The following is a 144,179-nucleotide window of genomic DNA, read 5'->3' as shown; positions in this document are numbered from 1 at the left end:
GAGAGCCCTCAGGGGTAGGCAGGAGGGTGACTGGGTTAAGAACCTCACAAGGAGATATAGCGAGGCCTGGATTTTCCATCAGCACTACTTGATATCTGAGGATTCTTTGATCAGATATCCATAGATGGCCTCTCCCATTTACTTGTTTCACTTGGTGGCTGGTAAAAATAGATAGTTTGCCCCCCGCATCTTCCATCAGGACTGCAATAGCTGCAAGGTTTCAAAGGCAGGGAGAGATTTCTTCCCAATAAAGGAGGAAGACAGTCAGGGACCACTAGAAACTGATAAGAAAATATTTGTCCATCCCAGCAGCAAAGTGCTCAGGTGAATCTTTTTGTAACTGTTTTTCCTGTAGCACCCAAAATGGTACAGGTTTGGGAGGAGAAGGCTCTGACAGAATAGGTAGCCCCTGTGTCAAGCAAGAAATTCTCAGGCCTACCTGCCACACCCCGTTGCACCCTTGGCTCCAGTTCCGTGATGGTTATCTGTGACAGGCAGGCTGGCTGGAGTGGGCTGCTTCAATCCTGTTGAACCATCTTGAAGGAAGGCTTGGTGCTTGACCTTGAGGCTTTTGGGTCCCCAGGGCAGAGTGCCACCCAATGTCCCAGTTGATGGCATTTAAAGCAAGCCTTTTTAGGAGATTTTTCATGGTTTGGACATTCTTTGGCCCAATACCCCACCTGTCTACAGATTAGACATTTGCCTCATGCCTTGTCCTTCAAGGATTTGGGGTTTGCCATAGGGCTTCCCCGGAGGGCGGCCAGCATCTGGGCATGCCTTGTCTCTTTCCTTTTCTCCCTCTCCTGGGCCTTGGCCTCCTTCTCCTGTTCTCTGTTATAAAAGGTATTGGTGGCTGTCTGGACCATCTCATCTAAAGAGGAAGCAGGGTCCTGATGCTGTAGTTGTTTTAACTTTATTCTGATATCTGATGCACACTGGGACAGGAATTGTCCTTTAAAATCACCTGTCCCTCATAAGAGTCTAAGTCCAGATTGGTAAAGTTTTGGAGGGCCTCTTTTAGCCTTTCCAGAAGGCAATGGGGTTCTTGTTGGGCTCCTGAGTTATTGCTGAGACTGGGCACAGTCCCACAAGTAATAGGCTTCCTTCTATTTCCATGGGTGGACTTCCTTAGGGGTAAGTCTTTCTGAAGCTTATCCTACCCAGTACTGTTACAACCTGAGAGCCAGGTGTCCCCGGGTCAGGGTGCAGAACCCCAGGCAGGCAGAGGCATGACAGCCTCCTGGAGATTGAATCCCCAGGCAGGTCAAGGCAGGTCAGCCTCCCAAGAATTGGGTCCCTGGGCAGGTTGAGGTATGATGACCTCCTGGGATCCCTAGACTGGCGGATCCCCGAGCAGGTTGAGGCATGACAAACTTTCGTGGACCAGATCCCTACGCAGATCAAGACAGGTTGACCTCCTGGGACCCCTGGACTGGAGTTGAGCATTCCCAAGATCTCCAGCTTGACCAGTGCTGGGTAGAATTAAGGGGTTGTAATTTTAACTCATTGCCAGTTGCTTCACCACAGATAGGAATAGATATCATGATGTAAAGGAATCTAAGCCTGTGCCCTGAGACTGGGAACCTGGTGAAATAGTCATAAGCTTTATCCTCTTACTGCTTTAAGGGATTGTAAGTCACTGATTTCCTCCCCTAGTCGCACATAGAAGCAGATTAAGGTGTCTCCAATGGTAAACATTTTGTTGTCATAGACCCACTTGAGGTAATAACAGAAATAAAGACAAAGGAGTGGGTTATCCAGCCCTGTTAAGGGCATTAAAGTGTTTTAATAATAGGCTGGGTGGAGAAATGTTGCCCAGAAGGGGGCAGGGTCCTGGCTGTAGGAGTTAGTAGGCTTAAGAATAAACTGGTAAGAGGCAACAGACCAGATGTTATATAAAAGTGGAGTGGAGATTTGATCCTGGGGTATGTGTGTAAACTTAGGAGAAGGGTGGTAAGAGTTTGGGCCTTACCATGCCAACAGAGAAGGAAATGACAACCGACTCCAGTGTTCTTGCCTGGAGAATCCCAGGGATGGTGCCATAGGGTTGCACAGAGTGGACACAACTGAAGCGACTTAGCAGCAGCATGCCAACAGATGGACTTCTAGCAGGCATCATGTGCCTGTCGCCCACCCTAGTGGGTTCGCTGAGAGATGCTGATATTACACATGTTGTAGGAAACATGGAAGATGAAGGCCTGAATATCTAGAGCGATTGGATATTATACAGTATTTCCCTCCCAAGGGCCAGCTATTTTCTAGTTGTCCCTCCAGAAGATTGCAGAGGCCACATTGTGGGCCTGGATGGGGCTCAGGAAAAAAACATGAAACAGGAGGGAAGGGGGCAGGGCACACTTTTGAAAAAATGACATAGCACAAGGGCATAACATAAACTGATTAAAATCAGTTGGGTCCAAGATGACAAGTCAAATTCAAGTAAACCTTAATCCCCAATTTGTAAGCCAAATGACACACCGAGAGGTGGCATGACTGCTCAAAGGCCATGTCAAAAGATGGGAACGAATAGTTCCCCAATGGTTGGGATGATCCTCCCAATCATTAGCCTATGAGTTCACCCGGCTCGCAAAAACTAACCAGACCACATTCCATGGCCTAAGTCCAAGGCCTAAACCCTTGCCCTCTGCAATGGCCCACACCCTGCAGAGTGTGCTTTTCTCTGAATCCTAAGAAATCCACCTCTTACCTATCACTGTGTCTTTCACTGAATTTTTGCAATGAGACATAAGAGCCTGAGCTTCATTAAGTCCTGAAGCCAAGCATCATGGGTTTTGGCCAGGCTCAAGTCCCGGGAAAGAGGAGCTGAAGGATGGGAGGAAAAAGCAGTGGGAAAAACATGCCAAGAAATCCCCTTCATAGCCTGCTGGAAAATCTGCTAAATACCTGACCTGTACTCACAGTTTTCATTGGCCTGATCCTTGGCACAAAGAAGATTAAGGACAGAAAAACCCCCACCGGCTTGGGTAACAGTTACTGGGGTTCAGCAGATAGTGCCTTTGGGACATATCGAGGAGTAGCCTCTCCAGAGTCCCCTCAGTTGTACCCACTGCCGCTCGCCTGTTCGCGGGGGCGGGGGCGGTTCGAGGAGGTTCAAGGAAACAAGAAATGAGAGATTGTAAAGGAATTAAGATTTTGTTAGGCATATGTCCCTCCAGCCATAGTAGTGAGGACCACCTAGCTTAACCGGAGGTCTTTTCAAATCTGAGACTGAGCCACATGAGCTTTATGCTGAGTTCATTATTCGCTGTCCCAGTTTTCCAGCACGCTGAGCTTCTTGTCACTTCCCCTGCACTAGATTTTCTTCTCGTTCCGCTTCTACTGCAGGAGATTTTGCCAAGTTGGGTTCCTGCTGTGCTTGGCTTCCTCTTTGTGGAGGCCGCACGGAGGTTGTTTCAGCCAGGTTAAATCCGAGTCATGGCACCATAGATGTCAGGGGAGTGTGTAATTTCCTTGGTTCTGTCTCATCACAACAAAAATTTGAAGCGATGGACATTAAAACCCTCGGTGCATCACAGCTCTCGGACAGTCCGTGTTATAGCTCTTGGACAGATCAGTTTTATTTAGAAAATAAAGGAAAATACATCCTCCAGGCGGGAGGGCATGCCGACCCAAAAGACGCAAACAGGAAGAGAGAGAGCGAGCACAGGAGCGAGACCCCCAGACCTTTGTCTCCTCTTTTATATGTTTTCCCTCCCCCTGGGCCTGCCCTGCGTAAATCGGACTAGCCAGGAGTGCTGTTTGTTCTACCTGAGGTCCTCACTTCAGTCCTCGGACCTGCCTTTGTCCTATTTTTGAGTGCCTTTCCCTTCCTTGTCTTCTAGCCACCGCCATTCTGGACTCCTTTTTCCTATTCTAACTGCCTAACAGTTTCTATTTGGTCCAAGGCTTGGGAGAGGGCTCCAAGGTGGTTAAAAAGCTGCCTAATGGCTGCAGAGAGGGGCTTCAGGTAGAAGCCCTGGCATTAGGGGGCTCCTTTTGGCTCCAGAGGTTCCTAGTCATGCTTGAAGGTGAGCCTTTCAAAGATACTCACCCCGTCCAGCCTGGGGACCAACCAACCTGAGGGAATTAGTTGGGTGCTCATCTTCTTGGGGAGTTTCACCAGCTCTTCCAGGAAGCTGCTCTCCAGGAAGTCACAGAGGTGGGAGTCTACGCAGGCAGAACCCCAGGCATGCAACTCCAAAAGGGCCTAGTTCAGGTTCTTCTCCATGAACATGGCGGCTTACACAGCATCCTGGGTTTTAGCCAACTCATTTTGAGATGGCTCCTTCATGTCCTGGAAAAGGGCACAGACTCCAAGCTGGTTTTGTATCTCCAGGAGACAATGGGCATCCTCCTGCTTCTCTTCCACTGATTCATGGGAAAAGTGGCAGATGCCCTCCAAGGTCACATCCTTCCTGGTCAAAGTAGAAGCTCAGAGAGAGGTGGGCATCCGAGGCCTGCAGATGCAGGTTGACCAGATAGTGGACAGAGGCCTCCACCTGGATCAAATAATTCTGATGAATCTGGGAGCTCATGGCTGATCAGTAATAAGGCGTTAAGGTCAAAAAATGGCGATGCTGATCCTGGTGACTGAGGATAGCTTAGTGGCTGATTCCAAAGGTTGTGATTGGAAAAAGGTTGGAGGGTGGTCAGAGGCTAGAGCAAGGGGCATCTCTGGATCTGTTCCATCCAAACGTTGTTGAAGAGAGACATCTGAGGGACCAAACAGCACTTGCTCAAATCCTGTTTTGTTTTTTTTTAACTTAACAGTGTATTGAAAAGCTGAGACATCACTTTGCTGACAAAGGCCCATCTAATCAAAGCTATGGTTTTTCCAGCAGTCATGTATGGATGTGAAAGCTGGACCATAAAGAAGGCTGAACACCAAAGAATTGATGCTTTCAAACTGTGGTGTTGGAGAAGATTCATGAAAGTCCCTTGGACAGCAAGGAGATCAAGCCAGGAAATCCTAAAGGAAATTAGTCCTGAATATTCATTGGAAGGACTGATGCTGAAGCTGAAGCTCCAATACTTTGGTCACCTGATGCAAAGAGCTGACTCATTGGAAAAGACCCTGATGCTGGGAAAGATTGAAGGCAAAATGAGAAGCGGGCAGCAGAAGATTAGATGGTTAATTAGCATCAGTGACTCAATGGACATGAATTAGAGCAAACTGCAGGAGGATTAGAGGACAGAGGAACCTGGAGTACTTCAGTTCATGGGTCACAAAGAGTCAGACAGAGCTTAATGACTGAACAACAACAAGTGGCATTTTGCCTTTGCTGTGATGAATATTTTTGTGTATAGGAATTTTTCAGTTTAGTAATGGGTTTTCAAATATCCATTTCACTAAAAAAAAAAAATACATCTTTCTTTTAGTACCTCTGCCATGATGTTAACTTTACTTGACTTTCTATTCAACAAATATAGAATCACAGTATACAATTCCAAAAGGAACCTTAGAAGTAATTCACCTTTTGCCTAATTTCTATAAAATTTCCAAGAGATAGTCATCTGCCTTTTGTCTGATCACTTCCACTGGTTTTAGAATTCCTATTGCCATATTATTATGGACACATAAAACTAATATGTGACTTTTTGAACCAGCCTCTTGGACTTCCTTTATATGAAACCATTTCTACCATCACCCCCGCCCATCCCTACTTCTATAATTTCTATTCACTGATTTGAGCTATTTATTTGCCAGTTTCCTCTTTGTACTGCTATCTTTTGTTCTCTCTTCAATCCCCGCCACCCCTACCCTTCTCCAACCTGCTTTCTGACTCAGGAGTGGTCTGAACCAGCTCTTGGCTAATGGGGCCCCCAGCAAGGATAGAGCATTCAGGGTATTTACTTTGCTGCTTTCCTCCTTGCAGGATAGCTTAAAGCTGGCTGTGTCCTTCCATCAAAAATCAGAGATCCTCTCAAGGTGACCTTCTCCAAACTACTTTTTTGAGTTCCTCTTGCTGGGTTTTGTTAACCATTCTCTCACACAACCCTTCAGGCTTCAGGAAACTGCACTGACCTCAATACTTTCCTCTATATTTCCCACTCTTTTGTAAAAGAGTCCCTTTAGTCACAACCTATTTCAGTTCAGTTCAGTTCAGTCGTTCAGTCGTGTCCGACCCTTTGCAACCCCTGATTCCAAATAGGAAAAGGAGTACGTCAAGGCTGTATATTGTCACCCTGATTATTTAACTTTTATGCAGAGTACATCATGAGAAACGCTGGGCTGGAAGAAGCACAAGCTGGAATCAAGATTGCCGGGAGAAATATCAGTAACCTCAGATATGCAGGTGACACCACCCTTATGGCAGAAAGTGAAGAGGAACTAAAAAGCCTCTTGATGAAAGTGAAAGAGGAGAGTGAAAAAGTTGGCTTAAAGCACAACATTCAGAAAACGAAGATCATGGCATCTGGTCCCATCACTTCATGGGAAATAGGGAAACAGTGGAAACAGTGTCAGACTTTATTTTTTGGGGCTCCAAAATCACTGCAGATGGTGATTGCAGCCATGAAATTAAAAGACGCTTACTCCTTGGAAGGAAAGTTATGACCAACCTAGATAGCATATTCAAAAGCAGAGGCATTACTTTGCCGACTAAGGTCCGTCTAGTCAAGGCTATGGTTTTTCCAGTGATCATGTATGGATGTGAGAGTTGGACTATGAAGAAAGCTGAGCACAGAAGAATTGATGCTTTTGGACTGTGGTGTTGGAGAAGACTCTTGAGAGCCCCTTGGACTGCAAGGAGATCCAACCAGTCCATTCTAAAGGAGATCAGCCCGGGGTGTTCTTTGGAAGGAATGATGCTGAAGCTGAAACTTCAGTACTTTGGCCACCTCATGTGAAGAGTTGACTCATTGGAAAAGACTCTGATGCTGGGAGGGGTTGGGGGCAGGAGGAGAAGGGGACAACAGAGGATGAGATGGCTGGATGGCATCACTGACTTGATGGACGTGAGTCTGAGTGAACTCCAGGAGTTGATGATAGACAGGGAGGCCTGGCATGCTGCAATTCATGGGGTCGCAAAGAGTCAGACACCTATTTGGACTATCCTAATTTGAGTGAACCATCTGTTTCCTGTTTCCTGCTGGAATGTGTCTAACTCACTCCATTTACACTCTTAATAGATGCAACCAGATTATCACAAAGCTAGAGTTACAATGATTTGCTCTGTTAATACTGCTGGTTGAACAGTCCAGAAATACTGACATGGCTGACCCGGCTACCCTCTCATATTCAACAATGTTTCTTCTTCTGATTACCAGTTGGACTTGTTTTGTGCTCACGAAAAAGGAGGTGTGGATCAGGAAGTGAAAAACTGGGGGAAAGGTGTGAAGGATTGAATGAAAGCCAAAGAAAACTTGGGTTTCCTCACTACATATTGGACAGTCTCACTCCTCACTTTCCTTACTCAATCCCATCCATTTCTTTGATTCTAATTACTTTTCATAGGTGGTTCCCAAATTCAAATCCCTAGCACAGACCTATCTGAACTTCAGATCCACAAATGCGACTGTCTTCTTGAATGTCGCCAAGTAGAGTTGTCTCAAATGCATAATTTTCTTTTCCATGTCCAGGATTTCTCCTCTTCCTGTGTTCTCTATGTGAGATAATGACATTATCCACCTACTTACACAAGCCAGACATCTAGGGATCATCCTTGATACCCCACTCTCCTCATCTCCTCATCACTTCTCACCCATTTTCTCTCCAGAATGTATCTCATTCATATCTACTTTGTCCTTTTCCATCACCTCTTGCTCCTTCCCAGACAACAGCAGTTACATTCTAACCGGGTTTCTCAGTATCCCTTCTTCCCATCCTTTCAGCTAGTTTTCATGCTACAGCTCACATGATTGTTTTGAAGTGCGAATATATTCATGCTATACACACACAGAGCTTTCCTCCTTCTTTAACACTTCAGTGACTTCCTTTTTCTCATCATGAAAATAAAAAACCAAGGCCTATGCATCACTGCATGTCCTGGTCCTATCCTACTTCTCCAAATTAATCTTATTTCTGCTCTGCTGCTGCTGCTGCTGCTAAGTCACTTCAGTCGTGTCCAACTCTGTGTGACCCCATAGCTGGCAGCCCACCAGGCTCCCCCGTCCCTGAGATTCTCCAGGCAAGAACACTGGAGTGGGTTTCCATTTCCTTCTCCAATGCATGAAAGTGAAAAGTGAAAGTGAAGTCACTCAGTTGTGTCCGGCTCTGTGCGACCCCATGGAGACCACTTACTAACTCTATAACCGTGGGTTGGTTACTTCTCTGGGCCTCAGTTTTGTTTTTTTTTTTTTTTTGTCTGTAAATTGGGAATAATAGTAGTGTCTTCCACGTAGCGTTGTTGTGAGGACCAATGTAAAGTGCTTAGATCTAATAGTAGATACTCCACAAATGTTAGCTCTCATTAGCACATTTTAGCTCTCTTCAGGCTCTTTAATGCTTTTTCTCAAAGGTACCATATTTCCTTTCATCATAGAATCTCTGTATGGCCTGCAAAGCCTAAAATGTCTACTATCTGGCCCTATATCTGGCCCATCAGTACACAAATGATGTTTACTGACACCTGACCTAGGCAATTGATGTACTTTTCTTATTGCTATTAAATGGATGGGTAACTATTAGAAAAATACATATATTTTAGGGTAGGAGAGGAAAAAACAAAATCAATACCCAAGAAATTTGGTGGTGTATTTAAGGCCATATTAGAAAAATATATATACTGATTATTACCTCTGTATAAGAATAAATTTGATGCTCAAATTTTAATAATTATTAGCATAAGTATAATATGTGGTGTGATGGGAAGATAGGTTCTTTTAATAAGTTGCAGTTAGGAAAAAAGACTTTTGTTTCTTTAACTTTAAGACTAAGGACAGAAACCTTGGAGTTCAGTTCAGTTTACTCCTTCCTTCTTCATGTCTCCCCTACCCACAATGTCTTTAGCTGCCTGGGGATTGCCAGGCAACCAGCTGCTACTTTGCACACCAGGCTAAAATAAGCAGGGAATCAGTGAGAGAAGGCAGGTTAACAAGTGTAAATGAACAGGCTGACTGACTTATGACAAATTCTTGGCAGAATCAGCAGGAGGATACTGGATTGCAGATGGATTGCCTCAGCCCTGAACAGAAAGTTGTGCATGATATTAGAGCCAAGGAAAATGTCAAAGAAAAAAAAAAAAGATATCTTTTACGGCTACACAATAGAAAAATAACTGGTTTGCCTTTTCTGTAGATGTGTCTCTAGAGTTGGCCATTATGATTAAAGTTGCCCTTGAGAAAAGAAAGCATTTAACTTAGGATTTTCCAGGAAATTAAGAATTTCAAGAGGAAGGAAAACTGAGTGTACAGGAAGACCAGTCAACAGGTCAAAGGGGGCAGCTGTGAAAATTTTCAGCTTTTGGACAATGCCATTTTTGTTTCAGTGAGAAGCTTCATTGCTCACTATTAGTAGCCATAATGCTGTAGATCCTGAAGGAAAACAATCCCTCTTTCGCTTTGCACCACGCTTTCTGCTGGGTCTGTTCAGTCAGCCTTTAGTTAGCGATGGAGGGTCATTCTCAGCTAGGCACTCTGCGTCCTCAGTAGCAAGGCAGACAAAAGTCTTGCCTTTATGGAGCATACAGTTGGGCAGAAAGGGATACCCTAAACCCAGTAAATAAGTATATTCTATAATATTTAGAGGCTGAGAGATGCAATGAAAAAAGTAAGGCAGGGACAGGATAATGGTGAAGGGGTGGGTCTAGCATTAAAACAAATGTGGTCGAGAGAGGCCACTCTAAGAAGGTGACGCTTGTGCAAAGGCTTGAAGCAGGTGAAACATGAGCCCTGAGCACGTCAGGGATGGGTCTTCAGAAAGGGAGCCTGAGGGTGCAAAGGTATTTGAGATGATATGTGCTTGGCATTGAGAAGGGACTGTAAGGAACCCTGATGGTTTCAGGGAGGCAAGCAAGGAAGCATTTAGGAATGCTGGAGAGTTGAGGGGCAGGTGGCTAGACTGTAGAGTCTCGTGGGCCTTGGCCTTTACTGTGGATGAAATGGGTGAAATTCTCTTTAAAGGGAGATCTGAGATCTAAGATCTGAAATCCTCTCCTAAGTCTCCGTACCTTTTGCCACCCTGTTTTGTCTTTAATCATTCCCACCCCATCCAGAAGATCACCATAAAACCAGGGCCAAGATTAGGGTTGAGAGAAGCACTTACCTCCCATGTAAAGTTTAAGGGGGCACCAACACGCTCAGGAGTCACCGGTTTTCCCTCTGCCTCAGTCTCTGATATGGGACAGGGCAGCACTGTTACTGATCCTATCTTTATGTAAATTTTGTGTTTTTTTTTTCACTTCGTCCTGGGGTTTTGACATTGTTTTTGATTTTTTTAAATACTACACTAAAATATTATTTGGTTGACTGTTTTTGGTACCCCTCCCCTTAAATGTTGTGGCCAAGGAAAGTGCCTAAATCACCACATCCCAGTCCTCATGCTGAGGCTCTCTCTTCCCTTGTTTCCACAGCATCAGTCTAAACCAGGGGTCTGTAGACACTTTCTGTAATGGCCAGACAGCTTTTTCAAGCTATACAGTCTCTGTCACACTGGAACACAAAAGCAACCAAAGACAGTAAGCAGACAAGTGACAGTAACAGAGTTCTGATAAAACTTTATTAATAGATGCTGAAAATGAAATTTCATTTAGTTTTCTTTTTTATTTGTTTATTTAATCTAGAAGCTTGATCAGATTTAGGTTAAATTTTCTAAGTTATAATCATTATTTTACTTTTTATTTTTAATTTCTATTTTCAAAAAATTTAAATTGAAATATAGTTGATTTAATTTCATGTAATTTTCATATGTCATGATCTATTATTCTTCCTTAGATCATCCCCCAATCATTTTAAAAATCTAAAAATCAATCTCAGCTCACACCCCATACAAAAACAGCTGGCAGATCAGGCAGGGAAGCCTTGAACTGAGGGGTTGAGGCCCCGAGGAGGCTCTTTTAATGATACTGTTTGCTTACCTCTCGTGGGTGCTCAGACACCTCCAGTTTACTACAGTCAGTGCAGACTTTCAGAGCCTCTGTGTTTGGCCCTGCTTTCTACTGAAACTTGTTTTTCTTCCCTCCCCCCAAAAACACACAGACTCACTGTCCCCTAAATAAAGCAGGTTCATTATTACCTACATGCTTTTGACCTTGTATCTTTTTCTGTCTAGAAGCCACCCTCCCTTCTCTCTCTAGTGTCTGAGTAAAATCACTCTTCTTTCCTGACTCCACCAAGCAGGCGGGGCCTCTTCATTTCTTCTGAATTCCTACCATCAGTTCAGTTCAGTTGCTCAGTCATGTCCAGCTCTTTGCAACCCCAGGGACTGCAGCACGCCAGGCTTCCCTGTCCATCACCAACTTCTGGAACTTGCTTAAACTCATGTCCATCGAGTTGGTGATGTCATCCAACCATCTCACCCTCTGTCGTCCCCTTCCTCTCCTTCCTTCAGTCTTTCCTAGCATCAGAGTCTTTTCCAAAGAGTCAGTTATTTACATCAAATGGCCAAATACTGGCGCTCCAGCTTCAGCATCAGTCCTTCCAATGAATATTCAGGACTGATTTCCTTTAGGATAGACTGGTTGGATCTCCTTTAGGATGGACTAGTTGGATCTCCTTGCACTCCAAGGGACTCTCAACAGTCTTCTCCAACACCACAGTTCAAAAGCATCAATTCTTCAGCACTCAGCCTCCTTTATGGTCCAGCTCTCACATCCATACATGACTACTGGAAAAACCATAACTATGACTAGACAGAGCAAAGTAATGTTGGCAAAGTAATGTTGCTGCTTTTTAATATGCTGTCTAGGTTGGTCATAGTTTTTCTTCCACGGAGCAAGTGTCTTTTAATTTCATGGCTGCAGTCACCATCTGCCATGATTTTGGAGCCCCTCAAAATAAAGTCTATCACTGTTTCCTTGTATGAAGTGATGGGACCAGACACCATAATCTTAGTTTTTTGAATGTTGAGTTTTAAGCCAGCTTTTTCACTCTCCTCTTTCACTTTCATCAAGAGGCTCTTGATATTTCTCCCAGCAATCTTAATTCCAGCTTGTGTTTCATCCAGCCCAGTGTTTCTCATGATGTAATCTGCATATAAGTTAAACAAGCAGGGTGACAATATACACCCTTAACGTACTCCTTTCCCTATTTGGAACCAATCCGTTGTTCCATGTCCGGTTCTAACTGTTGCTTGTATACAGTTGACTTGCATACAGATTTCTTATGAGACAGGTAAGGTGGTCTGACGTTTTCATCTCTTTAAGAATTTCCCGCAGTTTGTTGTGATCCACACAGTCAAAGGCTTTGGCATAGTCAGCAAGGCAGAAGTAGACATTTTTCTGAAACTCTTTTGCTTTTTTGATGATCCACTGGATGTTGGCAATTTGATATCTGGTTCCTCTGCCTTTTCTAAATCCAGCTTGAACATCTGGAATTTCTCAGTTCACGTACTGTTGAAGCCTGGTTTGGAGAATGTTGAGCATTACTTTGCTAACATGTGAGATGAGTGCAATTGTGCGGTAGTTTGAGAAGGAAATGGCAACCCACTCCAGTCTTCTTCCCTGGAAAATCCCATGGACGGAGGAGCCTGGTAGGCTACAGTTCATGGGGTTGCAAAGAGTCGGACATGACTGAGTGACTTCACTCACTCACTTGAACATTCTTTGACATTGCCTTTCTTTGGGATTGGGATGAAAATTCTCGAGGTGGCAAGAATACACAGGAATTCCTACCACAGGTGTCACTAATACCCCTTTTAATTCTTAATGCTAGCTTCTCTTTGTTTTTCTCTGTTTTATATGTGTAAGTATTCTGTTCCAGATGAGATTCCTTATCCTCTGTAAATCCTTCCGAGTGCCTAGTCCATAGCTGAGAATATGATGGAAGCTTGACACTCAGGAACTGACTGACTCTAGTATGAGGATGTCTTCTCTTAAAAGAGTCAGACAGGACCAATGACATTCTTAGGACATGCCCTCTGAATCTGAGGGAGGTGATTGTTTAGATGGGATGTACAGATTATCTATGCTCTCTTGCCTCCTTTACCCTGTGATTAACGACAATTTTGTTCCATGTGATTGCTAAGATTGTCATCTCATTGCCTTCAGATGTACTTCTGTCACACCCTGCACTTGCTCCTGATTCACCAGTTTACTAAAAGTAACCCTCGGCTTAAAGAGAACCTGTTTGACTGCTTTGAATTACTAGAAAAGGAAAAAGAAACAGTCAAACACCTACTGAGGTAGCAAGCAGTGTACTAGGGATTTTACAAAAGGTAGGAATTCTTCTTAATTGTCAAATCAGGGGCCTGAGGTTCAGAAAAGTTCACTAACTCATGTGAACCTAAGTGGTGGAAATGAAATGAAACACACAGGAGGTAACTATAAAGAAATGTATAGAAGTTTAACCTCACGAGTAAGACTGAGACATCAGGTTTATCTCTATTTGGCTCATCTCTGTATCTCACCTTCCCACTCTCACTCCTACTCACCTGTCTAATATTCATTGATGAGCTAATGTATAAAGTTCATAGCAGAGTCTGACAGATGACACTCACTCCAAAGGTGTCCTGTTTTCGTTCTCTTAAATCTCTTCTATTTCTATCCCCCAACCTCTGCAGACCACTTTAAAATTGAATGGCTATTTTATATCTATCCCTACATTGTAATTCATATTATGATTTATCAAATTACATTAAGTTAGGGAGTCAGAGAGGTAAATATTTAAATGTATGAGTCTACAGCATGTAACCTAGGAACTGGTATTTGTGCTCAGACCCAGATTATCACAATGGTGTGGTCACTCATCTAGAGCCAGACATCCTGGAATGTGAAGTCAAGTGGGCCTTAGGAAGCATCACTACGAACAAAGCTAGTGGAGGTGATGGCATTCCAGTTGAGCTATTTCAAATCCTGAAAGATGATGCTGTGAAAGTGCTGCACTCAATAAGCCAGCAAATTTGGAAAACTCAGCAGTGGCCACAGGACTGGAAAAGGTCAGTTTTCATTCCAATCCCAAAGAAAGGCAATGCCAAAGAACGCTCAAACTACCGCACAATTGCACTCATCTCACACGCTAGTAAAGTAATGCTCAAAATTCTCCAAGCCAGGCTTCAGCAATACGTGAAACATGAACTTTCAGATGTTGAAGCTGGATTTAGAAAAGGCAGAAGAACCAGAGATCAAATTGCCAACATCCGCTGGATCATGGAAAAAGCAAGAGAGTTCCAGAAAAAAACATCTATTTCTGCTTTATTGACTATGCCAAAGCCTTTGACTGTGTGGATCACAATAAACGGTGGAAAATTCTGAAAGAGATGGGAATACCAGACCACTTGACCTGCCTCTTGAGAAATCTGTATGCAGGTCAGGAAGCAACAGTTAGAACTGGACATGGAACAACAGACTGGTTCCAAATAAGAAAAGGAGTACATCAAGGACAGGGAGGCCTGGAGTGCTGTGATTCATGGGGTCGCAAAGAGTCGGACATGACTGAGCGACTGAAATGAACTGAACTGAACTGACTCTGCAATTGTTCGTTGAGCTAAATTGGCATTTGAAAACTTTTTCTAGATTTATGTACAAAATAATCAGGTTTTACATTTGGCTGAAATCTTGGTGCTTCTGTGTTCCATTCCTTTCAATGGTTCCCCATTGCATAATAGAATTTATTTTGAGTGCCTGGCCTCCCAAGCCTACCGATGGCTTCCTCTCTTTCCACCTGGTTATCTATACTTCCATTTGCATTTCAGTTCAGTTCAGTTCAGTCAGTTCAGTCGCTCAGTCATGTCCGACTCTTTGCGACCCCATGAATCACAGCACTCCAGGCCTCCCTGTCCATCACCAACTCCTGGAGTTCACTCAGACTCACATCCATCGAGTCAGTGATGCCATCCAGCCATCTCATCCTCTGTCATCCCCTTCTCTTCCTGCCCCCAATCCCTCCCAGCATCAGAGTCTTTTCTAATGAGTCAACTCTTCGCATGAGGTGGCCAAAGTACTGGAGTTTCAGCTTTAGCCTCATTCCCTCCAAAGAAATCCCAGGGCTGATCTCCTTCAGAATGGACTGGTTGGATCTCTTTGCAGTCCAAGGAACTCTCAAGAGTCTTCTCCAACACCACAGTTCAAAAGCATCAATTCTTCGGTGCTCAGCTTCCTTCACAGTCCAACTCTCACATCCATACACGACCACAGAAAAAACCATAGCCTTGACTAGACGGACCTTAGTTGGCAAAGTAATGTCTCTGCTTTTGAATATGCTATCTAGGTTGGTCATAACTTTTGTGTATGTTAGCCATCTCTATATCTTCCTCAGAAAAATACCTTTTCAGATCCTCTGCCCTTTTCTTAATTGGGTTGTTTGGGTTTTTTGACTTTGAGTGTGTATGTTTGTGTGTATTGAATATTATTGGATTTTCATTTGCAGATATATCATATATATCATTTGCAAATATCTTCTTCCATTCAGTAGACTGTCTTTTCGTTTGTGTATGATTTCCTTTGCTGTGGAAAAGCTTTTAAATTTAGATTTCATTTGCTTATTTTTCTTTTGCTTACCTTAGGAAACATCCAAAAACACATTGCTGCAATTTATGTCACAGAATATTCTAGCTATGGTTTCTTCTAGGGGCTTTATAGTTTCTGGTCTTACATTTAAGTCTTTAACCCATTTTGAGTTTATTTTTGTACATAGTGTTATAAAATGTTCTAATTTCATCTTTTTTACATATAACTGTTCAGTTTTCCATGCACCACTTATTGAAGAGACTCTTTTCTCTATTGTATATTTTTGCCTTCTTTGGCATAGATTAATAGACCATAAGTGTATAGGTTTATTTTGGGGTTGTCTATTCTGCTCCATTGACTTATCTGTCTGCTTTTGTCCCAGTACCATGCTGTTTTGATTATTGTAGCTTTGTACTATAGTCTGAAGTCAAGGCGCATGATCCATCCAGATCTATTCTTCTTTCTCAAGGTTGCTTTGGCTCTTACAAGTCTTTTGTGTTTCCACACAAATTTTAGAATTCTTTGTTCTAGTTCTGTGGAAAATGCCCTTAATATTTGATAGAGATTGTATTTAATTTGTAGATTGCCTTGGGTAGTATAGTAATTTTAGCAATATTAACTCTTCCAATCCATAGCCACAGTATATCTTTCCACTTGTTTGTGTTGTCTTCAATTTCTTTTATCAGTGTCATATAGTTTTCTATGAAAAGGTCTTTTATCTCTTTAGTTAGATTTATTCTTAGGTATTTTAGTTGTTTTGATGCAGTGGTAAATGAGATTAATTTCTTAATTTCTCTTTCTTGTAGTTCATTGTTAGTATATAGAAATGGAACTCTCTTGCTTTTTCCATGATCCAGCGGATGTTGGCAATTTGATCTCTGGTTCCTCTGCCTTTTCTAAATCCAGCTTCAACATCTGGAAGTTCATGGTTCACGTGTTGCTGAAGCCTGGCTTGAAGAATTTTGAGCATTACTTTACTAGCATGTGAGATGAGTGCAATTGTGTGGTAGTTTGAGCATTCTTTGGCATTGCCTTTCTTTGGGATTGGAATGAAAACTGACCTTTTCCAGTCCTGTGGCCACTGCTGAGTTTTCCAAATTTGCTGGCATATTGAGTGCAGCACTTTCACAGCATCATCTTTTAGGATTTGAAATAGCTCAACTGGAATTCCATCACCTCCACTAGCTTTGTTCGTAGTGATGCTTCCTAAGGCCCACTTGACTTCACATTCCAGGATGTCTGGCTCTAGATGAGTGATCACACCATTGTGATTATCCAGGTTGTGAAGATTCTTTTTGTACAGTTCTTCTGGGTATTCTTGCCATATCTTCTTAATATCTTCTGCTTCTGTTAGGTCCATACCATTTCTGTCCTTTGTCGAGCCCATCTTTGCATGAAATGTTCTCTTGGTATCTCTGATTTTCTTGAAGAAATCTCTAGTCTTTCCCATTCTGTTGTTTTCCTCTATTTCTTGGCATTGATCGCTGAAGAAGGCTTTCTTATCTCTTCTTGCTATTCTTTGGAACTCTGCATTCAGATGCTTATAGCTTTCCTTTTCTCCTTGGCTTTTCACTTCTCTTCTTTTCACAGCTATTTGTAAGGCTTCCCCCAGACAGCCATTTTGCTTTTTTGCATTTCTTTTCCATGGGGATGGTCTTGATCCCTGTCTCCTGTACAATGTCACGAACCTCATTCCATAGTTCATCAGGCACTCTATTGATCAGATCTAGGCCCTTAAATCTATTTCTCACTTCCACTGTATAATCATAAGGGATTTGATTTAGGTCATACCTAAATGGTCTAGTGGTTTTCCCTGCTTTCTTCAATTTGTCTGAATTTGGTAATAAGGAGTTCATGATCTGAGGCACAGTCAGCTCCTGGTCTTGTTTTTGTTGACTGTATAGTGCTTTTTCATCTTTTGCTGCAGAGAATATAATTAATCTGATTTTGGTGTTGACCATCTGGTGATGTCCATGTGTAGAGTCTTCTCTTGTGTTGTTGGAAGAAGATGTTTGCTATGACTAGTGCATTATCTTGGAAAAACTCTATTAGTCTTTGCCCTGCTTCATTCCGTATTCCAAGGCCAAATTTGCCTGTTACTCCAGGCAGTTCCCAACATCCACTGGATCATGAAAAAAACAAGAGAGTTCCAGAAAAACATCTATTTCTGCTTTATTGACTATGCCAAAGCCTTTGACTGTGTGGATCACAATAAACTGTGGAAAATTCTGAAAGAGATGGGAATACCAGACCACTTAACCTGCCTCTTGGGTCAGGAAGCAACAGTTAGAACTGGACATGGAACAACAGACTGGTTCCAAAAGGAAAAGGAGTACGTCAAGGCTGTATATTGTCACCCTGCTTATTTAACTTATATGCAGAGTACATCATGAGAAACGCTGGACTGGAAGAAACACAAGCTGGAGTCAAGATTGCCGGGAGAAATCTCAATAACCTCAGATATGCAGATGACACCACCCTTATGGCAGAAAGTGAAGAGGAGCTAAAAAGCCTCTTGATGAAAGTGAAAGAGGAGAGTAAAAAAGTTGGCTTAAAGCTCAACATTCAGAAAACGAAGATCATGGCATCCGGTCCCGTCACTTCATGGGAAATAGATGAGGAAACAGTGGAAACAGTGTCAGACTTTATTTTTGGGGGCTCCAAAATCATTGCAGATGGTAATTGCAGCCATGAAATTAAAAGATCCTTACTCCTTGGAGGAAAAGTTATGACCAACCTAGATAGCATATTCAAAAGCAGAGACATTACTTTGCCGACTAAGGTCTGTCTAGTCAAGGCTATGGTTTTTCCTTTGGTCATGTATGGATGTGAGAGTTGGACTGTGAAGAAGGCTGAGCGCTGAAGAATTGATGCTTTTGAACTGTGGTGTTGGAGAAGACTCTTGAGAGTCCCTTGGACTGCAAAGAGATCCAACCAGTCCATTCTGAAGGAGATCAGCCCTGGGATTTCTTTGGAAGGAATGATGCTAAAGCTGAGACTCCAGTACTTTGGCCACGTCATGTGAAGAGTTGACTCATTGGAAAAGACTGATGCTGGGAGGGATTGGGGGCAGGAGGAGAAGGGGATGACAGAGGATGAGATGGCTGGATGGCATCACTGACTCGATGGATGCGAGTCTGAGTGAATTCCGGGAGCTGATGATGGACAGCAAGGCTTGGCGTGCTGCAGTTCATGGGGTCGCAGAGAGTTGGACACGACTGAGCAACAGAACTGAACTGAACTGAGAAATGGAACAGATTTTTGTATATTAATTTTATATCCTTCAACTTTACCAGATTCATTGATGAGCTCTAGTAGTTTTTTGGTGGTATCATTAGGATTTTCTATTTGTAGAATCATACCATCTGCAAGCAGTGATGGTTTTACTTCTTCCTTTTCATTTTGGATGCCTTTCTTTTTCTTCTCTGATTGCTGATCTTTATAAAATACTTTCAGCTTTTCACTGTTGAATATGTTGTATTGTGCTCAGTCATGTGTGACTTTGCAACTGCATGGACTGTAGCCCACCAGGCTTCTCTGTCCATAAAATTTTCCAGGTAAGTATACTACAGTGGGTTGCCATTTCCTACTCCAGGGGTCCAGGCTAGCTGTGGGCTTATCATATATGGCTCTATACCCACTTGGTTGAAAGTTTTTATCATAAATGAATGTTGCAATGTTTCAAAAGTTTTTTCTCCATCTATGGAGATGATCATATGGTTTTTATTCTTCAGTTTGTTATCACATTGAGTGATATGCAGATATTGAACCATCCCTGTCAGGGCAGTTCAGTTCATTTCAGTTCAGTTCAGTTGCTCAGTCGTATCCGACTCTTTGCGACCCCATGAATCGCAGCACGCCAGGCCTCCCTGTCGATTACCAACTCCTGGAGTTCACTCAGACTCACGTCCATCGAGTCCGTGATGTCATCCAGCCATTTCATCCTCTGTCATCCCCTTCTCCTCCTGCCCCCAATCCCTCCCAGCATCAGAGTATTTTCCAGTGAGTCAACTCTTCACATGAGGTAGCCAAAGTACCAGAGATTCAGCTTTAGCATCATTCCTTCCGAAGAAATCCCAGGGCTGATCTCCTTCAGAATGGACTGGTTGGATCTCTTTGTAGTCCAAGGGACTCTCAAGAGTCTTCTCCAACACCACAGTTCAAAAGCATCAATTCTTCAGCACTCAGCCTTCTTCACAGTCCAACTCTCACATCCATACATGACCAAAGGAAAAACCATAGCCTTGACTAGAAGGACCTTAGTCGGCAAAGTAATGTCTCTGCTTTTGAATATGTTATCTAGGTTGATCATAACTTTCCTTCCAAGGAGTAAGCATATTTTAATTTCATGGCTGCAGTCACCATTTGCAGTGATTTTGGAGCTCCCCAAAATTAAGTCTGACACTGTTTCCACTGTTTCCCCATCTATTTCCCATGAAGTGATGGGACCAGATGCCATGATCTTCGTTTTCTGAATGTTGAGCTTTAAGCCAACTTTGTCACTCTCCTCTTTCACTTTCATCAAGAGGCTTTTTAGTTCCTCTTCACTTTCTGCCATAAGGGCGGTGTCATCTGCATATCTGAGGTTATTGAGATTTCTCCCGGCAATCTTGACTCCAGCTTGTGTTTCTTCCAGTCCAGCATTTCTCATGATGTACTCTGCATATAAGTTAAATAAGCAGGGTGACAATATACAGCCTTGACGCACTCCTTTTCCTATTTGGAACCAGTCTGTTGTTCCATGTGATCATGGTTTGTAATCCTTTTATTTTTAGTTTATTTTTGGTCACATAAAGAATAATAGTAAACATTGTAACAGTCACATTTTGGTGATTAGTTTCCCATTTATTTGCTTGGATGTTTCTTTGGTGACAGTAAGGTGATCTTCCACAATCTCTTTTTCAATTTGTTGCATTTTTTTAAATTTACTAATGTTTTTCTAAGTAAATATATGTGTGTGTGTATATATATATAGTTGTTATTGTTGTTTAGTTGCTAAGTCATGTCTGACACTTTGCGACCCCCATGGACTATAGCCTGCCAGGCTCCTCTGTCCATGGGATTCTCCAGGTAAGAATACTGCAGTGGGTCACCATTTCCTGCTCCATATATATAAATTATTACCATAAATTTTGCCATTTACCTTTACATTGTGCATACCAGTTTTAAATGCAAACATAAGCATTTAATTCGTATGCGAAAATCATCAAAATTATCGACCCAATGGGATTTTGTGCTGATGGGGCATCTTGAACACTATATGTGAATAGAATGTCGAGAAATAGCATACATATTGCATGTGTCTCGCCTGCTCATATGCATACTCCAGTTTTAAATATGACTTCACTTACAAAACACAAGTTCAAAGATAAACATATTAAGAATTTCAAGACAGAACATTAAACTAAGTGCAGGGCCTTCTGAAAGCAGAACCTCATGCAACTGACTACACTGGTCACACACCCACGAAGCTGCTTTATCTGCTTTATGCGCTTGAACCAAACATCTTAAATTTCTTGCTGGTTGTGGAAAGACTGCTCATTGTGACCTAATAATCTTCTCCTTCCTCCTTGGTATCAGAATGCAGATTTTATTTGGAGATTTAAGATGCTCAGGGATTTCCAGATGGCTTAGTGTTAAGGAATCTGCAAGCTAATCCAGAAGATACAAGAGACACAAGTCCCATCCCTGGGTCAACAGGATCCCCTGGAGTTCAGTTCAGTTCAGTCACTCAGTCCTATCTCTTTGAGACCCCATGGACTGCAGCATGCCAGGCCTCCCTGTCTATCACCAACGCCCAGAGTTTACTGAAACTCATGTCCATTGAGTCAGAGATGCCATCCAACCATCTCATCCTATGTCATCCCCTTCTCTTCCCACCTTCAATCTTTCCCAGCATCAAGGTCTTTTCCAATGGGTTAGCTCTTCGCATCAGGTGGCCGAAGTATTGGATTTTCAACTTCAACATCAGTCCTTCCAATGAATATTCAGGACTAATTTCCTTTAGGATGGACTGGTTGGATCTCCTTGCTGTCCAAGGGACTGTCAAGAGTCTTCTCCAACACGACAGTTCAAAAGCATCAGTTCTTCGGCGCTCAGCTTTCTCTAGAGTCCAACTCTCATATCCATACATGACCACTGGAAAAACCATAGCCTTAACTAAATGGACCTTTGTGGGCAAAGTAATGTGTCTGTCTTTTAATATGCTGTCTAGGTTGATCATAACTTTTCTTCCAAGGAGTAACCGTCTTTTAATTTCATAGCTGCAGTCAAGATCTATAGTGATTTTTGAGCCCTCAAAAATAAAGTCTGCCACTGTTTCCAATGTTTCCTCATCTATTTGCCATGAAGTGATGGGACCAGATGCCATGATCTTCGTTTTCTGAATGTTGAGCTTTAAGCCAACATTTTTACTTTCCTCTTTCAGTTTCATCAAGAGGCTCTTTAGTTCTTCTTCACTTTCTGCCATAAGGGTGGTGTCATCTGCGTATCTGAGGTTATTGGGATTTCTCCTGGCAATCTTGATTCTAGCTTGTGCTTCCTCCAGTCCAGCATTTCTCATGATGTACTCTGCATAGACGTTAAATAAGCAGGGTGACAATATACAGCCTTGACGTACTCCTTTTCCTATTTGGAACCAGTCTGTTTTTCCATGTTCAGTTCTAACTGTTGCTTCCTGACCTGCATACAGATTTCTCAAGAGGCAGGTCAGGTGGTCTGGTATTCCCATCTCTTTCAGAATTTTCCACAGTTTATTGAGATCCACATGGTCAAAGGCTTTGGCATAGTCAATAAAACAGAAATAGATGTTTTCCTGGAACTCTCTTGCTTTTTCCATGATCCAACGGACGTTGGCAATTTGATCTCTAGTTCCTCTTGCCTTTTCTAAAGCCAGCTTGAACATCTGGAAGTTCACGGTTCATGTACTATTGAAACCTGGCTTGGAGAATTTTGAGCATTACTTTACTAGCGTGTGAGACGAGTGCAATTGTGCAGTAGTTTGAGCATTCTTTGGCATTGCCTTTCTTTGGGATTGGAATGAAAACTGACCTTTTCCGGTCCTATGGCCACTACTGAGTTTTCCAAATTTGCTGACATATTGAATGCAACACTTTCACAGCATCATCTTTTAGGATTTGAAATAGCTCAACTGGAATTCCATCACCTCCACTAGCTTTGTTCATAGTGATGCTTCCAAAGGCCCACTTGACTTCACATTCCAGGATGTCTTGTTCTAGGTGAGTGATCACACTATCGTGATTATCTGGGTCTTGAAGATATTTTCTGTATAGTTCTTCTGTGTATTCTTGCCACCTCTTCTTAATATCTTCTGCTTCTGTTAGGTCCATACCATTTCTGTCCTTTATTGAGCCCATCTTTGCATGAAATGTTCCCTTGGTATCTCTAATTTTCTTGAAGAGATCTCTAGTCTTTCCCATTCTATTGCTTTCCTCTATTTCTTTGCACTGATCACTGAGGAAAGCTTTCTTATCTCTTCTTGCTATTCTTTGGCACTTTGCATTCAAATGGGTATACCTTTCCTTTTCTCCTTTGCTTTTCCCCTGGAGTAGGAAATGCCAACCCTCTCCAGTATTCTTGCCTGGAAAATTCCAGGGACAGAGGAGCCTGGCGGGTTATGGTCCATGGGGTCACCAAGAGTCGGACATGACTGAGTGACCAAACACATATACAAGACGTGCAGCTAAAAACGACATTTTCTAGCATCTTATGCAGCTACTTGTGAACCAGTTTTGGTTAACCAAATGTATTCAGAAGTATTGCCTGGGACTTAGCGGACAGTAGCATCATACCTCCTTTCCAGCTGCTTGGAGGAGAATGAGAACTATAAGTCCAGCACCTTGGAACATGAGGCAACCTTGAAGATGGAAGTTACGTTCTCAAATTAAATATATAGAAGGTACCTTATTCCCTGTAAGACCATGGAGCTGCCACATGAGCCCTTGGCTGCTCACCACAAGACTTTTAATGTGTAAGAGAAAAACTTGTATCTTGTTAATCACTATTATTTGATGCTTTAATTATATGCAGATGGTATTAAGCCTAACTTACAGGGACAGATTCACTAGTTCACATAGGTTAACAAATTAATTTAAGCAATGTTTTAAAGACAAACTCCAGGCAATCCTCAATTTGTTATTGGGTAACACATACCCTAGCTTGAGTGGCACCCATTTCTAGGCTCAAGAAAAACTTTTCCTCTTTCTTCCCAGTTCAGGACTCTGTTCTGGAGCTCTGAGATTGCAGGTAGACTCCAGATAAATGCAGTGTTATAAAAGTAATCCATTATGGCAGTGAAGTAGTAATAAAATAATAATGTGAGTGTAGAATTTTGTAATTTTTCTAAGTAATTTAAATATCAATTTTGGTATTTAATAATTTAGGGCTTTCCTGATAGCTCAGTTGGTAAAGAATCTGCCTGCAATGCAAGAGACCCTGGTTTGGTTCCTGGGTCAGGAAGATATGCTGGAGAAAGGATAGGAAACCCATTCCAGTATTCTTGGGCTTCCCTTGTGGCTCAGCTGGTAAAGAATCTGCCTGCAATGTGGGAGACTAGGGTTCGATCCCTGGGTTGGTAAGATCCCCTGCAGAAGGGAATTTAATAATTTGAATACCAATCTTACAATGAGCATAGGAAAGAAAATCATAAATATCCTTGTTGAAAATTATAAGATTACCTATAGAAAAATGATATCAACCATAAAAAACAGATCAAGTTGTTGCATCTGTATGTGCTCAGTCGCCTCCAACTCTGCAACCCCATGGACTGTAGCCCACCAGGCACACCAGGCTACTCTGTCCACAGAATTTTCCAGGGAAGAATACTGGAGCAGTATTTGCTATTTCTTATTCCAAGGGATCTTCCCAGCCCAAGGATTGAACCCACATCACTTGGGTCTCCTGCATGGGCAGGCAGATTCTTTACCATTGCGGCATCTGGGAAGCCCAAGTTGTTGCCTCAGAGCAAAGAAATCAGGTTGACTAATACTGCCACCTAGAGTTAAAATTCAAAACTACCATTTCTTATCTCTGCATGCTTGGACTGGGGCCTCCTAGGATCCTCTGTCCATGGGATTCTCCAGCCAAGAGTACTGAAGTGGGTTGCCACGCCCTCCTCCAGGGGACCTTCCCCACCCAGGGGTCAAACCCACAACTCTTATGTCTCCTTCACTGGCTTGGGGGTTCTTTACCACTAGCACCACCTGCTTATCTCTAAGGACCCTGAAATGTTGGGGTTTGAGCAGGTGGTTTCTTCTCCCACTAACTAGTTAGTACTAGCTATCCTAATTGTCTTGCCCATTTATGAAGAATCACTAGATGACATTTTCCAGGGAGCATCCTGGAGGTAGCTGGGGTAGCAGCTGGGTTGTGATCATAAATCAAGCTAAATGATACATGGAGTGCTGTACACTTCCCATTATTCCTGTCCAAGGGCTGTCCTGGCAGAGGAGCATGGAGGTGGGCTTTGAACTCAGAAGCATGAGGATTAAGTAGAAGTAGGTCTTGGAAGAGGATGGCAGGGGAAAGCAATGGAAGTGCAAAATCCCTCTCTCTTCTCAAATGTCCTTCCAGCTGATCCTCAAGGACTAACCTCAGGCCCATTTCGCCTCCTTCTGCCTGTCAACCTCGGGTGCTCCATGATGACCTTTTGTAAGCTCTTCTCTCTTATCCCCTTTCTAACCTCCTTCTCATCTCACCTTGGTCAGTGCTGTTTGGTGGAAAGACAGTAGAGAAGAAGGCATGGTTTGAATCTGGTCCCCCATTTATCTTACTATTTATCTCAAGCAAGTCACTTATAATTTCCTGAGACTCCAGTTAATCATATCTGTATGGGGTACAGTGGGATTCACTGGTGGCTCAGACGGTAAAGAGTCTGCCCACAATGCAGGAAAGCCGAGTCTGATCCCTGAGTCCGGAAGATCCCCTGGGGAAGGAAATGGCAATCCACTTCACTATTCTTGCCTGGAAAATCCTATGGATGGAGGAGCCTGGCAGACTCAGCCCATAGGGTCACACTGAGTTGGACACGACTGAGCGATGTCACTCACTCACTTACTCACTCAGGGGGTACAGTACATGGACCTTACAGGATGGATACCAAACTAAAATGGGGAAATATATTGTGAGAGAAACTGACATGTGGTCAGTAGTTAAGAAATTTTATTTTCTTTCCCTTTTCTCATTCTCTTGTCCTCCATAAATCACTGTCAGGAAAAATTAGTAAAAAATAAAAATTTGCTGTTGGTATAAGATATTAGGTATAAATTATCTTCAAAGTGTGATTTTAAAGATACAATGACAGTATCTATTACTTTTCTGTTTTTTTAACCTGTTTGTTCTCTGATAAAGGGAAGTTCATCAGATATGGTCATAAAGTGGAAGGGAAAACCATGGGCTATTCCACTTGCTGATCTGTAATTTGTAACCAATCACTTTGACCTCTCTGAGCCTAAGTTCTTCACCTGTGAAGCAGGGACAATGTTCCCTCTCATGCCTGCTTACTCAGTGCTTATGAGGACACAGCAGGGAAAATAGCTGGAGGGATTTTGTAAAGTCTAAAGTAAACACTAATGTAAATAGTAAATAATGTAAACAGTAATTATTATATTTTGTTTCCTCTTTGTTATACCCATAGTGGACATTCAGTAACTATTAGAAAAATATTAACCATGAATTTTACCTAGTAGTCACTGAAAACTTATTAAGTGCCTTTCTTTGGGATTGGAATGAAAACTGACCTTTTCCAGTCCTGTGGCCACTGCTGAGTTTTCCAAATTTGCTGGCATATTGAGTGCAGCACTTTCACAGCATCATCTTTTAGGATTTGAAATAGTTCAACTGGAATTCCATCGCCTCCACTAGCTTTGTTTGTAGTGATGCTTCCTAAGGCCCACTTGACTGCTCACCAAAGCCAAATGAAAAATATGGAGACAGAGTTTGGAGGAGATAGAAAGGTGGCTTTAATTCTCAGCTGACGGAGATGGGGGCACAGTAGGCTCAGGCCTCAAGAACTCTCCCCCGCTCCGCTCCTTGAGGTGTCTAGTAGCTTATGTAAGTTGAGGGCTCGCAGTCAGGAGTCAGTGATGAGGAACAAAAGTGTTGGAATCTTGATTTCTTCCTCTTTATTTTCTTCAAAGACAGTCATAGGCTGACATCAGTAACCCAGTGATTGAGTCTGGCAGTTCTGTGGTTCTGTGGTCTTTCTCATATGAAACTACAAGGGGAAGGGTAGTGTAAGGGTAAACACCAAACAGGGAATATATTAGGCATAGAGTCAAAGGCGTCACAAAAGTGTGATGTGTAGCTCTTGCAGAGTTAGGGGGCAGGAAAGCAAACTCAGTTACAGATATGCAGAATTAGGAGCAGTTAAAGTGAAAGAACTAGGGATGTTCAGGCCTGCTCACTGTTCTCTTTACCATTTTTGTTCATCTTTGTTCTCAGGAAAGGGAAAGGAAACAAGTCATTCCTCTTTTTTTCCCTTTTCCCTGCGACAGTATCATGTTGGGGAGTGGGTGTGTACTGAGGTCATCGTCTGTGGTGGGAGCCTAGAAGGGAGTAACTGATGTTGTGGAATCCAAGAAGTACTTTACAGAGACGAGGCATTTAAGACGTACATATTTTCATAAACAGAAATGGAGAAAAGAAAACTCATCTTCTCAGAATGAACAAAGACATGGATTTGGAAAAATCTGGGAGAAAGAGGCAAGTTGTTTGTTGAAACAGCAGACTGAGAAAGTGTGTATGTGTGTGTGTGTGCACACACAAGCGAGAGAGAGAATGAGATACCCCTTTAACTGTTGACAGAATGCAGCTGGAAATGTCCGTTACAAGCAGATCTTCAGTTCAGTTCAGTTCAGTCGCTCAGTCGTGTCCGACTCTTTGCGACCCCATGAATCGCAGCACGCCAGGCCTCCCTGTCCATCACCACCTCCCGGAGTTCACTCAGACTCACGTCCATCGAGTCAGTGATGCCATCCAGCCATCTCATCCTCTGTCATCCCCTTCTCCTCCTGCCCTCAATTCCTCCCAGCATCAGAGTCTTTTCCAATGAGTCAACTCTTCACATGAGGTGGCCAAAGTACTGGAGTTTCAGCTTTAGCATCATTCCTTCCAAAGAAATCCCAGGGCTGATCTCCTTCAAAATGGAGTGGTTGGATCTCCTTGTAGTCCAAGGGACTCTCAAGAGTCTTCTCCAACACCGCAGTTCAAAAGCATCAATTCTTTGGCACTCAGCCTTCTTCACAGTCCAACTTGCACAGCCGTACATGACCACTGGAAAAACCATAGCCTTGACTAGACAGACCTTACTCGGCAAAGTAATGTCTCTGCTTTTGAATATGCCAGCTAGGTTGGTCACAACTTTTCTTCCAAGGAGTAAGGATCTTTTAATTTCATGGCTGCAATCACCATGTGCAGTGATTTTGGAGCCCCCAAAAATAAAGTCTGACACTGTTTCCCCATCTATTTCCCATGAAGTGATGGGACCAGATGCCATGATCTTCATTTTCTGAATGTTGAGCTTTAAGCCAACTTTTTCACTCTCCTCTTTCACTTTCATCAAGAGGCTTTTTAGTTCCTCTTCACTTTCTGCCATAAGGGTGGTGTCATCTGCATATCTGAGGTTATTGAGATTTCTCCCGGCAATCTTGACTCCAGCTTGTGTTTCTTTCAGCCCAGCGTTTCTCATGATGTACTCTGGATAGAAGTTAAATAAGCAGGGTGACAATATGCAGCCTTGATGTACTCCTTTTCCTATTTGGAACCAGTCTGTTGTTCCATGTCCAGTTCTAACTGTTGCTTCCTGACCTGCATATAGGTTTCTCAAGAGGCAGGTCAGGTGGTCTGGTATTCCCATCTCTTTCAGAATTTTCCACAGTTTATTGTGATCCACACACTCAAAGGCTTTGGCATAGTCAATAAAGCAGAAATAGATGTTTTTCTGGAGCTCTCTTGCTTTTTCCATGATCCAGCGGATGTTGGCAATTAGATCTCTGGTTCCTCTGCCTTTTCTAAATCCAGCTTCAACATCTGGAAGTTCACGGTTCACATATTGCTGAAGCCTGGCTTGGAGAATCTTGAGTATTACTTTACTAGCGTGTGAGATGAGTGCAATTGTGCAGTAGTTTGAGCGTTCTTTGGCATTGCCTTTCTTTGGGATTGGAATGAAAACTGACCTTTTCCAGTCCTGTGGCCACTGCTGAGTTTTCCAAATTTGCTGGCATATTGAGTGCAGCACTTTCACAGCATCATCTTTCAGGATTTGAAACAGCTCAACTGGAATGCCATCACCTCCACTAGCTTTGTTCGTAGTGATGCTTCCTAAGGCCCACTTGACTTCACATTCCAGGATGTCTGGCTCTAGGTGAGTGATCACACCATTGTGATTATCTTGGTTGTTAAGATCTTTTTTTGTACAGTTCTTCTGTGTATTCTTGCCACCTCTTCTTAATATCTTCTGCTTCTGTTAGGTCCATACCATTTCTGTCCTTTATCAAGCCCATCTTTGGATGAAATATTCCCTTGGTATCTCTAATTTTCTTGAAGAGATCTCTAGTCTTTTCCATTCTGTTGTTTTCCTCTATTTCTTTGCATTGATCACTTAGGAAGGCTTTCTTTTCTATTCTTGCTATTCCTTGGAACTCTGCATTTAAATAGGTATATCTTTCCTTTCCTCCTTTGCTTTTCACTTCTCTTCTTTTCACAGCTATTTGCAAGGCCTCCTCAGACAGCCATTTTGCTTTTTTGCATTTCTTTTCCATGGGGATGGTCTTGATCCCTGTCTCCTGTACAATGTCACGAACCTCCTTGGAGGGCCTTAATTATACACAAAGAATTTTGTGTCACTGGTAGTTCAGATGGTAAAGAATCCACTTGCAGCGAGGGAGACCTGGGTTCAATCCCTGGGTCGGGAAGATCCCCTGGAGGAGGGCATGGCAACCCACTCCAGTATTTTTACCTGGAGAATCCCCATGGACAGAGAAGCCTGGTGGGCTATAGTCCATGGGGTCGCAAAGTGTCTGATACAACTGAGCAACTAAGTACATCTCTGGAGCAATAGGCCACTAACCATTAAAACAGTTAAATGACATGATCAGAACTGTATTTTTTGCATGTAACTCTTAGGAAAACATAATGTGAGATATTATCATGACATATGCAAAATAACTGAAGTAGAGTAGGATGCTGGAGATACAAAGTGTATAGAAAATGAGATGTTGCTAATATGAGCCTACAACCTTCAGCAACTATTAATTAGGGGAGGAGTGTGCAATGAAGAAAGAATATACTATGAACTGAAATTGCCTAGATGGAAGGATTGTGAGGATGTGCCATAAAGAGAGCCCAAAGATCAGGGACTCAAAAGTGTAAAAATTAAATAGAAACCTCAATTAAATGGCTTGGGACACCAGAAGGGGGAGCTCTCAGGCCCTGGACCATAGCAGAGCCCAGCAGGAAGAAAAGGGACTCAGCCAATGAAAGCCATGGGCTCTTAGCTTACTATAGTCCTCCCAACTTCCTTTTCTCCTCCATGGAACTGTTCTTCGCTTGCCATGGGGGCATTTGCACATGGTGTACCATGATTGCAGACTCTGAATTGCAATTCTTCACTGATTCCAAACAAACCCACCTTTGCTGGGGAAATATACAGCAGTTGATTTGTTAAAAGCCAACAAGTATGTTGTTATGGGCTTCCCTCGTAGCTAAGTTGGTAAGGAATCTGCCTGCAGTGCAGGAGACCCAGGTGTGATCCCTGGGTCGGGAAGATCCCCTGGAGAAGGAAGTAGCAACCCACTCCAGTATTCTTGCCTGGAGAATCCCATGGACAGAGGAGCCTGGCAGGCTACAGTCTATAGGGTTGCAAGAGTTGGACATGACTTAGCGTCTAAACCAGCAAACCAGCAACAAGTATGTTATAGTAGAAATTAAATAGGCTTTCTAGTCAAATTGGCTAGTGTTAAAATCCTGCCATCTATATGCATGTTATCAACAAACAAGTTACCAAAACTCTCTGAGACTTGATTCCTTACCTAAAAAATGGGAATAATAATACTACTTAGTTTACATGATTGATGTAGAGAATCCCTGTTGCTAATCTCCTTGGCATCCATCCTCCACTTCTTCCAGCAACACAGTCAACTTTCATTTTGGAATCCACCTACTCTTCACTCTCTGATTGTGAGCACGCATGAGCTTCCAACAGGCAGATCTCATTGGCTCAGGGATGGATCGCTGCTAAGTCGCTTTAGTCGTGTCCGACTCTCTGCGACCCCGTAAAAGGCAGCCCACCAGGCTCCCCCGTCCCTGGGATTCTCCAGGCAAGAACACTGGAGTGGTTTGCCATTACCTTCTCCAATGCATGAAAATGAGAAGTGAAAGTGAAGTCGCTTAGTCGTGTCCTACTCTTAGCGACTCCATGGACTGCAGCCTACCAGGCTCCTCCATCCATGGGATTTTCCAGGCAATAGTACTGGAGTGGGTTGCCATTGCCTTCTCTGAAGGGGTTTAGCTAGGATGAAAATTTAGGCTTCATTCATCTGCTCCTCTGAGCTTGGCGCTCAAGTTTAATTCTTGAAAGCCGTTCAGGTCAGTACTGGCGGGAGGAAGGGAAGGCGGGAGGAGGTAGACGATTGGGGAACGGAGGAAGAGGGAGGGACCGCAGGGAGGTAACCAGCTAAGGCGCGGCTCACCCAGCCTCCGGTTTTCTGAGTATCAGCGCGCACTCGTCACTAGCCTTTGGGTGCTGGGCTGGCAGAGCTCACAGATTCGGGCAGGCGGCAGGGGCGCGGGAACGCGATGTACTTCTGCTGGCGCGCTGGCCGCCGAAGGCCGCTGCGGGAGCGGCAGGTGGTTGCTGGCGGCAACACGTTACTGCAGGCGGCCAGTGGGGAGCATCACTCGCTACTGCTGCTGAGCGACGGCACGGTCCAGTCGTGCGGGGACAACAGCCGAGGCCAGCTGGGCCGGAAGGGCACGCCGCGCGGGGAGCAGCCAGGTGAGCTCCTGGACTCAGATGCGGGGCAAGGGGTCAGGCGGGTGGCGGTGCTGGAGCCGTGGGTCTGCTGGACCACAGGCGACAGGAGAACAGGGTTCCGCCCTGCGGGAGCGCAGGTCCATCAGTTTCGTTTCCTGCTCGCGCCTCAGGTTTGTTTCGGTTTCCAGTAGTTTTATCTTCAAAAGGAAACAGAGCAGAACTAAACTGGACCGCGTTCCTGTGAACAGAGATGCCTTTTGAGACCAGTCCTTACCTATGCGCACCTATCTGGAACAGAGTGACCTTCCAAACGTGGTTTGTGGTTTGAACACTGTAACTCCTTCCGAAGTACCCTTAAAATAATGTATACTAGTACTTTGCTAGTATTGATTATTGTAGAAACACAGGAAAATAAATCGCTTATTAGTCTAACACCCAAAGACAGCTTACATTTTGATGCATTTCTTTTTTGCCTTTTTTTCTATTACATATTTAATCTTTATAAAATTATGTATTTATAAGGTTTGTATATGCAGATTTACTGGAGAAGGCAATGGCAACCCACTCCAGTACTATTGCCTGGAAAATCCCATGGACGGAGGAGCCTGGTGGGCTACAGTCCATGGGGTCACTAAGAGTCGGACACGACTGAGCAACTTAACTTTCACTTTTCACTTTCATGCATTGGAGAAGGGAATGGCAACCCACTCCAGTGTTCTTGCCTGGAGAACCCCAGGGACGGGGGAGCCTGGTGGGCTGCCGTTTATGGGGTCTCACAGAGTCAGACACGACTGAAGCGACTTAGCAGCAGCATGCAGATTTATATAACTTTGTAAGTTGTGTTCTTCATCAAGCATAATATCACAAACATTGCCCTTTTATTATATTATATAATATTATATTATAATCTATACTATATTATAATCTATTTAAAATAGATTTTGAATTGTTGCATAATGTTCTAGGCTTTGACAGTATAACTATTCTCCTTTTGGAGAAATTTGTTTTTTTTCCCATCAGGGGCTTTTGTAAATAATACTATGATTGACATTATTGTAAGTAATGTCACATTTCTGGTTATTTACTTAAATGCCAAGAATTATGTCTGGGCGGGGGGGAAAACTTTTCCTCTACCCTTAGTTCTACCCTTAGTTCTGTCCTGAGGACCTGTGAACTAAATTGACAAAGGCAGGTTAAGGAGGGAAAAAACCTTATAGCTTTATTAATATGTGCACAGGAGTTCACAGAAAAGAAGGGGTTAGACTTAGGAGCTTATGTGCCATTTAACAAAGAGTAGGGAGTTTGGGTTTTGAGGAATGATCAATTGTGGAAAAATGATTTTGAAATATATGGGGGAAACTAATGAAATTTAAGGGTTATTTTACTTAAGGCTGTTTATGCAGTCTTATCTCAGTACCAACTCTGGTGATGAGTCACTTTTCCTGGTATGAAAGGGGGAGGCGGGTATACCTTCACAGGAGAAATTCATGCCACATTTATGTTTTTAAGTTGATAGGGAAAGGCAGAGAACTCTTCCTGCATCTGTTGATTCTCAGTTGCCTTCAGCTCAAAACCATCCTTATGCCAAAGTGGCATGCTTTGGGGTGGTATATCCTGATCCCCTTAAAGTGGAAGGGACAATGTGATCCTTAAAGCCAAATTCTTCTCCAGCAATGAGGTACCAGGTTCTACTTCTATGACTGTATGCATCTTTGGAAATCTTTTTTTCTTGCTGCACAGTTTGAAAAGTAAATCACTGAAAAGAATAAGATCACAAGACTAAAAAAGAAAACTTAAGCATTAACAAAACTTGACTGGTAATGATGTGCTTAACTCCAAACCTCTAATAATTCAAAGATGAACACTTTAGGAAAACAGTTTAGATTGTCTTGTAGGGAAAAATGCTCAGAGTTTCAATAGTGGGCATATTTGACCCATCCAGAGGCATATTAAGTAACTTGCCCAGAGTTTCATTGTGAGGGCGTCTGGCATCTGCCTCTCATACTCAGGCAGGCTCCCTGCCCATCCCTTCCTGAGCAGAGGATTCACTGTTCTCACTGTTCAGGGCTGGAAAGTCAGAGGAGTGGAGTAGGGGTGAGCCCATCCTTTCTCAGGCTCCCTTTATCTGGCTGAGCTTTTTACTCCTCCATCACAGAGAAGTGTTAGGCCAAGCATCAAGTCCTTACAGGTTCTGCTCTTTCACATGCCCATCCTTTTAAATAGTAGCAATATTCCATAAAGATGTGCCACACAATGAGCCTATTTTCTTCTCTCCTTTGAAGTGGACATTAGGCCTTGATTTAAAAGTCACTGGAAAAAATAAATAAATAAAAAAAAATAAAAGTCACTGGAAGAGATGAGACATCCCAGTGACTCTTCCTTTTGAAGAAAAGTACTTTCTTAAACTTAGTATTAAATTAGCAATCTTGGTGTGGGTTGTTTTGTTTTTGTTCCTAAAGAACGAATTCCGGCATTGGAAACTCTGCACGTGGCTCTGGTGAGCTGTGGAAAGGAGCACTCCCTGGCTGTCTGTCACAAAGGAAGGGTCTTCGCGTGGGGAGCTGCTTCTGAAGGACAGCTGGGAATTGGAGAATTTAAGGAAACAACTTTTATACCTAAGTACGTATTTTAGTTCATTGGTGTTTTTGAGTTTCATGTGCCAGGCACCATGCAAGATTGCCAGGGTCCAAAGATAACTATAACAAACACACTACCTAACCTGAAGGGTTACAGTGTTGTGAGGGAAGGAGGCAGGGAAAATAACATAGAACACCAATTATTACTTAATTAGGATCTGTGAAAGAGAAGGGCCGCATGATGTGAGAACATGTGACGCTTTGATCTTAATCTTATGTACGGGAATAACACTTGGACCTCCAGAGTTAGCATAAAGAGTATTTTAAAGTGAAAATATTTGAGCTCCAGAAGATCCACAGAGATATCTTATCTGACTAAAACAGGGCCTCCTGAAAATGCAGCTGCCATTAATCCTCCTTTGAGGGAGTTTCCTATGAATTCAGCCCTCTTGAAAACAAAATGCACAATTAGCATCAAAAAACCCAATAGAACCTTCCATACTCTACCACTGAAGCCCTAAAAAAAAAAACACCCTTTTGCTAAGTTAATATATATAAACCTCTACTCAGGTTATTGTACAAATTTTCCATTACTTGGGAGCTTCTATCTGCACATATAAACTTTTTTGTCTTTTTCCCTGTTAATCTATGACAGTTAATTTGCAGGTTCCCCAAGCGGAGAACACAGGTTGAAAGAGGAAAGGTGTTACTCCCAACATAATCTTTTGGCTTGTCATAAGCCCCTGGATCCTAATATTTTACTTAGTAAAATTGGGGGAAAAATCATATCCTCACACACAGCTTCCTAGGCCAAATAATATGATAAGCAGTCTGAACTGTGTGTTCATGAATTACATACACTGAGAATTTTCAAAAACATATGTTTTAATGCTAGGAAGTTACCTCTTGTTACCTTCTCTGGTCATTAAATTGTATAAGAGATGGCTGTGACTTGGGGGAATGAGCATTGAACTTGTAAAGAAAAGCCCAAGGTTTGAATCTGTTCTGTAGCTTGATACCAGTTGACCTCTTTGAGTTCTCCTAGGTTCAACCATATAAAATTGATAATCAGTTCAGTTCAGTTCAGTTGCTCAGTCGTGTTCGACTCTTTGCGACCCCAGGAATCGCAGCATGCCAGGCCTCCCTGTCCATCACCAACTCCTGGATTTCACCCAAACTCAAGTGCATCGAGTTGGTGATGCTATCCAGCCATCTCATCCTCTGTCGTCCCCTTCTCCTCCTGCCTCCAATCCCTCCCAGCATCATGGTCTTTTCCAATGAGTAAACTCTTCGCATGAGGTGGCCAAAGTACTGGAGTTTCAGCTTTAGCATCAGTCCTTTCAATGAACACCCAGGACTAGTCTCCTTTAGGATGGACTGGTTGGATCTCCTTGCAGTCCAAGGGACTCTCAAGAGTATGTTCTAATCTACAAAAACAGCAATTTAATAAGAATCAACCTAATAGTATCTTTATCTCTCAGGGCATAGGGTAGGTGGTGTATGTGACAGTGCTCCATAAATTCTAAAACCCTACAAAGTATGTGCATGAAGAAATTTAGTTTTCTTTTAGCTTGGTAAGTATAGTATAAAGGTTAGAACTTTATACAATGCATTAAAAGCCCAATAAAAATCACTTTTGCATTATATATTGTTTTGGATTCTGCTCTGTATTTTTATACATGTTGATGTCATGTCGAAAACAGTTTGAGGGCTTTGGGATAAATGTATTACAGAAATAGAAGAAAGTAATTTAAAATATCTGTAGTCCACTTGGTGACCCAATCTGAAGAAGGATTAATAGATTTTGTATCATTATTATTATAGGAAGATAAAAACTCTGGCTGATATAAAAATTATACAAGTTGCCTGTGGACACTACCACTCCCTGGCATTATCAGAAGGTAAAAAAGTCTTCTTGGATCTTGTAAGTGTCATCAGGAAGTAATTTTTTTAATACAAATAATACCTGTTGAGTTTTAATGCATTGGGGTTCATTTTAAATGCATTTAAAGTTAAAAAGAAAACTTAGATATAATAACTTGTAGAAATCCAAAATGTGTTAGCATTTCCCTGGGTACGTAATTTAGCATTAGAAGAGCTTGATTTTTTACCTCTTGTAAATGATCTCTCTCTAGCCAAATGTTGTTTACTCCCACCAGTCACTCCACAAGTATTTATTGAGTGCCTACAGTATTTCCAGCAAAGAGGATATAGCAGTGAACAAACCTAAGACTGCTTTCATGAAGCTTGTATTCTGGGGAGATGTAGGGGAAGTGAGCCTTAAACACAGAGACGAATAGTTGTGTGGTGTAATAGGGATAAAGATGTGAAGAGAAGTGAGACGGGGAAAGGGGACAGAGAGCGAAGGGGTAGGTGGAAGGAAAGGGTCTTTCTACTTTATGAAGGAGATCAGGGAAGCTATCCTCATAAGGTGAGACGTGAACAAAGACCAAAAGGAGAGGAGAGAGACAGATGATGCTAAGGCCATGGAATGATCCAGATGCAAGACCATGCCCAGCAGGGTGCTCAGGAGCACCAGAGGCTCTGGAGAGGGAGAGAAGGGAGCCAGGCGAGATGCAGTCTGAGAAGTAATTGTGGGAATCCTGGTGATGTGGGGCTTATGAACCGTGGTAAGAATTGGCCTTTTATTGAGTGAGAAAGCAAGCTCTTGAAGGGTTTAATCAGACACGGTTTAAAAAATGCACTCTGGCTGCTGTTGAGAGAAGAAACTGCTGGGGGCAAGGATACAATGTGGGAGTGCAGTGAGATGCTGTTGCCATTTTCCAGGAGAGAAATGATGTTGACTTGGCAGGTAAGGGGGTAACAGTGAAGTGGTGAGAAACAGTTGGATCCTCGATAGATTTTGAAGCAGAGACTTTAGTATTTGCTGGGTTGAAGGCTGTAAAAAAAGAGAGAGGAGTCAAGGACGACTCCAAGATTTTTAACCGGAGCAGATGAAAGGTCATGGTTATTCTTAACTGGGAGGGATAAGAAGAGTGAATATTGTTGAAAGAGATTTTTAAATGTGACCTTGGCCACTCACTTTGCCTTTAGTAAAGGTACTTTAACCTCCTTTACTCCTGTTTTATTCTCTAAAGATTTTTAGAATTAAGGTGGTGTTTCCCCTTGAATTTGGTATTACAGTATGTTTGCAGTTCTGAATTTCTCCTCTTTGCTTTTGCAGATGGCCAGGTGTTTTCATGGGGAAAGAACAGCCACGGACAGCTGGGCCTGGGGAAGGAGTTCCCCTCCCAAGCCAGCCCACAGAGGGTGAGGTCCCTGGAGGGGATCCCGCTGGCACAGGTGGCTGCAGGAGGGGCCCACAGCTTTGCCCTGTCACTCTCTGGGACTTCATTTGGCTGGGGAAGCAACAATGCAGGGCAGCTGGCCCTCAGTGGGAATAATGCTCCAGGTAACGGGTTAGGCTTATAGTAAGTCCTTCTTTCTTTGTACTTGAAAGACCAGTTCTGCAAAGGGCACTTTCAAAGGTTAAAACAGTGGTTCCCAAACTTTGGGACACATTAGAATCACTTAGGGAGCTCTATTAACTTTTTTTTTATTCCTGCTGTAACAAATCACCACAAATCTAGTGGCTTCAAACAACATAAATGTATTATCTCATGGTTCTGATGCAGGTCTCACTGGGCTAAAATGAAATTGTCAGCAGGGGCTTCCTGGAGGAACAGACCATTTTCTTGCCTTTTCCAGATTCTACAGGCACCTACTCTCTTGACTTTCTTCTTCAAAGACAGCAATGGCTGGTGAAGCCTTCTTCAAGTCGTGTTACTCTGACATTGACTTTTCTGACCCCCTCCTCCTCAGTTAAAGGACCCTTGTAACTGCATTGGGCAGAGCTAGATAATCCCAGCTAACCTTCCTATTTTAAGGTCAACTGATTAGCAAAACCTTAAATTCACGTTCTTCCGTAACTCCTCTTTGCCATGTCCTCTAACATATTCACCTCTGTGTGCTCAGTCATGTCAACTCTTTTTGTGACCCCATGGACTATAGCCCACCAGGCTCCTCTGTCCATGGGATTATCCTAGCATGAACACTGGAGCGGACTGCCGTTTCCTCCTCCACAGGATCTTCCTGACACAGGGATCGAACCTGAGTCTCCTGTATTGCAGATGGATTCTTTACCCCTGAGCTCTGGGAAAAGAACTTGTACATCTTTGGAAGGCCATTATTCCGTTACTCTAAGAATGTTTAAAAATCCCAGTGCCCAGATTGGACCCCAGACCATTAAATCAGAATGTCCGGGGAGGGAAGGCAGGCATCAGTTATTACCAAAGACTGCACAGGAAGTGCTCTTGCATGACAAAGTTTGGGAACCCTTTTTCAGACGATTGCTAGCAGTAGGGGAAACAACCAGTTCCTCTGACAACCTTTCAACAAAGCTCACTGTGATGCCTTCCTGATGAGCCCCTCTGTTCAGCTGTTTACATGCAGCTCATGTGTATTTAGCTCCTGTTGCATACCAGTACCAGGGCTTCCCTGGTGGCTCAGCGGTGAAGAATCCACCTGCCGATGCAGCAGAAGCTGGTTCGATCCCTGGGTCCGGAAGATCTCCTAGAGAAGGAAATGGCAACCAGTATTCTTACCAGGGAAATCACATGGACAGAGGAGCCTGACAGGCTACAGTCCATGGGGCAGCAAAGACTTGGACTTGACTTAGCAGCCTGACAACCCCATACCTGTCCCATGCTGATCCCTTACATTTCATTTCATTTAACTTCATCAGCGTGGAATGGGTCCTCTTATTTTCTCAATTATTATTGCATATTTGCAGAACATCTATAATGTGACAAAAATGAATGCAGCATAATGGAAATATTATTGGGAAGTGGGGTCTTAAAGCTTAGCTTTCTTGGCCAATAGCCTTAGTCATTCCAGAAAATTAAATATTTTCCAAAAATAAATGCTAAAGTACTGCTTTTCTTTTCTAGCACAGAGCTTTCTTTTTGTTTTATAATACTTCTGATTGTTCACATTTTAAATTATGTTGATGAATTATAATAAGATAAAAATATTAAAATATATAAAAACTCATGATATATGAGGATTTCTTATACTCGAGAGATTCTGCTTTCTTTCCACAGTTCAGAGGTATAAGCCTGTATTAGTTGGTGCACTGAAGACTCTCAGTGTGGTTTTTATCAGCTGTGGTTACGAGCACACTGCAGTGCTTACCCAGGTAAACCAAAACATCTTGAGATATATATATATATATATGCCATACCTTGTGGCTTGTGGGATCTTAACTCCTCAACCAGGGATCAAACCTGGGCCCCTGGCAGTGAAAACACTGAGTCCCAACCACTGGACCATCAGGGAATTCCCATTTTGCTATTTTTTTTTTAATCCCAGAGAAATGTTACCATAAGGTACATGTACTAATTATTGTGGAAAACAATATGTGTATTAATATCTGAGGATACCCATTCAGTGTACAAATCTCTAACGAGGAGAAGTGAGCCAAGCCATCGGATTTTTAAGATCCTATAACGAAAGCTAATTTCAGCTTCAGGAAATATTTTTAGATATTTTAAGATCTCTTATAGATTGGGAGCCAATCCTTTCAGCAATTATTCTGTCATAATGTAGCTCTACATATGAAAAGTATTGTAGAAGCAACAATTCTTATAGGTTTCAGTGGCCTACATTACAGGCTGGAACATTCTGTGTTCCATTTCTTACTTGGCACAATTATGAATCAGCATCCTGAATGTCTCCCTCCTCTTCTTATACTGGCCATGCAATTCATTCCGACAAGATGGGTTCTCTCCATAGCTGTAATGAACAGACTTGAAGACTATTTGTGTGGTTGAAATGTTTATTTAAAGCAAAATATCTGAAATAATTTATATTTTGTTTGTTTTTAAAATATGCTTGGGTTATATTATCAGTTGGCAAGAGAGAGCTAGAATTGTTTTAATCTAGAATCATCTTTTGAAAAGAGATTTATTTTCAGAGAAATGCTCAGATAAATAAAGCAACCTTATATTTAAGTGTTAGTGTTACTCTTGAACCAGTTAATTTCTCCATCAATTTTTTCTACAAACACATTGTAAGTACCTAGTTCTGAAGGAAATGCCAGTGATTTTTCAAGTTTAATATGTTAATTCTTTATTCACTAGTAGAAATAATAAATATAAGACCCTTCTTCATATAAAGCTTATATTTACCATAGGGCTCTCATAAAACTCTCTTATGGGACTTAATCTTTTAATTTTTAATTACACTTTTAGCCTGAAATTAGTCTGATCCTTCTTTTTTTTTAACAGGATGGGAAAGTATTCACATTTGGAGACAATAGCTATGGACAGCTGGGACACAATTCCACTGCTGAGAAGAGGGGTCCACAACTTGTGGAAAGAATTGAAGGCCTCGTTTCACAGATAGATTGTGGAAGGTAATAGGTTTTTTTAAAGTGAGAGTAGAAAGTGGTGTATTTTATTACTTAGAAATAACTTATATGAAATGTTTTGAAACCTTAAAACCCTAAAATATGTGATTACTCTTTTTATAGATCATTTTCCTTTCTGAAAATTTACTCCTTTCAAATATGGTTTAATTTTTCTGTTTTTCTTCTTTATTCTAGGCATTTCTTTTATTTCATAAGAATTTATTGGAAATGTACTGGGCATAGACCACCTTACTAGATTCTAGGGTGAAGGGGGTTAGTATATAACAAAAAATAGTGGTGCTTATCTTCTTGAATTCATTAGACAAAATTAACCTCTTGCAAGTAGAAGATGATGTATATTTGCATGTGCATTCTGAGTTTTGCATAACCTAAGTATGAGAACTTTAAAAAAAATTTTTATTGGAGTATAGTTGATTTAAAATGTGTTAGTTTTTGCTATACAGCAAAGTGAATCGGTTATACATATATCATTCTTTTTTAGATTCTTTTCCCATATAGGTTATTACAGAGTATTGAGTAGAATTTCCTGTGCTATATAGTAAGTCCTTAGCTATCTATTTTATAGTGTGTATGTATCAATCCAAATCTCCTAATTTATCCCTCCCTATGAGGATACTTTTGGAGAAGGCAATGACACCCCACTCCAGTACTCTTGCCTGGAAAATCCCATGAGCAGAGGAGCCTGGTAGGCTGCAGTCCATGGGGTTGCTAGGAGTCAGACACGACTGAGTGACTTCACTTTCACCTTTCACTTTCATGCATTGGAGAAGGAAATGGCAACCCACTCCAGTGTTCTTGCCTGGAGAATCCCAGGAATAGGGGAGCCTGGTGGGCTGCCGTCTATGGGGTCCTACAGAGTCGGACACGACTGAAGCGACTTAGCAGCAGCAGCAGCATGAGGACACTTTGGCTATTATCCACCCAATTTGTAAAAAGAGCAAAAGACAAAAATATAAATGATAGAAACCATAGTAAAGACCCATCATTAATATCCTGCCTTTATGGTTGTTAATAAGTCACTATTTACCCACCATTTGTTTGGCCATACGACTTGGTACTGTCTAACTCTGACATTGTGATAGTGGGGTCTGGGTACTTAGTATAAGATAAATCTGTTATTTTGTGTTGAGACATCATCTTTCTCAAAAAGCATGACTCATTATAATAAGTCTTCATAATATTTTGTCTTCTGCAGTTTTCACACCCTTGCATATGTCTATACCACTGGTCAGGTGGTGTCTTTTGGTCGTGGACCAGGTTGTACAAGAAGCTCACCACATCCGGAGGCTCTGGCAGAGAGCTCTGACGTTAGCTGCCTGATTTCTGCTAATGGTATGAGTGGTCCCAAGACTTGTAATTTTAATTGATGTCACTGGAGGAAAAATATTATTCAGTTTCCTTTCAAAGAGTGCGTAGAACTGTGGTTCTTTTGGTACTGTTATCTTTGATTTGTAGAATATGCATTTTTTTAATGCAGTGCTTCCTGGAATATTAGGTAATTTTTTCTAAAGATTAAGGTAATATAAAATAATCAGTTATTTATGCTTTAGAATAGCACACTTTTATTTTTTATTTTATTTATTTTTTAATTGAAGGATAATTGCTTTACAGAATTTTGTTGTTTTTTGTCAAACCTCAACAGAATAGCACACTTTTTATATATTTAATCAAACCTCTACTAAAGTACACCAGCCTGGTTTCATTATGCAAATGCATGGAAAATTAAATTTTAAGATAAGGGAATATACAATGTGTAATCTGATCAATATTAATCTTTTATGCTGTTTGTAGTCAAAATCTATTTAGAAGCCAATGAATAAGTAAATTTAGCTTGGTAATACATTAGTTTTTTAAAAAAACTTTTTAAAAGCAGTTTTAGGTTTATAACAGAAGATTTATACTTTTTACATCTAAAAAACAATAAGCATGGATTTATGACTTTCTTCTAGACCTTGAGGATGTTCAAGTCAAACATATTTTTGCTGGAACATATGCCAACTTTGTGACAACTTACCAGGTATCTATTACAATTTCTGTTTCTTTTAAAAATCATCTTTTCTTCTGGATTTCATGGCGGTATTTGAAACATTGTGTCATTTGTATATATTAAAATTTTTTACTAAACTAGTAAGTTCCACTGTTAGAATTCTTCTTTAAAAATATTATGTAATTCTCACTTCCTCATTTGGATTCCCAACAGGTACAATGACTAGCACTAATTACCACCCATGAGTTAGCAACCAAAGTACTGTAAATAGATCAACACACTTAATCCTCAAATCAACTCTGGTTGTTATCATCACTCCCATTTTACAGATGAAAAAACTGAGTCTCAGAGACATGGGCTTGCCCAAAATTATGCTGCTAAGAACTGACAGAGCTGGATTCAAACCCAAACAATCCAGCCCCACCATTACCCACCATTACCCACCATGCTCTAGCACCCTCCTAATTATTAACAGAGAGGTTTATATCATTATATTTCTGAGCGAGTTCTGAAATGTTGTAGAGAGAAAAAGTATACAGAGTTATTTTAATAATTTGTACATTTTTTCTATTATTAGGGATGTTTTAAACAACACATATAGACTCTTACTGTATTCTCCGGGACAGACAACTGTAAGCAAGGCAAAAGTCTGTGCTGCTGGGGACAGTCAGGAGATTGTGCTTGGTTGCTTTGTTATAGCTGTTGGATCAGGCTTCTGTCTCAGGCTCTGCTATGGATCCTTGGGGTACAGTGAATAATACACACAAGTATATCCTCATTCGTGGCATTTGGATTCTACCGGGAAGTACCGACAAGAAACACATAAATACAGTTGTGTTAGAGAGCAGCAATTGCTCTGAAAAAAAATAAAATGGGCCATTTGAGACTGATAAGATGAGATGGGCTTCTTTAGAAATGTCAGTCAAGAAAGGCCTCCCAGAGGCCGTAACATTTGAGCAGAGAGTTTAGCCATGCTTAAATCCACAGGAGGAGCATTCCAGAGGGACCATTCTCTCTGGAATAGAGAGGCCCTGGGGCAAGAAGAAGTTTAGCATGTGTGAGGGACAAAAAGGAAACCAGTCAGACAGACTATAGTAGGAAAGCGTGAAAGAGTTATATGAGCTGGAGTCATATGGAAATGGGCTCAGTTGTGGGAGATGAGGTTCATTTGAAATGTCCTTGGAGAGGAGATCTAAAGTCTTAATTGCATGTTCAACTCTGGAGCTCAAGGAGGATGCTAGCACTGGAAAATTAAACATGATAGTTGTTAAACTGCAGATTGTTATTAAGCCAGAGGCTTGGATGAAAGGTCACCTGGAGTGAGAGTAGAAATGAGAAGAGCAGGGGACAGAATCCAGCCTTGAGGGACTTCTCCATGAGGAGGTCAGGCAGTGAGGCAGGGCCAGAAGAATTGAGAAGAACCAGTTTCTGAGGTGGAGAGAACCAGAAAAGGGTGGCTCATCAAGACAAGAGAAGAACGTCTTTGCAGAAGGAGGAAGTGGCCAAACCTGACACATACTGCTGAGAGGTCGAGTAAGATGAGCACAGAGTTTGTTTTTGCTTTGTCAAGACTGAGTCGTCTCAGGGGACAGAGGATGAAACCTGACTAAGCGGGATGGACAGAGAATAGAGGGGAACAAGTGGAGGCAATGACTGTGAAAGTTCTGAGAAGTGTTGCAGTGAAAGGGAGCAGAGGACCTTGGGAGGTTTTGATTGTTGTTAGGAGTGGTGATGTTAAGGTATGTCTGTGTGCTGATGAGCATAACCCAGTTCAGGAGGAAAAAGTGATAATTCCTGAGAAAGAGAATAATGGCAGCGCTAATGTCCTAGAATAGGTGTGAGGAAGTGGGGTCCAGGGTCCAATGTAGAATACAGGGCTTTGGGCAGAAATTTTTATTCTGTTCTGATGAGGAACAGTAGAGGTGAGGTAGGAAGGCAAGGTTAGGTCTTGCCTGTTTCCGTTTTCTCAGTGATGTACAGTTCAGCTCAGTTCAGTTGCTCAGTCGTGTCCAACACTTTGTGACCCCATGGACTGCAGCGCACCAGGCTTCCCTGTCCATCACTAACTCCCAGAGCTTACTCAAACTCATGTCCATTGTGTCAGTGATGCCATCCAACCATCTCATCCTCTGTTGTGCCCTTCTCCCACCTTTAATTTTTCCCAGCATAAAGGTCTTTTCAAATGAGTCAGTTCTTCGCATCAGGTGGGCAAAGTATTGGAGCTTCAGCTTCAACATCAGTCCTTCCAGTGAATATTCAGGACTAATTTCCTTTAGGATGGACTGGTTGGATCTCCTTGCTGTCCAAGGGACTCTCAAGAGTCTTCTCCAACACCACAGTTCAAAAGCATCAATTCTTCGGTGCTCAGCTTTCTTTATAGTCCAATTCTAACATCCATACATGACTACTGGAAAAGCCATAGCTTTGACTACATGGACTTTTGTTGGCAAAATAATATCTCTGCTTTTTAATATGCTATCTAGGTTGCTCATAGCTTTTTTTCCAAGGAGCAAGGGTCTTTTAATTTTATGGCTGCAATCACCATCAGCAGTGATTTTGAAGCCCAAAAAAGTAAGAGTCTGTCACTGTTTCCATTGTTTCCCCATTTGTTTGCCATGAAGTGATGGGACCAGATGCCATGATCTCAGTTTTCTGAATGTTGAGTTTTAAGCCAACTTTTTCACTCTCCTCTTTCACTTTCATCAAGAGACTCTCTAGTTCTTTGCTGTCTGCCATAAGGGTGGTGTCATCTGCATATCTGAGGGTATTGTTATTTCTTCTGGCAATCTTGAGTCCAGCTTGTGCTTCATCCAGCCTGGCATTTCACCTGATGTACTCTACATATAAGTTAAATAAACAGAATGACAATATATAGCCTTAATGTACTCCTTTCCCAATTTGGAACCAGTCTGTTGTTCCATGTCCAGTTCTAACTGTTACTTCTTGACCTGCATACAGATTTCTCAGGAAGCGGATAAGGTGGTCTGATATTCCCATCTCTTTAAGAATGTTCCACAGTTTGTTGTGATCCACACAGTCAAAGGCTTGGGAGTAGTTAATAAAACAGAAGTACATGTTTCTGTGGAACTCTCGTTGGATCTTGTTCGATGATCCAGCGGATGTTGGCAATTTGATATATGGTTCCTCTGCCTTTTCTAAATCCAGCTTGAACATCTGGAAGTTCATGGCCCATGTACTGTTAAAGCCTGACTTGGAGACTTTTGAGCATTACTTTGCTAGCATGTGAGATGAGTGCAATTGTGCAGTAGTTTGAACATTCTTTGGCATTGCCTTTCTTTGGGATTGGAATGAAAACTGAGTTTTCCAAATTTGCTGGCATATTGAGTGCAGCACTCTCACAACATCATCTTCTAGGATTTGAAATAACTCAACTGGAATTCCATCACTTTCATTAGCTTTGTTTGTAGTGATGCTTCCTAAGGCCCACTCGACTTCACATTCCAGGATGTCTTGTTCTAGGTGAGTGATCACACTATCATGGTTATCTGGGTCGTGAAGATCTTTTTTGTACAGTTCTTCTGTGTATTCTTGCCACCTCTTCTTAATGTCTTCTGCTTCTGTTAGGTTCATACCGTTTCTGTCCTTTATTGAACTCATCTTTGCATGAAATGTTCCCTTGGTATCTCTAATTTTCTTGAAGAGATCTCTAGTCTCTCCCATTCTATTGTTTTCCTTGATTTCTTTGCATTGATCACTTAGGAAGGCTTTCTTATCTCTCCTTGCTATTCTTTGGAACTCTGTTTTCAAATGGGTATATCATTCCTTTTCTTCTTTGCCTTTAGCTTCTGTTCTTTTCTCAGCTGTTTGTAATGCCTCCTCAGACAACTATTTTGCCTTTTTGCATTTCTTTTTCTTTGGGATGGTCTTGATCACTGCCTCCTATACAATGTCATGAACCTCCGTCCATAGTTCTTCAGGCACTCTGTCTATTAGATCAAATCCCTTGAATCTATTTGTCGCTTCCACGGTATAATCATAAGAGTTTAATTTAGGTCATACCCGAATGGTCTAGTGGTTTTCCATACTTTCTTCAATTTCATCTGAATTTGGCAGTAAGGAGTTCATGATCTGAGCCACAGTCAGTTTCCGGTCTTGTTTTTGCTGACTATATAGAGCTTCTCCATCGTTGGCTGCAAAGAATATAATCAATCTGATTTCTGTATTGACCATCTGGTGCTGTCCATGTGTAACGTCTTCTCTTATGTTGTTGGAAGAGGATGTTTGCTATGACCAGTGTGTTCTCTGGGCAAAACTCTGTTAGCCTTTGACCTGCTTCGTTTTTTACTCTAAGGCCAAATTTGCCTGTTATTCCAGGTATCTCTTGACTTCCTACTGTTGCATTCCAGTCCCCTGTAGTGAAGAGGATATCTTTTGGGGTGTTAGTGATATACAATCCTTATCTAAAACTTGGAGAAGCAGAGGATGATCGCTACAGGTTTAGGAATAAAAGGAATGTGTGCAATCATGTCTCAGAGTGAGAAAGTGAACATTGTGGGAGATTACTAGCCAGTACAGAGTGTCCATTTGAAATCTGTGGTCGTAGGCCTATGGTGAAGTCAGTCAGCACTGTTTATTTTTTTCCACTGATGTTAAGCTGCTTGGATTCCTTTGGAGTAATTCAGAGTTGAGATTAACTACAGGTGGACTTTTCCTAGGTGACTCAAGACAGAAGACTTAAAGGTATTTGTAAAGGACTGATTATAGTGCTGACCATAGCATCTAAGCTGGGTAAGACATGAGGAGGGTGATGGATAATGAACAAACAATAGAGCTGACAGATTGGAGTGCCCAATGGCCTCAAAAAATGTTGGAGTGGGTTCCACTGTTAAAATAAGTGTCTTAGTCTGTTCTGGCTGCTCTTAACAAAACACTGTAGATTGAGTGGCTTATAAGCAAAAATTTATTTCTCACAGTTTTGGAGGCTGGAAAGCCCCAAGATTAAGATAATGGTACGTTTGGGAATTCCCTAGCAGTGCAGTGGCTAGGACTTCATTCTTTTCTCGCCGTGGCTCAGGTTTGATCCCCAGTCAGGGAACTAAGATTCCATAAGCCATGCAGTATGACTTTAAAAAGACGACAGCATATTTGATGTCTGGCAAGAGCCTGCCTCCGGTTTATACATGACCTTCTTCTCCGTGTATCCTCACAAGGCAAAAGGGACAAGGGCAAAATAGCTCTCTGGAGTCTTTATAAGGACACTGGTCCTGTTCTTGAGGGCTTCCCCGTCATGACCCAATCACCTCCCAAATGCCCTACCTCCTAATACCATCACATTGGGGGTTAGGATTCCAATATATGAACTTAGGGGGGAAACGCTCAGTTTGTAATGTTCTGCCACTGCCCCCAGTCAATTCATGTCCTTTCTACATGCAGAATACGTTCATTTCAACCCAACAGCCCCAAAGTCTTAACTCATTTCCGTATGAAAGAATGTTAGACTGGAGTACCACTGTGAAGTCAGTGAAGTAGAAGGATGGTGTATGATGATCAGAGAGGAGTATGTTTCCCATAGATACTTAGAAGGTAGAACAATTATTGATATTATAAAGAACAGAATATCACCTGTATCTGGGGCAATCCACTAGGAGTGATTTTGCACCCCCGGAAACATTTGGAAATGTCTATCATCAGTTTAGGTTGTCCTAACTGAGGGAGGGCCATGAGTGTTGGGGTGGCTGCTGCTAATGTCTAATGCGTAGAGGCCAGGGATGCTGCTAGACATCCTACAGTGCACAAGACAGCTGCCACAAAAAGGGTTATCTGATGCAAAATGTCGACTGAGTCCGTTTAGAAACCCTGATCCAGGGCCTGGGTAGCTAAGATGGAGCAGAGGAAAAGAGTGCAGATAAGATCAAGAGTTGAGAGGTCATGGAGGGAAATAAATTATGTTCATTAATTCTGAAGTTGCCAAGAATGACAGAAAGAATGGTGACAGGCATGGTTGTGCAGAGGAAGACAGTCAACAAGATGCTTAAGTTTTCAGTTATTGAAGGGTAGTGCCTAGGACCTTGGCAGGTGATTATCATAGAAGAAAGGGAGGCAGGTGATATAGTCTAATGTCATGTACTTACGAAGAGCCGCGATTTTGGAGAAGAAAGCAGAAGAAATGGTCTGTGAGTGCCAATATGGAGCACCTCATTGTCCTGAGGTTCCTGGGATGTTGGAGGAAAAAAACTTCCTTATGACTGAACTCCAGGGGACACTCAGGACTCAGATCAAGAAAGTGAAGGGAATTGTGGTTATACATCTTTCTCAAGAGGTCTTTAGTTCTTAGTTCAGTCGCTCAGTCATGTCTGACTCAAGAGGTCTTTAGTTAAGCATTAAACAGAAGTGATGCAAAATTCTGATTTATTATAAATTTAGCAAAAGCAGAGGTATAATATGGAGTCATAGCACTGATGTCTTTCAAATAATATATTAAAGACAGATTTTTTTTTTCCCCGATTTCTCTGACACCTCTGACTGAACCATTTGTCTTCAAATATTGTAGAAAACCACGGTTCTTAAAGTGTAGCTCCCAAATTGGCAGCATCAGCATCAGCATCCCCTAGGAATTTGCTCTATATAAATTCTTGAGCTCCACTCCTGACCGTTGAATCAGAAACTGTGAGGATGGGCCCTGCTTTAACAAGATCACCAGATGATTCTGTTATAAGTTTGAAAGCCCCTGATACAAAAGCAAAACTCTCTGGATGATTAAAGGGCTGAAAGAAGCTAGTCCTTATTCAGTACTTCCTATAATTGAAAGGCTTTGTAGACCCAATGTATTTTAGTCTTAACGGGAGCCCAGAGAGGTGGTTATTGTTAACTCATTTTTTAACTGTGGTAAAACATACATAACATAAAATCTGCTATTTTAACCATTTAAAAATGTACAATTCAGTGGTATTAATTGTACTCACAATGTTACAGCCATCACCATTGTTTTGCTCAGTCGCTTAGTCATGTCTGACTGTTTGTGACCCCATGGACTCTAACCCACCAGGTTCCCCTGTCCATGGAATTGTCTAGGCAAGAATACTGGAGCGGGTTTCCATTTCCTATTCCAGGGAATCTTCCTGACTCAGGGATTGAACCCGTGTCTCCTGCATCTCCTGCATTGGCAGGCAGATTCTTTACCACTGTGCCACCTGCGAAGCCCAACCATGGCCACTAACCATCTCTAAAACTCTTCATCACCCCAGGCAGAAATTCTTTATTCCCCCTCAAGCAGAAATTCTTAACCATTAAATAATAACTCTGAGTTCTCCCCTACCCCTGACCCCAAGTACAGTCTAATATCCTTTCTATCAATTAGCCTGTTTCGTATAAGTGGAATCATGGTTTTGTATTGGGCTTATTTCATGCAGCATAATGTTTTCAAAGTTCATCCATGTTGCAGTATGTGTCAGAACGCCCTTCCTCTTGTGGCTGAGTCATATTCCGTGTGGGCTTCCCAGGCGACACTAGTGGTAAAGAATCTGCTTGCCAGCGCAGGAGATGTAAAGGATACCAGTTCAGTCCTCGAGTTGGGAAGATTCCCTGGAGGAGAAAAATGGCAACCCACTCCAGTATTCTGGCCTGGAGAATTCCATGGACAGAGGAGCCCGGTGGGCTGTAGTCTACCGGCTCAAAAGAGTTGGACATGACTAACAAACTGAGCACACAATATTCCATATCCATCCATTGATGCTGCAGCTGGACATGGGTTGTTTCCATCTTTTTGGCTATTGTAAATAATGCTGCAATGAATATTGTCATACACATATCTGTTTGAGTCTCTGTTTTCAATTCTTTTGTGTTGTTTCATTTTTTAAACGATAAAGCAGGCTCAAACCAATCAAAGTGGCCCAGGCTGGGAAATGGAACAGCCAGCCAGTCTGATGCCAAGGCTCCTCCCACCAAATCCCACTGCCTGAGCAGGTTTGATGTGTCTCCCACCTGTGTCTTACTACTTGGTGTGTGTGTATTTTCCTGATCGTTCTTTTTTTTTCTTCCTAGAAGGATACTAGTTCCACCGGTGTTTCCAGGAAAACCCTGCCAGAAATAAGCCGAATTAACCAGTCTCTGACAGAAAAATGGATGGCAGTGGCAAGAGGAAGTTTAGAAGATGAAGTGGCTAAGAGGTGGCTCTATCTGATAAAGTAGAAACCACTTTTACTTGGTTCTGAAGCCTTGTTTCATTTTATCCTAAACATAAGAGAGAGGGTTTGGCTTTGTCATTAAATTATTTGCATTTTAATCTTGATTTAAACCATCTGTAGTTTGAAGAAGTCATTGACATATTCACTGATTCTTCATTTAACAGGGCTATATTGAAGATGTACAATGTGCCAGGTACTTTGATAGGTGAGGGAAATTCAGGAGTGAATCAAAAATGCTTTCTGTCTGTCCCAGAAAGCCATCCCCAAGACTGACTCTTTATAGCTTCATAGTTTATTCTCTGGAGAAGGCAATGGCACCCCACTCCAGTATTCTTGTCTGGAGACCCAGGGACAGGGGAGCCTGGTGGGCTGCCGTCTATGGGGTCGCACAGAGTCAGACACGACTGAAGTGACTTAGCAGCAGCAGCAGCAGCAGCAGTTTATTCTCTGCAGCTCCACAAATTTCTGTTTTCAAAAGGGTAGATTTTATTTAAATCTAGATGACTTGATCAAATCAGCTATGAAGGATTTTTATGAGATCTAGCACACCATGCACAAAGTATAGCAAGAATTTGGAAAATTCTTAACAGAGCAGTTATTATCGTTATTAATGATTCCACATCACCAGTTATATACTGAGTAAGATAAAAGGAATGTGCTAGTAGTATGTTGTGACTTAACCTTATTTTATTATTTTTGCAGTGAAATTAGAGTGATATTTTCATCTCCCGCTTGTCTGACTGCAAGTTTTTTAAAGAAGAGGTAATATTTATATTACCTTTATTTAAAGAGACTTACCTTTATTTAAAACACTGGAGAATATTTTAAATGAAATATTTAGACTCAGTCATTTTAATTTGTGAATTTTGTTATCTATGAACCAAAAATCCAACATAGAAAACTCCATGGATTGTTACAGAATTCTTCTGTTTTATAAAGAAATTTCCCATTGGACTACTACAAATTGTAATCTCTAATTTACATTGTTCCTCTGCCCTGCCCTCCTGTGTTATCTGATTGACAAGAATGGTGTTTTTTTCAGGAGTGATCAATTCATTCTAACTTCGCTTTTGCACTTACAGGCCTGGGCTGTACTTTGAAGGTCTTATTGTGAGCTCAGTAAGGAAAACAGATCTTATTTATTTTATCTTTAACTATTAACAGTCTTACTATCACAGAGGAGAGTCCAAGTCCTCTGCTACTTGGTTTGACACTTGATCTGAGTAGTTTAAACATTCCTCTGTTAAGTGCTGAACACTTGGTCAACTGTTCCTTCCCCTCCCTGTTTGATCTCCAATAATATACCTGGGAATGACTGAAAGATAAAGTGAGGCAGATTAAAAACTGTGAGTTTATTAGATTTGAATCACACAGCACCAGTTTGGAATTGCTTGAGAGCTCCAGCGGCAAGAGCTCAGGGAAAGACATAGAGAAGGCGCAGAAAGAAAGGAAGCATTTGATTAGCTACAGCTTAAAGCCTAGTTGGCTTTTTTTGTTTGTTTTTTGATTGGTTGTCCTTAGGCTTTGACTTCATAACTTTGAGGAATTTATAGGCTTAGATTTTGGTTTGCTTTTATAGGCCACTGTGGCCTGAGATCCTCTGCAGTGTGATGGCCTCCTTGTATAATTAATTTAGCAATAACAAGGGAGTGGGGTGGGTAGCAGCATAAAGGCGCCCCTAGGCTGCCCTCGGGCTTACCTGGTGGCTCAGACAGTAATAAGTCTGCCTGTAATGCGGGAGACCCGGGTTCGATCCCTGGATTGGGAAGATCCCCTAGAGAAGGAAATGGCAACCCACTCCAGTATTCTTACCTGGAAAATTCCATGGATGGAGGAGCCTGGAGGGCTGTAATCCATGGGGTCGCAGAGTCGGACATGACTGAGCAACTAACATTAGGCTGCCCTCTGTCTTCTCAGGAGGCTGATGCCTACAGGTCAGCTTGCAGCTGGTGGAAACTCCTGCCAGTCCTCCTTTGCTACGTCATGTCCTGTCCCTCCCTTGTTGACTTGGCCTCAGGTTGGCTCACAGGTTCAGAAGATACCTGTACACAACCGCCACTAGGCGGTACTCTGTATTCACTTACTCCCTATTGCAGGTATTTCTCAGCTTTGGTTCTTAACCCAGCTGCATTCTCAGCCACTCCTCAGTGAGACTGGAGGAACTGCTGGATCCAGAGGCTTCACCTGGGAACCAGAGAAGCCCAGGGAAGCTGAACGTCATGGCTTCCTTCACCCCCTCTTCTAACCTCCACAGGTCATGAGGCAGTTATCATTTGAGAGTCCCACAAGGCATCCCTGTTTGTCTCCACTTATGTAGCCAAAGGCAGGAGATGAGAAATTAAGACGTTACTTCTCTCTGCTCCCTTTCTCTCCCATTTGCCTTCCTCTTCTTTCCGTCCTTCCAGGCAGCAAAGGAGGGGATTCTACCATGCAACTCATTCTCTTTCTTCCCCACTGTAGCCTTAAGTTCCCACTACGTAGAGGATAATCTTTTCTACACTAAGAATATTAGCTTTCTAAAATTTCCATGCTCCCTTCCCCAAGTGAGAAATCTCAAGGTTTGATCTTAAGATGCCAAAGGTTGCAAAGGAAGATTTATTTTAAAGGGAAACTTACAGTACTTTGTTTTAGTACTTGCATGAATGCTAAAGCCCTAGTATTACAATTGCTTGGTTAATCCAATAAACAGGAAATATTTTTAAATAATACGTTATAAAGACAAATTGTTATATAGAATGCAGGCTCCTCAAATATCATCAACACAACCCAGGGAAATGCCACACTTAGACAAAGCCTTGGTAGTATTTCTGAGGGGCATGGCCAGGTTTGGATTTTTAAAAATCCAATTTTTAGCAATTTGGAATAAGGCAGGTCTTTTCAATGTGGGAGGGGACGGTTGGGGATTTGATTAGGATTGAGGAAAGGTACCATAATCCAGGACAGATGGAAACATCAAGGCAAGGATTTTGAGACAAGAGGTGCAAAGAATTTTAGAGCATAAACTGTTGATTGTGTTCCATAGAGGGGTTAATGGGTCTTTTCAGGAAGTTCCTCAAGTGAACAGTCAAGCCATTGGCTTGGGCAGGAGTGTCTTGGAATAGTAAAGTCATGCTAATGAAACAGTGGAATCCCAAAGTAATGTAAATATAGATGGTAAAATAGGTGGGATTAGGGAGTTTCAATTCCCTGTGTGCAGGCTGAGTGTAAGGGTAAATGATTTCAGTTCTCAGACACAGCATGTAAACTTTTGCTATTAACTGTCCAAACTTGAGATAATAAATTGTTACCTGTTTTCTTTTAGGAAAACATAAACTTAAAAAAAAAAAAAAAAACTTTTGGTGCAAAGTAAATCGATGATTTCAAAAGAATGCAAACATAATGATATATGAAGTTAGAAATATTATTTTAATGTTTATTTATTTTTGCATTTCCTGCATCCAAAGAGAACCTGGAGAAATGATTTCCATTGATGTGGACTTAGAAATGGCAAGAGATACCTTCAAGAAGTTAACAGAAAAAGAATGGATTTCTTCGATGGTAATAACCAATATTCACTTTAGAAATAGAGCAATAGAATTTCTTTACAGGAACAGTTAATTCTCTTAGGAGTTGAGTGAAATAGAAGTGTGATGGAGGAGGGGCCAGTGTTTATTATGCAGTTACTATATTGTGTGTGTGTGTTAGTTGCTCAGTTGTATCCGACTCTTTGAGACCCCATGGACTGTAGCCCACCAGGCTCCTCTGTCCATGGAATTCTCCAGGCACGAATACTGGAATGTGTTGCCATTTCCTTCTCCAGGGGACCTTCGCAATCCAGGGATCAAACCCAGGTCTTCCACATGGCAGGCAGATGCTTTACCATCTGAGCCACAAGGAGAAATACTACTGATTTAGGTGCTGGCTTTTTATTTTCCAGGGCTTCCCGGGTGGCACTAGTGGTAAAGAATCCACCTGGCAATGCAGGAGACACAAGGGATGCAGGTTCAGTCCCTAGGGAAATCAGGGAGATCCGCTGGAGGAGGAAATGGCAACCCACTCCAGTCTTCAGTTCAGTCGCTCAGTCATGTCTGACTCTGCAACCCCATGGACTGCAGCCTCCCTGTCCATCATACTCCTGGAGCTTACTCAAACTCATGTCCAATTTTAGCGAAAGGGGAGAAGGGGCTTCTGTGAGAAAACAAACGAACTTTTCAGGGAAACAGAGGGGCTTTTAGGGGGATACATGGAAGATAGGATAGTTTGCAATAATGTTTGTTTATGCAATGTCTCATCCAAGCGCAAGTGCAGGGTCTTGTCCCTGGCAGTGTAACTCACTTGCCTGCCCAGTTAGGGGGAGATTTATGGCTGCTTCATTCTTGAAGCCTCTGCCTTTAGTCAGATGAGGAAAGTTCTGAAAGCTTCCTTTCGTTCACTCTTCTATTAGCTGTATCTCTGATGTCTTCAGTTTAAAATCATCTTTATACTGTTGTGGGTCCATACATTTTGAAGGGAAAGGGGGAGAGGGTTTCTTAATATGTAGTAGAAACTATTTTAATTTTCAAAGTGAAAAAGTAAGAATAGTAAATGTGATCAAGTGTATTTTTAATGAAAATATTTAGGTGATGTGGGAGATTAGTTGGTGTGCTCTTCCCGATATAAGTGCTAAGATACATTAGTTTTGCAGAACACTCTATGAAGAGGGGCTCTTAGTGAAGCAACTTTGGGAACACTGCATATTATTATGATGTCATGATTCACACAAATAAATCAAAGACTCTGTGATGTTATACGCCAAAAGAAATCTAGCTTTTTTGACCCTATTTTGATGTTATTTGACTTTGTACACCTTTCTCATGTATACCTAATAGCATTCAACAAAAGTCATGTTCTTCTGAACATATGCAAAAACAAATTACAAGAACACTAATGTAATAATAACAATAATATACAGTACTTCACAGTTTATTGTATCATGTATCATCTTACTTAATCCTTGTGTAGAGGCAGACATTCATAGTTAAAATAAATAAACTATTGGTTCAGGAACTGGCTCCTGTGATCAGAGGACCAGGAAAGACTGAAGAAAGAGGCAGCCACTCCAGATTGGAAGGTGGCAGGTTTAATAAGCCAGGGAACTTACAAGGTTTGTCTTGGGTGACGCCAAGATGAGTAGGTCTCTACACCCAACCCCTGGAATCTTCAAGTTCCTACAGAGGCGTTAACTGCTGGGTTCGGTCACATATACCATCCAGATGGTCTCAGAATACCTTACTCTCTGAAGGCAGGGTCCTTGGAACACACCCACTCTGGGAACAGCGGGCAGAGCATGCATTTGAAACACGTGGGAGTGGGTGAGGAGGCTTTGATTGCCCAGGCCCAGTTCAAGGGGCAACATCGTTTTGATTACCTCTTCCAAACATAAGTTCCTCCAAACAACTTCAAAATCTCAATGGCTTATTCACACAGTAACGATTTTTTTCTCACACCAAAGTCCAAAGAGGGTTGAGGTAGGAGGCACTTGTAGGGAAGGAAAAAAATATTATTTTTTCTCTCCTTATCTTTGTTTCATTGGCTGGTGGTGGTGAAGTCGCTCAGTCGTGTCCGACTCTTTGTGTCCCCATGAACTATAACCTACTAGGCTTCTCGGTCCATGGGATTCTCCAGGCAAGAATACTGGAGTGGGTGGCCATTTCCTTCTCCAGGGGATCTTCCGGACCCAGGGATCGAACCCAGGTCTCCTGCATTGCAGGCAGACGCTTTAACCTCTGAGCCACCAGGGAAGCCCTCATTGGCTGGGACCTTGCAATTTACACTTAGAAAAGACAGACGAACAAGAGAAAAGCAAGTTTATTAACATGTGCATCCTGCATATACATGGAAATACTCAGTGATGAGTAACTTTAAGGAGTGGTTAGAATTGGGGCTTCTATAGTAACCCTGATAGCTCAGTTGGTAAAGAATTTGCCAGCAATGCAGGAGACCCTGGTTCGATTCCTGGGTTGGGAAGATTCACTGGAGAAGGGAAAGGCTACCCACTTCAGTATTCTGGGGCTTCCCTTGTGGCTCAGCTGGTAAACAATCCACCTGCAATGTGGGAGATCTGGGTTCGATCCCTGGAGAAGGGAAAGGCTATTGATGCCAGTATTCTGGCCTGGAGAATTCCATGGACTCTACAGTCCATGGTGTCACAAAGAGTCACACAGGGCTTCCCTGGTGGCTCAGAGGTTAAAGCGTCTGCCTGCAGTGTGGGAAACCTGGGTTCGATCCCTGGGTCAGGAAGATCCCCTGGGGAAGGAAATGGCAACCCACTCCAGTATTCTTGCCTGGAGAATCCCATGGACGGAGGAGCTTGGTGGGCTACAGTCCACGGGGTCGCAAAGAGTCGGACCGACTGAGTGACTTAACTTTCACTTTCGCTTCACAATAGCAACTTAGCAAATGAAGAACAATAATTTTGTAGAGAAGTGAAAAGACAAAGGAAAAGGACTTTGAGCTTCTTGGGTGGCAAATGGTGGGAAAGCAGATATATGAAGAAAGTAATGGTGGATAAGGACTAGGTAGTAAGGTTTGCTGTGTGGCGTCTTCGTCAGGGCCAGCTCAGCTCTGCTAGTGAGACTGTTATGCCCTTCCTGATACAGGAAGTTGTGGACAGGAGGACACCTTGATGAGGGGAATTTATGTTCTGTTTTCAGGAAGATGGGGGAGGCCAGAGAGCTCATTCGGTGTCTACTTTTTCTCACTTGCCTTCAGCTTAAAATAATCGTCATGTCAGAGTGGCATATTTGGGCGTGGCAGATTCTGTTACCCTACCGCCCTCTGCCCAGGCTCATTCAGGGGTGGCTCAGGCTCCTTCTCTGTGGCATTCTAGGCCCCAGGGCCATAAAATTCTCCGGTAGATCTTTCATGTTGATTGGCAGATGAGGAAAAAGGGTGTGAAAGGTCACAGAGAGGTTTTAGGGGTCAAGCCTTGGAAGTACCATATAGCACCTTCCCTCACATTCCATTAGCTGGAACCCGATCACATGGCTCCACCTAACTGCAGGGAGGCCGGGCAATGCCATCTTCCTGTGAGCCCTGAAGGAAGATGAAACAGGATTGGTGAGGTGAACACGTGCCATTTCCTCTGCGACGGTGTATCTTAGGTCAGATAGATTTAGGTATGGATCCCTTCTAATTGAGCAATCTTCACAGTTTGTTCAGTAGGTCCAGGCATGTGATTTCACTTTTATTCCTTTAATTGACTCCAACATAAAATAGGGAAGATGGTTCTCACATACTACTTTAGGGGTATTTGGGATATCAAGGAGTGATGGAGTTTGAATAGTAGGCTTTAGGAAAACTACATTACTATTCCATTAGGAACATAGTAGATATGAAACCTCTCTTCTTATATCTTGTTTCTTATGATACTGTATCTAATATGTCCTGGGCCTTTCCCTGATTGTTTTTCAACCACAGATAACCGCATGTCTCAGGGATAATCTGCTTGGGGCTCTCCCATGTCGCTCTCCACACCAAGAAGCTTTATCAGTCTTTCTTCTGCTCCCAGAGTGTCCTGTCATGCTTGATTCCAGGAACTGGATAACTCTGGTGGTTCCATTTGCAGAGGCTGTTCATAAAATGACCGATCAATCTTCGAAAGTCCTGAGTAAGCTTGATTACTTTTATGTCACTTTATCCATATTCTGAATAGAATACTGTCTGAAATAGAATTTGTAACAAATTTTAGATAGATTTGAAAATACTGTACAAATGTTTGAGTATGTGATATGTATATTATTGAAAAGATTAACCTAAAGCTATTGTCAAATTCAAGTTTGTGTGCCCGATACACATTGAGGCCAAACAAACAGAAGCATTGGAGTTTGGGGCAGAGATAGGTCTATTTCAAGTGCCAAGCAAGGAGAATGGGCAGTTTGTGCTCAAAAGACCTAAACCCCCTGATGGGTTTCAGGAGAGAGTTTTTAAAGAAAAATTTTCAGGGAGGGCTGCTGAGTGTGTGACTTTCTTCTGGTTGGTTGGTGGTGAGGTAACAGGGTGGTGCTCCAGAAATCTCAGTCTTCAGCCTTCTGGTTGTAAACAGTCTGGGGTTCAAATGCTTGTGCTCAGCCTGAAGTTACCATCCTCCACCTGAGTGAGAGTCTTAGTTCCTGTAGAACTCAGAGATATATATGTCGAACTGTCTTATATATCCTTTGAGGAGGAACCAGGACCCTGCCCCATCCCTCCACTATTGTTTCTTGACTGCTTTCCCTTCGTTTCTGCATTCCCTCACTTTCCCAGTGAGTAACAGTTTAAATCTGCCCTTTGAAACTCAGGGAAGGTCTAGGAGGCTGAATCCTTTTCCCTGCAAACAAGAAGCAGGGAAGACACAGGAAGGAGACGCAAGAAGGCCCTTGTACTAAGGAGGGTCCCACAGGATCCTGCTTGAATTCGAAACTATTATAATGGGCTTCACTGGTGGCTCAGTGAATCCTCCTGCAATACAGGAGACACAGGAGATGAAGGAAACACGAGACTTGGGTTCAAATCCTGAGCCGAGAAGGTCCCCTGGAGAAGGAAATGGCAACCTACTGCAGTACTCTTGCCGGGAAAATCCCACGGACAGAGGAGCCTGGTGGGCTACAGTCCACGGGGTCTCAAAGAGTCACACACGATTGAGTAGATAATCATTACTCTTATTATTACAAAACATGTGTAATTCCTAGACTTGGTCATGGACTTGACCTCAGAATTTCACAACCATAGAGAATCCAGTCAAGATAAAACCATACTTTAAAGTTTTTTGTTTATGGTGTTTTAAAACTTTAGGTATTTTGATCAGACATGAGGGGAACAATGTTTATCTTTGTGTTCTTGTTTTTTATTTTATTCAGTGCTTTGGGATGTCCTTTTATGACTTTGAGCTAACATTCAAGGTCCAAAGCTTAAAAGATGCAAAGATGATATATACGGTGAAATAGCCACCTAATTCCCCTCCCACAAAGCAGTTACAGAGTAGAGTTTCTTACATAACGTTTGAAAGATACTCTATAAAAACATATAGAAATGTATTCTTTTTTTTCAAATGGTAGCATACATTCTTCAGCAACTTACTTTTTTCCACAAATCACTATATTGTGGAAATCATTATATTACCTGACTTATATGAATGCTTTATTCCAATTTAATGGCTGAATAGTATTCTATTCATGTACATGAATAGTTGCTTCTAAATTTTTGCTCTTATAACAGTTCTAACATACATTTCTTTGTGTATATATATAGACCCAATAATTTTGCTTTCTGGAAACTTCCCTGCTTATAATTATATTATAGTTATACATATTTAATATATATTATACAATAATATAATATATATTTATATGAATATATTTATATAAATATATATATATTTATACTAGCAGGGAAATTTTCAGAAAGCAAAATTACTGGATCAGATTGTATGTGCATTTTAAATCTTGAGAGATTTTGCCAAATGACCCTCCACAGACGTCAGGGCCACCATATTGCCCAACTTAAGTGGTCGCCATTCACATTATCACCCTTGGAATTGGGCAACATGGCAGCTCTGACAGAAGGTGTACCGTTTATTCTTCATCAATTAATATGAAAGCATCAGCCCACAGTGTAAACCAAACTTTGGTCTATACCACTCTGAAAAGAAGAATCTATTTCTTTTTCTTTTTTGGCCCTGCCACATGGCTTGCTTGCTTGCATGCCCCATGCAATGGGAGGGTGAAGTCCTAACTGCTGGACTTCCAGGGAATTTTTAAGAATATCTTAATTTAAATTGTCTCATTATGAGTGAAGTTGTGCTGTTTTTCCTATATTCAGTTATATTTGTATATCATACTCTACAAACCATCAGTTCTCTCCTCTTACCTATTTTTCCATTTGTTGTTAGTATCTTTCCTTTCTATTTGAAGTTTTTTAAACTACTAAGACAGTTCTTTAAAAAAATTTTTTTGATTTATTTATTTTTGGCTGCGCTGAGTCTTCGTTGCTGTGTGCAGGCTTTCTCTAGTTGAGGCAAGCGGGGACTGCTCTTTGTTGCAATGCAAGGACTTCTCATTGTGGTGGCTTCTTGTTGTGGAGTATGGGCTCTAGGCATGAGGGTTTCAGTAGCTGTATCTCTCGGGCTCAGTCATTCCTTGGCATTTGGGATCTTCCCGGACCAAAGATTGAATCCGTATCCCCTGCATTGGCAGGTGGATTCTTAACTACTGGGCCACCAGGCAAGTCCCAACAATTCTTTATCCATAAGATGAGTTGCAATTTTTTTTCTTTAGGTTACTGAAATTTTTTTACTTTTTGGTATTTTTGCCATGCGTAATATTTTTAAACACTTTCATGCAGCTTACTGTATTAATATTTTCTTTTATGGTTTCTGATCTTTTCTCAGAAAGTTTGCCTTATGATGAAATTTAAAGATTTCCCGTGCTCCTATTAGAATATCTATTGTTTCATTCTTTTAATTAACTTTTATTGGAATATAGTTGATTTACAATGTTGTATTAGCTTCTGTTGTATAGCAAAGTGAATCAGTTATAATGTATAAAAATCCACTCTTTTTTAGATTCCTTTCCCATATAAGCCATTACTGAGTATTGAGTAGAGTTCCCTGTGCTATACAGTAGGTTCTTATCAGTTATCTATTTTATATATAGTAATGTGTTTATATCAATCCAATCTCCCAATATATCCATCCCCCCATTGTTTCATTTTTATGTTTAAATCTTTGAACTCTATGGAGTTTATCTTGATTGCACTTCATTTTTTGGGGATCAGTTTCCAGTGGTCACACATTTATTAAGTGATCTGTTTCATTCCCTGATAACACACAATGCCTCTTTCATCATATACCAATATCTCATATATATTTGATTCCATTTGTGAAGTCTGCTACATTGTCTTCCTTTCATGCATCTGGGTCACACTATTTTAATTACATTAACTTGAAAATACATTTTAACATCTGATTTGTTTGTTTTCTGAGAATTTTCTTTTAAAGGTACAGAAATTCAGTTTGTAACTCAGTGATACTAAAATATTGTTACTGAGCTAATTTAAAAATATATCCATCTATCATAGGTGATAATAAAGTCTGAAAACATAGATAATTTTTTTTCAAATTAAAATTGTCCTTGATCACATTTCGTGTCTTGTGTGTGCATATATATTCTGTGTTTTCACCTGTGTGTATTTTCAGACCTTATAAATACCCTATGGAATTTTCAGTTTGAAAATCATGAAATCAATCAAGTAATCAAGCATAAATATGAACTATCAACACATTTTTTTCAGAAACCTGAATTTGAGCTTTTAATTCCAAAGATACCTAATCAGGGAGCAAAAATTTTTTCCACATCTGTGAGTAATAAATATTGTCCAGGATGTTATCCTTCAAAAAGGTTATCCCATGATTTATGGGTTATGCCATCAGAACTGGAAAATGTGATCTATTTCTTACATTAAGAACGTAGAAAACTGAGAGAATTTTTTTGGAGGTGCATATTTATCATGGCTGATTTTACACGTCTCAGAGCAGTGTTGGACATCTTTGCAAGAATCTTCCCTCAACTCACTTGTCCAGATGCTGAAAACTGCCATCATCGCTCAAATGTTTTTCTGGAATAACACTGTTCAGAGTATCCGTAACCGCAATGTTAAAACTCTTCTGGAAGTGATGAAAGACATATATAAGGTAAGGGTTCCTCTAAAGGAATGCATACACCATTTTACTAAATCAAGTTCCCTTAGTTCTTAGCCAGTTGAAGTCTTATTTTATTTTCCACAGCAAGAATGAAAATATTTGATTCAGACCTTAAATATTTAGAATTTTGTTTGTTTTGCTAACTGGATAGACTCTGGTGGAATATATTACATAGTATATATAATATGTATATAGTGTATATATAATATATTACAGGCACAGATACTCAGATATGACAATGATTCAGCATTTTCATTAGTGTATATAACATAATCCAGAAGTAACCTAAGATTAGGCTACTAATAAACCTAATAATTATTGGAGGACAGGAAGGAACCAGAGCATTTTAAATAGAAGAGCAGAATTAAATTGGTATTGTTCAATTGAAAAATAATTAGCCAAAATAGATGCTTTTATAAATATAAATTGCTCAATCGGTAACCAAAACAAAAAGAAAGTGAAAGTGAAGTCACTCAGTCGTGTCTGAATCTTTGCGACCCCATGGACTATAGCCTACCAGGTTCCTCTGTCCATGGGATTTTCCAAGCAAGAGTACTGTTTCACCACAAGATATCAGTCTCAATAGAAGAAAGTATTATGTGCAAAAGTTAGTGCTTTTCAGAAGTAATAATGCACTGATATTTCTAAAGTAGTATATTTCCTCCATCTTTATTAAGATATAACTGAAATAGAACATTGTGTAAGTTTAAGGTGTACAGAGTGTTAATTTGATTTGTTGTTGTTCAGTGCCTAAGTCTTATCTGACTCTTTGTGACCTTATGGACTGCAGCACACCAGTCTTCCCTGTCCTTCACTATCTCCTGGAGTTTGCTCAACTTCATGTCTGGTGAGTTGGTGATGCCATCCAACCATCTCATCCTCTGTTGCCCACTTCTCATTTTGCCTTCAATATTCACCAGCATCAGTGTCTTTTCACATGAGTCGGTTCTTCGCATCACATGGCCTAAGTATTGGAGCTTCAGCTTCAGCATCCATCCTTCCAGTGAATATTCAGGGTTGATTTCCTTTAGGATTGACTGGTTTGATCTTCTCACTGTTCAAGGGACTGTGAAGTGTCTTCTCCAGCACCACATTTTGAAAGCAGTAATTCTTTGGCGCTCAGTCTCCGTTATGGTCCAACTCTCACATCTGTATATGATTACTGGAAAAACCATAGTTTTGACTATATGGACCTTTGTCAGCAAAGTGGTATCTCTGTTTTTTAATATGCCCTCTAGGTTTGTCATAACTTTCCTTCCAGTGAGCAGGAGTCTTTTAATTTCATGGCTACAGTCACTGTCCTCAGTGACTTTGGAGCCCAAAGAAATAAAATCTGTTACTACTTCCACGTTTTCGCTTTCTAGACACGTATATATTACAAAACACTTATAGTTACTGTTTATTTAGTGTGGTAAGAACACTTAAGATCTACTGTCTTAGCAACTTTCAACTATATAGTACAATATTGTTAACTATGATCGCCATGCTGTGCATTAGATCCGCAGAACTTATTTATCTTATAACTGGAAGTTTGTACCGTTTGACCAACATCTCTCCTTTTCTCCCACCCCAACTCTATATACCACCACTCCACTCTGTTTCTGAGTTTAGCTTTTTTAGATTTCACGTGTAAGTGATATCTTACTGTATTTGCCTTTCTCTGAAGTATTTCGCTTAGCATAATGTCCTCACCATCCATCCATGTTGTTGCAAATGGCAGGATTTCCTTGTTTCTCTTGGCTGAATAAAATTCCATTGTGTATATATGTATGTATCAGTGTATATGCACACACATATATATGCACCATATCTTCTTTATCCATTCATCTGTCCATGGACGCTTAGGTTGTTTATTTACCTTGGCTATTCTAAATAATGCTAAAATGAACATGGGCCTGTAGATATCTCTTTGAGCAGGATTTCATTTCCTTTGGCTCTATACCCCAAAGTGGGATTGCTGGATCATGTGGTAGTTCTATTTTTAATTTTGTGAGGAAGCCTTCATACTGTTTTCCATAGTGCCCACACCAATTGACATTCCCACTAATGGTGCACAAAAGTTCCTTTTTCTCCACATCCTCACCAACACTTCTCTCTTGTGTTTTTGGTGATAGCCATTCTAATAGGCATAAGGTAATATTGCAGTATGGTTTTGATTTGCATTTCCCTAATGATTAACGATGTTGAGTATATTTTCATGTACTTGTTGGCCATCTGTAAGTCTTCTTTGAAACAAGTCTGTTCAGTTCGTCTGCCAATTTTTTAAAATTAGATATTTTGATTAGCACTGTGGATGGTGACTGTAGGCATGAAATTAAAAGACGCTTATTCTCTGGAAGAAAAACTATGACACACCTAAGCAGCATATTAAAAAGCAGAGACATTACTTTGCTGACAAAGGTCCATACAGTCAAAGCTGTGGTTTTTCCAGTAGTCATGTACAGATGTGAGAGTTGGACCATAAAGAAGGCTGAGTGCTAAAGAAGTGATGCTTTTGAACTGTGGTGTTGGAGAAGACTCTTGAGAGTCCCCTGGACAGCAAGAAGATCAAACCAACAATCCTAAAGGAAATCAATCCTGAATATTCACTGGAGGACTGATGCTAAAGCTGAAGCTCCAATACTTTGGCCACCTGATGCGAAGAGCTGACTCATTTAAAAAGACCCTGATGCTGGGAAAGATTGAAGGCAGGAGGATAAGGGGATGATAGAGGATGAGATGGTTGGATGGCATCACCGAATCAATGGACATGAGTTTGGGTAAACTCTGGGAGTTGGTGATGGGCAGGGAGGCCTGGAGTGCTGCAGTCCATGGGGTCGCAAAGAGTCGGAGCAACAGTCTCAAAGACAACTGAGCAACTAACTAAACTGAACAGAGGCATATATAAAAATAGATTAAGTTACTCATTGATAGAATATAAATATCACAGGTTGTATTTTCTTTAAGGTAAACAAAACTAACTGTCGATTACCAGAAGATATGTTCCACATAAATGAATTGTCCTTTTTGTTGAACTTTTATGAAGATAGAAAAAGAGTGATCTATAGGGAAAACAGCCTGGTAAGAATATTTTACTTTCTGAATATTTTTTTGTACTTTAAAAGGGAAACACATTAATAGCTATGTAGCTTCTTTATAAGTTAAGATCTGAAAATGTCCTCATTGTAATGCTGAATTTGCTAAAGTAGATGCTCTTGGATAACTTAAAACATCTTTCAGCCACAAAGCAAATGCATTTTCCTAGAAATTTGTTTCTAGGTAATTTAGATTCTTAAAAATGAATTCTATAAAGTATGGAGGTAAAAAATTTAAGGTAGTGAGGTAAAGGAATGAAGGTTTCCTTTTCTTTTGATTATCAAAATTCTTCTGTCTTTTTAATTTTTAGATACCTGCAGAAAACTTCAGTCTGATTATTTTCAGTGATTATCCATTTGTCTTTAATTTGGTGTCCAAAATTAAATTATTGCAAGCTGATTCCCAAATAAGAATGTTGGTATGTATGTCTTATTTTTTATTATGTAAAATTTTCAAATATTTACAAAGTAGAGATAATGGCATATTAAATCCCAGCACAAATTTTCAGCAGTCGTCAACATTTTGCCATACTTCCTTTATCATTTTTTAAATTTTTAGTTGTTACTATTTTTGCTAAAGTTTCTTTTTTTTTGCTGTGGCATGCAGCTTATAGGATCTTAGTTCCCTGACAGGGCTTGATCCCTCACCCTCAGCAGTGAAAGCTCGAAGTCCTAACCTCTGGCCACCAGGGAATTCCCATGTTTTTCTTAAGTATTGTAAAGCAAATTCCAGGCCCAATTTATTTTCACCTCTCCATATTTCAGTGCATTATTTCTGGTGGCTTCACTTTTGGTCATTCTGAGATTCATTGGTGGGTGCAGATGGTGACCACATTCTTCCGCTGTAACATTTCCCGTCAACCTTTTTAAAAAAAAAAAAGAAATCATAGTTGGTATACAATATATAAATTATAGACATACAGTATAGTGACTCAATTTTTAAAGGTTATACTTCATTTATAGTTATTATAAAATATTGGCTATATCCCCTGAGTTGTACAATATATACTTGTAGCTTATTTTGCATCTAATGATTTGTACCCCTTCTCCTCTACCCCTATATCTTCCCTCTCCCCACTGGTAAACACTAGTTTGTTCTCTGTATCTGCGAGTCTGCTTCTTTTTTGTTTTATTCACTAGTTTGTTATAGTTTTTAGATTCCACATGTAAATGATATCATACAGTATTTGTCTTTTTCCATACATTGTACTTCACTTAGCAAAGTGCCCTCCAAGTCCATCCATGTTGCTGCAAAAGGCAAAATTTTGTTAGTTTTTTTATGGCTGTGTAGTATTCCATCATTTTGCACAATTCCTTGGTGCCATAGATTTTATGATCTCTTTGTCTTCCAAATCATACTCACAGTGCTCTTTTACTTAAGTAATTGTGATATGAGTATATATAGCAATGGTTGGCATAATGTATGCTATATAAAATGTTTATTTGAAATATTAAACAATTTCTTGTATTCCTATGAGGACTCCTAAAATATTTCTTTTTCTAGAAATCTGAAGAGAACAACTACATGAATTTTGGGGGAATAATTCTGCAAAGAAGGGCTGAATCCCCTTCATTTACACTTAGAGTCAGACGAAGTCACTTAGTTGAAGATGCTCTATGTCAGTTAAGCCAAGCTGAAGACACTGACCTCCAGAAAACATTAGTGGTACGCTAAAACTCCTCATAATATTTTTACTAATGTGTGTGGGGGGAACATTTATATAATGTGGTATAAGGAGAACCTGTATTTGCAACTATAGTTATCAGCCTAATGGTTTCCAGGATTCCTTGCTTACCCTTCAGAGAAAAGCTCCAGGATGTTTAATTGACCATTGGCTCTATGAGTTAACTATTAGTTACCTTTGGCTACAGAAATGCTTCATAATGAACCATCCCAAAGCATAGTGACTTAAAATAGTAATTTTACAGATCTGCTGCTCTAAGTTGAACTCATCTGAGTGGCTTTTCAGATTTTGTCTGTACCTGTTTACATGTTTGAGAATTGGCTAGAGATTGGTTACCTAGGCTTGGCCTGGCTCAGGCAATCTGGCCCTGACTCCTGTGTTTTCCATCTTCTTCCTAGAACCCACAAACATGTTTGCATATCAGTGTCAGAGGTACAAGAGAGCGAGGCCCCTCCACACCCACTTGCCAAGCCACTGCCAAAAAAAAGATAGCAAGCCCAGTTACACAACAAACATTGCTTTAGTCAAAGCAAGTCACATGGCTGAACTCAAGTCAAGGGCTGGCATAATATACTCAGCCTTTTTAATGAGAGGAACTATAAAGCCACATGCGAAAGACCTGGGCCAAGGAGGGGTAAAGAATTGGGGCAATGAATGCATTCAGCAAGTGGCAGGTAGAATGGATACTTTTACTGCATTTTGGCTCTAGTTTTAGTCACAGACTTTCCACTGTGTTGGTTCCATTTCCTAGCCATCCTTCACTTTATCCTTGGGGGCATCTGTAGGGTTTTTACTGTGTGGTACTTCAGATCCTTTGCCCACAGAATAAAGATGAACTTTGTAGGTGAGAGCTGCTATCTGTCCAGAAGGGAGTGCATTTTCCTAATATCAGCCAAGAAGGGAAAAGTTAGGTTCTCAGAGAGGAAGTCAGACTCTGAGTTGGGTCTCAGAACTCTGATGGAAAACAAGGAAAGGATTTTATAAGCTAGGCTTTCTAGTTTTTGTCTCCCTCTGTGCCTATTTCCCTTTAAATCTTGATTATGAGGAAATCAGTAGAAAGTGATTCTGCCTACAGGAAATAACAAAGAGGTAAGAAGGTAAACTTCAAGAGAAATCCAATCAAATATAGACTCTCAACAAGGCAAGGTTGTCGAGCTCTTTATGAGCACGTCCTGACCATAGCAAAGACAACCTTGCTAGTATAAATGAGTGGAAGTAGGAAAATCGGAAGCAAGCTTAATTTATTTTTGGTGTATCTCGATGAAATGTGAGGCAGGCCCTTGGTGATGATGAACAAGGCCAAGGAGGTAAATCTAGGTAAAGAGAAGTGAAAGAGAACTCTCAGTGAAGCTTGGTGATATTTACATTAAAAAGATGGAAAGAAGCAAACAGGAAGGGAAGTATAGAAGGAGTAGTTAGAGGGACTTCCTCAGTGGTCCAGTGGATAAGACTCTACACGCCCAATGCAGGGGGCCTGGGTTCGATGCCTGGGCAGGGAACTAGATTATGCATGCCGGAACTAAGAGTTTGTATGCTGCAACTAAAGATCTTGCAGGTCCCAACTAAAGATGCCACATGCCACAACTAAGACCTGACACAGCCAAATACATAAATATTTACAGCAAAGAGTAGTTAGAGAGAGGGGAGGAAATCTAAGATAGTACTCGCACTACAAATCCCAGAGGTAGACCTTAGAAAAGAGGGACCCGTTCTTATTGATGCTCACATGAGGGCTCTGGGCAGTCAGCTCTGAAATTTCCAACAAAGGTGCCCTGTCCAGGCTGACAAGGAGGGCTGTTTATCTGAAGTCCTAATGAGGGGAGAGGCAGAAGAAACCAAACATTTGTTGACTGTAGACTAAGTTGTAGAGCCTGACTGATGAGAGGAAGCTGGACAAGAGAGAAAAATTGAGGAATTTAGTGGGCCCGGGGTTTGAAGCACATCAAAATCTGGTTCAAGATGCTGGTCCACATAATTGGTGACTGTTGAGTGTTGCCAGAATCTCACTTCACTTGGTTCATGTGGCCATGGGAGGGACCTACGTACTCACTAGGCAGTAATCTGACAGTCAACAGGCTCACGGCCCCCACTATCAGAAGCAAAGTGAGAGAGCAAAGTACAGTTAGGTAAGGAGAGTGGATTCTGGGAATTCTGGTGATGGCAGGAGGCTTGAAACTTTTCTGTAAAGGTCAAGGCACCATGTTTTAAATCTGGACCTGACAATGTCCTCTTTTCTCAGGTTGAATTCATTAAAGAAATTCGTTCTGTGGGGGATGGGGTGAAGTCTGAGTTTTTTCACTGTATATTTGAATCTATGACCAAGGAAGAATATGGAATGTTCATATATCCTGAAGAGGATTCCTACATGTGGTTTCCTGTCAACGTAAGCCTTTTATCTGTTTTCTTATGGTTTTTCAGAACAGAAAAAGTATACCATATACTGTAAATGAACACAATACCTGCTAATGTAAAATTAGGTCACGTAAAGCCTTGCTACTCAAAATGTGGACCACAGAGCGGAAGTTCCAGCATTACCTGGAACTGTTAGAAAAGCAGAATCTCAGGCCCAGATTAGAATATATATTTTTATAAGATCGCTCGGTGATTCATATGAAAATTAAATTTTTAAACAGTGTGAATAAAGTATATTTGAGATATGATAAATGGTACATAAAATGTCCACTTTGATACATTTTGATGTACATCTATGCCCATGAAATTCAAGACAATGAAAACAAAAGACAGTGAACACATCCATCATCCCCTAGAGTTTCCTCAGTTCCTTTCTGATCCTTCTTCTCCCTGCCTCTATTCCCTGCCTCATGCCCATGCCACCACTGATTCGATTTCTGTCACCATAATTTGATTTCCTAGAATTTTACATAAATGGAATCATAAGCAGTCTTTGTATCTGTCCTTTCATTCAGCATAATGATACTGAGAATCATGTGTGCTGTATCTATCCTAGTTCATTCCCTTCTATTGCTGAGCAGTATTCCATAGTTTAGATGTATTACACTTTGTTGAATATTGGGTGGTTTCCTAAATTTTAAGAGGCAATAATCTAGAGTTTCAAACTAGGAGAGAAATTGTTAACAGAATCCTGGAGATAATTGCTAATTCTAATAAGATGATTCATTTCTGCAATGATTATATTTTTACAAAGATTCTCTATATGTAAACATTTTCTTAAAGTAGTAAAAACTTCATTTCTCTATTAGTGTGTGTGTGTGTTAGTCACTCAGTCGTGTCCGACTCTATGTGACCACGTGGACTGTAGCCTACCAAAGTTCTCTGTCCATGGGGTTCTCCAGGCAAGAATACTGGAGTGGATTGCCATTCCCTCCTCCAGGAGATCTTCCCAATGCAGGGATTGAACCCGGGTCTTCTGAATTGTAAGCAGACTCCTTACCAGCTGAGCCACAAGGGAACCCTTCTCTTTTAGTAACACAGAGCAAATAATTCTAACAAGAATCACATGTTGAATTTCAGTTTATTGATCTCCTTTCCCATAAACTTCCAAATACTCTTTCAAATGATATGGTGGAGTTTGGAACCCAGAAAGAAAAGGGTAGAGGAAGAGAACATGAATGAGAGTGAAAAAGCACTAAAAGGTGTTTTGTATCTTTTTAGAAGGGCTTCCCAGGTGGCTCAGTGGTACAGAATCTGCCTGCTAATACAGGAGACGTGGATTCGATCCCTGGGTGGGAAAGATACCCTAGAGAAGCCACACACTCCAGTTATTTTTGCCTGGGAAAATCCATGGACAGAGAGCCTGGCAGGCTACAGTCCATGCAGTCCTGAAAGAATTGGACACAATTTAGCGATTAGATGTTTAGCCACGAAACATCTTTTTGAGAAAGAATGAATCTCGAAAAGATAGGAGTGGCTAAGGTGTGCCATTGGTAGGGTCAACCAACAAGTTTTTACTGGCTGTTTCTTGAAGTTCCCACATTGTATTAAATACTATAGAAGATTCAGATTAGTGGATAATGCAATCTCTTTCCTTTGAAAACATTTTATATATGTAGATAGAGCAATAAGACTAAAATACCAGGGACTTTAGCAATTTTTTGAAATTTTGTGCTGCTGACTTTGTGTTATAATCAGTTCAGTTCAGTTCAGTTGCTCAGTCATTTCTGACTCTTTGCAACCCCATGGACTGCAGCACGCCAGGCTTCCCTGTCCATCACCAACTTCTGGAGCTTGCTCAGACTCATGTCCATCAAGGTGGTGATGCCATCCAACCATCTCATCCTCTATTGTCCCCTTTTCTTCCTGCCTTCAATCTTTCCCAGCATCAAGGTCTGTTGTAATAGTTGTTGGGAAATAGGTAGGATAGGGAAGGAAGCACTCTTGTGAGATCAGAAGCCCAGAGATCTAGTCTTGAGTGATGGTGGGTGTATAATTTAGCCTCTCTGAGTTGTTAGTTTCCTCAACTGTAAAAATGCCTGCTACTGCTGCTGCTGCTAAGTCACTTCAGTTGTATCCGACTCTGTCCGACCCCATAGACGGCAGCCTACCAGGCTCCTCCGTCCATGGGATTTCCCAGGCAAGAGTACTGGAGTGGGTTGCCATTGCTTTCTCCAGTAAAAATGCCTAAGTACCAGCAAAACTAATATCTATTCTGCCTCCTTTATAGAGTTATTGTGAGATTAAAACAAGATAAAAGGTATGTCAAAGTGTGAAGGTATGATAAAAGTGTGAGGCTCCCTGAGAACTTTAGGTCACTATACAAATTTAAGGGATTCTTTCTTAGGACCTAAAGAAATCAAGGGGGACTGAAGTGATTGGAAAAAGTGTCATTGGAAAATGGAGCCCTGAGGTTAATGATGAAGGATAGGGACTAAATATATCAAAACAATGCAAGCAGGGAATGGAAAGGAAGAAAATAAACCTCATATCAACTCTATGAGATAAGTGGTTTGCCCCATTTTAAAGATGAAGAAACTGAGGCACAGAGAGATTAAATAAACTGTATACAGATATTCATTACCTCCACCATAGTTTGGCCCCAAATAAATAACAGAGAGGGAACACAGCTCTACCCATTAACAGAAAATTGGATTAAAGATTTACTGAGCATGGCCTCGCCCATCAGAACAAGACCCAGTTTCCCCCTCTGTCAGTCTCTCCCATCAGGAAGCTTCCATAAGCCTCTTATCCTTCTCCATCAGAAGGCAGACAGACTGAAAACCACAATCACAGAAAACTAATCAGTCTGATCACATGGAACACAGCCTTGTCTAACTCAGTGAAACTATGAGCCATGCCTTGTAGGGCCACTTAAGAAGGAGGGTCATGGTGGAGAGTTCTGACAGAACGTGGTCCACTGGAGAAGAGAATGGCAAACCACTTTAGTATTCTTGCCTTGAGAACCCCATGAACAGTATGAAAAGGTGAAAAATTAGGACAGTGAAAGATGAATTCCCCAGGTTGGTAGGTACCCAATATGCTATTAGAGATCAGTGGAGAAATAACTCCTGAAAGAATGAAGAGACAGAGCCAAAGCAAAAACAACCATCCACTTGTGCATGTGACTGGTGATAGAAGCCAAGTCTGATGCTATAAAGAGCAAAATTGCATAGGAACCTAGAATGTTAGGTCCATGAATCAAAGCAAATTGGAAGTGGTCAAACAGGAGATGGCAAGAGTGAATGTCGACATTTTAGGAATCAGTGAACTAAAATGGACTGGATGGGTGAATTTAAATAAGATGACCATTATATCTACTAATGTAGGCAAGAATCCCTTAAAAGAAATGGAGTAGCTGTCATAGTCAACAAAAGAGTCAGAAATGCAGTACTTGGATGCAATCTCAAAAATGGCAGAACGATCTCTGCTCATTTCCAAGGCAAACCATTCAATATCATATTAATCCCAGTCTATGCTCCGACCAGTAATGCTGAAGAAGCTGAATTTGAACGGTTCTATGAAGACCTACAAGATTTTCTAGGACTAACACCCCCAAAAGATGTTCTTTTCATTATAGGGGACTGGATGCAAAAGTAGGAAGTCAAGAGATACCTGGAGTAACAGGCAGATTTGGCCTTGGAGTACAGAATGAAGCAGGGCAAAGGCTAATAGAATTTTTCCAAGAGAATGCATTGGTCATAGCAAACACCCTCTTCCAACAACGCAAGAGAAGACTCTACACATGGACATCACCAGAGGTCAATACTGAATTCAGATTGATTATATTCTTTGCAGCCAAAGATGGAGAAGCTACATACAGTCAACAGAAACAAGACCGGGAGCTGACTGTGGCTCACATCGTGAACTCCTTATTGCCAAATTCAGACTTAAATTGAAGAAAGTAGGGAAAAACACTAGACCATTCAGGTATGACCTAAATCAAATCTCTTACGATTATACAGTGGAAGTGATAAATTGATTCAAGGGATTATATCTGATAGAGTGCCTGAAGAACTATGGATGGAGGTTCATGACATTGTACAGGAAACAGGAATCAAGACCATCCCCAAGAAAAAGAAATGCAAAAAAGCAAAATGGCTGTCTGAGGAGACCTTACAAATAGCTGTGAAAAGAAGAGAAGCAAAAAGCAAAAGAAAAAAGGAAAAATATACCCACTTGAATGCAGAGTTCCAAAGACTAGCAAGGTGAGATAAGAAAGCCTTCCTCAGTGATCAGTGTAAAGAAATAGAGGAAAACAATACAATGAGAAAGATTAGCGATCTCTTAAGAATATTAGAGATACCAAGGGAACATTTCATGCAAGAATAGGCACAATAAAGGACAGAAATGGTATGGACCTAACAGAAGCAGAAGATATTAAGAAGAGGTGGCAAGAATACACAGAAGAACTATACAAAAAAGATCTTCACAACCAAGATAATCATGGTGGTGTGATCACTCACCTAGACCCAGACATCCTGGAATGTGAAGTCAAGTGTGCCTTAGAAAGCATCACTACGAACAAAGCTAGTGGAGGTGATGGAATTCCAGCTGAGCTATTTCAGATCCTAAAAGATGATGCTGTGAAAGTGCTGCACAAAATATGCCAGCAAATTTGAAAAACGCAGCAGTGGCCACAGGATTGTAAAAGGTCAGTTTTCATTCCAATCCCAAAGAAAGGTAATGCCAAAGAATGCTCAAACTACCACACAACTGCACTTATCACACATGCTAGTAAAGTAATGCTCAAAATTCTCCAAGCCAGGCTTCAACAGTATGTGAACCACGAACTTCCAGATGTTCAAGCTGGTTTTAGAAAAGGCAGAGGAACCAGAGATCAAATTGCAAACATCTATTTCTGTTTTATTGACCATGCCAAAGCCTTTGACTGTGTGGATCACAACAAACTGTGGAAAATTCTGAAAGAGATGGGAATACTAGATGACCTGACCTGCCTCTTGAGAAACCTGTATACAGGTCAGAAAGCAACAGTTAGAACTGGATATGGAATAAGAAGAAAGAAAGAAAGTGAAAGTGAAGTCGCTCAGTCCTGTCTGACTCTTTTCAACCCCATGGACACCAGGCTCCTCTGTCCATGGGATTTTCTAGGTAAGACCCTGGAGTGGGTTGCCATTTCCTTCTCCAGGGAACTTCTCAACCCAGGGATCGAACCCAGGTCTCCCACATTGTAGACAGACACTTTACCATGTGAGCCACCAGGGAAGCCAAATATTTCTTTGAGCCCCTTTTTTGGTGGGGGAGGACAAGAATACTGGAGTGGGTTGCCATTCCCTTCTCCAAGAGATCTTCCCAACCCAGGGATTGAACCCGTGTTCTCCCACATTGTAGGCAGACGCTTTACCTTCTGAGCCACCAGGGAAGTCTCTATGGAATAAAAGAATGGTTCCAAATAAGGAAAGGAGTACTTCAAGACTGTATACTGTCACTCTGCTTATTTTACTTCTATGCAGAGTACATCATGAGAAACGCTGGGCTGGGTGAAGCACAAGCTGGAATCAAGATTGCCGGGAGAAATATCAATAACCTCAGATATGCAGATGACACCACCCTTATGGCAGAAAGTGAAGAGGAGCTAAAAAGCCTCTTGATGAAAGTGAAAGAGGAGAGTGAAAAAGGTGGCTTAAAGATCAACATTCAGAAAACTAAGATCATGGCATCTGGTCCCATCACTTCATGGCAAATAGATGGGGAAACAGTGGAAACAGTGAGAGACTTTATTTTAGGGCGCTCGAAATTCACTGCAGATGGTGACTGCAGCCATGAAATTAAAAGACACTTGTCCCTTGGAAGGAAAGTTATGACCAACCTAGACAGTATATTAAAAAGCAGACACATTACTTTCCCAACAAAGGTCAGTCTAGTCAAAGGTGTGGTTTTTCCAGTGGTCATGTATGGATGTGAGAGTTGGATATAAAGAAGGCTGAGCGCTAAAGAATTGATGCTTTTAAGCTGCGGTGCTGGAGAAGACTCTTGAGAGTCCCTTGGACTGCAAGGAGATCCAACCATTCCATCCTAAATGAAATCAGTCCTGAATATTCATTGCAAGGACTAATATTTAAACTGAAGCTCTAATAATTTGGCCACCTGATGCGAAGAACTGTCTCATTTGAAACGACCCTGATGCTCAGAAAGATTGAAGGCAGGAGGGGAAGGGGACAATAGAGGATGAGATGGTTGGATGGCATCACTGACTCAATGGACATGAGTTTGAATGAACTCTGGTGAACTCTGGGAGTTAGTGATGGACAGGGTGTCTTGACATGCTGCAGTCCATGGGATCGCAAAGAGTCAGACACGACTCAGAGACTGAACTGAATGGATATTCAACTTGCAAGTGACCAAGTGAGGATATAAATTTAAGAGTGATCCCAAAGCCCCCAGTGCTTACCCTTAAGCTTTGCTGAATACTATACTCCTGGGTAGAAAACAAAGAGACAAAATCCACTAGAATCAGGGACACCTTACAAATACAGGAAGTAAGACTGATTAGATTAGAAGAGGTCACCTTTGGAGGTTACTTGTATTGAACTTTTAACTCATTTTCAAAATTCAAATGCATTTTTAATGTTTCTCCTAGGCAATTACACTAGGAAGTAAATAGAGCAAGTAGATTGAAGCACAGATTACTATATGGGTCCCTAAAGTCAGTGATCAGCTAACAGCAAAGCTGGCACTGGAATTGAAGTCTTGGAATAGTGGCCTGTCGGTTGGGCTGCAGTGACGGCCTGGCCAGATGTGGCCAGGGTTTACTTCATCCAGGACCACACAGTGCAGAGAAGAGTGAAGCCAATTTTATCAGGACTCTTTCCTTCTTCCTTCCACAGACCTTCAGAGTCAACAGCATCGGTCGCTTTCCCTGACCCATATGTCCCTGTAAGCACACCTGGGTTGAGGGCGGCATTGCTGAAGGGACCAGCACTCCTCTGACACACCCCTGGCATGACTGACACCCGCTGCAGGCATAGATAAAGTACACCCTTCCTTCCTGGTGTCATTTTCTACATGAATTTGAAGACAAAGAGTGTAAAATTCAATAGTGAAAACCTTCATTTTTAAGGTTCACTGAGCATTTTTTCATATTCCAGATATGCTATCAGTAACAAAAATCAAATTCATTTGTTTAATATTCTGAACTGTTAACATTTGTATTTTAACTTACAGAATTTTATATTGTGTTATAACCTATCTGAGAACCTCAAATTTTTATTTTCCTGAAGCTCATTTTGTTTCTAATTTCTGACTATTAGAGAAAGGAACCAAACTTTTTTTTTACTAATCTAATTATCTGTCTGGATTATTGATTATATATAATACATAAAGGATTTTTTTTTTTCTTCTCTAGCCTAAATTTGAGAAGAAGATGTATTTCCTCTTTGGGATGCTGTGTGGACTCTCCCTATATAATTTTAATGTTGTCTACCTCCCTTTCCCACTGGCTCTGTTTAAGAAACTTCTGGACCAGGAGCCATCATTGGAAGATTTAAAAGAACTCAGTCCTTCTTTTGGAAAGTAAGTAAATATAAATTTTTTTTAGGACTGTGTATCTAGTCAGTCTCAGTCCGTCTCTGTTGTTTAGACACAAATAATGTTACACACAGACACATAGATATATGCAGAGACACACAGATAAGGTCTTCAGTTTCAATAAATGTACATGCTCTTTAGATGAGTTTGAATTTTAGCATGACTTATAATCAAGTAAACCTTCAGAAGTGGAAAAAAGCCAAATGCTCCTCTAATTAGCAATGGCACAATAAACAGAGCTGTTGTCTAGTCTCTTGAATCTATCCAGATGGAAATGGTTGCTTTGGATAGTACATGATATTCGTAATGAGAATCGTACATGCTATATTGATTTTAAATAATCCTATTTAATAATATTTCACTTATTTCAATAAATCAGCATGTCACAAACATTGGTGTTTAATTTTTATTCATTTATTTTTTGGCTGTGCTGAGTCTTCATTGCTGGGCAGGCTTTCTCTAGCAGGCGGGGGCTGCTCTAGTTGTGGTATTCGAGCCTCTCATTGTGGTGGCTTCTCTTGTTGCCGAGCGTGGGCTCTAGGGCCTGCAGCCTTCAGGAGCTGCAGCACGTGGGTCAGTAGCTGCGGCTCCCGGGCTCTAGAGCACAGGCTCAGTAGTGGTGGTGCACGGGCATAGATCTTCCCGGATCAGAGATCGAACCTGTGTCTCCTGTATTCGTAGGCAGATTCTTTACCACTGAGCCAGCAGGCAAGCCCATGAACTTTATTTTTTAAGGACTGAAAAATGCTTGTTCTAGGTTAAATGGCCAACTATGTTCTCTAAAGAAAAAACTGGCAACACATGATAGACAATGGATTAATATCTTCATATAATATAGATATGACTATATGTGTATATAAACTCAAAAAATAGGCTCAACCTTTCTAGTAACCAAGAAAATGCAGATGAAAATGAGATATAATTTTTCTGCTTATAGATTGACAACTGTTAAGAAGTTTTTTTTACAATATAGAGTTGGCAACAGATGGAAGAAAAAGATTCTCTTCCCGTGTACTGTTAGTGAAAGAAAACACTGGCTAGATTTATACCTTATACTCTGACAGTATAGACCAGGGTTTTTCAGCCTTGGCAGTACACACATTTTGGGCTAGATAATTCTTTGTTGTGGAAGACTGACTTGGACATTGTAGAGATGCCTAGCAGCATATGGGGCTGCTACCCATTAGATGCCAGTACTACGTGAAAGTCGTTCAATCGTGTCAGACTCTTCGCAACCCCAAGGACTTTACAGTCCATGGAATTCTCCAGGCCAGAATACTGGAATGGGTAGCCTTTCCCTTCTCTAGGGGATCTTCCCAACCCAGGGATCAAACTCAGGTCTCCTGCATTGCAGGTGGATTCTTTTCACCAGCTGAGCCACAAGGGAAACCCAAGAATACTGGAGTGGGTAGCCTATCCCTTCTCCAGCAGATCTTTCTGACACAGGAATCTCCTGCATTGCAGGTAGATTCTTTACCAACTGAACTATCAGGGAAGCTTGCTCAAACTCATGTCCATTGAGTTGGTAATGCCATCCAACCAGCTCATCCTCTATCATCCCCTTCTCTTCCTGCCTTCAATCTTTCCCAGCATCAGGATCTTTTCCAATGAGTCAGTTCTTTGCATCAGATGGCCAAAGTATTGGAGTTTCAGCTTCAGCATCAGTCCTTCCAATGAATATTCAGGACTGATTTCCTTTAGGATTGACTGGTTTGATCTTGCAGTCCAAGGGACCCCCCTTAATCATAACACTCCCTTTAATCGTGACAACCAAAGATGTCTCCAGATTTTGCCAAATGTCCCCTGGGAGACAAAAATAAGGCCTGGTTCAGGGGAAGGGCCGGTCTAGGGGAAGGTGCTCCTTTCTTATAATTTCCACCAAGATTCAGCAGTGTCTACATGATAGGCAGTAATCTGACCAATCAAACTTGTAAAGGTTAACTCTAGGAAGAGGGAATGGGAAGGTGGAGAAGGAGAAATTTATATGACTTTTAATACACTTTATAAATTTTTATATTGTTCACATTTTTTCCATTGACCATTTATTTCTTTTGAAGTTGTGTAGGAATAATATATATTTTAAAACAAAATTTTCATTAGGTGTTTGCAAGAAGTTCTAAATGATGATGCTAATGACATTAAAGAAGAACTTGGCATACGTTTTTCTGTGAGTACTAACGAAAATCAGATTATAGTTTAGATTTAATGTTTTTAAAAATATTTTTTATATAGTATCTTATATATTGGATGTGTTTTTTGAAGGTTATTATACTTCTGTACTGTAAGACTTTTCCCCCACTTGCTCCTTATTTGATGCCTTATGTCTATACACTCTCAAAGTGAAAAGATAGCAATTATTCAATCAATGTGAACACTGTAAAAAATTAAATGGAATGATATATGCATAAAGCAATATATAGCATATACTATGGTATGTTTTAGATGATTTAGATGATTGAGCTATATCAGTTCAGTTGAGTTCAGTTCAGTTCAGTCGCTCAGTCGTGTCTGGCTCTTTGCGACCCCATGAATCGCAGCACGCCAGGCCTCCCTGTCCAACACCATCTCCTGGAGTTCACCCAGACTCACGTCCATCGAGTCAGTGATGCCATCCAGCCATCTCATCCTCTGTCGTCCCCTTCTCCTCCTGCCCCCAATCCTTCCCAGCATCAGAGTCTTTTCCAATGAGTCAACTCTTTGCATGAGGTGGCCAAAGTACTGGAGTTTCAGCTTTAGCATCATTCCTTCCAAAGAAATCCCAGGGCTGATCTCCTTCAGAATGGACTGGTTGGATCTCCTTGCAGTTCAAGGGACTCTCAAGAGTCTTCTCCAAAACCACAGTTCAAAAGCATCAATTCTTCGGCGCTCAGCCTTCTTCACAGTCCAACTCTCACATCCATACATGAACTATATAAATAATTATTTAACACCTAGTTATTTAAAGTTTTATAGGGAAGAATGTACTAGCAATAATGGTCTTGTGGTTGATTATTCAGACTTTCTTCAATATATTTTGGTTACAGATACCCTGGGACCAAAATGATGTTGATTTAGTTCCAGATGGGATTTCTGTATTTGTAGACCAAAGCAACAAGTAAGTTTTGAGACCTTGCACATCTGTTTTGAATACACATAAAATATTTATATCACTATGCTTTATAAATATATTTTGTCTTTTGCTGTGCTCAGTCACTCAGCTGTGTCTGACTCTTTGCGACCCCATGGACTGTAGCCCACCAGGCTCCTCTGTCCGGGGGGATTCTCCAGGCAAGAATACTGGAGTGGGTTGCCATACCTTCCTCCAGGGGATCTTCCTAACCCAGGAACTGAACCCAGGTCTCCCGCATTTCAGGCAGTTTCTTTACCGTCTGAGCTTTACAGTCTTTCCAGATGATCATTTTAGCTTCTGATCTTTTTCAAAAGATAAAAGGTTACAGGGAAAAGAAGGGACGAAAGGAGTCAAGATTAAATATTTCCTTTGCAGCACTTTTCACTGTTCATTTAATAATTATTTTTTGAGCCCCTACTCTATACTAGACCCTATTCTAGGTGTCAGAGATATGGCAGTAAAAATAGATGCAAAATCTAGAGCAGAAATTACAGTGGAGCAGAAAGTCAATAAATTATTATGTAATAGAAAGTCAGATAAGGATGAACATTCTGAAGAAAGTGAAAACCAATTAAGAAACTAGAGGGTGACAGGTAAACCACAGAAATTGGCAAATGCTGCAAATGACGATTCCATCTTTTTCCCTCTCCTTTTAAGAAAGCTGGTTGTAGAACATTTACCAGCACACCACTGGTTACAGGGGAGGACAGAGGAGGTTGATTCAGACATGACGGTCCTTGAAGGATGCTCAAAGAATAGATTAGCATGTTTTAGGTGATACCTGGTGGAAATATCTCCAGTAGCACACCTGCTCTCAGGAAATTCATCACAAATTGGAGAAGACAATCTCTGCAGACATAATTTACACAGTGATGTGCTGTGAGAGGGGAGAGAGAGGACAGAGGACCAACCCTGAGAAAGTCATGTTCATTTTGAATTCTGATGAGTGATGGAAGTTGCCAGGTGAAAAGGAAGCCCTGCCTGCTGTGGCCTAACTGTAAGGGCGACAGTGAGGCCAGTGAACTGAAGGTCAGTGAGGCCGGAGGTTCAAACGGCAGTGGGAAGAGGCTGCTGAGTCAGGCAAGGGTCACATCGTGGAGCCCATTGTTTTTTACCCCCTTCCTCCTTGGAGACCTTTTTAATCCTGCTAAAGAGGTTTGAAATTTACCTTCAAGGCAATGAGAAGTCTTTTAAAGATTTTAAGCAGGAGAATGACATTATTCAGATTGGTGTTTTTAAAATACTGCCCTGAATGTGGTTGGGGCAATGGGAGCAAAACAAAGCCTTCATGCCTCTGCGTTTTCTCCACGCTTTCTTCTTCTAGCTGAATGGATGTTTTCGTAGCCCTGTGTCATGTAGCGTTGTGTGCTCTGCAGATGTAACTTATTTTTCTTTCTTAATAGAAATCATGAAAAGGCAAAGTAGATGGGGGGAGGGAAAAAAAAGGCAAAGTAGAGAATAGTTTAGTCACTGGTTAAGTATATTATTGGCCTTTTTTTTTTTTTTTTTTTGCTTTCTTCAGGAAAGACTATGTTTCTAAGTGTGTTGATTATGTTTTCAACACCTCTGTAAAGGCAGTTTATGAGGAATTTCAGAGAGGATTTTATAAACTTTTTGACAAAGAGATACTTAAACATTTCAAGCCTGAAGAACTAATGAGAGCAATAATTGGAAATACCGACTATGACTGGAAACAATTTGAAAAGGTAGGTAATAACTAAAGCACCCCCAAGTCTTCCAAACAAAAATTACCCCTAAAAACCAAATTTCTCCTTTTTTTTTTTTTTTCAAGAATTCTATTTATGAGCAAGGATACCATGAGTCACATCCTACTATACTGATGTTTTGGAAAGCTTTCCATAATTTAACTTTGGATGAAAAGAGAAAATTCCTCTGTAAGTATTGCAGAAATAGATGAATCTATAATTACATATCTTTTAAAATATCTTGAGATAAAGTCATTAATAGTGTATCACAAATGTTAATGGCAAAGCAAGGGTTAGAATGCAGGTCCCCTACGTTCTAGACCACTATTTTTTTTCTTACTTAAGCCTGTTTTCCATTTTTTTTAAATGTTAGTAATAAAGGTATTGTTATTTTACTACCTTGCCTATACTGACCCAGTTTGTGTCTTCTTTCTTCACTTTAGTTGGCTCCTAGTTGAGCCTTTTATCTCACATTCCTACCTTTATTTAATTATCTAAAGTCCTGTGGAATTGGGGCAATGTTAACTGTCTCAAATACTATAAATGATTAATAGTAGCAGTGACCACTGATGATGATGATAAGAACAACATTTATACCAGGCACTGTCCTGATCACTTTATAACGATTACTTCCCTTTATTCTAATAGCAGCCTATGAAGCAGGTACTTTTATTTTTCCCCACTTCATATATGAGGAAAAAGAGGCTTGCAGCATTTAGTAGCTTGCCTATGTTCTGACAGTTGGTTAGTGTCAGAATGAGAATTTGAACCCAGCAGGCTAATTCAAAGCCCATGTTCAAGACCACTAAGACTTAAGAACCTCTCTTGGTGGGAACCCTGGGTTTCCATAGGACAGACTTAATGCCTTATTCTCTTCTCTCTCATCCCATTTCTTAGTTCTTCTTGAGATGCGTACACATCTTTCTTGCTATTTTTGTTGCTACTGAGGATGTTTGAGGACAACTTTTCCACAAACTTAACTACTTCTCCACAAGCCCAAACTACCTTTCCAGTCTTCGTTCTTAATGGGAAACTTTTGTTTCAGTCCAGGGATTCTGTTGGCTGTGCATTCAGTGAGTTCACATACATCTTCTCTGGTTTCTTTCTTTCTACCTGACGCTTCCCTGTCACCCTAACCTGGCACCTTTCTCCCTGCCTTGAGGCTCAGTGTCTTTATTACCTCTTCACGTCATACTTCCTAGCTGAGCTAAACTAAACTCCTTGTATCTTGCTGTCATCTTTTCACATACGTAATTTTCCCCCAACTAGATCGTGAACTCACCAAAGACAAAGACCAAATGTCATGATTTTTCTTCACATGGTCCCATGTAGTTCTCTTTGCACAAGGGGGACCCGATAAATATTTTTGAATGGAGTGATTAATTTCTTCCTTTCCATTTTAAGTTTTGTTCTTTCTGTGAACTATCTTAACTGAAGTTTTTTTTTTTTTTTTTAGTTTTTCTTACAGGAAATGATAGACTACATGTAAAAGGCATACAGAAAACAGGAATCTGGTTTCGCTGTCCTGAGACTTTCAGTGAAAGAGATTTCCCAAGATCACTGACATGTCATAATATTCTGGAACTCCCTAAATATTCTACAATGAAAAAAATGAAGGAAGCACTTCAAATAGCCATCAACAGCAACAAAGGATTTATCTCACACACAGTCACAGGATGATAGGGACCTCTGAGAGGCTCAGATCTCGGGTCCTCTCACCCTACGATCCTCCTGTTCTTTAGTGCAGAAGTACAGTTTCTTCTTTAGGTCTGATTAGCACAAAGATTGATGGATTTTAGATAGAATTAGTTGACAAATGCTGGGATAAACAGTGACATGATAAGTCAAGGATAATATTGTTAATAAACCAGCATTTCCTGTTCCTTAAATTTGCTATGAGAATGATTGCTTTTTACTGAATTATTTCCTGAATAATAATTATCATTTTAAAATATACTGAATATTAAAAGCTAAAAGATACTCTAAAAATATTGTACATCTAATAAGTGAAAGTAAAGTCACTCAGTCGTGTCCAACTCTTTGCGACACCATGGGCTGTAGCCTACCAGTCTCCTCCATCCATGGAATTTTCCAGGCAACAGTACTGGAGTGGGTTGCCATTTCCTTCTCCAGAGGATCTTCCTGACCCAGGGATCGAACTCGGGTCTCCCAAATTGCAGGCAGACGCTTTACCATCTGAGCCACCAGGGAAACCCTAATAAACAGTCTACAAATATGAAGTTCAAAAAAATAAAACTGTAAATGAATTCACCATGTTTTGAGGCATATATATATATATATATATATATATATATATGTTTGTTTGTTTGTTTGTTTGTTTTGTTTTTTCCTATTCTGGAATGTCTCCAGAGTTTTGATTATAGCCAAACAATCTTTTTGAAAAATCTAAATGTTAATTTACTGAAAAATGGCTTGTGTTCAGTGCTGTGTTCTAAGAATCATTCTAAATGAAAATAACATTATTTTGGTTAAAGGCTGAGCCCAACCAGGAACTCCTGTCTAATTACAGTTGGAAAAAAATGAAGAACATGAAATATGTTTCAGCATCATAGCTATAGAATAAATTAAAGGAGACATATAAGCATGTTGGAAATGAATTTTGTGAGCCACTTCTATCTCATATTAAGTTTAAAACTATAACCTATTCTATAACTGCCTATGGTCATCCCAAACCATACACAGAAGCCTTGTATCAGTGGTGCTGTGGGAAAAGAAACTATGGGGTGACGTCCACACTAGGTGCTGATGTGGAAGGAGGTCTGAAATCTGAGGACAGACAGACCAGACAGATTTCACCAAAAACCCTAGACTGTGAGGTATTTAGTAGAAATGTAAGCCCCCAGCAAATTCTCATAGTTATTTGGGATATATCTGGTTTCTACAATAAATGGAATGAAGGCCCAGATGTATACTATTGGAATTTTAAGGGGAAAAGTAACTTCTACATCTTAGAGATCCTTAGTTCAGTTCTGTCGCTTAGTTGTGTCTGACTCTTTGTGACCCCATGGACTGCAGCACACTAGGCTTCCCTGTCTATCACCAACTCCTGGAGCTTGATCAAACTCATGTCCATCAAGTCGGTGATGCCATCCAACCACCTCATCCTCTGTCACCCCCTTCTCCTCTTGCCTTCAACTTTCCCAGCATTAGGGTCTTTTCTAGTGAGTCAGTTTTTCACATCAGGTGGCTAAAGTATTGGAGTTTCATCTACAGCATCAGTCCTTCCAATGAATATTCAGGACTGATTTCCTTTAAGATTGACTGGTTTGATTTCCTTGCAGTCCAGGGGGCTCTCAAGAGTTCTGCAACACCACAGTTCAAAAGCATCAATTCTTTGGCGCTCAGCTTTCTTTATGGTCCAACTCTCACATCCATACATGACTACTGGAAAAACCATAGCTTTGACTAGATGGACTTTTGTCAGCAAAGTAATGTCTCTGCTTTTTAATATGCTGTCTAGGTAGGTCATACCTTTTCTTCCAAGTAGCAAGCGATTTAATTTCATGGCTGCAGTCACCATCTGCACTGATTTTGAAGCCTCCCAAAACAAAGTCTGTCACTGTTTCCATTGTTTCCCCATCCATTTGCCATGAAGTGATGGGACCAGATGCCATGATCTTCGTTTTCTGAATGTTGAGCTTTAAGCCACCTTTTTCACTCTCCTTTTTCACTTTCATCAAGAGACTCTTTAGTTCTTTGCTTTCTGCCATAACGGTGGTGTCATCTGCGTGTCTGAGGTTATTGTTATTTCTTCCGGCAATCTTGATTCCAGCTTGTGCTTCATCCAGTCCAGCATTTCTCATGATGTACTCTGCATATAAGTTAAATAAACAGGGTGACAGTATACAGCCTTGATGTAGTATTTCCCAATTTGGAACCAGTCTGTTGTTCCATGTCTGGTTCTAACTGTTGCTTCTTGACCTGCATACAGGTTTCTCAGGAGGCAGGTCAGGTGGTCTGGTATTCTCATCTCTTTCAGAATTTTCCACAGTTTGTTGTGATCCAGACAGTCAAAGGCTTTGGCATAGTCAAAAAAGCAGATGTCTTTCTGGAACTCTCTTGCTTTTTCATGATCCAATGAATATAGGCAATTTGATCTCCGGTTCCTCTGCCTTTTCTAAATCCAGCTTGAACATCTGGAAATTTTTGGTTCACGTACTGTTGAAGCTCTGCTTGGAGAATTTTCAGCATTACTTTGCTAGCATGTGAGATGAGTACAATTGTGTGGTAGTTTGAATATTCTTTCACATTACCTTTCTTTGGGATTGAAATGAAAACTGACCTTTTCCAGTCCTGTGGCCACTGCTGAATTTTCCACATTTGCTGGCATATTGAGTGCAGCACTTTCACAGCATCATCTTTTAGGATTTGAAATAGCTCAGCTGCAATTTCATCACCTCCACTAGCTTTGTTCGTAGTGATGCTTCCTAAGGCTCACTTGACTTCACAGTCCAGGATGTCTGGGTCTATGTGAGTGATCACACCATCATGGTTATCTGGGTCATTAAGATCTTTTTTGTGTAGTTCTTCTATGTATTCTTGCCACCTCTGAATAGCTTCTGCTTATGTTAGGTCCATAAAATTTCTGTCCTTTCTTGTACCCATCTTTGCATGAAATGTTCCCCTGGTATCTCTAATTTTCTTGAAGAGATCTCTAGTCTTTCCCATTCTATTGATTTCCTCTATTTCTTTGCATTGATCACTGTTCAGTTCAGTTCAGTCGCTCAGTCGTGTCCATCTCTTTGTGACCCCATGAATTGCAGCATGCCAGGCCTCCCTGTCCATTACCAGCTCCCACAGTCCACTCAGACTCACGTCCATCGAGTCAGTGATGCCATCCAGCCATCTCATCCTCTGTTGTCCCCTTCTCCTCCTGCCCCCAATCCTTCCCAGCATCAGAGTCTTTTCCAATGAGTCAACTCTTTGCATGAGGTGGCCAAAGTACTGGAGTTTCAGCTTTAGCATCATTCCTTCCAAAGAAATCCCAGGGCTGATCTCCTTCAGAATGGACTGGTTGGATCTCCTTGCAGTCCAAGGGACTCTTAAGAGTCTTCTCCAATGCCACAGTTTCAAAGCATCAATTCTTCGGCGCTCAGCCTTCTTCACAGTCCAACTCTCACATCCATACATGACCACAGGAAAAACCATAGCCTTGACTAGACGGACCTTAGTCGGCAAAGTAATGTCTCTGCTTTCGAATATACTATCTATGTTGGTCATAACTTTTCTTCCAAGGAGTAAGTGGAAGACTTTATTATCTCTCCTTGGTATTCTTGGAACTCTGTATTCAAATGTGTATCTTTCCTTTTCTCCTGTACCTTTTGCTTCTCTTCTTTTCTCAGATATTTGTAAGGCCTCCTCAGACAATCATTCTGCCTTTTCGCATTTCTTTTTCTTGGGAATAATCTTGATCATTGCCTCCTGTACAATGACAAACCACTTCAGTATTCTTGCCTTCAGAACCCCATGAACAGTATGAAAAGGCAAAAAGAAATGACCCTGAAAGATGAACTCTTCATGTTGGTAGGTACCCAATATTCTACCAGAGAAGAATGGAGAAATAATTTCAGAAAGAGTGAAGAGATGGAGTCAAAGTGAAAACAATGCCCTTTGTGGATGTGACTGGTGATGGAAGTATATTATGATGCTGTAAAAAACAATATTGCATAGGAACCTGGAATGTTAGGTCCACAAATCAAGGTAAATTGGAAGTGGTCAAACAGGAGATGGCAAGAGTGAACATCAACATTTTAGGAATCAGTGAACTAAAATGGACTGGAATGGATGAATTTAATTCAGATGACCATTATATCTATTACTGTGGGCAAGAATCCCTTAGAAGAAATGGAGTAGCTGTCACAGTCAACCAAAGAGTCCAAAATGCATTACTTGGATGCAATCTCAAAAATAACAGAATGATCTCTGTTCATTTCCAAGGCAAAACATTCAATATCACAGTAATCTAAGTCTATGCCCCGACCACTACTGCTGAAGAAGCTGAATGGTTCTATGAAGACCTACAAGACCTTCTAGAACTAACAGCAAAAAAAGATGTGCTTTTCATCACAGGTGATTGGAATACAAAAGTAGGAAGTCAAGAGATACCCGCAGTAACAGGCAAATTTGGCCTTGGAGTACAAAATGAAGCAGAGCAAAGGCTAACAGAGTTTTGCCAAGAGATCGCACCGGTCATAGCAAACACCATCTTCCAACAACACAAGAGACAACTTTACACATGGATATCACAATACTGAATTCAGATTGATTATATTCTTTGCAGCCGAAGATGGAGAAGCTCTATACAGTAAGCAAAAACAAGACTGGCAGCTGATTGTGGCTCAGATCATGAACTCCTTATTGCCAAATTCAAACTTAAATTGAAGAAAGTAGGGAAAACCACTAGACCATCCAGGTATGACCTAAATCAAATCCCTTACGATTATACAGTGGAAGTGAGAAATAGATTTAAGGGACTAGATCTGATAGACAGAGTGCCTGAAGAACTATGGACAGAGGTTCGTGACATGGTACAAAAGAGATCCTTAAGCACTTGACTTTTGGATTTTGTTATTCAGGCCTTTCAACTCCAACATCACTTTGTCTATGCAAATGTGTGAGCTGTACTAAACATTTTAAGAACAGATAGTACCAGTTCTTTATATATTCTTTCTGAAAATAAAGGAAGAGGGAACACTTTTCAATTAATCCTCTTCTGCCAGCATTATTCTAATACTAAAACCAGATAAAGACATTACAGGAAAAGAAATCTACATGTATCTCTCATATGATCACAGATTAAAAAATCTTTTACAGAGTTTAAACACACGAAACATTCAGGAAAATATAATATCTGTGACCAACTTGGACTTAGTTCAGAAATTCATTTGAAAATCCATTATTTTCACCATATTAGACAAAAATCGTGTGATTACCTCAGTAGAGGTAGAAAAAAGTTGACAAAATTCAGTACTCACTCATGCAAGATGAGTTACTCTTGGCAAACTAGGAACTTACTCAACCTGATTACTTCATACTTAGTGGTGAAAAAAATGCTTTCCTGCTAAAACTGAGAAGTTCAAGATGTCTCTCATCACTTCTGTTCAACATTATACTAGATGTACTAGTCCATACATCAGGCCAAACTTGAAAAAGAAAGGCCATAATGATTGGAAAGGAAAGAGTAAAGCTATCTTATTTATCAATTACATAGTTATCTGTAGGATATTCAAAGGCATCCACACAAAAAAATCTACTAGAACTATTTATTAAGTAAATATAGAAAGGTGTCGTGGTTAGAAAGGTGTCAATATTATCATAAGGTCAGTTCTTCCTAAACTGATCTAATTTAGAGTAATTGCTAAATATTTGCAGTCTGTTTTGTAGAAATTGGTTAGGTGATTCTAAAATATTTATGGAAATGCAAAGAACTTAAAATAGACAAAACAACTGAAGAAGGACAATGGTCAAACACTTAGGTGAACTGATTTTGAGTCAATTAGCATCTACAGTAATTAACACAGTGTGGAACTGGAGTGAAAAACCGAAATACACAATGGAACACAATAAAAAGTCCAGAGATAAGTCCAATCACATATAGTCAACAGTTTCGACAGACACACTGAGGCAATTCAATGAGTAAAGCCAACTGGAACAGGTGGAAATGAATAAGAAAAAAAAAAAATGAACCTCTTCCCTTATTTCACACCATAAAGAATAATTCATTTGAAATATACAAAGACCTAAAGCTGTAAAACTTCTAGAAGACAATGTATGAGAAAATCTTTGTTATTTTGGGTTAGGCAAAGATTTTTTAACACCAAAAAAAAAGCAGGAATAATGTTGGTAAGAGAAAAAGAATGGATAAAGAAAAAATGAATAAATTGCATCAAAATTAAAACTTTAGCTCTTCAGATGATGTTTTTCATGTAATTTTATTAATTTTTTAGTTTGATCATAACTTGCCTCTTTTTATTGAAGTATAGTTGTACAGTATTAGTTAAAATGACACTTTTAATAAAATTAAAAGGCAAGCCACAGCCTGGTAGAAAATATTTCAAAACATATGTCTTGTAAATAACTTTATATGTAACATAGAGGACTCTTATACATTAAAAAAAAAAAAACCTTAGATGATAAGCAATGGAATCAGTAAATAGGCAAAAGATGCAAACAGACACTTCACCAAAGAGGAGACAGAGATCAGCACTAATAAGCACTTGAAAAAATTCCCATCATTAATCATTGTTGTTTAGTTGCTCAGTCCTGTCCAGCTCTTTTGTGACCCCGTGGACTCTAACCCACCAGGCTCCTCTGTCCATGGGATTTCCCAGGTAAGAATATTGGAGTGGACTGCAATTTCTTTCTCCAGGGGATCTTCCCAATCAAGGGATCAAGCTGGTGTCTCCTGAAATGGCAGCCGGCTTCTCTACCACTGAGCCACCAGCGAATAATGGAAATTAAAACTGCAGTAAGATGGTATTTTAGACTACCGCAGCTGCTAACATTAAGACTGACAGTACTAAATGTTGGGAAGAATACAGAGGGACTGGACCTCTCAAATTGCTGGACGGAATGCTAAACAGTATAGCGTTTTAGAAAAGTATGGTAGTTTCTTCAAATGATATTCATGTACTTGCCATATGACACAGCAATTTCATTTTTAGTTATTCATTCCAAAGAAATGAAAACATTTATCCACATTTATTCAAAGCCTTGTTCACAGTATTCACAGCACTTCTTTTCATCGGAGCCGCAAGCCAGAAAGGACTAAAATGCCTGCCTATAGGTAAACGGATAAAGAAATTGTAGTATATCCATATAATAGACTACCATTCAACAATAACAAAGAGAGAACCACCGATGAAACACTACAGGCTGAATCTTAAAACTTTATGCTAAGTGAAAAAAACTCAGACACAAAAGACTGCACAAATCTGATTCCATTCGTGAGAAACTCTAGAAAAGGCACAAATATATTGACAGCACTGGTTGCAGTCACCGTCGTGTGGGCCGTGGCATGGGATAGCTCTGTTCAGCTTTACCATGATGCTGTGGCAAAGCCTGGAGCAGAATGCTTAGCAAACTTCAGCTTTCCTTGTCACAATAGTTTCTGGAAATTCTGCAAGTCCGCCTGTGTCAAGGCTCCTCCTAGTGGAATTTGCAGTATTTCTTCGAAGGCCACCTGGTCCAGTTCAGGTGGCCACTGCCCGCCTGAGAACGTCTTCTCAGCCCTGCCTCCCACCTCTTCACAGACCAGCGCCTTGTTTACTCTGGCCACCGTCCAAGCCAGTCTTAAAACCATCGAGTTTCCCTTTCTCTTTTCGATTCCGCTCCCTTAAAAACAACAACAATCAGTTTCGTTTCTCTCAGAAACTGCCGGCTCCGCCCCCAAACAGCACGTCGGGCGCCCAGCGTCGGGGCGGGGTAGAGAGGCTGCGGTTCCTAGACGTCGGTGTGCGTTCCGCTCGCTGCGGCTCCGCACCACGACGCCCGGGGGCGGTGGGCGCCTTCGGGCTTTGGCCGCCTCTTTTCCTCGCCTCAGCTCGGTCTCCTTCGAACGTTCGGACAGCTGAGACACGGCTGAGGAGCTCGGGAAATTGGTGATGGAGGGGAAGCCACGGAGGAGGTCGCGGGGCGGCGCACGCCCGGTGCCCGGGCGGGTCCCCGAGTCCCGACCCTCCGCGTCCCGGCCCTCCGCGACAGCGCCCGCGGAGTCCTGGGGAGCGAAGCTCTGGCTCTTCCCCAGCGCCGCCGGGCTCCGCAGCGCGCTGTCCAAGAGGCCCGAGGCGACACGCCAGATGTGCTGCACGCGCCGGCGCCTGGCGGTGCTGGAGCGCGGCGGGGCGGGCGTCGAGGTCCACCAGCTGCCGGCGGGGAGCGACGGCGCCAGGAAGCCGAGTGAGTGAGGCCGCGCAGCGCCCGCTCGGCCATCCCCTCCGCGGACTGGGGGTGTGAGTGCGGTGGGCGGCCTGGCCGGGGCCCGCACGGACGCTTCTCTAGAGCGGCCCGACTTGTGGGTGTGCGGTCCTTCTTTAACCGCGAGAGACAGTGGGGGGACCCGACGGCGCAGCGGTCCGCGCGGGCCGTAGAAGCGCGCCCGGCCGGGGTTGTTTTCGCGTTTGGCACCCGTGAGTTCTCCAGCCTTGTTCCTCGCGGGCTCGGAGTTTGGGCCGGACGGAGGCGAGAAACACAAGGTCCGCTCCGCCGCCGCCTCATGGAGGGAGTCCCCCCGGCAGCATCTTAGCTAGTCTGCCTCTATGTTTGGTTTCTATTCAAAATGTGTTTTTCACTTACGCCTTTTAGAACATACCGGCTCTGACTTTGGGAGTCTTTGGAGAACCTTGTTTGGGTTTTCTTGTTCTCAGTGATAATGTCTTACGTGTGCAAGCAATTTAAAGAGGGCTTTCAGTTGCACTTTGGTAATCTCTGTAGAGATTTATTAGCTCTGGTGACCCTGACTCCGAATTTTAAGGTGGAGGGGGTTGTAAGTGACCACACATTTAATTTTGAAAAGTTTGCCCATCTATTGCGTGAAGAAAATGATATTTTACTTTTGTTCGTTTTGCTTTTAACTTGAGGGAAGTCGAGAACCTTTTTTCTATAGGTTATTTGAGTTTTTTGGGGGTGTGTGTGAAGTGCCAGTTCATTGACATCTTTGCCTCGCTTTTTAAAAAAAAAGATGAGTTGTTTATCTTTTTCGTGTTTATTTGGAAGAGCTTTTGTATATTGAGTAAGAGTAGCCGTTTGTCGGTCATTTACGCTGTAAAATTTTACCCGACTTGCCTTTTGCTAATGTTATTTTATAATTTACTGCATCAATCTTTTCATTTAAGGAGACTTACGCATTTTGTGTTATGTTAGAAAGCTATTCTCAATCTAAAATTTTTTTAATGTGCTCATCTTTTTACTGATTTTAAGATTTTGCTTTTAAACCTAACATTTTTAATACACTTAGAAATTATTTTAACTTAAGGAGTGAGGTGGGGGAATATGGATTGATTTATTTTTTTCTCCAAAATGGCTAGCCGTGTCCCAGTACCTTTTTTTGAATAAACCCACCTTTTTTGAATTAACCCTCCTTTTTTCCAACTGACTTGAAATGCTGAGTTTCTAAAAAAGCTTTAGTCTATTGTGCCATTCTTTATTACCAGACTGGTTTGGTTCTCTTCAGAATTTGTATTATGAAGTGGTTTGTGCTTTGATCTTTTGCATAAATAGATTTTATTTCATTAGAACTGAAAACTGAAACAAGGTCCCAACTCTACCTACTTTTTGTGAACAAATTAAATGAGATAAAAATAAAGGGTTTAGTGGACAGTTTTAAATCTTTAACTTTGAGAAAGCGCTAAATATGCACTGACAGTACAATTTCTTTTAATAGCATCCTTTAAAAAAATTGTCCCCCAAACCCAATTTCTCATTTACGCTTAAAATGAAGTATGTTCTCCAAAAATTAAATTATAGTTTCTTACAGACTTTTTCATTTCTAGCACTTCAAATTTAGTTTCTCTCCTTGAACTTATTAAACAAGTATCTAAAAGCAAATAGCTATTTTAATTGAAAAGATATATTCAATTTAAAACAGTATAAATCAATGCTTGCCCAAATTAAGAAAGAAAATCTGTTGTCAAGACACTAGGCATTGCTATTTGTCTGCTTGCTGCATTTGAATTTTCTTAAAAGAGACATTCAGGTTAAGTTGAGTTGTGTAGTTGACATTTTTTTCCCAAGTGTTTTAAGTGCATTATAATTAAGTGAATAATAATAGTGGGTCACAGTGAGAGTGATGATACTTCCTGTTGGATTTGCTCTGCAGAGTGCATTAAGTTAGGGAAAAAAATGAAGATACATTCCATGGACCAAGGAGAAGAGCACATGCTGGTTCTATCCTCAGATGGAAAACCATTTGAGTACAAGTATAGCATAGAACATGCAAGGTAGGAAAGTTTTTTTTCTTTTTATTAAAAATGATGTAAATTTCACTCAAAAAGCAATCATATTTTTTGAGGGAAAATGTTACTTTATATGATCCTTGCTTTATAAGGTGGTATCTTAAGTACATGATGAATTCTGAACTGACTAGTGAACTGTAAATCAATTTGTATCTCCCAGGGCATGTACCATGTGTTGATTTGGCACTTAAAGGAAATGATTGGTTAGTCCATGTATCCCCAAATTGGACTTACATACTAATTAACTCATTTAACCCCAGAGTAGTTTTCAACCTCGGAGAAAAGTGAATTATCATGGAATGATTTGTGAGACTTTTTCCTAGTAGATCTTGTGAATTAGAACTTATTTTCATCTTGTGTTATTCCTGCATCATAAAATTATTGTTTGTAAAAGAGTCTTAGAATCATCTTACCACAATTTTAGAATGAACATTATTTTCATTTTAAACCACTAATTAAAGCATATTATTATTATAATAATTTTAGATGTGCTGAATGTGAAGTTAACTTTTTTGAGCTTCAATCCAATTAAATACAGTTAATAATTCTTAACTGTTGTGACTTATTTGTGATCAACATAAAATATATTTCCTTTCACCAGGTTTCAGTGCATTTTACAAGAAAAAAATATAATTCAGATCACATGTGGAGATTATCATTCTCTTGCACTCTCAAAAGGTACTTTTCTAAATATTGTTTTTTCAAGAGGGGTAAATCTATGTGTATATAGAACTAAGAGAATGTAAGTGCTTCATTTGGTACCAGGACCGAAATATGGTTTTGAATGTGGTATGGTAGAACACTACTAAAAGAGATACAAAATCAGAATTCTTGGACCTATAAAATCTTCTGGTTTTCATAATTACTTTTCCTAGATTTTATTCTCTCAAATGAAAAAACTAAAGCAATTTAGTAATGAGTTTGATGTTCTTTATTTAAGGGAAAGGAGCCTATTGATTGAAAGCGTATAGGAGCTCATAAGCAATGGAATGCTCTTCCCAAGGGATTTTGAGCAAGGGCAAGTTTCGTAGAGTGTCAAAAGCTTCAGTATGGAAATAGGGCATGATTGACTGTGGTTGCATATCTGATCAAGGAAATAAGTATAGAGCCCAGAGTAAACTTGGTGTTTGGGGATTGGCTGACTGGATGTACTGTGTTTCTGGTCAGGCTGAGCATTCAGAGTGTGAAGGTTCGGTTTGGTGACAGGGTTCCTGGGTGCCATCTTGGGCCTAGAGATTTATTTCAGCAGTTCTGTTTCCTATTTTTCAAATATGAAACAACGAAAATATTCTAAATAATTAAAATCATCCTCTCTGGAAGCAAGATTAGGAATGGTCCACCCTTTTCCAGAACTTTCTTCCCTTTTCCTAGGGTTCTTCCAGCTCCCATGATAGGAGCTCAGAATCCCTTGGGCCTGCTTTTATGGCCAGTTTGCTGGCCTCTGACATGTTTTAACATTACCTTTTGAGTTCGAGGGTTTTCCCCAACGCTGTATTACTTACCATTTCTTATCAGATGCCATAATGGTAGGGAAGGGAAGTAGTGAATATGAATTATTTCCTGAAGCCACTTGACCTAATTAAGACAGGCAGGTGATAAGGAATAGTGGAATTCAGGATCAAGGAAATTTTTTAAATACATAGGACAGATATAAACTTTTAGAATGAAAACTGAAATTCAAGGGAAGTAAGTGATCATGTATTTGACTTGTACTGAAGGCTCTGTTAAGGTTTAAGTGTTAATTTGTATTGGAAAAAGCTGGTTGTTTGACTTCATCCATTTATGAACAACTCTTTCATTTTGAGTATCTACATGTTCAGGTTGTGAAGATGAAACAGATACATGTGCCTTCAAGAAGCCTAGGATGTATGGATGTGGGGAGGGGGGTGGAAAGGGATTGTTCAGGGTTTACTATTGATAAGTCACAATAAAATGTAGGAAGAATGAAAGTTGGGAAAGCAAGAAAGGGAACTACTCATTTTTCTCATTTTGGTATTTCCTGCCAACTGATAGGCACTTGGTAATTAGGTTTGAAGGAAAATCTCTACCTCTCACCTTTTCCTGCATAGTATCTTGCAGAGTAGTACTCACTAAAATTTAAGTCTCTGATATATTTTTTCAGCCTCTATTAGGTACTGTCATCTCTGTTAGATAACATCTAAGAACTTTTCTTTAAAAATATGTCCCAATATGTGTATTCACTTTGCTGTACAACTGAAACTGACGCAACATTGTAAATCAACTAAACTCCAATAAAAAATTTTTAAGTAGAAAAAGTAAAAATATGTTCCATATATTAATGGAAGAAGATGCTCACTCTTCATGATACTGTGCTGCAATTTCAAATGTATGTTTACATTATTTATTTAGCATCTTTGGGCACGTGGAAGAGGGAGAGAAAGAAAGGTAGTTTGTGGTTTTATTTTTTCAAAAGTAGAGTGTTTCTGTCTTTCATAGGCCCATCCCGTGCGTTTTTAAAAATAAATATTTCTTAAATTTGATTATGCTATATTCCAATAGCTTTATTCTTTGTCTGTTTGGGTCGCTATAATAAAAATAGAGTAGGTGATTTAAACAGCAGAAATTTGAAGTCCAGTTCAGGGTTTTAGTAGATTTGGTGTCTAGTGAGGGCCAGTCTTCTTACAAGTGGAAAGGACAGGAGAGCTCTCTGGGTACCCTTTTATAAGGGCATTAATCCCATTCATGAGTGCTCCCCCTGTCATGATCTCATCCAATTTGAGTCACCACCCCAAAGGCCACTTCCTGATACCATCACACTGAAGGTTAGGATTTCAGCATAGGAGTTTTGGGCCAACACAGACATCCAGTTCTTAATACTACCCTTTGAGGTAGAAGATAAGGAACTGTAACTCTTACTGCTGAAGAGGAGTTTCTTCTAGTGTTTCTGACTGAGTCTTGAGATCTGAGCAGTCCTGTCGGTTTGAATGGACGAGATTGTAATGCTGTAGTATGGATAGAATATAATGTCCTAGGGTGATGTCTGCTGCATTTTAAACTTACTAAGACAGCATTTTCTCTGTTAATGTCAAGGTGGTGAGCTTTTTGCTTGGGGACAGAACTTAGATGGCCAGCTTGGAGTTGGAAGAATATTTGCCTCAACTTCCACACCGGAGATTGTGGAGAACCTCTCAGGAGTCCCCTTGGTTCAGATTTCTGCAGGAGAAGCCCACAGCATGGCCTTATCCATGTCCGGAAATGTTTACTCTTGGGGAAGAAATGATTGTGGACAGCTGGGCCTGGGCCACACCTACAGTATGGAAATATATTTAAAAATTCATATTATAAACAAATATATTTGACATATAAGAGATGAATATAATCTGAATGTAATCTGAACCAAAAATGGTTCAGATTCCCGCTTTCATTAGCACTGATTTGCCTGGTTATCTCTGTATTCAGTGTAGAACCTGTCTAAACAACACACACAGTGTGCAGGTCACGGCTGTAATTGAGATGAGTGTCTGAGTCAAGTGGGAAAAAGGGAAAGAGCATTGGACAGGGATCAGAATATCTGGGCTGTGATTCCCACTTCCACATTAACTAATTTCGCCTACCCAGGTCACTTCATTTTTCTCTATGTCTCATTTTCTTTTTCTGTAAAGTGATGAGTTTGGATGAAGTGACCTCTAAGGTACCTGTGCACTTTAAATATCTATTAATACAATTGTGGCGAAAGGATTAGAAACACCTATTCTGATCTTATTCTTTAAGGTTTTAATTACATGTGTGTACACACACATAAACATGTAATTCGCATTACTGAGCTACCTCCCCAAAGAAAAAGTCAGTATTTCTGATGACCCCAAACCCCTTGTTAGAGATTTCAAGTGTGGCAAACTCCGATGCTTTATCAGCCGTGGTAACACACACATTCCGCCTGGGCTTGCTGGTCAGATACTGCATTTCTGCTTCCCATGTCCCCGTGCTAGTTGCTCAGGAGAGCCCGTAAGTCATTTCACAGGAGGAAAAGGAATAAAGGACCATTGAACTTACTTTTGCTGAATCTCTCTGGGACAAGGAAGTAATCGTGATAGAGCGAAGAGGTAGTGTAAGGCAGTTCTCTCCACTAGAGAATTTGAAAGAAGAATAAGAAGCTTTAGGTTCATTAGAAGGGTAATAATGCTAGACTGGAATTGGAAATACCAGATACGCTGCAGTGAGAGCTAATCAAGTCCAGTTTAAAAAGAGAAGAAAGGGCTCTGGGAAGTGAAAGTGACACTTCACAGGTGAGTGCCCTTTGACCACCACCCCTGTTCCGTTTTCAGACCTAAATCTACCAGCACAGAGCCTTTCTTGTCAGTGTGTTGGGAGCTACTGTGATGGGCCTAGAGGAAGTAATCTGGGTGTTTTGTCAGTAGCATGGAACTCCAGTGTGAAATTCAATGTTTCCTTGTGGTTACTTGAACTCTTGTTTTTCTTGTGTAGATAAAGATTCTCCTTCCTGTATTGAAGCACTGGATGATCAGAAAGTTGAATTTCTTGCTTGTGGTGGCTCTCACACTGCCCTGCTCACAAAGGTGAGTGTACCCTTGTCTCTTTGACTGCAGTTCCAGAAGAGCACTTTGTAGTGGAGAGAGCACTAGAACGTGGAGATACGGGCAGCTGGTGTTTCCTGGGGAAGTGAGGTCACTGCTTCCCCATGCAGGACTGTCCTGATAATTGGGGGGCTTTGCTCTGATGGTGATTTTATTGATTTTTCACTGATGCCTTCGCTAACACTTCACAGAAGTGAGTGTTACTTCTGTGTCATATTTCTCTAATTTCTGATAAGAAATTCCCTTTCTTAGAGTGGACTGGTATTTACTTTTGGTGATGGAAAGTACGGGCAACTCGGTCACAATTCAACACAGAATGAGTTAAGACCCTGTTTGGTAGCTGGGCTTGTTGGAAATAGAGTGACCCAGATAGCATGTGGAAGGTAAGTTGTAAAGTATCAATAAAAATTGATAAGATAAATATAATAAATTTAGATAGGTAGTTTAATAAAATTTGTCTTCAGTTTCTTTGATTGAGATAAAACTATCAAACATTTCAGACAGGTGAAGATGCTTAATTCACATTGTTAGACAATCATAATCTTTATTTTAGTATACATATTTATTTTAATTGATTTTTAAAATGTGTAAATATACTTTCTGTTGGTCCTTCAGTGAAATACCTTTGTAAATATTCAAATGCACTTTATCTTTTAAAAAATTATTTATTTGGAAAAAATGAACAAACATGAGTTGAAAGGATTATTCATTGACATCCTCACTCTGTCTGTGTTAACTGAAGAAACTTTGTCACCACTTTGGATTTTTCATAACACACACTCCTCTGAGTAACGTGTTACAGGAGGAATCCTTACCTTAGACATGTCTTAATGCAAACCAGAGCAGCACCCCTACTAACATAGGCGAATTTACTGGAAGACATAAGACTCACTGAAAGCTATTATACTGATGGTCAATTTTAAGAGGAGGATACAAATTATCAATAGAGTTAAAGGAAGAGCTGCATAGCAGAGTATAAAAGAGGTCCAAATGAGGAGCTTCTGATGTCCACTCCCCTTGGAGGCATGGACAGTGTTACCTCCTCCCAGCCTGATACATGACTGTGAAGAATAGTCAGTCAGGAAGTTCACCCAAGTCCAGACTTTCATTGCTTAGTCATGATTGATTGAATTATTGCCCATGTGACTGAGCTCAGACTCCAGCCTCTGTGTACCCAGAGGTTCAGCTTACCTATAGCTGGAGGGGCCTCTATGAGCCACTTTGATAAACTATTAGGTGTGGTCAAGGGGCCTGCCATGAATAACAGAGACACTCCTATCACTTGGGAAATTCTAAGAGGTTAGACATCACCTCCCTAGAGGTGAGAATAAAGGCCAGAGCTCTGAGCAAGGCCAAATTCTTTCCTTATACATCTGTATAATAGGAGAGGCCATTAATCAGATTGGTAAGAAAATCAGCATAATTAAAGGTCTTTGGGAAGTAGAGTCAGAGCTCAGGATAACCTGATTCCATCTTCTAGGATGGGGAGGAGCTCAGAGATGGCTTTCAGGAGGTGGTGATTCAAGCCAAGGCCTAAGGAGTAGAATGCTAGAGGTGGTGGTTGTTCTGCCCAAGGGAACATCCTTTGCTAGGATGCAGCCTGATGGCTTTCAGTGGACTTTGGGGTTCCAGAATCACCTCAGCTACACAGTAGTGATTTCTTAGTTTCCACATGGCTAATTGCATCCACTTGGAGTTTGTTAACTAGTTTCACTCACTGGGTAGTATAATTTCTGCAGTTTTACCAGATTGCTGCATACTCTGATCATTGTGGAGAATTGAGAATTGACTGTATGTGCTTTTGTTTAATAGGCAGCACACACTTGCCTATGTTTCTGATGTGGGAAAGGTCTTTTCTTTTGGTTCTGGAAAAGAAGGACAACTGGGAAACGGTGGGACATTTAATCAGCTGACACCAAGTCCCATGAAATTGCCATCAAGTGAAGAACTCAAATCTGGTAAATTCTGTAGGAGCACAGGATTTGGCATAAATGCCTTTGTTGAAAATCTGATTTTCCTAAGTGTGTAATGTAGCAAGAAAAATGTATGACTATGAATGGAGCTTTACTGATTTCATGTTTACTTGTAAATAACTTAACATACCCTATCTAATTTATCAAGTCAGAATAGCCATTAGTTCTCTAAGCCCTTCAGGTTAAGATTAATGTGGACTTAGAATGATAGAACATTAAAAAAACAAAACAAAACTATATGGGTTCAGAGGCCTTTGCAGTCTCTGATTCCAGTCTTCAAGGGACCTATTATTTCCATGATGATTGGTTTTCTTACCTGACTAAACTGACTCCTAATCATAAAAAACCCTCAGAATGATGAGCAGCTGACATATGCCAGGCAGTGTAACTGTACTTAAAACTTGCTTGTGTCATCTCACCTGTCCTTAAACAGCGTCAGGAGATGTGAGCTTTCAGTCCCATTTTACTGGAGGGTACAGAGACTTGGAAAGTGAAGGGTTAGCCCATAAGCAGTTTTGGCTGGACTTGAACTGTGTGTGCACTGTGTAACTTCAGAGGCTTAACTCTGAAAGGTTTCACTATAGAAGTGCCTTGGAGCACTTGGGTCACTTGTTTCTGAAAGCTTAGTGGTGACCTAAAGTACTAAAGTTCTCTCAGTTCTTCTGGGGAAATGAACGATAGGGTTATTTCCTTAAGCAGTTTGTATCTTATATCTAATTTCTTATAACCACGTACATAGGCCTTTGAAGTACTATTAACATTTTTCAGAGCCAGTAGTCATAGATTAAGTCTTGAGTTGTAGAAATGGCTTTTTGTTTGTTTGTTTTTGGCTGCACCAGGTGACTTGTACGATCTTAGTTCCCCAACCAGGGATCGAACCTGTGCTCCCCGCATTGGAAACATGGAGTCCTAGACTTCCCTGGGAGTCTTCCCAGTAATGACTGGACTTCCAGGGAAGTTCCTAGAATGTGGTTTTTAGTAATAGGTGCTAAATTAAACCAGGGAACAGTTAACTAATCAAGTATTTGTTGGACTGTGTTGAATATATAAGCATTTATAGTAACCATGTGTATTAAACTGATTCCACGTTGTCAGCCTTCCGAATTACCTGTTTGCCAACTAGACTTCACCCTGAAGTAGAGACGTATTTTTGCTTTGTGGGTGGGAAGTGTACTGAGTCTGTCAGAAAGAGAAAAGGACTCTGTTTAAGAAGGATCTAAAGTTACTTGAGTGTGTATGTTTGTATCACAAGAGTTTCTAAGCTCTTTTTTATTTGTAAATTCCTTTCAGAAAGCAGCACATCAGTAAAGGAGTTAATAATGGTTGCTGGAGGGAATCAAAGCATTTTGATGTGGATGGAAAAAGAGGTAAAAAAAGATCTCCAGAAGTTCTTTTTTTAATTGAAGTCTAGTTGATTTATAATGTTGTGCCAATCTCTGCTGTACAGCAGAGCGACTTCAGTTTCATATGTATATACATTCTTTTAATATCCTTTTCCATGGTGGGTTATCCCAGGAGATTGGATACAGTTGCCTGTGTTATGCAGTAGGACCTTGTTTTTTGTCCATGTTAATGTGATAGTTGGCGTTTACGAACCCCAGATTCCCAGCCCATCCCTCTTTCTCTCTTGGCCTCCTTAGCAACCACAAGTCTGTTCTCGGTCTGTGAATCTGTTTCTGTTTTGTAGGTAGGTTCATTCTTGCCATATTTTAGATGTCACATACAAGTGGTATCATACAGTGCTTACTCTTCCTGACCTACTTCACTTACTATGAGAATCTCTAGTTGCCTTCCATGTTGCTGCAGACAGCATGATGTTTGTTCTTTTTATGGCTGAGTGATGTTCACTGTATGAATGTGTCAGATCTTTATCCATTCTTCTCTTGGCAGACATTTAGGTGTTTTCCATGTTTGGCTATTGTGAATTATGCTACTGTGAAATAGGGGTACATGTATCTTTTTGAATGGGTGTAGTTTTTTGTGGGTATATACCCAGGAGTGGGATTGCTGTATCATATAGTAATTCTGTTTTTACTTTTCTGAGGGTCCTCCATTCTGTTTTCCTTAGTGGCTGCACCAACTTACATACCTACCAGCAGGATAGGACGGTTCCCTTTTCTCCACATCCTCTCCAGCATTTGTTATTTGTAGACTTTTTAATAATGACCATTCTGACCAGTGTAAAGTGGCACCTCACTGTAGTTCTGATTTGCGTTTCTCTAATATGTGCGATGTTGAGCGTCTTCATGTGCCTACTGGCCATCAGTGTGTCTTCATTAGAGAAATTTCTATTAAGGTCCTCTGCCCATTTTCTCATTTGGTTGTTAGTTTTTTCATTGTTGAGTTGCCGAGCTCTTTGTATGCTTCGGAGGTTAAGCCCATGTCAGTCATGTTGTCTGCAGATATTTTCTCCCATTCCGTAGGTTGTCTTTTCTATTTTTATGATTCCCTTTGCTGTGCAAAAGCTTGCAAGTTGGATTAGGTCCCGTTTGTTTATTTTTGTTGTTACTTGTATTACCTTGGGAGACTAGAAACTAGACATTTTATAACTTGGTATCTTCAAAAATTTCCAGAATCTAGATTTGGTGAATTCCAAAATCATCAGGTTCCTAGCCTCATGCTGGGGAATGGCTAGACATTATTGATCCTTCATTGTTGAAACAGCATGCATCTTTACTCAACAAGAATCAGCAGATTTTCCCATACTGTATGTCAGATAAGTGTGATTTCCCTAGATTCTACTTACCTTTCAGGAGGCTCCTTGCAAATGGCATTTTCGCTAGGGTTTTAAGAAGCTAATGGGTTAACGTTTTGAAGTGACTTTTCCAGCCAGTATTAATAAAGACCCGAGGTTCATAGTCTTATGAATAATCAGTCCATAATCTCCACATCCTACTTCACCAAGGCAAATTGAGTTCTTGCTACTTCTGTACCCAGTCCTGTCAGGATCTTCCCAAACTCTGATGTTCAGTTTAATCTGGTCATACCCATATAAAGCGTTGAGTGTTGGGGCATTCAGAGAAATTGACTTTGGATCTAAGCATCCTTGGTCAAGAAACTGGCAGCCAGGCAAATGATTGGTAGAATCTTTATGATTTTCCAGAGCTATATTATCCATACTTAGTATTACGCTCTATCCTTAGAAGGTGCCTAAAAGTTGAAGACCTATTTCATTTGTATCTAAATTACTATATTCTACTATTTTGTTTGTTTACAGAATTCCTATGTGAATCTGAGGAGGAAAATTCCTACCGTGAATGAAGGCACTGTAAAGAGATGGATTGCAGATGTGGGGACTAAACAGTGGCAAAATACAAAAAGGTACAGCCTACGTGTCTGTCTGCTCATATAGCTCTTTAAATCAATATTTTCCCAATTGATTTTGCACAATACAAGGATGTAAGATTTTGTGGTCCATTAGTAGTCTGTTTGGCTTCCCTAGGAGCTCAGCAGTAAAGAATCTCACAATTTAGGAGATGAGAGTTTGATCCCTGGGTCAGTAAGATCCCTTGGAAAAGGAAATGGCAACTCACTCCAGTGTTGCCTGGGAAATCCCATGGACAGTGGAGCCTGGTGGGCTACAGTCCATGGGGTCACAAGAGTTGGACACGTAGTGACCAAATCATCACCCAGTGGTCTACTACTTGGTGATCTTCAGAGAAACAGAACCAGTAGAGGCTATGTGTGTGTAGAGAGATTTTTAAGGAGTAAAAATTCCAATATTATTGCCTGGGAAATCGTATGGACCAAGGAGTCTGGCAGGCTATAGCCCGGGAGGTCACAAAGAGTTAGACATGACTGAGTGATGGAGCACACACACACATAGTTGTAGGGGGCGGCAAGAGCAAAATCTGTGAGGCAAGACTGCAGGCTGGAGACCTAGGGAAGAACTGATATTACAGCTTGAGGCCCAAGGCAGTCTGAAGGCAGAATTTCCTCTCCTTTACAACTGATTGGATAAGGCACACCCCCATTATAGAGGGTAATCTGCTTTACTCAAACCCTGCTGATTTGAATGTTAATGTTGTCTAAAAAAATACCTTCACAGCAGCATCTAGATTGGTGTTTGACCAATTCTCTGGCCAAGTTGATACATACAACTAACCATCACAACTAGCACGTAGGCTCCATGAGGGCAGCTCTCTTTACTGCAGGACTTCTCTGAGCCTTTGATATGTTTGTGTAATTGTGACTCTGAGCAGGAAATACAGTCTATTGTTTTCCAACCCTGCTTGACTTCGGAGCCTCTTGTTTGTTGAACTCTTACTCACAGCTGAACATCTTAGGCAACCTTGTTGTAAATAACAGAACTCCTACCATCATTAAAGATTGTACTCATTTTTACAAGCATTTCCTTTTAGAGACACTTTAGGTGTTGCTTTATAATTCTGGAAAGTAGTTAACTCCAGATAGCTGCATCTTGCCTTGCAGAGCACAAATGGTCAAGAACTGTTTGTGCAGGTACTTCTAGGGTGGAACTGAGCGTACTCCCCCACCCTCTATTTTGTTTCCACTTCAGTAGAATAGAAATAAATAGGGCTTGGGAAGCTGGGTATGTTGGGAGTGTTTTATTTGTCTTAAAATACTGACCCTTGGTCAAGCTGCCTTCTCTTCCCCTGTTGCTTCTCTGAATACGTATCTTTTTCTTTCCTTGTTTGCCTCTGAAATTTTGAGATTTCACAAATGAAATAGACTTTCAGATGCACATGGCAGTTCAGATAACTCAGAGACAGCAGGAGGAGTTTGAAGGACAGTTATTATGCCTCTTGCTATAAGGAGACATATTCTGATTTGTTTTAACCACGATCTTATTCCTTATATAGGGAAATAAGAGAGATATTTTCATCTCCTGCATGTCTGACTGGAAGTTTTTTAAGGGAAAGGTAATATATATTATAATAAATTTAAATTTTGTTAAAAACATTCTGTAATGATAGCATGGTTACTATGATTAATATTAATAATACTGTATTGTATATTTGAGAGTTGGCTAAGAAAATTGTGGCTCAGCTGGTAAAGAATCCTCCTGAAATGTGGGAGACCTGAGTTCGATCCCTGAGTTGGGAAGAGCCCCTGGAGACGGGATAGGCTACCCATTCCAGTATTCTGGCCTGGAGAATTCCATGGACTGTATAGTCCATGTGGTCGCAAAGAGTCAGACATGACTGAGTGACTTTCCTTCCTTACTTACTTAAGAGAATAGATCTTAAAAGTTCTCATCACAAGGAAAAAATTTGTAACCGTGTAGTGATTATTTCACAATATATGCTCTACATACATCAGTGCACTATGTTGTACACCCCTGAAACTAGTATAATGTTATGTGTCAATTATGTCTCATTTAAAAAACTGTGAAAGAAATTATAAAGAAAAATTATAAAATTATATTTTTATTAAATTTTTAATTAAAAGTTTATTAAAATTTTCATAAAAATTATAAAGGAAATGGTTTGAGGGTAAAATAATATCTCATTAAAAAAATTACCTTTTCCCCTACAAAAGCACATACATGTTTGCTGTAGAAAATGTAAAAAAAACAGACATGAAACAACAACAAAAATGAAAATCAGCCAAAATTCAGCACTTAAACATAATAGCTAGAGTTTGTATAAATATCTTTTTCTATGCAAATGAGTTCTTTTACAAAAAATGGTATTGTTTTATATATTTCTTTATACTTAATGTTTTGTCCACTTTCTGTTTTATTCAATTTTTATAATAGTATTTTTCCATACCATCATTTTAATGGTTGCAAGGTATTCCATGGGAATGACATACCTTAATTTATTTGTTTCTTTATTTCTGGATACTTAGGTTTCTTTGAATTTTTAAGTATATGAAAGAATGACTTTGTACTTCTTTTCCTAAATATTGGTATAATATTTATTTAAAAGAATTTGTCTCTTTTCAGACACTAAATATATTATTTCACAAAGAATGTGTCTCTTTTTAGATAATATAGTCAATCCAGTATAATTCTTGGGTTAAGATAATCATTTCATTAGTAATTTTCTATTGGATTACTACAAATTTACTGCTTGGAGACCCCTTTTTTGGTTCCTGCTTCTGGTTCGTGAAACTGGGAAAAAAGAAAAACTTTTACCTTTTATCTTTGGCTTTTTTTTTGTTTTTCTTTATTGGAAAATAAATATTTATTGATTACTCATTTAAGGTAAGGCAGTATCTGATGTAAAGTCTGATAGCATATATATTGTTAATGCAGACTTGATATTTTTTGGCATTTTAGAAACAATCGTTATTGTAAAGGTGAGAAAAAATAATTTTATTAAAATGAAGCAAGCTTTAGAATAAACTTTTCATCTGGATAAATAATAAAATACTTAATTTTGAAGCATCTTATTTCATTTACTTATCTTTCTTTCACTTATCTTCCTTCCACAGAATAGATGGAGAAATGATATCTATTCATTTGGACTTGAATGCAGCAAGGAATACCTTTAAGGAGTTAACCCAAAAGGACTGGATTACTAACACGGTGGTATTCTTCAGATTGTTACTTGGAAAAAGAAAATACACTGAAACATTTTTATAAGAACTCAAAATTTCAGAAGAAATATCTTGTTTTCACATATTCTCTGAAGCCTTGTGGCTTATGTAAATTAAGTTAAACTCCGATAGTATTCAGGAGTTTCCCCACATAGGGTGAAATAGATGATATAGTAGGAACATAGTTACAGATAATCAAAACAGTTTATCTATATACACACATGTTTACACGTATATGCACAGACTCCCCTAGAGGGAATGTTCTCAACTCTGGCTTTAGGAAGATTATTAAAATATTTGCTGAGACGGTTACACCAGAATAAGAGCAGCATATTTGCCATTATTTTACACTTAAGTATAGAAATGAGAACACCTTTTCTAATGTGACTGTCCCCCTCGTAGAGGGCTGTGTGGGTTCTTCTGTGTTTCGTTGCATTGCTGTTCCTTTTCTGTAGATTCTAGAATGTTCTTATTCTTTCTGGGATTGTTGCCTCTTTGTTTCAGCACTGTTATTACTATCTTTAGGCCTCGCACTTGGAGATGCTTCAAATATACTTCCTTTTTTAATCCAGCCTTTCCTAATGTATAGCTTTTATTAATTTATTCCCCTGTTCTACTGTACTGATTGATCTAGGGGTAGCATTAGCTCCGTTCTTCGCTCAGTCTGTTTCTTCCGAAGTCTCTGGCTCTTTTCTCTCCCCCACTTCCACTTCTCCTCTCTTTGCTTCTCCATCCCTCCCCAATTTGGCCTTTCCCTCTCTTTCCCTCTCCGTATCCACTCATTCTCTCCCTGCGGTTGGCTCCCTCCCCTGCTCTCTGGCTCTGTCCGTCACAGTCCACATTCTGTGTCTTAGCTGCAAGTTTTCTCTCTCACACACTCTTTTCTCTCAAGGGAAGATGGGAAATTTAATTACGTTACCTTTGGCAGAACCACAGCCCAATTAGGAGTCTGAAGTAAAATGGATCCCTAATTAAGCACCTTTATCCAGGACTCTGCAGCACTTGGAAAGATCACCAAAAATAGAAAAGCATTTCTGCATTCATGAAGGGAAGTGGTTGGACTAGTTCATCACTAAGGCTTATATACCTTGGTTGTGGCAGAACAGTATCACATACAGTGCAAGCAACATAATCGTGGAGCAGTCTCCCATTGTTTCAGACGAGAGAGTTGGATCAAAAGACCTATATTGTTTCTTTCTATTTTGAGATTTCTGTGATATGAACTCACAGACTTGGGCTTCCTTCATTTATTCAGCAAACAGTTGAATACTGCCATGAGTAGGGCACTGTGGTGGGATTCCTGATGCAGATGAGAGAGACATGCTCCCCATCCTTAGAGGCTCTTCATTCATGAAGGGAGACAGATACCTTTGTGTAGATGTCAGTGTGAAGATGGGATGTGTTTCACACTCCACTGGCTTCCCTGGTGGCTCAGAGGGTAAAGCATCTGCCTGTGATGCGGAAGACCCAGGTTCAATCTCTGGGTCGGGAAGATCCCCTGGAGAAGGAAATGGCAACCCCCTCTAGTATTCTTGCCTGGAGAATCCCATGGACAGAAGAGCCTGGTGGGCTACAGTCCGTGGGGTCGCAAAGAGTTGGACACGACTGAGCGACTACACTTAGTCTTCCCTACTGCCTAGCTTAGAACATAGTGAGTGTGTAATAAACATTTTTGGGTAAATGAATTCAGTCATTACTCAGGGCTGTGAATGGTTGGTTCTATTTAGAGTGGTCAAAACAAGGTGCCCAGTGGGGAGGGGGACTGTACCAGGTTCCTACAGGGGAAAGACATACCAGGCATTCAGGAGGGTGTGCACCAAGGCCTAAGATGTGAAACTCTGTAACTGGCTCCAGAGTTTTGCAGTGGTTCTAAAGGGCTGGGAGGCTTGGGGGTGTGAATGATGAAGAGCACAGAGTAAGAGGGAGGCATGGAAATGGGTTACAGTGCAGGAATCAGGTGTGCATGACTCTGAAGATTGAACCTAGTAGAGGGAGCCCAATATAATGTTTACAATAGATGGTTATAAGAATTTATACATTTAGAGATACCATTTGTTAGTATCTCCTAATTCAGTGATTGAGCTTTGGAGTCGAAAAGAACCAGGAGAGATTCTTACTTAGCTCTGTGACCCTGAGCAATTTAATTTCTCTGAGATGCAGAGTTCTCATTTATAAATTGGGGATAATAATATCTATTATACAGAGAAATGACAAGAATAGATGACCCTATATATGTGAATTAGCACAATATCTGGCAAGTAATAAGAACCCTGGAAACACAAGCTTATCTTAGTGGGCTTTTAGGCAAATTATTACTGTTAGCCCACATAACACATAAAAATTCACAATTCCGTTTGAATTTTTCTTCAGCTTTTTTCTTCAGATTTTTTTTCAGCTTGCATTTTGAATGGGGGAAATTGTTAAGAATATTGGGGGAGAGAGAAACTGGAGTTCGGTGGAGAGAGTTAGATGAGACAGGTGATTCTGTAAGAAGATAACAGGAAACCATGTTGATTTTCACTGTAGTTCCTTTCGTTTGTTTTTGTTTTTTAAGTTTTGTTTTACTTTTGGAGATTCTGGCATATTCTTCCTCTTTAATAAATGAGGTGTGATAGTGGAGCTGGAGGGAAGACTATAGAACTTATTAGGGGGCTGCCTTTTAATTCCGAGTCCATTGTGCATTTAATACAGTCTTGCACATGTGATCTCTTCTTGATCTCCTTCATAAACGCCAACAACTGGATGGTAAAAATACTAGTCAAATACGTACTCCGAGGTACTTGGGATGGTAGATGAGATGAATTGTAAACATGGGTTTTAGAAAGACGAAGTGATCATTCCAGTTTCATGGTGGAATGAAACTCCAGGTTCCACACTTTATTTTATTACAGTAACTGCACCCAGTTCCTGCTGTGTTTGACTTGTCTTTTCCCGCATCCTTTTTGACCACAGATAACCTCATGTCTCAGGGATAATCTGCTCAAAAATCTTCCATTTAATTCTCCACACCAAGAAGCTTTAGAAGTTTTCTTCCTTCTCCCAGAATGTCCTGTGATGCATGATAGTAACAACTGGGAGAGCCTGGTGGTTCCATTTGCAGAAGCTGTTAATAAAATGAATAACCAGATTTCAAGAGTTCTGGGTAAGATCGAAAATGGTTTACACTTGAGAATACATGACAATCTTCTCAATGGAAACACATGCCTAGCAAAGTTACAGCAGATCTTAGGTAGATAACTAAACATATTCTTGTTTTTTAGTTTATTTTCTTAGCATATAAACATGCTATAATCATTACTGTGGTCATCCAAAATGGATTATTCTAGTCACTTTTTAGTGATCTTGTAATGATACATGTGTGACTTGGTGATAAGGTCTTTTGCTCCCTACTTTTCATTAAGAAAAACTTCATTCCTAGACATTGAAAGACTAGTACAGTAAATCCCAGATACTCTCTGAGAGTCAGTAGCAGTTATGTTTTGTAAGCATCTCCCTCTTCATGTACAGATTTTCATTTTTGTTGAACTATATGAAAGTAAATTGGAGACATTTCCCCATAATATTTGCATGCACATCTCATAAGGATATGGAATTCTGTATTACCACGACTTTGTTATCACACCTAATAAGATTAGACATGATTCCACTGTATTACATAATATTTAGGCCATGTTTAGATTTCTGCACTTGTCTCAAAAAGTATTTTGCAGAATTTTCTTTTTCCTAAGAAGAGCCTGGGTCAGTTTTTCTGTAAGTGTTTCACATCTAGTTTTGTCTGATTGTTTACTCTTTTCCCTGTGTTTCTAGTACACTGGAAGTTAGGTCTAGGGCTTGATTAAGCTTTGTTGCGGTCTTCGACACAGTTAGCGTATCAGCTCAGGGAAGCCCTTTCTTACGTTTTCTTAAGTCACTGTGTAAGTGATGAAGCCGTTGTTTAAAGCAGTTTTCTTTTTCACAATGCTGAAAGATGGTTTTTAAGAGTTAAAAACTCATGCTCAGAGTGAAAAAAGTCATTATCACAAATAGTTTTTTATCTGGATTTTCATACTGTATGCTATTTCACTGGGGCAAAAAATGTGAGTAATTAATTTTGTCTAGCTTTTTTCCCCCGCTTTACAAATTAATTAGATCAGGTTTGTGGTGCTGTTACAGTTAAGGCATTCTCTTTTTTTGAGGACATTAAACTTTCAACTCATTTCTTTGAGGACATCTAAACTTTCAATTGCAGTTATATTTACTGAAAAGTATATTACAAATGTGTTTTTATATTGATACCTATGATATATATGAAAATACTCTGTTTTAGAAAATATTGACTACTTTTAGAAAATAATTTTTTGACTACTTTAGAAAATATTGACTACTTTTTGCCTTTAAGAATCTGAGAAACATTACATGCTAACAGTTATCTACCTTTGTATCCCTCAGAGGAATATTGGGCATCTCTGAAAGAATCTCCTTTCATCAATCTGGTCCAGATGTTTAAAAGAGCCGTCATTGCTCAACTGCATTATTGGACTGAAAGTTCTGAGAATAACAATCACATTAAAGCTCTTCTAGAAGTGTTGAAAAAGCTGTATAGGGTAAGTGCTGATTTAGAAACCCATACATCTTTATTTTGCAATAAGAATTTCCTTGATTTCACCTGGCTTGAATCTTAACAGACTCTTACAAAGCATGAAGTTGATATTGCTTTAAAAAAATTTTTTTGTGTGAAGTCATGCATATATAGTGTGTATAGTATCTATGTACAGTTTAAAGACAAGTGGTAAAACAGACATCAGTATAACTACCACCCATGTTAAAAAAGAAAACTTTAGGAATGCCTGTGTGTCTCTCACAGACTGTACTTTGTCATCTCCTGAAGGCCACCAGGATCCTGGATTTTCAGTTACTTGTTCCCTTAACACCTGTTTATTGTTTTATAGCTATATGTAATTTTAGACACTAGGCTGTTTAATTTTGCTGTTTACAAAATTTAATATGAATAAACTACACTGCTTACATAGTGTTTCATTTTATAGAGTCATCCAGATTAATACATCTGTCTGTATTTCACTCATTTTCACTTCTGAGTTTATAGTATGTCTCTACCATAAATACCCATTCCGGTATTTTTTTTAATCCAGACAAAAATTATATGTACTTTATTTTTATTGCTAAATTATGAACTACCATGAGTATTTATCTTTTGTGAAACCAAACAGCTTCAAAACAACAGCAGCAGCTTCAAAACATAAAGCTAAAAGTACACAAAGAATACAGCCAATTTAAATTTTAATTACTAGGAAAACTTTAAAATACTTTTCAACTTTTAGTGTAACAAATAGAAAAGAGTGTTTTTTCGCATTTGTCAAGCAAAACATACAAACAGAAAAAGATAAAACATTGTAGCTGCTGCTGGTGCTAAGTCGCTTCAGTTGTCTCCGACTCTTAGCAACCCCATGGACTGCAGCCCACCAGACTCCTCCGTTCATGGGATTTTCCAAGCAAGAGTACTGGAGTGGGGTGCCATTGCCTTCTCTGAAAACATCGTAGAGAGTATAGTAAATAATTATAAAACAAAATTCCATGTCAAAATACTGTCAGACTCTAATGTAACTAAGACATGTTGGATTTTATAGTCTAATGATAGAACATATTTTTTGTTGCTTTGGTTTTTTTAATTTTAAATTTATTTATTTTTTAATTGAAGGATAGTTGCTTCACAGAATTGTGTTGGTTTGTGCCAAACATCAACTTGAATCTGCCATAGGTATACATATTCCCCTCCCATTCCAGTATTGATTAATATGTAGTATGTACTGTTTGCAATTCTATTTGCTGGGGGAGGGGAGAGTTTTTCTGTGAGTAAACACACTACTGTCAACATTTTTGTATATACCTCTTAGTGTTCATCACTAAGAGATATGTATAGTAAAAGATATGTATTGTGTATCAACTGTTAGTTTTTAGTTGCCATCCCTAATTCTGGAATTGATAGAATTGAATTGTGTTGCTCTTTATTAGCAGTGACAGTCTTCCAAAGTGGTTGGACCAGTTTAAATCGTCTCCAGGAGATGATGAGAATTCTTTTGCCCTATGTCTGACTTTAGAATTTGGAAAATATATTTAGTACCACATTGAAATGATGGCAAATTATGATTTTAATTGTTTTTCACTAGTTCTAATGCATTTGAGCATATTTTCATCTTTATAATCGTAGTACTTGTTTGCTTTACTGTAAAATGCTTGTCCTTTTCCTCAATTTAAATACGTTCAACTTTTTCTTACTGATTATAGGAGCACTTTTTATTTTGAACACTAGTCCTTTGTTATAAGTGTTGCAAATATCAAGTCCCAGTTTGCAGCTTGTCTTGGTGGTTTTTGATGAACCTACCTTCTTAATTTTAATATAGATGATGCTGTCAATCCATTCCTTTATAATCTTTACTCCATCTGTTTTGTTTTAAACTTTTCTTTCACTTCAGAGTTTTAAACTATTCACCTTAATCAGGGATCAGCGGAGCTTCTTTTTGGAAGGGACCAGATGGTAATTATTTTAGGCATTTGTGAGATTTTATAAAGTAAGCAGAGGGCCTGATTTAGCCCTGAGAGCTGCTCCAGATAGTCTTCTAACACAGATGATACCTGGGACCAGTGGGAGAATACACACAGAGGCTCCTGTACCGTATGTCTAATGTATAAAAGGTTAGAAAGCTAGCTAGCAACCTGTTGAATGAAGTAAAATATAGTCTGTCCTCCCATCTTGACAAATAAATCTTCCTGATGACAGGGGAGGGCTTCCCTGGCGACTCAGATGGTAAAGAATCTGCCTGCAATGTGGGAGACCTGGTTTCGATCCCTGGGTTGGAAAGATCCCCTGGAGGAGGGCGTGCAACCCACTCCAGTATTCTTGCCTGAGAATCCACATGTACAGAGCAGCCTGGTGGGTCGCAGTCCATGGGGTTACAAAGAGTCAGACGCGACTGAGGGACTAAGTACAGTGTCAGAGGAGGCCAGATTTGAACTTAGAAATATCAGCTCCTTGCAGAGTTCTGCAGTGAAAGCAGAGGTGCTGATGGACCCTCCCCCTGGCCCATCCCAGGGCCTCTGCCCTGCTTTTCCTACCTTGGCTTTATCCCACACCAGGGGTGTCCCATGGCCATGTGTGCACCTCTCACCTCCTAGCTCTGTTCTGTCCCCACCTTCTGCAGCAGCCCTGGTGCACTGGAGCTTTGGGGTGTGCTCCCCTGTGACTTCCACTCCTCAGAGAGCAAGTGGAGGGAGAGGCCTGTGCAGGTCCTGGGGCTCTTGGAGCCATTTGAGCAGGGACTTGAAGATCTTGGGTTCTCGAGCTCAGTGTAGATGGAAATATGTGGGCTGCATAGACACAGCCCTTGACCCCGCATACCCCTTGTGGGAAGGGGATTGGCTGGAGAAGGGCCAGAGCAAAGACCTTTAAATCAGAGACCCAAGGCAGAGGTCAGTCTTGTCCAGGTCTAAAGGGAGTATTGAGGTTTGTTTTGCCTTTTGCAGTTTGCTGTTTAAACCAATTGAAAATTTATTTTCATTATTTTCCATACGGAAACAATTACCTAGCACCACTTAACTGAAATCCTGTCCTTTCTACACTGATAGGTGGTGTGAACTGTCATAAAACAAGTTTCTGTGTGTGAGATTCATTTCCAGGCTCTCTTCTGCACTGTTGGTCATTTTATGTGGCTCTGTATTGTTTACATTTTTCTAAGAGAAATACTCCTACCTTGTTCTTAAAGTGAATCTTGGCTATTTTTGGCATTTGGCTCTTCCATATAAATTTCATTCGTTTATTTATTTTTAAATATTTATTTATTTGGTGGCATTGGATCTTAGTTGCAGCATGTGGTATCTAATTCCCAGACCAGAGATTAAAAGTAAGTAGAAGTTTATCATCATACCATCAATTCCTATGATTAAGTCATAGGTATTCTTTATGCTCCTGAAAGTTTGGGGCTTTGGTGATGGGGTAGTTGGATAGAACTAAATTCTGGTCATTAAAGTATCTTTAACTTGTATTTATTCTGATAATCTAATTTATAGCTATTAAGCAAAATTGTCTTTATATATAAAACTTTCTCACATGTCATATTTTATTTAAGGTAAACCAGACTAAATGTCAACTGCCTGAAAATATCTTTGAAATAAATGAACTCACACAGTGGCTTGATTTTTATGTAGATGCATACAGAAGGTCCTCCTGGAAAGTGGACTCAGTAAGTATGGCATATTTAAAGAGGGTATTATCACTGGTAAGTTAATATAGGCACTTGTGCTATACCTTTGTATGAATTTCCAAAAATTCTTACACTCTGCAAAATTGCCCAATAGAAATAGCAGGGCTTATGGGAAAAACAAAGTAGGCCCCTCAAAACCTATGCAGTTTTGTAGCCAGAACTATGACAGAAAAATGCCTGCTAGCTGGGGAGATAGCTCGGATCACATTGAGAGTGCCATGAGAAGATAAAAAATGCACAAAAACCTAAGAATAGAAATCTATCCACAGGCTAATTACAGGACCAGTGGTACTGAGATAACCGATGGGAGTGGAGCTTTTCTCTTAAGGTGGGCATAGGAGGCAGGTGACTCACCAGGGGCCACCAGTACAAGGTTGTAACTTTGGTGAGGGTTCCCTGGGTATTAGTAGTCCTTTTTACTAAAATAAAGCTAAAGAGCTCTGGCTGCCAGTTCAGCAGCTAATCTGTTTTTTCTCCTTTTCTCTGAAGATTCTTATTCTACTAGCACGTCGTTCTTTGCCTGGCAAATATCAGGTCTGAGCTAACCAGTTTTCTATATTTTATCACTCTCCTATTTACTGAATACATGTGAACTAATTCACATTTCATAAGTAAAGGTAGGAGCAGAACAGACTTTTGGGAAAGTGTCTGGAGTTCATAATTAATGGTGAAATTAAATGAGCACCGAAAATACTAGGTTTATGTACCTTTCATTGATACATAAAACATTTTCTTAGAATTTTATATATCCTAGCACCACTGGCCAACATTTTGGATTCCTTTGACTGTAAGTACTGAGACCTGAAACCATCAGGGGTTTAAGGCTAAGAAGTAAGGTGTAAGATTTCTCTGTCCTTTCATTTATCAAAATTGTTATCATTTCCATTTTTAGGACATTTCAGTAGACATCGAGTATCCTGTCATATTCAGTCGTTTTCCATTTATCTTTAATATTCTGTCGAAAATAAAACTACTGTATGCAGACTCACTTTTAAAAGTACAGGTATGCGTGCTTATTTCTTTGTCTTTGTTAGCAAACAAAGGATGAGTATCTTTTTCATTGCACAATAGCTGGGTGATTAGGGAGCCAGTGGTGAAACCAGTGGTGGTCATAGCATTCTTGGAGCTTATACTGTAATAAAGAAGGCAAGAGAGACTGTCATAATTTAGGTTGGGTTGGCCTTGAGGCATATTAGGGCCTCAGTAGTAAAGGGTAGAGCTTGGGCCTAATTATAGGGCTTTTATCTTGAGAATAGCGCCAGTAGCCTTCTGAATGGTGCTCAGAGAGGCATGACAGATGTGGACTTGATTGGGATTAGCGATACATGTAGGAAGGCCCAGTCTAATGGGAAAACACAGTAGTGGGAATAGAAGTGACGGAGGGGTCTTGAAATTCAGACTCAAGTAAATGACCGTGTGCGCCAAGTCACTTCAGTCATGTCCGACTCTTGGCGACCCTATGGATTGTAATCTGCCAGGCTCCTCTGTCCGTGGGATTCTCCAGGCAAGAATACTGGAGTGGGTTGCCATTTCCTGCTCCAGGGGATCTTCCCAACCCCGGGATTGAACCTGCATCTCTGATGTCTTCTGCATTGGCCGGCAGGTTCTTTACCCCTGAGCCACAGTCGGACACAACAAATTAACGGCTAGTACTCTGTGATTGTGCCATAATAAAGGTTTATAAAAAGTGTTTCCTTTTCACATGTACTTAACTGTCATTAACTTTGACTTGGTTCTGTTTGTCAGCATATCCAGCAAAGTGGTTTTTAACTTAAAATTGAACAATTGAGAAAGCCTCAGAAAATGTACTTCATTGCATTTTTTATAAGGGCTAAATTTGTTAATATAGGTAAAGCATTTAGAACAGTGCCTTGCACAAAGTGCCCAAAAGTATAGCTTTTACCCTTGTATATGCATCTGTATATGTATATGCACCTGTATATGTATTTGCATGAATAATATTCAAATATATGTCATAAAACTAGATAACTTTTACATAATACAGTTACTATAATAAAACAGAAAACTGATGTAAGAGTTCCAAGTAAGATCATTGATGAAATATGAAAAAAAGGATATTGGAAGGAAAAAAGATATAAGAACTTTATTTTGCTTCAACTCTTTAACTCTTCTCTCTTGATTTTAAACAAGTTTCCAGTAATTATTTTACGGAACTAGCATTTGCTTCCTCTCTCTTTTGCAAAGAGACATAGACATTATACCAAATTGTCACTTGGTTCCAAATGGACAGTCTGTATGTCAGTCTGTGAGTCTGTCTGTCTCTCTCATGTTAACTTCCTAGATTATCTGTCCCCTAAAATCAGTCTGAATTTTCCCCCTAGAAAAGGATATCTTCTAAACGTCTGAACTTCTCATCCTGATGAGAGTATTAGGTTTCAGCTTACTGCTTCAGGCTCCTTAGGCAGGCTAAAGACTGGTGGTCTTCAGCTTGGTCACTGAAGTGTTCATATTTGTGTTTACAGCAGGGGTCCCCAACCCCCGGGCTGTGGACCGATACTGGCCTGTGGTCTGTTAGGAACCCAGCTGCATAGCGCAGCAGGTGAGCAGCCGGCAAGCAAAGGAAGCTTTATCTAGCATTTCCCGTCACTCACATTACTTCCTGAGCCATCACCCCCACCCCGGTCTGTGGAAAAATCGTCTTCCATGAAACTGGTTCATGGTGCCAGAAAGGTTAAGGACCACTGCTTTACATGGTACAGTGGTCCAGAGGAGTCTGTAGCTGGTCACGTTCCTGCTCACCCAAGTTGACCCCACAAGCTTTTCATTCCCTATGGCTCATGTATCTTTTGCTCTCAGGGGTAAATGCTGAATATATAGCCTGTCTTCTGTGGTGTATAGGCTTCCCTGATAGCTCAGTTGGTAAAGAATCCACCTGCAATGCAGGAGACCTCGTTCAATTCCTGGGTCAGGAAGATCCCCTGGAGAAGGGATAGGCTACCAACTCCAGTATTCTTGGGCTTCCCTTGTGGCTCAGCTGGTAAAGAATCTGCCTGCAATGTGGGAGACCTGGGTTCGATCCCTGAGTTGGGAAGATCCCCTGGAGAAGGGAAAGGCTCCCCACTCTAGTATTCTGGCCTGGAGAATTCCATGGACTGTATAGTCATGTGGTGTATATAGTCAGTGGGAGTATATAGAGCTCTTATCCTAAGTGTTTGTGACATGTGCTTACAATAAACTGAGTTGGTTTATTCCACTTTGAAAATTTCTACTTAGAGTCAATGGTGAAATGAAATGAAACATTTTTCTTTTCCCAGGAGAAGAAATTTCAAGCTTGTATGAGGTTGGCTGGCATTGTGGACCAAGAAGGGTCTGCATTATCTTTACTGCCCACCTTTAATCTGATAGTCAGAAGGAGTCACTTGATTGAGGATGTTTTTAATCAGCTAAATCAGTTTGAAAATGAAGATCTGAGGAGGGAGTTAATGGTAAAGTATAATTCTTACTTAATATTTTTGCTGCTGAGAGAAGGAAAACGTAAAAGAATGTAACAGTGGGCCTTACAGAGAGGGAATTACCTCCCTTTTACACTGGAGTTGTCTGTATTGCAGTTCCCCTAATTTTCCTCAGTTACCTGTGAATTCCAGGTGAGAAGCTGCCATTGTTCTCTGGCTAAGGGGCAGCAGGTGAAATGGTTGTCCTCTCCAGTACTAAGCCCTAAGATATTCATATTCAGTTCCCTTTTGAGGCCTGACTAAGCCTGGCTGGTCATCACCTTTTAAAGGTTCCAGTGAGATGGGGTTGACACAGAGGAGAACTGAGAGTTTGTTTCTGCTCTCCTGCAAGAACCCAGATTGCTTTGTTGAAGAGAGAACAGTCTCTTCATTGATTACACAGTTTTCTGAGGGTATAACCGTAGGTGTCACCATGTCCTAACAGTCATTAATGATCCTGTGTAACTTGTCATACTAATAGATACTTGACATAGAATAATAATGACTAGAAGATCTAATGAATGTTTTCCTTATGCCAGGAACTATTATAAAAGCTTTACACCTACTTGTGTAACCCTTTCAACCACACTGTGTAGAAGGTTCTGGTTTTTTCTTCCTGTTACAGATGGGAAAACTGAGGTACAAACTATTAGATAACTTATCCCAGAGTGAAACAACTGAGAAGTATCAGAGCCAGGGTTTGAGCCCAACCATCAGATTATAGGGGCTTCCTTGGTAACTCAGACGGTAAAGAATCTGCCTGCAATGCAGGAGACCTGGGTTTGATCCCTGGGTCGGGAAGATCTCCTGGAGAAGGGAATGGCTACCCACTCCAGTATTCTTGCCGAGAGAATTCCATGGATGGAGGCTACAGTCCATGGGGTCTCAAAAAGTCAAACAAGACTAACACACACAAACACACATCAGGCTCTAGACTTTCCACTTAATCAAAACAAGTAAAGAGTTTCCTGATAATATTTATTAGAATGGTTTGATGGGAGATGTTAATGTATCACTTGTCCTACTCAGATTAAAGAATGATTGACTTGACCAAAGCTCAAGATACTATTTTAAAAGTGTGGAGTTTGCAGTTAGAGCTGGCATTTTTAAATATTTTTGCACATAGATAATGTTTAAAGACCTAGTAAATTCATTATATGATTCTAACCTGTGTCAGCCAGCCAGTCCACTCAGTTATTTTAATTTTCATTCATCCATTTTTAAAATTTAGGTAACATTTGATAAGTAGCTCTTATTTTCCAGACTCTGTGAAGGATTTTACTTGTATTATATCATTTAATCTTTCTGATGATCTTGTGGGAAAATAGGCTTTGTGAGATTAAGGAGCTTGCCCATATAAAGGAGCAGGGTAAGAGAAAGAATAGAGGTACCAGCATAGAGTGCAGGAATCTTTGGTATTAAAGTAACATGGAAAAGAATAGAGAAATAAAAACTTAAATAGTGCTTCATAAGAGAAAGCAAGGGGAAAAAAAGAGTGTGAAGAAAGAGGAGGTGGTTCAGAAGTGTAAAATGAGTTTGGCGAAATCAAGATGAGACAGAAGAAACTCAAGTCCTTAGAATTTGGAATTCATGGGTTCTTAGGCCTCTTGGAGAGAAACACTTAAGTAGAGAAACATTTTTAGAAGTTGCTGTACATTAATCTCTGAATACTTGTGTCTACAAATAATTATTAAATGAGATTTAATACATAGCAATACAGAGCTCTGGAAGTGATGCATTATTTCCTCTGTATTTTTAGGTTTCATTTAGTGGAGAAATTGGATATGATTTTGGAGGAGTCAGGGCAGAGTTTTTCTACTGTCTCTTTCAAGAAATGACCCGGCCAGAATATGGAATGTTCACGTATCCTGAAGAGGCTTCCTACATGTGGTTTCCTGTCAGGGTAAGTCCTCTTTTCTTGGCGTAGGTATTTCTTGAGAGAAAAGATGTGGGGATATACCATAGAAAATTAGGTTGTCTAGACTGTTTTTTTTAGGAGAAGAATTATTGCTGTAATTAAGGAGATAAATTTTAATTCTAAAAGGTGATATTTTTTTCTTTAAACTGGGGTCCTCTTCCCCCAGATTCTCAAGTCCACACAAGAGAACTTCAGCAATATGTTTTTGACCATTTATAGAATGTATAGGTAAAAATGAGCCCTTCCTTTCTTAGGCATTCATTCTTTGTTTTAGTTCTTTTTCTTCAATGGATTTAAAGACAAAGGCTATGAATATTGGAGTGGGTTGCCATCAGGGGGTATTCCTGACCCAGAGATCCAACTCAGGTCTCCTGCATTGCAAGCAAACTCTTTACCATCTGAGCCACCAGGGAATCCCATTAGCACGTCTGTGAGTAGGAAATGACAGCCCACTCCAATATTCTTGCCTTCCATGGACAGAGGAGCTTGGGAGGCTACAGTCCAGGGGTTTGCAAAGAGTCAGACACAGCTGATTGACTGACGGAGCACACGCACATGCAGTTAAGATCTGGGCTTCCCTGGTGGCTCAGTGGTAAAGAATCCACCTGCCAAGCAGAAGACTCGGGTTCAGTCCCTGGGTTGGGAAGATCCCCTGAAGAAGGAAATGGCAAACCACTCCAATATTCTTGCCTAGGAAATCCCATGGACAGAAGAGCCTGGCAGGGATCAGATAAAAGTTGGATGTAACTTTGAGATTAAACCACCACCACCACCACCAATTAAAATCCTACTACCTTAGCAAATTTGATGATTATAATGCAGTATTGTTGCAGGTACCTAGTGGCTCAGATGATAAAGAATCTGCCTGCAATGTGGGACACCCGAGTTCAATCCCTTGGTAGGGAAGATCCCCTGGAGAGGGAAATGACAACCCACTCCAGTATTCTTGCCTGGGAAATCCCATGAACAGAGGAGCCTGGCGGGCTATACAGTCCATGGGGTCACAAAGAATTGGACATGACTTGGTGATTAAACAGCACAGTATTGTTATCCATACTCACTATACTTTGCATTTGACCTCTAGGATTTATTTGCTACTCATTGCAGTTTCTCCCCTTAAACAACATCTCTCCTATCCCCTCACCCCCATCCTGTTAAAGCTTTTAGTAACCAAAACTGGCAGAGATTTAAATTGACTTGATGATTGAGTATAAAACCTAAATATTCTTATCTCAAGATTTTTTGTTTTAATTTGTGATTTGATTTTGATTTTAAAAGGGAAAAAAGGTTCACTTAATGTAAATATTCCATTGTACTGGTAAAAATTTATAATACATTAAGTTTTTTTTCTCCTTTCAGCCTAAATTTGAAAAGAAGAGTTATTTCTTCTTTGGACTTCTATGTGGACTTTCTCTATTCAATTGTAATGTTGCTGACATCCCTTTTCCACTGGCTCTGTTTAAGAAACTTTTGGACCAAACGCCATCACTAGAAGACTTGAAAGAACTCAGTCCTGTTTTGGGAGAGTAAGTTAACATAGTTCTTTTTTCAGATATATTTATGTATCTTAAATATATTTATATAATAGTATGATTGGACTGCAAGGAGATCCAACCAGTCCATCCTAAAGATCAGTCCTGGGTGTTCATTGGAAGGACTGATGTTGAAGCTGAAACTCCAATACATTGGCCACCTGATGTGAAGAGCTGACTCATTTGAAAAGACCGTGATGCTGGGAAAGATTGAGGGCGGGAGGAGAAGGGGACGAAAGAGAATGAGATGGTTGGATGGCATCACTGAATCAATGGACATGGGTTTGGGTAAACTCTGGGTGTTGGTGATGGACAGGGAGGCCTGGCGTGCTGTGGTTCATGGGGTCTCAAAGAGTCAGACATGCCTGAGCGACTGAACTGAACTGAACTGATGATTGCCATTGTAGAGATAATTAGCACCTCTATCTCATCTAATAATTATATTTAGATAAATATTTAAACATATACACATTTCAGTAGTATTTTTATGTTCAGTAGTAGCATTCTAGGTACTTTAAACTGATTTTAACTTAGGCAAGAATTGTTAGGTAATAATTTAACTTTCTAAACAATTAAGAAAAGTTGAATTTTCTATAGTTAGTCCTTGCTGTGCTGTGCTCAGTCGCTCAGTCGTGTCCTACTCTTTGCAGCTCCATGACTGAAGTCTGCCAGGCTCCTCTGTCCATGGGTTTCTCCAGGCAAGAATACTGGAGTGAGGTGCCATTTTCTCCTCCAGGGGCTGCTCTTGACCCAGGGATTGAACCCAAGTCTGTTATGTCTCCTGCGTTGGCAGGTGGATACTTTACCACGAGCGCTACTTGGGAAGTGCCCATAGTTAGCCCTACTGCGTATATTAACCTTTAGACTTGGTACAGAAACGGTCATGACAGAGCACAAGTACACCTTGGTGCACAACCTGCAAGTGATGTTTATTTTAATAGTTGTTTCATGTCATTACCTTTAAAAGGAAAGCTTATTTCTAAGTTAAAAGGTGAGCCACTACCTCACCAAACATATTGGTAACATAAATAGAGTTAATATCCCTGCTGTGTAGTGTTCCTGCATATCCATTAGAAAAGCTGATAGAGTATATTAGAAAGTAATCTACAAAGGAAGCAATAGAAATAGCTCGTAAATTAAGATGATTGGTTTCAGACTTCACTGGTGGTGTAATGGTTAAGACTCCATGCTTCTAATGCAGAGGGGTGCTGGTTTGATCCCTAGTCCAGGAACTAAGATCCCATGTGCTGTGCGGCACGTCCAGAATTGTTGTAGAAAGATGATCAGTCTTCCTAGTGACCATAGACTACATATTCAAATGAGAGGCTAATGTGATTTCACATTGGTAGAGTTTGGAAATACTGATGCTATATAGTATTAGCAAGGATTTGGAAAAAGGTTCACCCTGATTTTGGGAATTGTTAGTGGAAGTGTAAAGTGGTAACTCCTTTTCAGAGAATACTGTGGCAGTATAGTAGTCCCCCTTTGTCTGCAGGAGATGCATTCCAGGCCCCCAAATGGATGCTTGCCACAATGGATAGTATACACACATATACACGTAGATACACACACACACCATGTTTTTTCCTCTACGTACGTGTTTTTCATATACATACCTTTTACTTAGATAAAAAATATGTAAATTTGGCACACTATGATAGCAGCAATAACAAATAATAAAATAGGACAACTGTAACAATATCCCTTCATGAATCACAGCCTTGTGGCAAAGAGGCTTGTATAACTCAGTGAAGCTATGAGCCATGCCATGCAGGGCCACCCAAGATGGATGGGTCATAGTGGAGAGTTCTGATAAAATGTGGTCCACTGGAGGAGGGAATGGCAAGTTACTCCAGTATTCTTGTTGTGAGAGCCCCCATAAACAGTATGAAAAAGCAAAGATACGACACTGGAAGATGAGCCTCCCAGACTGGAAGGTGTCCAATATGCTACTGGAGAAGAATAGAGGGCAGTTACTAATAGCTGCAGAAAGAATGAAGAGGCTGAGCCAAAGCGGAAACAGCTCTCAGCTGTGGATGTGTCTGGTGGTGAAATTAAAGTCTAATGCTGTAAGGAACAGTATTGCACGGGAACCTGGAATGTTAGGTCCATGAATCAACGTAAATGGGACGTGGTCAAGCAGGAGATGGCAAGAGTGAACATCAGCATCTTAGGAAATCAGTGAACTAAACGGATGGGAATGGGTGAGTTTATTTTAAATGACCATTATATCTGCTACTGTGGGGGAGAATCTCTTAGAAGAAATGAAGTGGCCCTCATAGTCAACAAGAGTCTGAAATGTGGTACTTGGGTGCAGTCTTAAAAATGACAGAATGATCTTGATTCTTTTCCAAAGCAAGCCATTCACTATCACAGTATTCCAAGTCTATGCTGTAACTGCTTATGCTGAGAAAGTTAAAGTTGACCAGTTCTATGAAGACCTACAAGACCTTCTAGAACTAACACCAAAAAAAGATGTCCTTTTCATCATAGAGGATTGAAATGCAGAGATAGGAAGTCAAGAGAAACCTGGAATAACAGGCAAGTTTGACCTTGGAGTACAAAATTATGCAGGGCAAAGGCTAATATAGTTTTGTTAGAACACCCTGGTCATAGCAAACACTCTTTTCCAACAGCATAAGAGATGACTTTACACACTGATATCACCAGATAGTCAATACTAAAATCAGATTGATTATATTCTTTGCAGCTGAAGATTGAGAAGCTCTTATATACAGTGAGCAAAAACAAGACCTAGAGCTGACTGTAGTTCAGATCATCAGCTCATGATTACAAAAAATTCAGGCTTAAATTGAAGAAAGTAGGGAAAACCACTAGGCCATTCAGGTATGACCTAAATCAAATCCCTTAAGATTATACAGTGGAGGTGATGAATAGATTGACGGGATTAGATCTGGTAGAGTACCTGAAGAACCATGGAAAGAGGTTTGTAACAGTGTATAAGAGGCAGTGACCAAAACCATTCCAAAGAAATAGAATCGCAAAAAGGCAGAATGGTTGTCTGAGGAAGATTTAGAAATAGCTGAGGAAAGAAGAGAAATAAAAAGCAAGGGAGAAAGGGAAAACATACTCAACTGAATGCAGAGTTCCAGAGAATAGTAAGGAGAGATAAGAAGACCTTTTTTTTTTTAGGAAAAAAAAAAAAGTAGAGGAAAACAATAGAATGGGAAAGACTAGAGATCTTTTCAAGAAAATTGGAGATACCAAGGACTATTTCATGCAAGGATTGGCCCAATAAAGGACAGAAATGGTAAGGAGTTCACAGAAGCAGAAGAGATTAAGAAGAGGTGGCAAGAATACACAAAACAACTGTACAAAAAAGGTCTTAACGACCTGGATAACAGTGATGGTGTGGTCACTTACCTAGAGCCAGACATTCTGGAGTGTGAAGTCAAGTGGTCCTGGCCGCTGCTAAGTCGCTTCAGTCGTGTCCGACTCTGTGCGACCCCATAGACGGCAGGCCACCCAGCTCTCCCTTCCCTGGGATTCTCCAGGCAAGAATACTGGAGTGGGTTGCCATTTCCTTCTCCAATGCATGAAAGTGAAAAGTCAAAGTGAAGTCACTCAGTCGTGTCCGACTTCTCGCGATCCCGTGGAGTGCAGCTTACCAGGGTCCTTCATCCATCGGACCTTCCCGGCAAGAGTACTGGAGTGGGTTGCCACTGCCTTCTCCAAGTGGTCCTTAGGAAGCATTACTATGAGCAAAGCTAGTGGAGGTAATAGAATCCCAGCTGATCTATTTCAAATCCTAAAAGATGATGCTGTTATAGTGCTACGCTCAATATGTCAGTAAATTTTGAACTCAGCAGTGGCCACAAGACTGGAAAAGATCAGTTTTAATTCCAATCCCAAAGAAGGGCAATACCAAAGAAGGTTCAATCTACTGTACAGTTGTACATTTCACATGCTAGTAAAGTTATGCTCAAAATTGTTCAAGGTAGGCTTTAGCACTTTGTGAATTGAGAACTTCCAGATGTACAAGCTGGGTTTAGAGAAAGCAGAGGAACCAGAGATCAAATTGCCAACATTCATTGGATCATAGACAAAGCAAGAGAATTCCAGAGAAATGTCTATCTCTGTTTCATTGACTATGCTAAAGCCTTCGACTTTGTGGATCATAGCAAACTGTGGGAAACCCTTTAAAGAGATGGGAATACCAGACCATCTTACCTGTCTCCTGAGAAACCTGTATGCAGGCTAAGAAGCAACAGTTAGAATTGGACATAGAACAACGAACTGGTTCAAAATTAGGAAAGGAATATGACAAGGATGTATATTATCAACCTGTTTATTTCACTTATATGCAGAGTGCATCATGCAAAATGCCAGGCTGGATGAATTACAGGCTGGAATCAAGATTGTCGGGATAAATATCAACAACCTCAGATATACATATGATACCACTTTAATAGCAGAAAGTGAAAAGGAACTAAAGAACCTCTTGATGAGGTGCAAAAGCTGACTTAAAACTCAGCATTCAAAAATGAAAATCATGGTATCTGGTCCCATCACTTCATGGCAAATAAAAGGAGGAAAAGTGGAAGCAGTGACAGATTTCATTTTCTTTGGCTCTGAAATCACTGTAGATGGTGACTGCAGCCATGAAATTAAAAGACACTTGCTCCTTGGAATCCGAAAAGCTATGGCATACGTCGACAGCCTATTAAAAAGCAGAGACATCACTTTGCTGACAAAGGTCTGTATAGTCAAAGCTATGTTTTTTTCAGTAGTCATGTATGAATGTGAGAGTTGGATCATAAAGAAGGCTAAGCACCAAAGAACTGATGCTTTTGAATTGTGGTGCTAGAGGAGACTCTTGAATGTCCCTTGGACTGCAAGGAGATCAAACCAGTCAGTCTTAAAGGAAATCAACCCTGTTTATTCATTGGAAGGACTGATGCTGAAGCTGAAACTCCAACACTTTGGCCACCTGATGCGAAGAACTGACCCACTGGAAAAGACCCTTATGCTGGGAAAGATTGAAGGCGGAAGGAGAAGGGGACGACAGAGGATGAGATGGTTAGAAGGCATCATGAACTCAATGGACATGAATTTGAGCAAACTCTGGGACATAGTGAAGGACAAGGAAGCCTGGTGTGCTGCAGTCCATAGGGTCGCAGAGTCACACATGACTTAGCAAGTGAACAACTGTAATAAAAGTTACCTGAATGTGGAATGCAATCTTCCTATTTTTCAAAATATCTTATGTGCAAATCTAATGCCTTTTCCATCCTAACTAGCTTTATCATGCACTGTGGCCAGAACGCTGCAGTTTAAGGTGCAACAGCAAAACCAGTATTTTCCTTTGTCCTTCTTCACAATTTTCCAGATAGAAGATTGTTCTTACTGTGATTGTAGCAACCTCAGGATATGATTTTTTTCTTTCCTCATTAAATTGAGAACTTTCAACTTCTCACTTAAAAGATATACTTTACAGCTTTTCTTTGGCACATCCCAATTGCTAGCATCACTACTCTTGCTCTTTGAGGCCATTATTAAGTTAAATAAGAGTTCATGGATGCAAGGGCTGTGATACCACAGTGGTCACGAGGCAGCTACCAAATGACTAACAGGTGGGATATGCTGGACCAAGGTATGATTCACATATCCTGGGATAGCATGAGATTGCATCTTGCTACTCAGAACGTCCTACAATTTAAAACTGATAAATTATTTAATTCTGGAATTTCCCATTTAACATTTTCCAATTGCAGTAAACCAGAGGTAACTGAAACTGTAAAAAGCAAAACCATGGATAAGGTGAGATTACTTTGACCCAGCAATTGTACCTCTACACTTTTCACATTCAGAAATACACAATCATGCAAAGATGTATGCCTGCTGGTGCACATTGTATTAGTTTGTGTAATACGTAGACTACCTAAATGTTCTCCAGTAAAGTGAAAAAAGTGAAAGTGTTTGTTGCTCAGTCGTGTCCAACTCTGTGACCCCATGGACTGTAGTCCATCAGGCTCCACTGTCCATGGGATTCTCCTGGCAAGAACACTGGAGTGGATTGCCATTCGCTTCTGGGAATTAATATTTTTTGTATATTTATGCAGTGGAATACTATGGAGATTTTTTAAAAAATGAGAACAGTAGTATGATTCTGTTATTATTCCTACTTTGCAGATGAGGAAACTGAGACAGAAAAGTTAGGCAATTTGCCTCAGACCCCATAGTGACAGAACCATGAATAGAATGCAGTCTAGCTCGAGAACCCCAACTATTAATCATTGTATTTATATACTAATAAGGGAAAAAACACTGAAAACACCAGATTTGGTAAAGAGGTAAATTTGTCATTATTTTTTACTGAAAACATTGACAATGACTTAATCTAGCTTATGTCTAAAAAGACTTATTAAACTAAATAACTTCATATAGACGAACTAAGTAAAGACCGTTAAATCCATATTAGCATTTCTCAAACTTTTAGGTCTTAAGATTCTCAAAAATTAAGAGGACCTCGAAGAGCTTTTGCTTATATTAAGTAAACTTGTCAGTATTTATGATATTAAAAATTAAAAGTAAGGAGTTTTAAATATAGGAATACACACTAGCTGTCATATCACCTCTGGAAAACTGTTCTGTGCTCATGACAGAATGTGAGGAGGCAAGTAACATCTTAGTATTATTAGGATATTTGTTTTGACCTTGCAGACCCTACCCCACCCACCCAGTAAAGGCCTCAGGGATTCCCAGAAGTTGTGGTTTACACTTTGATAATCCCTGATCTCTGTACTCAGTAAAACTGCTATTTTAATCCTAGAAGGCTTAAAAAAAAAAAGAAAACCCAGCTTAAAGTTTATATGGATGAGCAAGGGGCTAAGAATAGCCAGAGATCATTTGTAAGGTGAATAAGGATAGGGGAACTTGGCTTACCAGATACCAGGAATCATTAGAAAGCTGTATTAATTAGGGCAGTGTGATTTTGCTGCTGGCTTTCCAATGGGACAGGAGAGTGTGGAACCTGACCCATATACACATGGCACTTTGTTAGAGGTAGTTTATTAGATCAGTGGGAACAGAAGTACTCTTCAAGTAATGCATCTGGGGAAAAAAATGAGAGCAGATACCTTAGGCCATGGACCAAAACCAACTCTGTGTGGATTAAGGACTTAAATATTGAACGTAAAAATGAAGGAAATACGGACAGTTATTGCACACTATTGCAATTTCTCAAGCAAGACATAAAAATACCAACATTATAGGAAAGATTGATACATTTAACTGCAGTAAGATGAAAGAAATTCTTTGTTCATCAAGAGATACCTTAGCTAAGAGAAAAGGTATTCTTCAAACTGTATATATGTGTATAACACGTTCGGTGGTAGAAAAGTGAGATAAGAAACGTACCGTTTATACGTAGATAGAAGATACTGGAGGTGTTTTAGTTTTTGTTTGGGGGCGTGTTGTTCATAAACACACTCATAAATAAGCCACCCATGGACATACAGTGACAAAGCGTCATGAAGCAAATCTACGGCAAATCCAGTCTTGTCAGCTGAGTTCCCATTAGTCTCTCTCAGCCCCCCAAAACACAATAAAACATGGTCTGTTTTTATCATGATACTATTTAAAAGATCCAACATGTTTAGAGAATTCTTTGGCGGTCCAGTAGTTAGGACTTGGTGCTTTTACCACCATGGCCTGTGTTCAATCTCTGGTCGGGGAACTGAAATCCCGCAAGCTGCATGGTGTGGCAAATAAAAAAAAAAAAGATCCAGATTTTAGCAAAATTTAGTAATAAAAAATCCAGCAGGGGAAAAATCAACTGATTCCACCTTCTCCCAGAGGCCTTACCCAATGACAAGCATCCCTTTAGAAAGAGTTAACGAAGCTCTCCCATGTTGTACCTGTACCAGTTACGTTGTTTCTGGTGGTACTTATCCGACACCACTGTAGTTAGGGTGGAGGGAAGAGAGCTGGGAATTGGGTGGGGAGCCTGCAGAATTACAAATAAACCTCCAAACCTCACACTTTTGGCTGCTGTCTGGCCCTAGTTAGACTATCGATATACAGAAACAAGTGACATGAACTAAACCTGACCTCCCACCTTGAGAACAGGCATGCCCTTGACATTTTTAGATGACGTATCTAGCCATCATGATTATTGACAATAAGACTGTTTTTTAGGAGTTTGCAGACACTTCTGGATGATGACGGCGATGACTTAGAAGAAGTATTTCACATCCATTTTAATGTAAGTAACAGTAAAAATAAAATTACAGCTCATACTAATCTGATTTTACTACTTATATACCTTATAAATGTATATGCTTTATAAATTTGTATACTCTATAAATTTACAGACTTTATAATCGGATTGACTTTATATACTTTTAATATAAACTATCAAGGTAGTACAAAAGGTATTTTTTCCTCATTTTTCATGAGCTGGGTGTATTATCAGTTAAATTTTACTGAGTAACAGATAACACCTAAACTTGGTGGTGTAAAACAGCACACACAGTTCTGAGGCTTTCTGGACTGGCCTGACTTGACTGTCCTGGGTGGATCACAGTGGCCTTGCTCCCACACCTGTTCGTTGGCAGGCTGGTTGGTTGAGGGGGTGCAGCTGGAACAGCTGTGTCTGTCCTAGTTGACTAGCTGAGGCTTCTTCACAGAGTGGAGAGTTAGAGAAAGTAGGAGATGGCAAGCCCCAACATGCAGCTTCTTGTCAAGCGTTTACTCCTGTCAGGTCCCACTGGTCGAAACACTTCACATTGCTGCACTCAGATTCACGAGCTGAAGAAATAGACGCCCCCTCTTGATGGGAGCTGTTGCAAAGTTACATGGCGTAAATACCAGGATGGGAGGAATTTCTGGTCAGTTTAGCAAATCTGCTGTGCTGGGTCTGTGCTGTTGTGAAGTGAATACTGAGATGTGGCAGTTTTCCCAGTAGTTTATTCAGTATGATCAGTTAAAGTAGATAATTCAGGTTTTTAAAAAAGTTTATTTTTCATTCTCTGTGATAAATGTGGTAAATTTTTTTACCACCTTGCTGGTTTTTATAACAAAAATATGTATTTTCACAAATTCTTGAGGAAAAGAGGTATGCTCAAAAGTGTTTTTGTTGACAGTAGATTGTTGGGGATTCTCTTGGAGATTACTGAGTTCATTTGTGGTTACAGGTGCATTGGGACAAAAATGATGTAGACTTAATTCCTGACGGAAGTCACGTAATTGTTGACCAGACTAACAAGTAAGTAAAAAGAAATAATTGTTTTGTCTGAAAAGAGAAAGTGTTACTCGCTTAATTGTGTCCGATTTTTTGCACAGTGTTTATTTCACTGGGCTCTTAAAATTCCTTGTCATTATAATTTTCCTTTCTTAGCCATTTTCCAGAAAGGCAGAGGATCAGTGCATGTTGTGTGCATGTGTGTGTCTCCAAGTTTGCTGCCGGCTGGGATGGAAATGGCTTTCTTGCACAGGCCTTCTCTTATCTTCCTGTCTAGGGGATAAAGACCTCTCTTTATCCCCTTGCCTGGCTTTACTTTTTCTTGCCATGTCACACATTATCTGCCTTTATTTTTACTTGAGTGTTTCCCCCGCCTCTTAGGAGCTGTGTGATGCCAAGAGCATGGTCTGTTTTGCTCACTGTTGTTTGTCCAGTACCTAGTTCACAGTGGTGCCCAGTCCATAGCAGGTACTTAGTATTGTTAATATTATTAGATGTTACTGTGGTATCTTGACTTCCCATTACCGTATGGGATGCCATTTAAAGCCGTAGAATTTGGGATCATAGAATAGTCCCCTGATAGTTGGTCAGAGTGGCAAAGAAATATCTAGTGAGCATTCTGGCATAAAGCCCAGTGTTTCTCTTTAATTTTTAAAGTATTAAAAAATTGAATTATAACATATAGAAAAGTTCAAAGTTATAAGTATGCAGATCAAGAAATGGAACATTTCTGGCTCTGTGGTATATTTAATCAATATACCTCAATTTTGTCCGTAGAATTATTGATTGCCTGGCTCCTTCCCCTGAAAGTGCCCAGAGGCAGCAACTTCAAGTGAAGCGCTGGGCTCACTCCAGGGAGCCTCTGTGCTCTCTTGGTCCGGAGGCCTCTTTGAATATTGGCTTTGATTTGAAAGCCTGGAGCTTTTGTATTTGTTACCTGGCTTTCTCTAGTTTATCCCTGGGAACCTTTGCTACAAGCTGCTTCAGCTAGACAAAGAAATGTCCTTTTTGTATTTAACCACAAATAATTACTCACTCTGACCAATTCAGACAATACACGAATATAAAATAGGAAGTTTCTCCTGGCTCCCAAGCCCATTCCCCAGAGATAGCAGGAACAAATTTTTTTCTCTTCTAGTCTATCAGTTCTCTTAACCATGTGACTGTGAGCAATCTCGTACTTGCACTGTGTCTGTTTCCTTTTTACCAAAATGCATAAGAACCTGCCTCACAGTTTTATGAAGATTAAATTAGATAATCTGTATTAAAAAAAAAAGCCACAGCTCTAACGGTTGTACATGGTAAGCACCCAATTTTAGATATTCTAGCTCTCTTGATGCTGGGGAAGATTGAAGGCAAAAGGAGAAAGGGGTGGGGGGCCACAGAGGATGAGATGGTTATATAGCATCACCAACTCAATAGACATGAATTTGAGCAAACTCCAGGAGATAATGAAGAACAGGGAAGCCTGGCATGCTGCAGTCCATAAGGTCACAAAGAAGAGCAATTTAGTGACTAAACAGTGACCAACAACTAGCCTTTTATTATTAGTAGTATTTTGCTTTAAAATATTTTATTAGAATCCTTTTGGTGAGACCAAGTGTGGGCCATCTAATTAATTTTGGCCTCAAATTTCTAGATAGTCCCTTCCCTCCCACTCCTGGAGGTTGACAGCTGCTCACAAGGTTTAATGCAGGAAAGATGTAAAGTTCCTAGGATCTATTCAACACCAGATAGAGGACTTCGTTTGTGTCAGCAAAATTCACAGTACCCAGGTAGAAGGCACGATGCTCTCTTGCTTCTTATCACGGCCTGTTGAGGTGACAGGAACTATTGCCTGGGCGCCCCAACCATCACAGCAGCACTTCTCCAAGAGGAGAGTTCCAAACCAGGCCAGCCCGGAGTCTCTGTGAAGGGGCACTGCCCTGCTGGGCTTCCAAAGCTCTTGTGTTTTATCCAATAATAGTACACTGGTGGATCTTAAACCTCTCGTGGCACTGTGGACCCTTCTTCAAGAATAAGGGCCCTGCACACCAGCAGCTGTGTGGGGATGGTTCAGGCGACCTCCTTTCCCTTATTTGGAGAAGGTGCTGCAGCAGCCACCAGGCAGACCCCAAGGCCACCATCTCTTCCTTTATTTATATCATTTTCACCCCCTCCCCCAGTTTTGTTGGGAGTATTGCTATAATCTGAAATCATTCTTTGTTTTATTAAAGGAGAGACTATGTTTCTAAGTATGTCAATTACATCTTCAACATCTCTGTAAAGGCAGTTTATGAGGAGTTTCAAAGAGGATTTTACAAAGTGTGTGACAAGGAGATTATTGAATTTTTCCATCCCGAACAACTTAAGGATGTGATTATCGGAAATACAGATTACGACTGGGAAACATTTGAAAAGGTACATCATGAAGGCCGAGTGGTTTAAATTAAAATTTTATTTGTTTCTTGAATATTTTTTTTTGCATTTTTCTATAGAATGCACATTATGAACATGGATACGACAGTTCACATCCCACCATAGTGATGTTTTGGAAAGCTTTACACAAATTGACTTTGGAGGAAAAGAAAAAATTCCTTGGTGAGTGTTACATCAGGAGGAAGTCTGTACTCTTGTGTCCTTTTTGTGGGATAAGGAAATCTTGTTCTTCACAGGCATCACTTGCCTGTGAAGTCAGTCACTCACAGTCCAGTGGAATGTTCTTTATTTCAGGTTGCCCCAATATATTAAAAAAATGCTAACATAGATTTTTTTCCAGTCATTTTCAATTCTGCCTGTTGTAAAGTTGGCTTCTTTGAGCTAAATATTGAGACTTCTGTAGTTGTATCATCATTCAGTTACCCAGGCCCCATGGGATGAGCCAAGCTGTACACTATCACTTGTCTCCATGGTTTTAACTCAACCTTCAGACTTCGATCTGTTTTATGCCTATGCAGTGTTTTTCAGATCATGAACTCCTTATTGCCAAATTCAGACTTAAATTGAAGAAAGTAGGGAAAACCACTGGACCATTCGGGTATGACCTAAATCAAATCTGTTATGATTATATAGTGGAAGTGACCAAATAGATTCAAGAGATTAGATCTGATAGAGGGCCTGAAGAACTATGGACGGAGGTTCATGACATTGTATAGGAGGCAGTGATCAAGACCATCCCCAAGAAAAAGAAACGCAAAAAGGCAAAATGGTTGTCTGAGGAGATCTTGCAAATAGCTGTGAAGGCACGCGAAAGGCAAAGGATAAAAGGAAGGAAAGATATACCCATTTGAATGCAGAGTTCCAAAGAATAGCAAGGAGAGATAAAAAGCCTTCCTAAGTGATCGATGCACAGAAATAGAGGAAAACAATAGAATGGGAAAGACTAGAGATCACTTCAAGAAAATTAAAGATACCAAGGGAACATTTCATGCAAAGATGGGCTAAATAAAGGACAGAAATGGTAGGGACCTAAGAGAAGCAGAAGATATTAAGAAGAGGTGGCAAGAATACACAGAAGAACTGTACAAAAAAGATCTTCACAACCCATATAATCACCTAGAGTCAGACAACCTGGAATGTGAAGTCAAGTGGGCCTTAGGAAGCATCACTATGAATAAAGCTAGTGGAAGTGATGGAATTCCAGTTGAGCTGTTTCAAATCCTGAAAGATGATCCTGTGAAAGTGCTGCACTCAATATGCCAGCAAACATGGAAAACTCAGCAGTGGCCATAGGACTGGAAATGGTCAGTTTTCATTCCAGTCCCAAAGGCAATGCCAAAGAATGCTCAAACTACCACACAATTGCACTCATCTCACACACTAGTAAAGTAATGCTCAAAATTCTCCAAGCCAGGCTTCAGCAATATGTGAACTGTGAACTTCCACATGTTCAAGCTGGTTTTAGAAAAGGCAGAGGAACCAGAGATCAAATTGCCAACATCCAATGGATTGTGGAAAAAGTAAGAGAATTCCAGAAAAACATCTATTTCTGCTTTATTGTTTATGCCAAAGTCAATGGCATAGTCATTTGCCATTTAATCACTATGTGGATCACAATAAACTGTGGAAAATTCTGAAAGAGATGGGAATACCAGACCACCTGACCTGCCTCTTGAGAAACCTGTATGCAGGTCAGGAAGCAACGGGTAGAACTGGACATGGAACGACAGAGTGGTTCCAAATAGGAAAAGGAGTACATCAAGGCTGTATCTTGTTACCCTGCTTGTTTAACTTCTATGCAGAGTACATCATGAGAAACGCTGGGCTGGAAGAAGCACAAGCTGGAATCAAGATTGTCGGGAGAAATATCAATGACCTCAGATATGCAGATGACACCACCCTTATGGCAGAAAGTGAAAAACTAAAGAGCCTCTTGATCAAAGTGAAAGAGTGAAAAAGTTGGCTTAAAGCTCAACATTCAGAAAACGAAGATCATGGCATCTGGTCCCATCACTTCATGGGAAATAGATGGGGAAACAGTGGCTGACTTTATTTTTCTGGGCTTCAAAATCACTGCAGATGGTGATTGCAGCCATGAAATTAAAAGACGCTTACTCCTTGGAAGGAAAGTTATGACCAACCTAGACAGCATATTAAAAAGCAGAGACATTGCTTTGCCAACAAAGGTCCATCTAGTCAAGGCTATGGTTTTTCCAGTAGTCATGTATGGATATGAGAGTTGGACTGTGAAGAAAGCTGAGCTCCAAAGAATTGATGCTTTTGAACTGTGGTGTTTGATAAGATTTTTGAGAGTCCCTTTGACTGCAAGGAGATCCAGCCAGTCCATCCTAAAGGAAATCAGTCTTGAATATTCATTGGAAGGACTAATACTGCCGCTGAACCTCCAATACATTGGCCACCTGATGGGAAGAACTGATTCATTTTAAAAGACCCTGATGCTGGGAAAGATTGAAGGTGGGAGGAGAAGGGGATGACAGAAGATGAGATGGTTGGATGGCATCACTGACTCTATGGACATGAGTTTGAGTGAGCTCTGGGAGTTGGTGACGGACAGGGAAGCCTGGTGTACTGCAGTCCATAGGGTCACAGAGTCGGACACGACTGAGCGACTGAACTGAACTGAGTTTTCTTCCTGAGACTTGCTTGATGATTGCCTCTCTCATTTTCTTACTCAGTTGCCTTACTTATTTTTGAGGAACATTTACCTTCTTTTTTCTTTGGATAACATGGATGTTGAAAGGTATTCAGACTTTTGCAGAAACCCAGCCTACCTTTCCAGTCTTTGAACTGGAAGTCCTCCCGGTTACCCCAGCCTAATTCTCTCCCTGCTCTGCCATGGTATTTACGCTCATGAGCGACTAATTCCATGGCATCTCTGGGGCTGTCTTACACCCTTTTTTTCTCTGTCTTTTCCTGCCCAAGAATTTAATATTCCCAACCAGACTGTAAGTTGCTTAAGGGCAGTGACTGTGTCAGACTTGGTCCTAACAGTGGCCCCCAGTGCAGTCCAAAGCACATGGGCCTCCAATTAATGTTTTTGAATAAACACATTTTCTCTATATAAATTTTGGTTTCTGTGAAGCAGATAGCACTGATTTTTCTTCTTTTTTTTTAGTGTTTCTTACAGGAACTGACAGAATTCAAGTAAAAGGTGTAAAGAACATGAAAATAACATTTTGCTGTCCTGAAACTTCGAATGAAAAAGATCCCATAAGAGCACAGACATGTTTTAGTGTCCTCTACCTCCCTAAGTATTCTACAATGGAAAGAGTAGAAGAAGCACTCCAAATGGCCATCAACAACAACAGAGGATTTGGCTGACCTACCTCACACTCTTTACCCCTTTTGGGAAATAGTTTCAAAAATAAAATTAACTTAAAACTTAACATAAAAATCTTGCTGACTGTTCACTGTGTTCACTTGCTTTTTTAGAATTCCTATTTTTGCTTGTAAATGTATTGGCAATGATATGGATTAGGCTGTTAAAACAAGTGCATTGAGAAACACAGTGCATTGAGACAGCAGGGTTTTTTCTCATAAATGTCTGGGTAGTTTGTCCAGGGCTTAAGTGGTTCTTTTCCCTCTCAAACTGCTCTAGTTACCTAGATGACTTTCTTGTTGCAAATTTCAATGGAAACTTGCACATTTCTATCTTAAATATATTTATTGCATTTGAAACTGTTGACTCCTTTCTCCTCAACTGCTAGGCTTTTTCGTGGCTGCTTTCCCATTTCTTTTGCATGCTTCTCTTATACTTCCTGACCTTAAGTGCTTGTCTAGTCATCGTTTCTCACTCTACACATATTCCTTCTCGTTGCTCTGGCATCAGTTATTATTTCCAGGCTGATGATACCCAGATCTCTCTCTGACAGGAACTGACAATACAGCACGACAACCGCTTTTCCTACATAGCCTGTGTCTACCTGCATGCTTCCCAGCTCCTTCATCTCAGCATGTTTAAGAATATGATCATTTCCCCTGCATTCTGCAGCCTGTGTTCTGGTACCACTAACACCTCCTTCAACCATCTTTCCTCCTTCCCTCTTAATCACCCCCACATTTGAAAAAATCAGGCTTTGACGATCTTGTTCTTCATCTTCCTCTAAGCCCACTGCCGATGCTTTAGTTCAGGCTCTTATCATCTCCTGTCCCATCACTGCAGTCCTCTCTCAGCTGGTCTCCCTGCATCTAGACCAACACTGTCCAGTAGAACTTGCTGTAAGGCTAGAGACCTAGACGGGCTTCCCAGGTGGCGCTAGTGGTAAAGAACCTGCCTGCCAGTGCAGAAGACTAAGGAGACATGGGTTTGATCCCTGGGTCGGGAAGATGCCCTAGAAGAGGGCATGGCAGCCCACTCCAGTACTCTTGCCTGGAGAATTCTATGGATGGAGGAGCCTGGCAGGCTACAGTCCTTAGGGTCGCAAAGAGACACAGCTGAAGCCACTTGGTATGGACGCAGAAACCTAAGTAGATCTGTACTGTTGAAGAAGATCGACTCCCTGCTGTAGGTAAGGTTTAGTTGTTGAATTTTGAAGAGAAAACTTTCATTGGTAGTAATGGAAGAAACAGTGTTGAGCTATGCTGTCCAGTAATTTGTAGCTACTTAACTGAGATTTAAAATTCTAGTCATACTAGCCACATTTTCAAGTGTTCAGTGTCTACATGTGACTGGTGGCTACTGTATTATTGCAAATGTAAGCACTTGCCACAATAGGGGTCTGTAACACACAAAACACCTGCAAATTTGCATGTGTTTTTTCCTTTTTCTAGGAAGTGTTTATCAGCTGCATATAGCAAAACAATTTTAAAATCAAGCAATAATGTTTCATTAACACAGTTATTCTAGTTCGAAAACCCAACCTCATGTGCCTGCTGGTCCCCCACCACGGCCTTGCATATACAGTGTACCATGTTCTAGTCACTTGTGACTGGCTCAGTTTCCTCAACAGGCCACAGTCCTGTTTTCATATATGGTTTTTCTTCTGCTTGGAACCCTTGTCTCATCCCACCCCTACCCCTGCTGCTTCCTCACCTCCTGTCTTCAGTTCTACCTCCCTCTCTGCATGGGTTATCCCATCATTTGTCAGGATTCACTACAGCTATCATAGCTGTCCAGTACATGCCATGAAAGTGAACAAAGTTTGTGGGATGTGGCTGTCCCGCTCAATGTCCCAACTAGTCTTTCAGTGTCCTGAGAGCTTACCTGCCAGTGAGTTGGCTGGGAGTGCCACCTAGTGGCTTGTGTAGAAAACAGCGGTCACTTACAAACGGAGAATTTCAGTAAGCTGGCCAAACTTAGAAAAGGGAACAGGAGAAAAAAAAAAGGGAACAGGACTTTCCCTCCATAACTACACATAGTAATGAGAATCTACTGTGTCTCTGGCTGTTAACAGGTAATTTTGTATTTCCTGCCTCATTTGAAACTCCTACAAGGCCTGAAAGTTGGTATCATTTCCATGTCACAGATGGGCAGAATTTGAAGTTCAGAGAGGCTTCCTTAAAAGCCCACTCTGCAGGAACGGAAGAAAATGAAAAGGTAAAGTAGGCCACAACAAGTCCTTTCTTGCTCCCTCAGGGTGGAAAATTCCCACTTACAAAGTTGGTGGCAAGGAGCTTATTCATAGGTCTTAAAGATGATCCCTGCCAGTGATGTAGTGAGGACAGTAGGGAACACAGTCTTGCAAAGAGGTCTGAGGAGGCAAGAGGTCCCACCATTGTGAAGCCAGCTCATTACTGGGGCTGTGGGTGGGAATGAGTGTGGAAGAGTTCCAATCAGTGAAAGAATCAGGCAGGATTTCCATGATGGGTTTACAGTGCAACAATATACTTAGGAAAACACAAAGGTCATCAGGCTTGACTAAGAGTCCAAGCATTTTGACACCTCATTCTATTCCTGAAAATAGAAAGGATGAGTTTGCTCAAAATAAAGCAGTACTATTACAGTGATTCAGAAGACAGACCAAAACTGCATTCCCGAGTGGTTTCAACTTCAGTTATTGTCCATTACTCTGGGTAAACCATTTAATCTGTGTGCTTTAGTTTCCTTATCTGTAAAATCGTTATTTTACCCACCCTACCCCTTAGATTATGAGATTTTGTGTAATGTTTAGAATTGTACCTATAGTTTGTACTATACAAATGACTGCTACATAAATACTAGTGAAAGGATGGAGTGCCTACTGTAGTCCCCCAGGGCTTTGCTACTCAGTTTCCTCTAATAAGGTAAAATGCTTAGCTTGAAAAAGCTAAAATTAACTTTTCAGAATACAGTGCTTGTTTTATCAGAATTGTTTCATTTACACTGAGCACAGTGAAATTTAGAGCAAATTAAAGAGTAAAACCACTTCCAAAAGTGATGGGCCCCTCATTCAGTCTCTGCGTTATCTGTATATTGCCAGAAGAGTAATTTTTAAAACAGAACTGCACCAGAGTATATACATTGAACTTATGCAATAGAAAACACATCTAAACTCATTTTAATTTTCTTCTGAAGGAGAAGAATCACTATCTAAAGTTTGTTAAACTGCTTTAAGATTCTATTTAGAATCAATTAAAGTTATATTCAGTTCTTAGGTTTCTTTGGGGTAACTACTGAAACATATTGCACCTCTGAAATAGTTACTAATCAATCTTGTTGAAAGTTCTGGAAAGTCAGGAACTATTAATATGTCAAATGCTCATGCTCTCAGTACTGCTAAATAGGTCCATGGCAGGAAAAGGAACTGAAATGTGAGGCATAACATTAAACTCTAGGACACAATCAGCCATTTTCAAGTCTTTCAACCCCACCTCTACCCCCAGAAGCACATATTTTCCTGGGAAATTTTTCTACTTTGGGTTAGTTAAGTGTCTCTCTAAACATAGCCTATAGTTTGAAATTCAGAATATTTTACATTTCCCCTTTCTTAGAATCACACTCTTGTGACCAAAGGAGGGGGAGAAAACATAAAATTGCAAATTGCTTTAGGGCAAGTGTCAATATCTTTTTATTTATTATTTTATTAAAATTAATGTAAGCATTTGATGCCAAAGAAATGATGGTGATTTTAAAAACTCAGAATTTTGGCAAGTCCATGAAATTTCCATTTTATTATAGTTTTACATCACATTAGTTCAACTGCATTTCTCTACAACTACTCCAACATAGCTCCTTCGGAATTAGTCATCGTTAACATGTGACATTACCAAAGCCTTTGAATCTAAAATAAATGTAAAATTTCAAAATAGTAACTTCTAATTATGAATGGGATAAGCCATCAAGTGATGGTTGGGGCTGTTAATTTCCAACAAGACACTTTGTTGAAACGTTCCTTCTGATACCCCAGGTATAAATGAGAACCTTCAAAAAACAAGGGCAGAACCAAAATACAATAAACATGCCTCTGCAGCTTAAGCCTCTCATAGACCTTAGACCCCTGACAGAAAGCTAGGCAAAGCATCTTTCCTGCAAATTAAGCGGGTTTCCCAGTATTCCCATGTGGACGAGCCTTCAGAGACAGGCATCAAGCATATCTTTAGCATATACCATCTTGGCTCTGGCTGCGTTAATTATGCCTGAAGAGTTTAATACCCATCCAAGTCCAAAGGTGGAAGAACACATAAACAGGTACGGTAATCGGCAAGAGCAGACTGTAAAAGCACAGACTGGTGGTGCTAGTGCAGCCCTGAGGGAAGTCGTCTTCCACAGAGGCTGAGTAAAACAGTCCTGCCAAAGACACCAGTGGAATCAGGACAGTCAGCGTCGGAAGAGACAGAAACATCCTTCTCCACTTATCACCCGCCACTCTGACTTTTTAAAAGGTAGGTGGTATTTAGATTGTTGTGTGTGTTGTTTTTAAGTATGATCTAATGCTGCTCCACTTCTTCTTGCTTCTTATTTTGATGTGTCATCCTAGCTGCCTGTGGTATCATATTAGGAATCCCATCAATAATTGGATAGGCTATTCCTAACTCTTCATTAATCAATTCATTTGTCGATGCTTCATATCTGAGGGGGGGAAAAAAAACCAAAATGAATCATGGAAAACAAAATGCTTGGAAGAGCTTGATGTTCAATAAACAGTAACATTTATCCAATTCTAAACATGGAGTTAATCCAAGAAAAGCAGAATTAGATTGCTTTTCATTTTAAAAGCAGTAATAGCCAACTGAACTATTTCTCTTAGAAAATAAATCTCTTAATTGTTCCCATTTTAGTCAGTTTCTCTCATTTTCTTTTTTCACTTTATCCTCAAGCTATGCCTTAATTTTTTAAAAATACCAGTCAGAAAAGGTCTTGCCCTTTTCATCCAAATATTCCTTCATTACTCTTTTCAACCCCAAACAATCCCCGTTAATTTACTATTAGAACAGACACTAGAGGAAATTTCAACTTCTTCCTTTTAGAATACATGCTTAATAGAGCAGCCTTATTGACCCATTAAAAAGGAAACCACTGAAAAATCAAAATACACAAGTCTGAGGAAGAGAGGGCAAAAATGAGGAAACTTCAGAATGTTACCTCTGCGAGTGTGCTATTTACATAATTAGCCAAAAAGCAGACCAAGTAGTAATTTCAAGGTTTAAGAAAACTGAATGAGCAATATGTTCATTATGAAAAATATTCAGAAAGAGAAATGAAAAAGATGAAAAAGATTACTAGCAATCTACCACCCAAAGACTGCTACTGAGAACATTTCGGTGTTTACTAGTGTTGTGAATGTTCAGTTTTAGTAGCCTGAGACAGTAGGGCTGTTTATCCTCAAGACTCTGGGTTAAAGGTTCAGAAGGCCTTAAAAACAAAACAAAACAAAACAAAAAAACCCATAACTAGCTGAGAACTAAAAGCCAAAGGGAAGCACACGTAGTTCACATGCTTAAGGTCGTACATGGCATTTCCCAAGAATCTGGAGACTACTACACTTTTCATCATCTTGGTTTAAAAATCTGAATGCCTTGGGTTTCCAATAGTTCATAAACTTGGCTCTACGTGAGAAACACTTGCGGTTCCGTTAAGAAAATACACAATTGCTCAGGCCCCGCCTCCAGGCTTTCCGATTCGCCCCGCCCTGGGCGGTGCCTGGAAATCTGCCACCAACGCAGGAGACAGGACACACGGGTTCGAGCCCTCGGTGGGGAAGAGCCCCTGGAGGAGGAAATGGTAACCCACCCCACTCTTCTCGACTGGAAAATTCCGTAGGCAGAGGAGCGTGGTGGGCTACAGTCCAAAGGGTCGCAGAGTCGGACACGACTGAACACAGCAGCAGCAACTGGCGATTCTAATGCGCAGCCAGTGACTAACCTATGTGCGCCTCGACCCAAGCCTGCGAGTCGGCGGTTTGGCTTCAGAGGCCTCGGTTCCCCTCTGGTCTCCTGTCTCCCTTCCCAGCGCAGAGGGAAGATTTGGGAGCTGGCGGGCCCAGGTCCAAAAAATGGCAGCGAAGAATACCCAGAGTCACCTAAGACTCCTCAATGGCTGTAAACGGCCATGCGGTCTATCTGTCCACTCCCCTCGACCGAGGCCACGGAGGAAAACCCGCAGCGGGCGAATCTCACCTGAGCGGCTTCTTGGAGAGCGGACACACCAGGAACTCCAGCAAGGCCTGGTCGAAGGCGCGGGGCGGTTTCTCCGTCCTCTCGCTCTTGTCTGCGGACGGCCGCGAGCTGGACGCGTGCAGACACCTCAGGGCGACCGCGGACGGCGGCGCGCGTGTCCCTCGCAGCGCTGACGCGAGCCGGGCGCACACTCCGCTCAGCATGGTCTGGCAGCCGCGACCGGGCCTCTGCGCGCCCTCGGCCACCCGGGCAGCTCTAATCGATTCCAGTGAATCCAGCCCCACCGGCCTGGCCCCGCCCCCGGCGCTCTGGAAACGCTGTCCCCGACAGGTGGAGACCAGCGCTTTGGTTCCGAGGGCGTTCCGAGGCCGCGACTGCTTTTCCCACGACACCCCTTGGTAGTTGACAGGCTCCCGAGTTTTGGAGCTGTTCCTGTGCCTTTGCAAATTAGAAAGAAAAACCAATGCTTAAGTGGGGGGGTGACTTGAGTTTTCACCGGAGCCTGTCACAGGGTTGCCAAGAAGCAAGTGGCCGGACCTCAAAGTCACACAGTGACTCTTGGACCTACGCGGTTATCACCAAAATGAGGTTTCAAGCACACTGTCATATTGGGTATGTTAAAAAACATTACTTTGTTTTTATGTAAATCTTTACCAAGGTTCTTGTAACTTCGGTGTCTGTTTTTTTTCCAATTCTTTCATTAAAAAAAAATTAAGAATCTGAAAAGATTGGCTTAGTCCTTTTAATCTCTAAGATGTCCAGGTGAACTCACCCTGAACTCAGTGGCATAACAGTAGCACAATTAATCTGCTTCTATAAATGAGTTTGGAAACTTCCGGAAGTTTATGTAACTGCGTCTGTTAGTTAAATGAGTGAACAATTCAATGGATTTTTCACCCCATGTTTGCCTCTTAGTCTCCAAGGAAATGACGCAGATTTC

General features: G+C 40.6%; 4 protein-coding genes across 7 annotated transcripts; 2 read left to right on the top strand and 2 right to left on the bottom strand.

Annotated features, from left to right (window-relative positions):
• The first annotated feature begins 31,278 nt into the window (after nt 1-31,278).
• On the top strand, nt 31,279-84,151 carry LOC138082139 (probable E3 ubiquitin-protein ligase HERC6). 2 transcript variants are annotated; one of them, XM_068975426.1, is made up of 23 exons: nt 31,279-31,551; nt 33,990-34,149; nt 35,931-36,007; nt 37,291-37,518; nt 39,209-39,303; nt 40,394-40,521; nt 41,732-41,868; nt 42,486-42,553; nt 50,528-50,649; nt 51,370-51,429; nt 54,111-54,204; nt 58,105-58,294; nt 62,193-62,353; nt 65,309-65,422; nt 65,748-65,855; nt 66,941-67,102; nt 69,361-69,504; nt 76,900-77,066; nt 79,182-79,248; nt 80,105-80,175; nt 81,713-81,896; nt 81,983-82,085; nt 83,353-84,151. In XM_068975426.1, the coding sequence occupies exons 1-23, from the start codon at nt 31,353-31,355 to the stop codon at nt 83,574-83,576; spliced, it is 3,063 nt and encodes a 1,020-aa protein (XP_068831527.1). In that variant the 5' UTR covers nt 31,279-31,352; the 3' UTR covers nt 83,577-84,151. The 2 variants fall into 2 exon arrangements, with proteins under 2 accessions (XP_068831527.1, XP_068831528.1); XM_068975427.1 differs by lacking the exon at nt 65,748-65,855.
• A 7,368-nt stretch (nt 84,152-91,519) lies between these two features.
• On the top strand, nt 91,520-137,031 carry HERC5 (HECT and RLD domain containing E3 ubiquitin protein ligase 5). 3 transcript variants are annotated; one of them, XM_068975429.1, is made up of 22 exons: nt 93,772-93,853; nt 94,470-94,546; nt 96,920-97,141; nt 98,315-98,406; nt 98,677-98,807; nt 100,237-100,382; nt 101,688-101,764; nt 103,615-103,718; nt 105,221-105,280; nt 106,800-106,893; nt 109,857-110,046; nt 111,333-111,487; nt 115,025-115,138; nt 116,052-116,162; nt 118,435-118,605; nt 120,371-120,514; nt 121,889-122,055; nt 130,222-130,288; nt 131,220-131,290; nt 133,483-133,666; nt 133,744-133,846; nt 136,821-137,031. In XM_068975429.1, the coding sequence occupies exons 1-22, from the start codon at nt 93,792-93,794 to the stop codon at nt 137,024-137,026; spliced, it is 2,748 nt and encodes a 915-aa protein (XP_068831530.1). In that variant the 5' UTR covers nt 93,772-93,791; the 3' UTR covers nt 137,027-137,031. The 3 variants fall into 3 exon arrangements, with proteins under 3 accessions (XP_068831529.1, XP_068831530.1, XP_068831531.1); XM_068975428.1 differs by lacking the exons at nt 115,025-115,138; nt 116,052-116,162 and adding an exon at nt 91,520-91,814 and having other exon boundaries at nt 93,733-93,853; XM_068975430.1 differs by lacking the exon at nt 116,052-116,162.
• A 3,683-nt stretch (nt 137,032-140,714) lies between these two features.
• On the bottom strand, nt 140,715-141,465 carry PIGY (phosphatidylinositol glycan anchor biosynthesis class Y). Its single transcript, XM_068975433.1, has one exon. It carries the CDS (start codon nt 141,463-141,465, stop codon nt 141,250-141,252), a length of 216 nt encoding a protein of 71 aa, XP_068831534.1. The 3' UTR covers nt 140,715-141,249.
• An 85-nt stretch (nt 141,466-141,550) lies between these two features.
• PYURF (PIGY upstream open reading frame) lies at nt 141,551-143,497 on the bottom strand. The gene is made up of 2 exons (XM_068975431.1): nt 143,240-143,497; nt 141,551-141,692 (listed from the first exon to the last, which is right to left on the bottom strand). Exons 1-2 carry the CDS (start codon nt 143,440-143,442, stop codon nt 141,551-141,553), a joined length of 345 nt encoding a protein of 114 aa, XP_068831532.1. The 5' UTR covers nt 143,443-143,497.
• Between the last annotated feature and the right edge of the window lie 682 nt (nt 143,498-144,179).

Source organism: Capricornis sumatraensis, chromosome 7, assembly GCF_032405125.1.
Source record: "Capricornis sumatraensis isolate serow.1 chromosome 7, serow.2, whole genome shotgun sequence".
Classification (NCBI taxonomy): Eukaryota; Metazoa; Chordata; class Mammalia; order Artiodactyla; family Bovidae; genus Capricornis; species Capricornis sumatraensis.
This window is presented reverse-complemented; position numbering and strand designations above follow the sequence as displayed.

What these genes read in the sequence shown, in the direction of transcription:
- LOC138082139 (XM_068975426.1), top strand. Translation starts at nt 31,353, where the DNA reads ATGTACTTCTGCTGGCGCGCTGGCCGCCGAAGGCCGCTGCGGGAGCGG. An exon ending in TCAATCTTCGAAAGTCCTGA is followed by an intron (nt 58,295 to 62,192) that starts GTAAGCTTGATT and finishes TACACGTCTCAG; the next exon opens with AGCAGTGTTGGACATCTTTG. An exon ending in TGATGAAAGACATATATAAG is followed by an intron (nt 62,354 to 65,308) that starts GTAAGGGTTCCT and finishes ATTTTCTTTAAG; the next exon opens with GTAAACAAAACTAACTGTCG.
- HERC5 (XM_068975428.1), top strand. Translation starts at nt 91,520, where the DNA reads ATGGAGGGGAAGCCACGGAGGAGGTCGCGGGGCGGCGCACGCCCGGTG. An exon ending in GGGCCTGGGCCACACCTACA is followed by an intron (nt 97,142 to 98,314) that starts GTATGGAAATAT and finishes TTTCTTGTGTAG; the next exon opens with ATAAAGATTCTCCTTCCTGT. An exon ending in TATTTCACATCCATTTTAAT is followed by an intron (nt 130,289 to 131,219) that starts GTAAGTAACAGT and finishes TTGTGGTTACAG; the next exon opens with GTGCATTGGGACAAAAATGA.
- PIGY (XM_068975433.1), bottom strand. Translation starts at nt 141,465, where the DNA reads ATGTTTCTGTCTCTTCCGACGCTGACTGTCCTGATTCCACTGGTGTCT.
- PYURF (XM_068975431.1), bottom strand. Translation starts at nt 143,442, where the DNA reads ATGCTGAGCGGAGTGTGCGCCCGGCTCGCGTCAGCGCTGCGAGGGACA. An exon ending in CTCTCCAAGAAGCCGCTCAG is followed by an intron (nt 141,693 to 143,239) that starts GTGAGATTCGCC and finishes TCCCCCCCTCAG; the next exon opens with ATATGAAGCATCGACAAATG.